The following is a 144,179-nucleotide window of genomic DNA, read 5'->3' as shown; positions in this document are numbered from 1 at the left end:
TTAAGCAAAATGGATTACCTGAAAAAAGAGAAGGAGAGGACATTCTCTTTTTTTAAATACTTGGATACCAGAACTTTTAAACTTACAGGAAGGCTTCTCATATGGAATTGAAAGAGTACATAGAGCAATAGGGAAGCCAATACCAACATCACCTTAATTACCTCCCAGATCAATTGTAATAAAATGCATGTCTTATTTAGATGAAGTAGTAGTAGTGCTCAGAGCTGCCTGGAGAAAATGTCACTCTGGCTAATGAAGTAAGAACTTTTAACAACATAGAAGAAGCTTCCCCTTTCATCCAAAAAAACAACTTAACTATACCAGAGGAAATGGATTGTTCTTGTTCTTCCTTAAAATGATCCCCAGAAAAGAATACTTGGTTGGATGTTAAAAAGAAGAAACAAAAGACAGCCACAGCAGCTAATAACATCAATTCTCTCAAAGCATCAACTTCTAAATGATTTATGTATTGATTATTATGCCATAATCTATTGTATTTAATTCTACTTGATCTAATCATCATTAACAAATATCAAGGTCAAATCATATTAGCAACATGATGGACAGATGCATTCATACTATTACTGGAAACCGGTATTTAACATTTAAATTTTCTAAATAACTTGTTTATATTTAGTATTAACCTTTAAATACTGAAACAAACATTCTCAATGTGTGTATCCATGCTATCTGACTTAATATCTCTGCAAGATTTATAATCAAAGTTTTATTTAAACAGTTTAAAATGAATGTGTGTGTGTGTATGTTTATGTTGGTAAAGGTTCCTTTATATTAAACAAAGTATTGCCATAAGAAGCAACATTGCTTGTTCTCATTTCCTTTAACTTGCCATGAAATATCTAGTGTATTGTTTGATCCCTATTAGAGAATTTAAAATATGTTAATAATACACATAGAAATTCATCTATTATATGTAATCAGAATGCTGGAAAGGAAATTATTCATACACACCAAACTACTTACCTGCAATTTAAACATTAATTTACTGTTCTGCTGCTTAAAATTGGTTTCTCAAGAAAATAGAAGGGACTATTATACTGTTTTCATGCCTTTAAGAACTGATCACTGTAAATAAAGGCAATTTTAAACTTTATTTAAGCTTTATTTACTTGATTCACATAATGCTCAACATTTTTCTTCTCTTTTCACTCAAAATCCAAAGATTCCATTTCTAGCAAAGAGATGAAGCTTTTTACATACCCACGAGCTCCTATGTGGTTCTTTTGCTTGCTCACTGCTTAGTGGCTCAGGCTGAAGCATCCTTCACTGTTTTGAAAGGAAGTAAGGTGAACTTTACATACTTCCCAAGCACACAGTGACTGTTTGGTCGGCATCTAGATGTAGGGGAAACACTAACAGAAGTAATTTTAATCACATTAAACATTTTATAGCTAGATTGGGTAAATGAAAACTAATTTAATACACTACAAGCAGCAGGGACTTGAGATTTAATTAAAATGTACAGAGAAACACAACATATGTCAGTGTTTCATTCAATTACACTATGATTATCTGCATTTAAAGAAGCAGTACATTAATAAATATGACTTTTTGATTTAATGGATTCAGTTATGCATTTTACTGAATTATAACAATTATATTATAGGATGTTCTCTGTTATAGTTTATAATGATGCACATAGGAATTCCTGTACTTAATTAAAATGAACAGTAATATGTACAGCATAGAAAATGTTTTGGAGAAACTAGGTGTATGTCATTGTAAGTTGTAGTAGTAGACTGGATTATTAAACAATCAGTCTGACACCTATTTCAGTATATCTGATGTGAAAGACAGGGGTAATCATTGTATTCTTAGGTCACAGCTTGTAAAATTAATGTTTCCAGAAGGTTGCACCTTGTCCTGATTTTATTTTAGTAACTGATTTTGTATTTTTTTTTTTTTGCAGTAAGTCCTACCATAGTCCACGTCAAGTTAATATAAGCAATGGGATATATATATATATATATATATATATATATATATATATATATATATATATATATATATATATATATATATATATATATATATATATATAAAATTAGATTTTTTTTTCCAATTTACCTGTTCTTCAACATTTAAGTGACTTATTTACAAGTGTTCGTAATAAGGAAAAGTAGTGGCTGCTTCTTGTTTATTTAGTTATGATTATACATACTTAAAACAACCAACAGGCTAGATGAGTAAAGCTGTCTGCTGATAACTTTATAGACTTCTTTAAGGGATTAGATATGTATTTTATGCATTCTTTGAACAATATATAGAAATCATTTAGTCATAACATGAGATGATAGCATATATTGTAACTAACCTTTGTTACTACCTTTCTCCTTTGAGTTTACTCAGGACAGTTGCCCTATGCTTCATAGCATTATTACAAAAAACATGTTCATACTATACCTAATTACTGAATTTCTAATTTGTCTTGCTCACCAAGGACACTTCACATGGATATATACAACAAAACTAAATTGTAGTATAGTGTTGTATTTTTTGCTTTGACTTGTGATAAAATTAATACCTAATTGTTTCAGCCTGTCAATAACACATTTAAATAAAACTGACAATGGAAACTGGCAATATAGTGACACTGTCCTTTGGGAATACAGGCTTTATGTATGTAGAAAAACTGACTAGAACTACTTATTGAATAAGAAAGATCAGGAAAGTTTTGATATTTAGAAACACATACTTATGAAAGGGCCAATGTCTAGGTTTTCTTGCTACATTAAAAAATAACAACTGTCAATAGTGTTAAGTAATAATCAAAAATGTGTAATATAAGTTTGCTAATGTTGAAAGATGAGTTTATGGGAATTATTAATTCTGTTGTACTCATGTTAGGAAATATTAAACCCAAGTTGTTTTATGGTAATATATGTTGATAACCAATGATGTTTATTATTATTTTCTTTATTCTTATTTATGTGTTCTCGTTCACTATTGAATACCTTAGGCAAAACAATAGGTCTGTAAGTTAGGTGTACATCTGTTCCTTCTAGAGTAACACATAAGAAGGAAATGCTTGCATCTTTCTCTTGTAATGATCTGGAAATACAAGTTATAATTTTGACAAAATACTAGTTATAAGATCGAACTAGTGACATATTCCAATGGTAAGCTATGGAAAGGCTCACTTTAAATATATATGTGGAAGAAATATCTGCCTAATAGAATAGCAATTTCTTATAAAGCATACATAAAGATGTCTAATGACATTCAGTTTGTTTTAATAACAAATTCACATTAAGTAGTGAACTTTGTAACAAGTATATTTAAAAATTGATTTTTGAAATTATATTTGTGCTATCTCCTCTTACAAGAAATTAAAAAGTCTCTGTTCTTATTTAGAGGTCAACAGGGAGCTTGTTTATTTTCTTTGAGTAAAGAAAGTTCAATAGATCAATTATCTATTGCACTAAAAATGTTATTCATTCCATGGTTGGAATGGAAATATATTATTCTTAGATTTAATATGCTTTGTTACATTTTACAAAATGTATTTTTTCTAGTCCTGTTTTAGCACTCACTAAGCATTTGAAAGTAAAGGAAACTGATTTGAAAATCACATTTGCAAATATTAATATCTGCCTCATATGATTTGAGAGAGAGAGAGAAATTGTGTGATGAGGAAAATATACTTATTCAATCTATAACTTCATCCAAAATCCCACATGGATTTATTACTTTTATCTTTAGATATTAATGGAGTGAACAACCCAAGATAGAGATCAAACTTAAGATATTTAAAATTGAATAAAACTCAAGTAGTCTTTCTCCAAGAGACATAGCAATATAGAGAACCCAAATTATTATTTAATTTTAGCCCATTCCTCTTTCAAATCTAAGACAAGAGAAGTTGAAAAAATATTGTTAACCCACACATCATTCATAAATATGAAGACAAAAAAGCCTTACATCCTTTGTTATATTAAAATTTAAAAATCAAATCTGGATCTTAGTAAATCTATATTGGTTTACAGGCCATGGGTATGAGACCTGCTAAAAATATTTGGATTTAATTTAAGGAAATTTGGTGTTGGGATCTAAATTGTATTTTGGACAGCTCAGAAACCACTAATAAAAGGCCTTTACATTGAACCTCTACTGCTAAGCACTTCAATAATTGGTCTGACTCACTTAATTTGACACCTTTAATATAAAACAAAACAATTCATTAACTTCTCATCAGAATTGTAGATTTGATACTCAGACTAGAATGGACAAGATGTTTATTTTACAAGATGTAAACACAAAACGCCCTTGCCCCATTTTAAATCCTAATTCACTTTTTTTGAAACTTTAAACTGACTATAAGATATTAATCATTTCTATAAGAATCCCGGCCTATATCACAAAACTTAAAGAATTTAAATCTTGGTTAGTTTCTGAACTCCTGTTTTTTGTTGAAACTAATTGTACACCAGGGATTAATACCACAATTATCTGGCACTCCTTAAAGTCTTCTGTATTTGGTCAAACTTTAACATGGTTTAAAAATAAGCTTAAAGAATGGGATTCAGAACTAAAAAACTTATAATCTCAACTTGTTATTAATCAACTCCAGCAGTATAGTAAACACCATCTATTGATAAAAGTAAAAAATAATTAAATAAAAAGTATACTGAAATATTAACACACAAAACTAACTTGGTATTAGAAAAAGTAAAACTCATCTCTTACACTACTTCACCTAAATATTTGCACAACTCACCAACAAGGGTTACATGCCAATCAAATACTAAAGATATTGTAAACATACTTCATGAAGGAGAAAAATGATAGTAACTGATATAGGAGACATTCTTGATGCCTTTAAACATTTCTCTGAGCATTATATATCAGACACTCAGTGGATAGCTTCTCATATTTGGATTCAGTTGCTTCTAATATTAAGAAAATTCCAGAAAAAATAAAATCATCCCTTAAAAATAAAATAGCAAGAAGTCATAGACACCATTAAAGAAAGTAAGTCTAATAAAGCACCAGGAATTGATGGTGGTATAGAAATGTATATGCTTTTTCTCCCTTTTACTACCACCTTTTTTCACAAAACACTAATTGAAGTCCAGACATATGGTATTATACCACCTTCCTGGAAATATTCTTAATTACTCCAATTATAAAAGAAAATAAAGATCTTAAGCATTGTAGCTCTTATAAACCAATATCCCTGTTAAATAACGAATATAAACTATTTATGTCCATACTAGTTAATAGAATAAAAATTCCACTGTCACAGATGATAGATAAATATAAAGCGAGCTTTGATCTCCATCTCTGAGGTCACCAGTAGACACACACACACATGATAATATTAAAAGAGTACTAACCCTCATTGAAATATTAAATAGAGAACATCAAGAAGCTAATAACTGGGTTAGATACAGAAAAAAACATTTGTCTCATTAAATTTGGAATTATTTATTTAAATAATTTACTTGTTTGATTCTCCTTCTTGCTTCATTTCACTTTTAAGGAATATGTATAAAAACAATCTAGCCTATTTCAAATCAGGCCCATTTAATTCTGGACCCATTGTTATAACAAAGGGCAACAAATAAAGGCTTTTCCATGTCCCCATTTATTTTTGCGATAGCTATTGAAATGATTGCCATGCTATTAAGGAATGATCCAAACATAAAAGGTGTAGAAATGTATTCTCATTATAACTCTTAAGATAATGTTGTTCACAGATGACATATTACTCACTTTAATTCTAAAACAACTCTAAATGACTTGCATCTATCAGTAACAAAGTTTCATTCAAACTATAGCTTACACTTGAATAAACAAAATTCAAAATTCTTGTTTTTGAATAAAAAAAATACAAGATGGCAAAAATAACGTTATTGGCAACTTAGTACCTAATTTTGATTATCCAGACATTATTTTATACACCACTATTGCAGAAACAATAAACATGAATTATAATATTATAAGAATATTTGAAATTCATATGGACATCATCATCTTCTTTCAGCTGTTCCTGTTTGGGGCCGCCACAGCGGATCATCGGTTTCCATTTCCTCCTGTCCTCTGCATCTTGCTCTGTCTCACCAGACACCTGCATGTCCTCTCTCACCACATCCATAAACCTCATCTTAGGCCTTCTTCTTTTCCTGTTACCTGGTAGAGTCATCCTTAGCATCTTTTTCTCAATATACTCAGCATCTCTCCTCAGCACATGTCCAAACCAATGTAATCTTGCCTCTCTGGCTTTCTCTCCAAACCTTCAAACCTGGGCTGACCTTCTAATATACTTATTCCTAATCCTGTCCACCCTCGTCACACCCAGTACAAATCTTAACATCTTTAACTCTGCCACATCAAGCTCTAACTCCTGCCTTTTTGTCAATGCCACTGTCACCAACCCATATAACGTAACTGGTCTCACTACCCTCTTATAGACCTTCCCTTTAACTCCTACTGGTACTTGTCTGTTGCAAATAACTCCTGACACTCTTCTCCACCCACTCCATCCTGCTGTACTCTCTTCTTCACCTCTCTTTCACACTCACCATTACTCTGAATTATTGATGCCAAGTATTAAAACTCATCCACCTTCATCACCTCTACTCCTTGCATCCTCACCATTCCTCAATCCTCCCTCTCATTCACACACATATATTCTGTCTTAGTCCTGCTGACCTTCATTCCTCTTCCCTCTAGAGCATATCTCCACCAATCCAGGGTATATTCCACCTGTTCCCTACTCTCACTACAGATCACAATGTCATCTGCAAACATCGTAATCCACGGGGACTCCTGTCTGATCTCGTCTGTCAACCTGTCCATCACCATTGCAAATAAAGGGCTCAGAGCTGATCCTTGATGTAATCCAACCACCACCTTAAACGCATCCGTCACTCCCACCGCAGACTTCACCGCTGTCACACTACCCTCGTACATATCCTGTACTACTCTTACATACTTCTCTGACACTCCCGACTTCCTCATACAGTACCACAACTCCTCTCTAGGCACCCTGTCATATGCTTTCTCCAAGTCTACAAAAACACAATGCAACTCCTTCTGACCTTCTCTGTACTTCTCCATCAACACTCTCAGAGAAAACATTGCATCTGTAGTGCTCTTTCCCAGCATGAAACCATACTCTGATTACTAATCAACAAGTCCCTTCTTAACCTAGCTTCCACTACTCTTTCCCTATAACTTCATGCTGTGACTGATCAATTTAATCCCTCTGTAGTTACTACAGCTCTGCACATCACCCTTATTCTTAAAAATTGTTACCAAAACACTTTTTCTCTATTCCTCAGGCACCCTCTCACTTTCCAAAATTTCATTAAACAATCTGGTTAAAAACTCCACTGCCATTTCATCTAAACATCTCCATGCTTCCACAGGTATGTCATCTTGACCAACAGCCTTTCCATTCTTCATCTTCTTCATAGCTTTCCTTACTTCCTCCTTGCTAATCCACTGCACTTCATGATTCACTATTAATACATCATCCAATCTTCTCTCCCTCTCATTCTCTTCATTCATCAACCCCTCAAAGTACTCTTTCCATCTGCTCAACACACATTTATAACAAAACATTATGTTACAAGGAGCTGTCAATATGATGTAAACTTCAGGTACAAATAGTGTGGCAATGCACACCATAATTTTTTTGTGCAGTGTACCTAATCACAGACACACGCACACATTATTTATATATATCTATATATATATATATATATATATATATATATATATATATATATATACGCACACACTGTGTGCATACACACACACACACACACACACACACACACACACACACACACACACACACGTGTGTATATCTGTAGGTACAAAGATATATATATATATATATATATATATATATATATATATATATATATATATATAGACACACACATACACACACGTGTCTACTTCACATAATTGACCACACTTCACTGAAACTCTTTTTTTACAGACAAAAAGAGAAAATGTTCAATAAAGCAAACCTTCACATCAGCAAAAAATCCCACAGGGAAAGGAAGCACTTGGCCAATGTTAGGAAGCTTGTGGTATTTTTGCTGATTTGAACATTCACTTTATTGAACATTTGCCTTTTTTGTCTCTGCGAAAAGGATTTTGGCAAAGTGTTGCTCGATTGTGTAACAATGACCCATATAATATTGAAGGGTCACAATGTATATTTTTGCAGCTTTTTCCTTGGATCATGATTTTTCTGTCTGTGCCACACCCACCCCTATTTAAATGTTGCATTTCATATTTACCAAGCTGTTATTAGTATAATTTGTTATGCTGCTGTTGGCATTGGTTTCTTTACACAAGCTGTGCTGTGTTGGGTTTGGTTATGTATCACATGACAGTTAAATGATTAACTGTGAAAATGTATTAATCTTTCAATAAAACTTCCTGTTCGGACATGCTTTTGAGCCTATAGATCTCTTTTTGTAGTTGTTGACTAGGCATTCGTTCAAAAAGGGGTGGGAAGCATTAAATGAGGATCTTGCCCTATGCTCCAAATGGCCTAGTTACTTCTGAGGGTACAGGTGGGTGAGTTAAGCGAGTAGCTATCTTATCTGCTACCTAATGTACTCTAAGATAAAATTGCACTAAGGTCAAGAGCTAGGAGTAAATGTAAGGTAGAATTACAGAAAGGAGCGTGACTATGTAATGAAAAAATGCCTTATCTGCAGTATAAGCCACTGACCTAAAGTTGGACTAGAGTGCAATGGTATGTTGACTGCCTTATCTGCCACTGGGAATGGTGCTGTAGAGTAAGGTCAGCAGACACAGGTGCAGGAAATGGGCAGTGAGGTGAGGCCTTCCCTTGTCTTATGAAGGTCTAGCCTAGGAACTAGACAGGGTATGTAATGAAAGTGAGAGGAGTTGAGGGGTAGAGGCTTGAGTTGAGGGGTAGAGGCTTGAAAAGGCTGAAAGAGGAAGGAGATAAGTACCGTATCTGTCATCCAAGATACTGCTCTAAAGTAGGAGTGGTGTGTCCTAAAGAGGAACGGGAAGGGCTGTTAGGCTGAAGAGAGCAACTGCCATACATATCCCCTACGTTGTTAAGAACAAGGGTGAGGAAAGTGATATCGTAGTTGCCTGTTGTCTCTTAGGGTTATGGGAAGCTGGTTTGATGTGGGTTTGAGAATGTATGGAGTAGAGTTGATGGATGTGGTTGATTTGTTTCCAGTGGACTCATAAGGGTGGGAAATATCTTTTTATATGATATAAAAGGAAACAAAAGGTGAATAGGCTGTAGGAATAGTTTCAGTGGAACAGTGGAGTATGACTGGTAGGTTTATGTTTGGATTTGTTGAGTGGCTAGAGATGTATAAATGTAACGATATCGGGGTAAAGGCATAGACAGAAGTGTCACTGTGCAAAGTGAGGCAGACTGAAGCAGGTCCAGACCCGATCTGTAAAAAAAAAAAAAATCAGTAAATCTAGATAGATCCACATCATGGTGGTAAGAGACTAAAGGCAGTATATGCTAGATTTTTAAATGGAATTAAGTCAACTTGCATGTAAATATACAAGAGTTCAAATTGTTGAAAACTGGGCCCTTTAGAGGGAAAGTACTAAGATGAGTGGAGCCTAGGTGAGCAAATCTTGAACATGAGTGCAAGGACTTCACCTCATTAGTCGTAATACAAAAGAAATGAATGAAGAGAGAGCAGACATGTATCACCAGTGTATTGCTTCTTTTTATAAATGGAACTTCACAAGTAAATGTAGTTGGATTTCCAGGGCATTTTAGGCAGTATGTGTCTGTTCTTCTCAAGCAAAGTAAGTAGGAGCTCCCATGACTTTATAAGCCAATCTCAAAAATTGTTTCCACTGTCGGGACACTGACCAGGATTGAGTCTAAAACCTAAAAAAATAATTCATTACATTCATCTTCAATATCATTTTATTTAAGTAGGCATTTTTTCCTCACAAAACATCATTTGTTATAAATGCAGTAAGTACAAACCATTAACAAATACACTCTGTAATTATCTATAATATTTATATGCAATACTGAAAAAGTATGTTTCAAGTGAGCTGTGTAATTATCTATAATATTTATATGCAATACTGAAAAAGTATGTTTCAAGTGAGCTGTGTAATTCTCTATAATATTTATATGCAATACTGAAAAAGTATGTTTCGAGTGAGCTGTGTAATTCTCTATAATATTTATATGCAATACTGAAAAAGTATGTTTCAAGTGAGCTGTGTAATTATCTATAATATTTATATGCAATACTGAAAAAGTAAGTTTCAAGTGAGCTGTGTAATTCCACCAACAGTGAGCACTCTGGGACACACTGAGTTGGTAAGTTCCACAGTTTCAGAGCTTGGTAAGCAAAAGATCATGCACCAGAACTCTCAGGATGTACAAATGGAGCCACCAGCAGCCCCTGAGTGGTGTAGCAATGGATCCTTGTTGGTGTATATGGCACCACTAGCTCATTCAGATGACAAGGACCCAGACCATGCAAAGGCAAATGCACAAATAGAACTTTACAGACAATCCAAAATCAGACAGCCAGTGCAGACTTTGCAGAACATGAGTAATGTGTTGGTAACATGAAGTATCAGTTAGTAACCTGGCAGCAGAGTTCTGCACGAATTGTAGGCAGTCTGCTTCAGTTTTGGGAAAACCTAGGAAAATGCCTTACAAAAATGTAGCCATGATGAATCAAATGCATGAAATACAACTTGAAGTTTGAGATGAAAGGTACTTTTATCCTGGATATGTTTCATAGATGGAAAAACAGAGTTAGCAGCTAACACCTGCTCCCAAAATGTCAGTCTGAAATCTGACAACACCAAGACTACTCACCTTTTTACAATTTCAAGCTTATCCCACTCGTAAAGAATAACGTTTGGAATCACAGGGGTAGAATAATCCTTAACAATATCATGAACTACCATGGCCTCACTTTTAGAAGTGTTAGATTTCAACGGGTTATGAGAAAGCCATAAATGTATTGCTTTAAGATAGTCCCTACGAATGCACACACACGCACATACACACACACACACACACACACACATACACACACACACACACACACACACACACACACACACACAAAATCTTATCCTAAGGGATAGAGAGGTAAATATTTGCACTGTTCATTTGTCTTCTATATCACTGTTGCAGTTTCTTACTACAAGGATCTCCCAACTAGGACAGCTCAATGTTCAGCCATTTGTGCTAAAGCCTTATGATCTTGTATGCTCTGTACGGTTATACATATGCTCCTCACACAGGATGTAGGGCATAAAAGTGGTGTATGGAAGCAGTTAGCCAGAACAACTTTGCCGCCAGTCCATTATCGCTTGTTGGTCTGAACACCTTGTTGCTGTGCTGAATACCTAGCTGTTACATAAGTGCCCCATTGTTTTGCCTTTTCTCTGGTCTTGTATTTTATTTTGCCTACCTAGCTTTCATTCCATCCAGTAAGGAAAAATGTCAGTGTGGGAGGCAGATTCCCCATAAGGATCATCATGAACTGTGTCGATTTTGTTTAAGTGCTTCTCAAGACTGCACCTCTTGTAGTATCTGCAAAGCGTTTGTGCCTAAGACACTCAGAAGCCTTTTGTCTTTCCTGGTCATTTATCTTGGAAAACCAGCAGCTTAAACAGTTAGTCCAGGGTAGCATGGTGGAATCCATTAACCCTGAGATACTCCTACTTGGTAAAAAGAAGGCCAAGAGGTCTAAGATGGATTATTTAGCTGTCCAGACTCCACTGGATATCCCTGTAGAAGTGGGTAATGGCTCTGTAGGTCATTCAGTGTCTACATCAGATTCTTCTGCCATGACCCTGTTGAAGGCTGGCATAGATCCATTTTTTCATGCACCCTCTGAGGCTTTGCAGGCATCTGCTCCGGACATCAAGGGGGAACTACGGTTGATTATCTTTGTGTATCCTACCGGGGTTCTGCAGATATTGGTCATGGAGGAGGTTGTGCATACTGTTATTGAATCTTGACAAGGGTTGGAACCTCCAGTGTTTCTTAGGGCTGATGCTTCATCTTTTGTCTTTTCTTGGAAGGTACATGTTTTTGACCATCCCAAGGATCCTCAAAGGGAATGGCAATAGTTTTACTTGGGGCCTGTTTTTTTTCCCCAATGGTCATGAAGCCTCCTGTGATGACCCTACTTAAACCCAGGGCAGTAACTTACAAGCTTCTATCCTCACCACTGTCTCCAGTAAGGGAGCGGCACTGAAAGCAAGGATAGAAATACACAGTTTCCCCTAAGAGTACACCAGGAACAGGCTCCAAACCTAGGACTGGACTATATACTTCACTCCAGGTCCCCACATGAGTCTTCACACTAACCACTGCAGAGCACTGTGTTCCACTTCTAGGTATTTGACACACTCACTCTTAAATATTTGATATTCACACGTACAAACACTCTTGGGAAAGACTGGCACAGATTTACCTACTATGTACTGTTTCCCAAATTACAAGGTAACAGCTGCCACCAGTCAAATACCATAATACCTTTCAAAAGGGGTGTTCAGTTATATTGGTTAAAATATTGATATAAAGGGTAGCATGTAATCCAAGTAGTAAGGCTTTTCGGAGTGGCGCTGGTGTTGCCACAATAAGCATAAACACTCTTCTAAATAACTAGTCAGAATAAAAGGTAGTAAAATATTTAATAACTAAAATGATTCAAAACATATATGCACTGAACAAGAATTATGAAAATAACACTGTAGGATATGTTTCACACTGATTGTAGAAAAACTCTAACTAAAACTGTAGTTCCCCGTCTAAAGATTAACCATCCCTGTCTAATTTAATTAACTCAGGAAGGCAAGATTATACTCTTACTTCTGCAAGGCAAGATAAGAATTTATGCCCACTCTTCAGGCTGTTGTATTGTCCTCAATGACTGGAATAACAGCTCTTACTGTTTGTTATTGCTGAACAGCTCTGAAAAACTCTGAGTGATAACTACTGATCTGGAAAACAACTGACCAAATACAGCAATGACTACTGAACTATAAAAGTGCCAGAAAGCTGTTATAAGAATTCTACTTTCTCATGTCATACTTTAAAAATAAACAAAACAGCTGCAGTGGGGATTCTATTTGTTTCCGCTCTGGCATACAGTGACATCACATCTAGGTCAGCTGACTGACATAACCTCATTCAGAATTCTTTTTAAAAAAACATGCATATTTGGTCAGCTAGAACAACATTGTTTGATTCAAACATCTTATATAAATCAAAGTAGTAATAAAAAATTATAAACGTATGTACAAAATTATAGCTAGGCATGCTGGCACAGGGTAATTTACATTTATTTACAAGTATTTACAAAACTTCAGCTAGTCACGCCAACAAAGAATAACATCTAATGTCCTCACACCTCCTCAAGGGGTTTTGGTGCCTGCTGTTCCTTGGACCTTCTCTTCTTCTAAATGGCCTAGGGAACTAGGTTTCTCGGATAAAGATTAAGAGCCTGAGGGATCCTTGTCCTATTCTTCACAGATGCCTTCACCTTTGGCTTATGGCCCTGATGAACAGGAGTCTATTAGCCCTAAGTGTCCTTTTGAGGACCCTTTGGGGACACAATTGCTAGGATGATGGAAAATTTAAGTGAGATTCTTCTCAAGTGTCTGATATTCAGAGAAGATATTATGAGTTGCTTCAGGTGGATACTCCTATGCCATCAGCAGTTCCTCCTGTGTTGGCTGCAGTGTTTGATACTTTCATTGCTGCTTCCAAGTCTCCTAATTTCTTAGTCTATTGCTCCTAAGAATCCTGATAGTTTGTATAAGGTCCCCTAGGATTGTTAATTTTTATTTGTGTTCTCCTGCTGATCCTGCTGTGGTGGCAGTTTCTTCTGATGAACCTTCCAAGCTCTTGCCCTCTTCCAAACTTTTGCTTTCTGATAAAGACAGTATGGAGTTGAATTGGTAAGGCTTACACTGCTGCTTCTTTGGCATTTAGGACTATTAATTACAAGACCCACATTACCAGCTATGCTCTGGCCTTAATTGTTCAGGCTTGTTGGGTTATTTCTTTTTTTTTTTAATATTTTATTAAGTTTTCCAAGAAAAGTAAAAGACAACAAATGACAAACAGTATTCTCATTCTAAGACAAATTAACAAACAAGGTAATAACTATTTATAATATACACATAGGCCTGAAGCAAAATTGCAGATCACAGTTAAAATACACAAGTTCTTTAGTAGAGTTGTGGTCCATTCGTAAAGTCTCTAAGTGCTAAAACATTTGTCCAATGTTGGGTTATTTCTGACCTCACTGATTCTGAAGGCAAATGTTCTGCCTTATCTCTTTTAGGTTCCACTTCTCAAGTGGCTCCCTACTCTGTCAAGTGTAGCTATGATACTGCCAATGCCTCTACCAGGGCAGCAATATTTGGGTCTGTCATTAGGGATTATCCTTGGCTTCATCTCTATTCTTTGCCTGAGAACATTAAGGCCAAGTTTTTGGATGCTCATTTGGATAATACTCATTTTAGGGGACTGCTGTTGATGATCTGTTAGAAAGGCAAAGCCTTGCAGGCCCTTAAACATATTTTTGTCTCTCCTATCCATAAGTACCAGAGGAATTATCCTTCTAGATCTGCTTTTGTCTGCAGGCAGCCCTGCCAGGCCTCCAAGGGCAGGAAGGGTGGTAGGTGAGCCTCCAATGCTGAAGCTTCTTAAACTACTGTGGCCCAGAAGTCTGTCTTTTTTGATGTCTGCTTCTCTTTGACAGCTTGCCCCCCCCCCCCCCACATACACACATACACAGACCAGATTCCTTTGTCCTATCAGCTTTATCTTTGTCTTCCAAACTGGCTTCTCATCCCTTCAGACTCTTGGGTTTGTTCTGTTATCCATCAGTTTAGGTCATGGTATACAAGTCTTTCCCTCTTTTTTCAGAGATCACTCAACCTCCTCTAGAGCACCTCCCTCATTTCTAAGAATCAAGGAGCCATTCAGCCTGTTCCCCCTTACCAAGTTGGAAAGGATTTTTATTCTAGGATGTTTCTGGTTTCTTAAAAGGATGGTACTTCGAAACCTATTCTGGATCTCTCCCTGCTCAACACCTTTCTCAATGTCACCTCTTTTCAGATGCTTACTCTATAAACCCTGTGTCCTCTTTTACTACCTCAGGCTTTTCTGATGTTTTTGGATCTGAAGGATGATCATATCCCTATTTACCCTCTTTTCGGGAAGTGTTTATGCTTCTCTGTTTCTTCCTCTTATTTTCAGTTCTCTGTTTGACATTTGGCTTCTCTACTGCCACAAATGTATTTACAAAATGCCTAGTTCCTGTGATTGCTTTCTACAGGCTCCAAATCATTCATAGTTTTTCTTATCTAGATGACATGTTGCTTCAGGTACCTTCTCAGAGTCTCCTGTTGCAGGATCTGGAGTTCACTCTCTCTCTTCTTCAAACTCTGGGGTTCACTATCAACTTCCAAAAGTCAGTCTTGACTCCCTCTCAGGATCAAGTGCCTCTGGGATGCAGGATTCAGACAATGCCAATGTTGGCCTCTCTTCCACCTCCAAAATAATGTCATTGACAGCCTTCTTTCAGTCTCTTCCTCTTAACTGCCATTCCGGCCAGAGAATTTTTTCAGACCCTGGGATTCATGTCCTCTTTTATTCCAGTGCACCCTCTTGTCAGACTCCATATGCAGAAGTTTCAGTGGTACGGCAAGTCAGTTTGGCTGCAGCTTTGCCACCCTCTGGATTTTAGAACATCTCTTCTTTGTCTAAAAAAAGAATTCAAGTGGTGGATTCAACAATTTGTTGTCAACCCAGGCCTCCCCTTTCAGCCTCCAGTCCCTTTTCAAGAATTGTTCACTGACGCCTAAAACATGGGGTGGAGTGCTTCATGCAGTCATCAGAAAGTTCAGGGTTTCTGGCCTCCCCATTAGAGGTCAGACCATATCAACATCAAAGAGATGAGAGAGAGCTCTAATTCTGGCCCTTCAAGCTTTTCACCTGATGTTGTCTCCAGGCCCCTTGAAGGGTGTACACATTACATTGATGTAGTATGTCAACAAGCAGGGGGAACAAAATATTGCCTTTTCTGTGGGTTGGCTCTTCAGGCTTGGGATGTGGCTCTCAGTTATCAGTTAACTCTTCATGAAGTATACATTCCTTCAGAGCACAATCTAGTTGCAGACTCTTTGAGCAATTCCGAAACACAGGCTCATAAACAGATGCTTCACAGAGACATGTTTCTGGACATTGTTAATCAGTGGTATATTCCTCAGGTAGATCTCTTTGCCTCCCCTTTGAACAGGCAGCGCTCTCTCTCCTATTCCAGAGTGCCACACCATTTACAGGGGAAGACGGATTCCCTTTCATTTCCTTGGAAAGGGATTTTTTTATGTCTTAAGTTACCTCATCAGTTGGACATCCTCACAAAGGACAAAGGGGTCTTTCATCTATTCTCACTTGTCCACTCTTCAACTGACACTGTGGGTGATATTTGATCCCTTTCAGACACCTCTTTTCTGAACACATGCTCAGGGTTTTACAGGATGCAAGGAAATCCTCAACCAGAAAATCTTGTGTCCAGATGGAAAAGATTTTCTGTCTTGTGCCACGCTTGTAATAAGGACCCTTTTTCAGTGGGGTTCCCTTTGGTTCTTTACTATTTGTGAGTTGCTCCAGTCTGGTTTGGCCTATTCTTCTGTGAAGGCCTATTTTTGCCAGCCATCTCTGCTTGTCTGCCCTTAAATCCTCCCTTGGCTTTTTGTTATGAGGTCAATACCTTAAAGGTGTCCTACATCTTAGACCACCAAGGAAATCTATTTTTCCTCTTTGGGGCCTTAATTTTGTTTTGGAAAAATTTACTCAGGCTCCTTTTGAGCCTGCAGATTCTGCTTCTTTGCAACATTGTACCTGGAAGACTGTCCTGTTGCTTGCTCTTACTTCTGCTTGGATAGTTTCTGACATATGGGCTCTTATGGCTATTCCTCCTTTTTCACAGGTGCAGGGTTGTACCTTCATACTAATCCTTCTCTGTTCCCAAGCTAGTAAATGAGTTGTCTTTGAATTAATCAGTAAAACTCCCTTCCCTTTTCCTTTCTGTTCAGTCTGCTAGTGAGGATACTTTAGGGTATGCACAGACAGCTTGGTACAATTTGGTTAAAACTAAGGCAATTCATAAGTTAACCAGCTTTTTGTTTCCTTTCATCACAGGACATTGGGTTTCACTGTTTCTAAGCAGATCCTCTCTTCCTGGATATCCATGCCCATTTCTTTTTGTTGTTCTTTTCATGGCAAGTCTTTGCCTACTGATGTTAGTACTCATTCCTCTAGGGCTGTTGCCTCTTCTGTTGATTTTTTTTTTCCAAGGGACTGGACACCAGTTCCATCCATGACGCTGCTACTTGGTCTTCAGTGCATACTTTTACTAAGCATTATGTGTTGGCTATGATTTTTTGTTCCAGAGCAGTTTTTGCTAGAGCCATTTTGTATGGCTTTGTTGAGGGCTCTTCTTAGCTGTCCACCTCCCATTCTGTTTCTTGAGCTTTTTTATTCTTCCTATAGTAAAGAATAGTGCAACAGTGATATAGAAGGACATAGTACAGTTGTGAAAAAAATTTACCATAACACTAGATGTCCTTCTCTTCACTGTTGTACTATTTGCTCCCTCCCTCCACCCCCCCCTCTTGTTTGTTCTTTTTTGATTCTCTACTGGCTGAGGGTTTTCCCTTTTTTGGGTCATTTTCTCCTTCTGGATATGCATGGACTCCTTTGTCCTATGGAAACTATTTTCTACTGGGGTAATTCAGTTCTAGGTACCTGTGTCCATATATCACTTTTATGCCCTACGTCCTGTGCGGGGAGCATATGTGTGATGTAAGGGGTGTATAAGGTCATAAGGCTTTGATATTTTGCCCTAGTCAAGAGATCTCTCTAATGAAGAATACTACAGCAATAAAGATAAGAACATCTACTGTTGTGGTAAAATTTTACACAACTGTACTGTTAACACTGGACTTTTAAATTCTTGCTCCTAATGTAAATATTTACACTGAGCAATAATAGCCTGAAGAATTATCTCTTGTGGTCTCCATAATCCAGAGAGTAGCGTGAGGATATGTTCAAACCTGAACAAACCTTTTGACATTGATCTGAGAGGTACGATGTAAACTGACCTAAGACCATGGAGGAAAGGCCACAGTGTGACATTAAATGAAATGTTCAGTCAAAATGCTATGATCAGCAGTGTCAAATACAGATGAGAGATCCAGAAAGACAGAGTGAAAAAGATACTAGTCTCTGGCCATCAGATCATTTGCCACACAAATGAGAGCAGTTTCTTTCAGTGTGAAATCCAGATTGAAATGGATCTATAAGTCCAGTATCTAAAAGATGGGACCAAAGCTAAAAAAAAAAAATGTATTTTTTCAATGACCTTACTAAGGAAGGGAAGGTTTGAGATGGTGGAAATTATCACATATATTGGGATTTAATGATTACGTGACTGTAGGGATAACAACAGCTTTTGTCAATTCTAATGGAAAATTCCCTGAAGTGGATGTTGGCCACTGTTTGACAGCACACCCATATTAAGGGTAGTTAACATATCAGTATAATCATCTAATATACATTTTAAGTGAAGTAAGAAGTAAACAATTTAAATTCCAAATTAAGGGCCAAAAAAACTAAGCTTTAGTCATAATCTGTGCCACAATTTTTTAAGTAATAACCAGTTAGTTCAAAGCTGAGTTGCATGAGGTAGCAGCTAAGCTTCATAAAGGGGTGCATGAAAACTGGATTCTTTAATGGAGCACTTTTGCTCACCATACTGACTTTTTCTACCTCATTTAAAAGTCTGTCCATCTGGGCTGTGAAAAGATAAGTGTACTCATTTAGTGTAATGTACATTTTCACTTAGTGTAATATTCATTTTCACCATGACAAGAATATATGAAAAATCATTCACTGCTACCACCCTTTTGAATTTTAGTTTCAAATGCAAACTTCCGTAACCTTTGAGGGACACCAGTATAACACTCGTGCTTGTATTTCTTTAATATTATGCCGCTCTTAGTGTCTGCGAACTCCAGAGCATGTTGTTTAAAAGCTGAAAAAAACAAGCAGGGCTCCAATGTACCAAGACAGTGTAAATGGTTGTACCAAGTGATAAAGGATCCAACTGCGTTTAGAATGGTTTCCAGTCATTTTTCTTTTAATCTGTTATTTAGCATAAGCATTACAAAAATACTCAAGGGAGTTCTAATGACCTATATGGGGTTCTTTATTTGCATGTGTCTCAACATTGGTCCAATAAATTAATAACATCTTGATGTTCAGGAGGTTAAAAGGTAAAAAAAAAAAAAAAAAAAAAAAGATTCCCCCTGGAGTTCTTGTGTGTCTTGATTATCCCCACTTAGAAATTTAAACTTCAGGAAATCATGAACAGAGCATGACAAACAGGTTGTTCACATCTAGTAAGCTTTCCTTAGCTGCAGTTTTACTGCATATCTTTGCAACTGTTTTTTAGTCTCCTTTTTGTTGTCTGTTAGAGCTCAATATCTGTTACTGTTTGTGACCTTTAGAGCTTGTAGTGAAATTATTTTGTCTAGAGAGGCCTAGCCATTTTCTTTGTGGCAGAAAGAATCCAGTCTGGTTTGATCTAGCTAGAAGCATTCCTGCAACACTATTACTTTGATCCGATAATTGAGCTGGTTTCTGTTTCTCTGCCTTTAATAGCCAGTGTTTTAAGCCAGTTGTACTTATTTGCTCAAGCTGTTCAAAGCTGCAGTGAGATAGGCCGTCTGCCATTTGCTTTGCTGTGATATTGGAAAAAGAGAAGTTTTCTGCACTTCTGTTTTGCTGTATATCTGCGTAATCTGTGCAACTGTTTTTTGTCCCACCCTCCCGGACAGCTCTTTGGTGGTCTTAAATCTCGGTGGCTTTGAGTTGCCCACCTCCAGTATAAAGTTGATACTGGACACTCTCCCCAGTCACATTACATCAGCTCATTCTACTGTTTGTAGTGAGAACTTAGTAAAGGCCCACCCCTTTAGCTTCTGAACCTTGAATTATCTCATTACCTTCTGTCTCTTCACTTTCTACTAAAAAAAAAAAAAAAAAAAAAAGAAAACTGTACCTCTTTCTACTTCAGTTATGTTTGCCATATTTATTATTGCTTGTTGGTAGCCTCACTAAATTGATGACAGTATTCTACTGAATCGCTGTTTTATTTATGCTGTCTGTTGCTGAGTTCTTAACCTTAAAATTGAGTAGCATAGTCTAGATACAGGTCTCCTGCATCCAGAGCTTCAGCTGCATGGTTTTTAACCAGCTACAAGTTTTCCCTTAGTAGCACTTGTGTTATCATCTACTAGTACTACTCTTGGACTTACCCTCTTAGATCTTCAGTTTCTGGCAAATATAGATGGACAATTTTCAACATTTTCACCTGACAGTCTGATTGATATGTTCATCCTGAGACTGTGTAGCAACTGCCTCATGTACATGGGCAACCCTCTACTACTACTACCACCTAGAAACACAATTTGTGAGAGATGCAATTACATCAAGCACCTAGTGTCATTGCTCTATCCCCCACAAACCAGTATATCTGGCACTGAGAAGGTTGGCAACATGAATACCACACCTCAAGCACTACCCACACCTACACAACACACCCCTATATATGCGGAGGTCCTCAACAAAAGCATACCCAAACAAAAGAGACCTCTGAGGCATAAACACATGCAAACTCCACTGCCCACCACACCACACACCACACATAGTCCACACACCTGTGTCTCACAGTCACTAAGGCCTAAACATAAACCCAACATATTAGTCATAGGAGACTCCATTGTGAGATGCACAGATGTGCCCCTCACCAGGCTGGATAAGGAGAAAGTCACAGTTAGTTGTTTGTTGGGTGCCAGAGTCCGCCATATCACCAATACACTCAAGTCTCTCAACAGGCACTATTATGACTCTGTCATAGTCCATGTTGGAGTGAATGACTTGAGACTTCCTTGGACTATATGAAGACAGACATGAATAGCTCCCTGAGTATGTGTCCCAGGCAGGTATGTTCCTAGCCTTGAGCAGAATTCTACCATCACCCAAAATGATGCCTCAATACAAACAGAAAATGATTGACTTTAACAAATTTGCTTAGTTTCTGATGTCATTCCAAGGGGATCCAGTACCTGACAGCCTGGGATGACATGATTGACAAGCCTCAGTGCTTTGCCAGAGATGGCCTGTATCTGTCTACCTTGGGCTTCAGGCTCGTATCTGTCCCCCTTGGGCTTCAGGCTCCTGGCAAAGGCACTTGCCTCCCTCATAGTGCCTTTTTTAGGCAATGCCATGAGGTCAAAACTACTAACATGAAAATTTCATCAAAACATAAATTAAAGGGCATGCTGCTAAATGATAGGAGTCTAAAAATGAAACTGCACTCATTGCGAGCATTCTTAACCTTGGAAGAAGCTGACATTTGTGCAGTCACAGAAACCTAGTTCAAAGCTGCAAAGAGCATGCCAGCCAAAGCAGGTTACTCATTCTGTCATTCATTCAGACCCCAAACAGTGGGCAGCAAAACAAAAGGGAGGTAGAGTTGCAATATATATAAAAGATATATACACACCTCTAGGCTAGTCAAACAGTATGATGAACAGGAAATACTCCAGGTGCAGTTAGCAATTGACAAGACCCCTATTCAAACCATAGCTAGCTACAGGCCTCCAACTCTGACTCAAGATGCCCACTCCACCTATCAGGACCTCTTCGAATTTATCAAGATTCAACCCTTTACCCTGATCCTGGGTGACTTTAACTATCCAACCATAGATTGGAAGAAATACTCGTGCCAAAACATAAATGCCCAGAGATTCCTTGATTTCATCAATGCAAATGCCTTGGACCTCACAAGAGGTGAAAATATCCTGGACTTTGTATTAACCAACATGAGTAACCATTGCAGCATCCCTACAGTGTCATCATCCCTGGTAAGATCTGACTACAATGCAGTCACTTTCGAAGTCACCATCTCCCCTGACGCACACACCCCCCTGCTAGGGTCAAACAAAAAAACTTCTTCAAAGCTGATTAACCTCCTGAGGAAAGGTATAAACAGCTTCACAGCCCCCTCCCCCTCCACAGGAACTGGCACATATGGTCAAACCTACACCAAAGTACTTTATGAGCATCTATATAGCTGCATCGAATCAGTAATACCAGACAGCGCAAAATCCTCCTCCTCAAGGAAGAGTAAACCTGTCTGGTGGACATCTACAATAAATAAACTCTATAATAAAAGGAAAAAAATGCTGTCCATAACCAAGAAGAAGCAGGTGTCTAATTGGAAGCAATCTCTTCTTAGCCTGAACAAGCAAATAAGAGCAGTAGTGAAATCATCCAAAGCAAACTTCGAGTCCAAACTGGCCACATCCACTAAAGAAAATTATAAGGCTTTCTTCTCTTATGCCCCAATCTCAAGGAAAGCACCCAGATCTGCTGGTCAAGGACACCACATACACAAACTCTGTAGATGTAGCCAAACTGCTGGCAGATGGGTTCAGTGAAAACTTCACTCCTCTGTCCCCCCATCAGTAAAACAGGACATCCACAGTGCCTGCCCCCTCCTCTCCTCCCCTTATCTCTAAGCAGTTAGTCATCACTGCCCTCTCAAAGGAAAAATATATAGCCCTCATGGGACCCAATAACATCCCAGGCTGCATTCTACATGAACTCAGGCATGAACTTGCAGCACCATTAGGCACTCTATTCAACCAAAGCCTGAATACCAGCTTCATCCCAGCCAAGTGGATGACAGCTGCTGTCATCCCTTTGCACAAAGATGGAGCATCCACCGATAAGGAAAGTATAGACCCATCAGCCTAACTAGCCTGATCTGCAAGGCCATGGAGCGGATTATCATGGACCTCATTAACAAGGATCTGGCAACCTGCAGACACTTGACATAACCAAACTGTGTGGGATCAAGGGGAGGTCAAACCATTAAATTTGGTTGACTTATCTGAGACAGTCACCAAGGCCATAGACGAGGGGAAGATGGTGCACACCACCTACCTTGACCTGGCTAAGGCCTTCAATACTGTTCCCCACTCAGGTATAACAGATACACTCTCTCAAACAGGCATCAATCCATATGTTACCAGATGGATAGCAAACTGGCTAACTGATAGATCCCACCTAGTCAAAATAGGGGAAGCCACCTCAAGTACCACCTCAAGTAGTAGACCCCTAACACGCAGTGTACCCCAGTGATCGGTCTTGGAGCCTCTGCTGTTTGGAATATACTTCTCAGAGGTGCAGGCCAAATCAAGTGGGCTATGGGTGACCAAGTTTGCAGATGTATGCAAGCTGGGTTCTGTCATCAATTCCTCTAGTGATGTGGACATCCTCCAAGAGGGTCTCACCCAAACAAATGACCGGTGCCAGAAACATGGCCTCAAACTGAATGCCAAAAAATCCATAATCATCCCTTTTGGGAAGAATGATGTCCCCCACAAATTATCACATTTATAATAAGGCACTAAGCATGCAATCAGTCATGAGGAACTTTGGCAGCCAGATTGATAGCAAACTGACTTTTGACCACCATATTGCCTCCTTTGTACGGAAAACTTACTACATGGCTCACCTCATTAGTAAGGGTATCTCATCCAGGGACAAGGTGGTCATGACATCCCTTATAAGACCCTTTATTGAGTACAATGCCCCTGTCGGCATATACCTCACAAAGCACATGCAACAGCTGGAGAAATGACAGAGGTTCCTCACCCATGGAATCCATGGCCTCGAACATCTACCCTACACAGATAGGCTAAAAGCCCAGTCCCTCTACTCAATCTCCTACAGACTTCTTAGACATGTACTCTGTCTGGCATACAAAGCAACCTCAGTCCCCACCCTGATGGGGACTGCTGCATATCTGCAAGTCAAGCTCCACTTGAGTTACCTGCACCCGTCACCTCTACCTAGTCTGTACATCAATAGGACTTGGTGGGATAGATTTGTGTCCCAGAGACTCCCCCTTTTGTGGAATAGATGCCTTCTCAGCATAAAGCAGAGTACCTCATTAAACCTTTTTGAGCACAACCTGGATAACTGAATGGGGAACAGAAAATACACCCCTGGTATTCCATCTGTGTCCCTGCTTGACAGCGGCATAGGGCGCTGACTTGTTGGAACATGGGCTAAATTCTTGGCTAGGCTTGTAAGGGCCTCAGGGCCAATAGCCTAGTAACTTCCAATGATCCTGTGAAGTCCATAGAAAGCTAATTTTTTATTTCATTTATTTTTTTGTTTGGCTAGGATGATAGACATGTCTAAAGATCTTTTTCAGCCACAACCCAGATGCAGTTGCACACTGTTTACTGTAAAGGTAAAATACACCAAACAGAAAATATACAGAGTAAATACATTTGTATCTTTTCAAGTGTATCATTGGGAACATACATTTTACACCGTGATTCTTTTGATAGTTTACACAATTAAGCAGATGAAATATAAATGCAAGAGTGCCAGACCAAGAAAATATCTTTTCCTGATATTGTACTGTTTAGCATGACTGATCTTGTGCTTTGAATAAAATTAGATTCTTCTTGGATCATATCGTGTATCCTTGTTGGGCATTATCCAATCAATAATCTGCTCTGTCTTGAGGTTCATGTGAGCTGTCAGCAGAAATGGTTGCATGATTACTGGCTCTGTTTGTCCACAAACAAAAAGGGGAAAACCAGTAGCTTTAAGCAGTATGATGAAAGTTCCAAGATGTTTTCTAGCAGTTGGAAGATCAATTAAATAAAAGTGTGGCTTGGAAGATATCCTCTGAAATTTGAAGCCATTATGTGAGGAATGGTGGAGAAACTCCACAAAATACAGGCCACGAAGAGAGCTCTTCAGATTGAAGTAAGTGGAAATGAGAGAAAATGTAATTAGAATGGGTAGAGAAGTACCTGATCTCTGTAAAATAGAGGGACTGGAAGGAGGTGTTAAACAGGAAATAAATAAAATAAATAGAAACAGTGTTGATGGACTGGTAGAAAAGCAAATGTATTTAAAATGTAGATGGAGAAACCATTGAAATTGTGGGCTGAAGGAAGGGGTTTGGAGGGTGGTGGTGTCATCTGTATGTGAAGTAATGGATATGCCAAGTAACTGAGAACAATGATTGGCTAAACAGATACTGCCTACGGGGTGAGCAGATGCCATTTAAGAACTGCAGTACTGTGAATAGTCTTCATATATGGGAGTTGGGTGGGTGTAAGGTTAAAATGTTGGATGACTTTTACACCTGTATGTAAGGAGGAAAGAGCGGTCAATTACAAGAAGGCACCTTAGGCAGATGGTGGTCGCAGGTCACATACTTTATTCTGTCAATTCTGTGGAAAGGTCAGATTTTGTGGGCAAAGACTGAAGAGAAAATGGTGCATATTTGTCTGTATGTACTGCATGATAGACCAATTAGTGGTTGGAGAGATGGATCAGTAAATGCAGGAGAAAGAGGAAGCCTGACACAATGGTCATGGAGACCAAGAATAGCAGTCAGAAGAGGAGAAATTGTTGAAAGGGTGTAGAAGAGAGGGCAACAGTCAGTTAAACTGGGCATACTGCTAAAGTACAAGGTGTGAGAAAACTGGCTGACCGAGTGGTAGAGGGTCTCATCAGTAGAAAAACTACAGATGTTATCAGTTGGTCAAAAATATGGGTCCCTGGACTGAAGCTGGTACAGAGGCTACAGGTGGGACATTTTAGAAGAAAGATCACCTTTGAAGGATTCATGCTTTTTCATGGGGACTGGGATGTGTAGTAGGTGGAAGAACAGGAAGAAGATGCAGAAATGTAGGAGAGGAGATAGGCTAATGAGAGAATTATGACATTTGGGCAGTTACTGTGACATGGTTAAAGCTGCAGAAGACAGTCCTGTAGTGCAAGGTTAATGCTTTCCTCATTTAGATTATCTACTGCACAAGATAAGACAAGAGGTCTATCAATCTACATAACACTGCAGCATCGGTCAAACAATATGACACACTTAAGCTACTCTTTGTCCAGCTAACTTTAGGTTATGTCCCATTCCATGTACTTTGTCAGCTCTATGTCCTCATCTATGACCCAGGATGGCCATACCATGTACTTGAATGTACTGGAGTCATTCACCCTTCGGCCAACACCATAGTCATGGGTGATTTCAATTATCTAGCCATAATTAAGATGTATACACAACCACTAACATACACCTTTAAAGATTCCTGGATTTTGTTACTGCAAACACCCTGGAACAGCTACTCTGTAGATCTCCAATGAATGCAATTATCCTGGATCTAGTACTCCAGAAATAAGTGGGAATGTTGCATACCCCCTACTGTAATGCATTCATTGGTCAAATGAGATCATAAAGCAGTCATCCTTGAAATAAATACAAATCCCAAACTCACAGCAAACCTCAGAACCTTTAAGAACTGCTCCAAGGCTAACAATCTGCTATAAAGCAATGACGTAGTTTAATTCCAAGTACCCCCAAAACTCAGAGAAAATAGTGGCCTATGTAGAAGTGTTTATGGAAACCCTGTACAAACATATAAATAACTGCACAGAAACAGCAGTAACCAACAGAAATAAACTTAGGAAAAACTAAATAAAAGCAAGTCCCCCAAGGTGGACTGTATAAATAGGTTGTACAATGAAAGAAAATCTTGTCCAAAAACAGGGCTACGCCCATCGGGCAAAAAATTTGCTTGGTAGTCTTGTGCAACTCGGGGCGACTAATCAGGTCCACCAAAGCCAACTTGGAGGCAAAAATATCCTCCCAGACTAAGGATAACCAGAAGAGGAGAACACCCAACAGTGTGCTGAACTTGATAGTAAATGGACTCCCTCTAGTGAACCAGAGGATATAACAACTTTCCCGCCAGATTTAGCTCCAGTTACCACCCCCGGGGAAAAAAACATCTACCATTTCTCCCTGGGCTATCACTAAAAAAACAAGTCCTCAATGAACACTCCAAAGCTAAAAAACACTCCAATGTGTCCTGATAACCCAGGATGCCTCCTAAATAGCTTAAAGCATGACCTTTCGGGTCCACTAGGATCTCTCTTCAACCACAGCTTCCAGACAGGCTTTGTCCCCACGGATTGGAGGACTGCTACAGTCATCCCTCTGCTCAAAGAGGGGGACCATCAACAGACCCAGGGAATGAGAGACCAATAAGTTTGACTAGTCCCATGTTTCACTAGTTTTTCTAATTTCACTAGTGTCATGGTAAAGACATTTGACCCAGTACCTCACTTTGGTATTATAGAAAAACTCTCAGATTTTAGGCATAAATCCTTGTGTCAAAAAATAACTGTAGTAAAATAAAATAAAAAACAAGCAGGAACCAACACAAGAAAGTTTAATCAGAATCTCACTCTCACTCGAGCACTTCGGCAAAGCCTTCAAGGAGTACCAATATATAAATCCTTGTGCCACCTGATACTTAGCCAAATGTCTCATGGATAGAACCCTTGAAGTTAGGGTAGGGGAAATCCACCTTCACTGAGAGACCTGTTACTGGTACTGTCCACAGGGTTTGATACTGGGACCTCTTCTGTTCAGAATATACTTTTCTAAAGTCAAGGCAAATGTAGAGGGCCTTTGGCTGAATAATTTTTCTGGCTGCAAGTGAGGTGCTATCATTTAATCCCCAAAAGATGTAGATATCCTGCAAGATGGTCTGAAACAGACAAATGACTGGTGCCACAGCCGTGGCCCAAAACTATGCAAACGAATGCATAATACCCCTTAGGAAGATGACCACCCCTGCAAATTGCAACATTGACAACACTACCCTAAGTGTAGACCCAACGGTAAGAAACTTGGAACTCAGGTTGACAGTTACCTGAACTTTGATCAGCATATGTCCACGGTGGTGAGAAAATCCTTCTGTATGGCACAACTTATAAGTAAGGGTATAGTATCCAGATCTAAGGAGATCACAGTCCAGCTATACTCAACCCTAATTAGATCAGTAATCAATTACGGTGCACCCTCCGGCAAGTACTTGACCAGGCAACTGCAACAGCTGGAGTGGCCACAGAGATTCCACACTAAAAGAATACAAGGTGCAGATAACATGTCCTATGCAGACTGCCTCAAAGCCCTGTACTGTATTCTAGAGATTAGTGAGGGGCAATCAATGCTTAACCTAAGAGGCATTCTCCAATACAGCCCTGATGGATCTAATACACATTCACAAAACAGATATCACTAGAATTACCCAGTGTAAGGATTTAAAGCTAGTCTGTGATGTAAACATGTTGGAGGGACAGGCATGTGTCTCAGAGATTATCCCTTCTTTGGAACAGACTCCCCATTCATGTGAAACAGTCTTCCCTAAACTTACTGAAATGAAATTTGTATCAATGAATAGGAAACCACAAATTCACAACTGGCTTGTCACATGTGTCCCTTATGGACAGATCAGCTTATAGATGCCCTACGGCACAGCATATTCTAAAGCAATTCTAGTTCATGGGTATTTAATTAATAGGGAAAACTGGGGTATGAATGGCTAGGCTTAAAAAGGCCATTAGCCTAGTAACCTGCTATGAAAGAGAAAAACAGTGGGCAGGAAGAGAGAGGAAGTAACATGAAGAAAGTAGGCAGTAAGACTGAAGACCATTAGACACTTTGGTCGCTTGATTCTTAAATCGGGTGGATGATTGAGAAGAATGATACTTGAGTGGCTAGAAATAGCACTCTTAAAGGGGCTGTCTTGTTAGTTTGTGTCTTGTTAGTTTATTTGTGAATTTCAGTGCAATTTACCACGGCTGCAAACCTCTTACTTGATAAATAACTATGTGAAGGCTAGGTGCATTAAGAAATGGCATTAATGGAAGCTGTAGAAGTCTGAAATGGATGAAGTTGTGTGAACTAAAACTTGTGGATTAGCAGGAAACCGATGAGGTTATGGAATGAGAACAAGAATGATGGAACAGGTGAAGAGAAAAAAATACACCTGAGGGGCAAGAATCTGAGGAGGAGTGCAAGGAACTCGTGATGAGAATATCCTTTCTTTTGTTTTTGATTGACAAATAAGTGAAACAGTAAAAATTATTGTCAGTTTGTTTTATGGTAATTTTTTGTCATGTAAGCAAATATGGAAAAGGTATTCAAGTCTCTGTTAATTGTGTTCCAGTATGAACACTTTAAAGTATTTGGGTAAGGAGAAAGATTGTATAACATGTCTATATGATTGTGAAATAGGTTTAATCTAATGAATTACTTTTATGAAATGCAAACTAAAAGTTTCCTACAAAGTGTATGCCTATTTTTGGAATTAGAGATAGAATGAAGTGTTGCATAAATGCGTATAAAGAATTCAGACAGGAATAGCAGAAATGAATGACTGCAACTTGCAATTATTACTAACTTTTGGATTGTTATACAAGCAAATTTAATGGGGAAACTTATGTGAGAGAGACATTTAAATTGTAGGAACTATCAAAGTGTGATGGACAGATGGCACATGGACTATACTGTGGGAATGAGAATGGGTATAGGTAACCTTTGGTAGAAGCAAACTTCATAGACAGGGAAGCATGTAGTTAAACATGAGGGGACTATATGATGATATAATTCAGAAAATAAGGAAGAGTAAGTTTGGAGAGGATTCTAGGGGTAAGAAGGGTGGCCAGAGGATTGTAGGGGTATGAATGATGGCCATAGGAGTGCTATGAAGGAAACTCTGCTGTTCTGATTATGATGGCTGAAGGTGATTGACCTCCCTGTCAGGGATAGTGTTGGGTGAGCTAAGGCATTGACTCCACAGCCTTTCAGGCTTAGCTTATTGAGGTCAGGATGGAGATGCACAAGGAAGAGAGTTGGAATGTGGAGTGTAGGATGGAATAATTACCTAATAAAATATTTTAGAGCATGCCATAGTTAAGTGATGTTGGAAGGGGTGAGGAGTGGAAGGGAAGAAGTTGGATGTGAAATTCAGGGCACTAGCAGACTGAAGACAATATATGATGGATGGATGGACGGACGGGTGCAAGTTATGATGATGTAGGTATTATGAGGTAATTATTGAGGAAAAGAACAGGTAAGATTCAGTGGGATAACTTTTTAAGGCAGCCTGGGGAGGGGAAGAGATCGAAGGGCAAGTTATATATTTGCAACATATTAACTGGTGCAAGCAGGAAAAGGGGATCAGGAGGACAAGATGGAAAATAGTATCAGACTAAAGCTAAAGGAAGTAGAAGAAATGAAAAGACAAACTGGGTTGAGACACTGGAAGCATATCAGTGGGTTAAATAAGAGCAAGATAGAAAGGTTTTAATATGGAAGATGAAGGCACAAAAGAAAAAAGTGGGGATGGATAATTAAGCATAACATGTGGACAGAGTATGGTATCCAACAAGGAGATTAGGGAGACCACTGAAATGTTCAATGGTATGCTTTATAGAAAGGGTTGGGAGTAGTAAAGGATTTTTTGGAGAATGAATGGGAAGCATTATAGATGACAGCGAGAGAAGGGAAGAATTGGGGGTGTGAGGTGCTGGATGGGCTACTCACTGATTTTTGTAATGCAGTGTGAGTACAACGTGGATAGGTTCTGTCAGGAGTAGTTAATCAAGTGTTGGAGAAACTTGCCATCTTCAATGGAGGAAGTTGCAGTTATGATCTTATACAAACAAAAAGAGGACACGTATGATGTTTGGTATTACTGACAAGTTTTGCTTTGTGGTACTGTTGTAAAACTTTTTTGCAAGGATGTTAACAGAAAAGTTAGAAAGAATGTTGCAAAATATACTTGGTAAGAAACAGACGATCTTCATTTCAAGATGTGGACCCTTAAAAGATTATCTGTTTAACCCAAATGTGAACCACAGATGTTATTTATTGCATTAAAATTTCCTGACTGCCTCTGTCCATCAGAGACATAAGGGCCAGACCAGGGGTGAAGATTTGATTGCTCATCAAAGTTGCTCTTAAATAGGGATAGGGAGGAATTCTGCTTCACATGGATGGGGAGCCTGTTCCAGAGAATAGGGATTCTCTGAGAAACAAATCTGTCTCTCCAACATGTCCTATTTACGTTGCAAGCAAATTTTATGTTTCTTATTCTAGGAGTTCTAATGCAGTTTGTTCTGTGGATGTGCAAAAGATTCATCAAAGCTGTGTCTAGGAATGCCTTGTTTGAAAGGTAAAGATCACTTCTCAGAAGTCTGTACAATACTGAAGGCTTTGAGGCAGTCAGTGTAGGACACTGTGTTTACTCCCTGTAGCCTTTTTGTAAGAAGCCTTTGTGGAATTTCCAGTTGCTGCTTGTGTCTCTTCAGGTACATACCAAAGGGGGAATTATACTCTGTGATGGGCTTGATGAAGGCTGAGCACAGTGGTGTGATAACCTGTATGGATGCCCTTGCTTACACGTTGAGCAATATAAAAGGATTTTCTTATTGCATTGGAAACATATTGGCCGAAGGCTAGATACTATCTACATGAGTTCACAGACCCCTGATAAGTGAATAAACTTTTAGGGGTGTTTTATTGATGACAGTTACCTGTGTGGCAGATTTTCCAAAAGGTACTAAAGTGCATTTTTTGTATTGAGTTTAAAACAATGGCTTTGGCACCAAGCATTTGTATTAGACCTTCCTGAATGGTGGTCTCATCTAGGAGGGATTCAGTGACTGCTTCCAGTTTGCAATCATCTATGAAGTTTGTCAGCCAAAGGCCTTTGACAATGGCTTTGAATCCAAGAAGTAGATGCCAAAGAATAGCCCTGGGGGGGGGGGATTCCAGTGGTGGCTGGCCTTTGTGTGGAGGTGGCCTCACTGATGCTAATCTCCTGGGTCCTATCAGTGAGTTAGTTAGTTATCCAAAGCTTTATAAAAGGGTGTAGACCTGGTTCTGTAAATTTGGTGACAATGCTCGAGTGAGGTATTGTATCAAATGCCTTAACTGATCTAGGTAGGCAATATACATAGTTTTACCCTCATTCATTGCCATAATGACCTTTTGAAAGAAGTCCCGTACATTCAGTAAGCAAGACCTTCCTTTGACAAAGACAAACTGGGATGAATCCAATGGCTGGAGATCACTTGCGTTATTCCATTCGGATAGCACAAAACCTGTTTTGAAACTGTAGTTAAAAAAAAAGATTTCAAGGATCTCAAGTCGTATTTTAGACAATTCCGGAGGCATCCTAGAATGTTATTGAGGCACACCGAGGCAGTGTTCTTGGCTTTAGTGAGTGTAGCCAGTGCATACTCTGTAGTTATAGTTGGAAGGATTATGATTGAGGGTATTATTGGAGGGAGGGGTTGGGGTGAGATGGGACAAAGTTGGAACTGAATTTGTCCATTAACAGATTTATCATCAGGCTCAGTGAATGTGGCACCATTAACGACCAGTTCAGCACATTGCTGTGTGTGCTGCCCTTGAAGGCTTTATGGTTATTTTTCACCTGGACCTCAGTTTTGCTTTGGTTGCCCTAATTAGCCCTCTTAGTTGCCTATTTACTTTGATGATAGAGGTTTTTATCTTTATGAGAATTATCCATCCTGATTTTTGCCATAATTTCTTTTCTTTTTGTTTGTTGTATATCCTGTTTAATTACAGATGCCACCAGGGTGGTTTGTTTTTGGGGCTAGATCTGGGCTTATTTCTGGTAGGTACAGCAGCCTCTGTGTAGTCACTGACATGGTTTTATGGAGTTTCTGAGAACAATTCAGTGTAGGCCAGTATGTTCGCTGGATTTGGAGAGGCAGTGAATTTTGATAGACCAATACTTAACAGGTCATTTGCATTGTAATATTTCCTAACTGTTACTGGTTTCCATAGGATTAGAGCTGATTTTGATTTTGCAGGAGACAGCTTTGAGGTTGGACCTTACCAGGGAAAGTGAGACACGGGGGTGCAGCATTCTCCCATACTTGTGAGCATGATGATCAATATGTTAGAGCTATCCACTATTTGGTTGAGGCTGTTTGTATTTTACAAAGACCAGGAATCTCTGTGCCTGTAGATTTGTGTGTGGCTGTGTAGGATTCCCAGTCTACAGAGAGGTAATTAAAGTCTCCCATTGAAGGGTGTTAAGTTAGATAGTAAGTGTCTCCAGGGGGTGCAGGTATGCATTGTGAGCTTCTTGGGACATGGAGGGTGACCTATAGCTGGCTAGGATATGTTATGGGATTTTGTCTATGGTGATCTGCCCATGGAGGAACTGCAGCACATCATCTTGTTTGACCACTGTAGAGGTATGCTTGTTGTTTATGTATATTGAGGCACTTTCACCTTTAGTCCTTGTATGTGCAGCTACTGGTCTAAAAGTGTGGAAGGCACTGAAATCTTGCACTTCTGGGGTAGTCTCTGACTCTTTAAGCCATGTCTCAGTAACTGCACAGATGTCTGTATTCTCAAGTGTGAGGAGGGTTGGAGGGAGTGTAGTTTATTTTGACCCCTGGCATAGAGCAGTAACACCTTGGGGTAATGTTGAGTTGTTTTTGCTATAGTAGTAGGTGTTTGGCATTGCCTAAAAAGGTACTATGGGAGGTTGGATAAAGTCTTAGTAAATATCCAAAAGCCTAGATGGGAAAAGTGCAGACTATCTTTGGTTCATAGGTTCATGGGTTCATAGGTGTTTACTAGGCTAATGACCACAAGGGCCTTTTTAAGCCTAGCCATGCTTCCCAAATCTCTGACGAGTTCTGATACCCTTCATAAGTGTAAGCATGGGCCTGTTCCAAAGACTTGGTAAATCTCTGGGAGACATACCTGTCTCTCCAGCAAGTCCTATTTATATCACAGGCAAGGTTCAAGTCTTTAGAATAGGTAATTCTGGTGCTGTTTCTTTTATGGATATGCAGGAGGTCCATCAGAGTGGCGTCTGACCATGCCTTGTATGTCAGGCATAGATTTCACTTCAAAAGCCTGTAGGAGACAAGATACAGGGATAGAGGCTTAAGACAGTCTCCATAGGACATTTTACTTAAGTCCTGTATTCTTGTAGTGAGGAACCTCTGTAGACATTACAATTGTTGGATATGCCTGGTTAGGTACATACCAAAGGAGGCATTGTACTAAATGACAAGTCTAATGAGTGCTGAATACAGTGGAACAATGACTTCCTTGGACTTGGGCACCATACCTTTGTTTATAAGTTGGCAAAACAACATCTTCTGTTGACCATGTTCTCCCAAGCTGTCAAATATTTGATCCCTACCAGAATAACAGACAGTTGTTGACATTAATAATTTTTTGCTCATATTGTAGCTTCATCCTCAGTGATAGCAATATGCTGCTCAGCACCAGCCTTATACCATCCTGAGATGCGCAGTTTGAAAGCTCCATAATATCTCTCTTCATATAGTCCAGGGAGGTACATCTCCGGTCATTTACACTTACATGGACTATGATGGAATCAGACTGGTACTTGCGGCATAATGACAGTGCATGGATTATTTGGTAGATTCTGGCTCCAGATAGACAGGTAACAGTTCTTTTCTTCTTGTTCAGCCTGGTTAGAGCAGCAGTATATCTTACAATGGAGTACCGTATGATGAAAGTCCTGAGAAGTATGTTTGTTTACCTTTGAGGCTTAGTGTTTGGTGCTCCACTGAGTGTGATAGTATGTGTGGTGTTATGTGTTGTTTTTTCCAAGTGCCCTTTGTACTTGTTGAGGCATAGCTTTGATACTGTGTGGCCTAAATGATCTTTGATGTTTAGAAAGATGGCTTTTAAGTGCATCATCATATGTTGGCACACAATGCTCACACACAAACTATTTGAGGTGAGTGTTGTATATCATCATTCTCTTTCGGCTTTTCCCGTTAGGGGTCGCCACAGCGGATCATCTCTTTCCATTTCTTCCTATCCTCTGCATCTTGCTCTGTCACACCAACCGCCTGCATGTCCTCTCTCACCACGTCCATAAACCTTATCTTAGGCCTTCCTCTATTCCTCTTACCTGGCAGCTCCATCCTTAGCATCTTTTTCCCAATATACCCATCATCCCTCCTCAGCACATGTCCAAACCAACGCAATCTCGTCTCTCTTGCTTTGTCTCCAAACTGTCCAACATGAGCTGACCCTCTAATATACCGATTCCTAATCCTATCCATCCTAGTCACACCGATTGCAAATCTTAACATCTTTAACTCTGCCACATCCAGCTCTGACTCCTGCCTTTTTGTCAATGCCACTGTCTCCAACCCATATAACATAGCTGGTCTCACTACACTCTTGTAGACCTTCCCTTTCACTCTTACGGATACCCGTTTGTCACAAATCACTCCTGACACTCTTCTCCACCCATTCCACCCTGCCTGTACTCTCTTCTTCACCTCTCTTCCACATTCACCATTACTCTGAACTGTTGATCCCATGTACTTAAACTCGTCCACCTTTACCAACTCTACTCCCTGCATCCTCACCATTCCTCTACCCTCCCTCTCATTTACACACATATATTCTGTCTTAGCCCTGCTGACCCTCATTCCTCTGCTCTCTAGAGCATATCTCCACCTCTCCAGAGTCTCCTCAACCTGATTCCTACTCTCACTACAGATCACAATGTCATCTGCAAACATCATAGTCCACGGGCCTCCTGTCTGATCTCATCTGTCAACCTGTCCATCACCACTGCAAATAAGAAAGGACTCAGAGCTGATCCTTGATGTAATCCCACCTCCACCTTAAACGGATCTGTCACTCCCACTGCAGTCCTCACCACTGTCACACTACCCTCGTACATATCCTGTACCACTCTTACGTACTTCTCTGCCACTCCCGACTTCCTCATACAATACCACAACTCTTCTCTAGGCACCCTGTCATATGCTTTCTCCAAGTCTACAAAGACACAATGCAACTCCTTCTGACCTTCTCTGTATTTCTCCATCAACACTCTCAGAGCAAACATTGCATCTGTAGTGCTCTTTCCTGGCATGAAACCATACTGCTGATCACTAATCATCACCTCCCTTCTTAACCTTGCTTCCACTACTCTTTCCCATAACTTCAAGCTGTGACTAATCAGTTTTATCCCTCTGTAGTTACTGCAGCTCTGCACATCACCCTTATTCTTAAAGATAGGTACCAAAACACTTTTTCTCCACTCCTCAGGCATCCTCTGACTTTCCAAAATTTCATTAAACATTCTAGTTAGAAATTCCACTGCCATAAATATATGGTTTCAAAAACCTGATGTGCACTGGTATGCAAGAGCTCAACCTCCAGTGTCATTGTGTAATGACACCTCTCTCATACCGTGTCTGCTTCTTTAAGGATTACATGGTTCTGATAAGCATAAGACAATTGCCACATTGTCTCATGATTCCCGTATCCACCAAGCAGGTTACAAAGAAGTTAGGAAATTGCATATCCATACTGTGCAGCCCTTTGATTTGTGAGTTGTAAGGGGTGGTGTATTGAAGTTAGAAGGTTAGTAAGGTGTGCCCAAAATTGATAGATATGGTTCCATGTGGTTTTGTGGAGGGGAGACAAACATTTGACAACATTAATAGAACAATGATGATCCAGAGGGAAGTGGAATGTAAGAAAATACCACTGCTGTTGGTGGGCCTTGATGCAGAAAAAGCATTCAACAGAGTAAGCTGAGATATTATAAGTAGGGTAATATAAACGTTTGCATTCCTAATACAAAAATAAGGTTACTTGGGGATGATATATGAGGGATCAGAGGTAAAAAGCAAACTAGGAAGGTGCCGCTCTGGTAAGTTGTCTGAACTGAGGAATCAGGCAGGGGTGTCCTCTTTCCCCTTTATTTTTGTTATATTTAGAACCATTGGTAAAGAAAACAAGGGACTCGAAATTCAAGGATATAATTGGCATAGTTAATCAGGAAAAGTTGGCTTTATTTGCAGATCACATTATTTGTATTTGTACCTGATAAAACCAGAAAAGGACCTTTCAGTGGTGTGGAACATTCTGAGACAGTTTCAAGTTTTTTTTTCTTTGATATAAAATTAATGAAGACAAAACAAAGGCAATAGCTGTAAACTATGTACCCACACATGAATTAGTTCAGCAATACTCATTTATGGGACATGGTAAAATTACATATTTAGCAGTACGGGTTAAAAAGAATTTTGTTACGGCAGCTAAGGATATGTGGGAAGAGACTAAAGATAATGCAAAACTGAGAAACTAGAAGCTCTTGTCTACGGATGTGGATAGCAAGATAAAAGCAGTAAAATGTTTTAAGTCCATTTAGTTTTATAAATAGGCATGTTTCTTATCAACCAGAGAAGAAGTTGTGGATAATAATTAATAAAGAGGTAAAGGCTTTTATCTAAGAGTGAAAGAGTTGTCGGGATAATTTGATCCTTCTAAGAAAACAAGGCAGTTTATGATTACATCATTTGAAGGGATATTTTAGAGGTACACAGTTAAGGCTCTTGTGCATAACAAAAGCAGAAAGCTACAATTCAAAGTGCAAAGAGATGATGATGAGGCAGGGAGGAAATTCAAGAAGTAAGGAGAGAATGGGACTTTGGATGCAGATCCTTAGAGAGAATAACAGTTGTACATAATAGTATAGTCCTGACGTAGCAGGAAGTATTTTAAGAACTAAGCCAACATGGGAAAGAAGATTCTGCCAGTAGCGATGACTGCAGTTAGGGGTACAGAGAATAGGCAAGAGGGGGGTTGGATTTTACTGGAGGAAACTGGCAAAGGAGCCAAAGTACTGGGAATAATTAATTAGAAAGATACAGGTAATAGAATGGGAAGAGACCAGGAAGACATTTGGGTTGCAGGCAAGAAACTGCATTCCATATCATGGATTGATATCAGAGTACAGGCAAAAGGAAAGGAATAGGGGGAATCCTAAGTGTAAGACCTGCATGGGTTAAGGTTTTAGGTAAATCAATTACAGAAGCTGATGTTATCAAATGGATAATTAGCAGGGCATATACAACATTGCACAATAACTATAGGAATCAATCAGAGGAGGTTAGAAAAGATTGGGAAGAGAGACTGGATAGGCATTTCACAAAGAAACAATTAGAGGACATATGTATGGCTCCCAAATATACATCAAAGTCTTGAAGATTAAGGGTTTTTGCTTAGAAATATTTGTATAGATATTTTTATACTGCAGACAGACTCCAAAGAATTTTTCCTCAGGTAGATAGCAAAATGTTGGAGGTGTAATAGGGAAGAAAGAGAGAAAGTAGGAACATATATTTTGGGAGTGTAATGAGTAGGCAGACTTTAAAAATCAAAAATCCTAGGTGAACAAACTGACGTAACTAAGGAAATTATTTTTTGAGCTGAGATGCAGGATCTGAATTAAGTTTAGTTGTAGTGGTTGCCAAAAAAAGCAATTACTAGAAAAAGGAAATCAAAGTCTAAACCAACCATACTTGGATTGAATATTGTAACACTGGCAAATGAACTGGAAATGGGATATCTAGAAAAGGGTAGGAGCAAATTGCATAGAAAAGTGGAAATTGTGGGAGCAATACATGCAGAAAAATGTTTTGGAGGAGGAATGAAGGCAAGAATGTTGGGTTGAATATATCTGATTTATAATATTTATAATTGTGAGCAAGCTAATATGTTTTGTTTTTACCTGAGGCAACTATTAATTTAAAAAAGGTGTTTTTAAAAAGACAGAGGTTAGCACATAGACTTGTAAAAAGCTTTAACAAGGAAACTGAGACAGACACAGAACAAGTAAAGCACTTTAGTGTAGACCTACAGGAGAAAACAGGTGCAGAAAGTGTGAGAAGTAAGAGAATGCAGAGTTCATGGCTTATTTATGCTTGTATAAAACAAAGCATGTAGATGAAGGTTGGCTATAACCACCACAAATCTGTGAACCAAGAAATGTATAAATATGACCACTTTTGTTCCGAAATACCTTTTGTAGTAAGTGGACAGCATAGGTTAGGAAAAGTTGGGGGTGTTATCTGTCTGCTAAGGGAGCGCAATTTGTAAGAAGAGTACTCTCAAGCGGTTTGTGGTGATCAAAGAAAAAATAAAATTAGCAAGTGATTTTATTTATGTAGAATTGCAGTTTGCATGGCAAGAAGCTGCTGCTGCAGTATCTGTATTTTTAGGGTGAACAAGCTACACCTTCCTTTTCAAGGCACATTTATTTATTTATTGGTGACTGGGAAAGTCCGACTGGGTCACAGACCCCTTTTCAGCGGAGACCAGGGGAGAAAAGCTCCACAATACAAACTTTGAGTCTGCTTAAACTTTGTATTACTTAATCAAAATTAGTGAACATTATACATGTGTCCCATCATCTGAGATATCATTTACAATACGATGTTATCCATTTACAGCAATTGAAACATAAATGACAATTAGAAGAGAGGGATAGATATAATTGTGTTGTGTTAGATCTTTCATTGCATGTAACACTTTAAGGTTAGTAGAAATGTAGATATGCGTTGGTATGGAGCGGATGTGGGATATAATGAAGTTTGTAGATCAAGGCAGAAGAAAGGTGAGATAATGGTGCCAGTGTATTAGTATGATTTATGCAGGTCAGTAGTGAGGTCAGAAGAAGGTTCAGGGAAGAATAGTTTGAGGTGGAATAGAGGCTGGAAGAGTAGCGCTTGTAAGCTTACAAGGTAATGGTTAAATAGAGAGCCAGTCAGAATATTTTGTTGACTGGAATAACAAGATGACTTCTGAGAAGGGCAAAAAAAGTTAAGCAGTATGAAAGGAGGATGGAGATAATTATGGAAATTATAGTACATGTGTTTGGGAGCAAGGACATATGTGACTTTTGAGGAAGTAGTTTTGGAGGGTGTTCTCTACCTGCTAAGGGCGGGCAATGTGTAAGAAGTGTACACTCAAGTGGTTTGTGATGATCAAAAAAATAAAGTAGCAGGTGATTTTATTTATTTTACTGGACAGGTATAGTGGGAGAGACTGAAAACCTTTGTGCTTCTTGCCCATAATATAAAAAGCTGTATTTCATTGTTGAGTTGAGAGATAATAAGTTAAATGACATCTAAGTAAGCCATATAAACTTTAAAAAGGCACAACTGGGAGATGATGCTGTAAGTAGAGCAAGAAAAAAATAGGTAAAGTTGTAGCTGAATAAATTCTGTATCAATTACCAGTGCCAACTCTTAAGGGCCACTATAAAGATAGCCCATAGTCTTGCATTACGATGTCACCTGGTTAATGGGCAAAACTAAGTCAAGAATATTAGACAGATTTTGCTGGACAGGTATAATGAGAGAGACCAAGAACTTTTGTGCTTCTTGCCCATAATATAAAAAGCTGTACTTCATGTTTTTTAAAAATGTTTCTAGATCCGAGTGTGCATCAGAAAAGTACCATTTGAATTGACACTGTGAAGCCATTAGCATAATCCAGCAATGGCTAACAGTACATACATGTCAAAATGCATGTGCCTTTTTACATGTGACTTCAGAAAATGTACTGCAATATGAAGTGAGGGAATATTCTTGCACCAATCAGCCAAAGCACAATGCCTAAAATTCCCAGTTACTGTTTTATAAAAGGAAATGACCTAGAGGTCTAAACCAAACAAGTTAGGCCCTCATACGGAGGTTAATTTGAATAAAGGCCTGAAAGCATGGGGTATAATCTGTGGAACACAGCCTGTACAAGCAATTGCTTTTAGACATGAAAGTTGGGCCTAGGAGAGACCTACAACCTTGGACTTTCCTATTGGTTAACAAGACATAGTGTAACCAGGAATAGCTGGGTGGACGGGGTGGTGCAGCGGTTAGCATTGCTGCCTCACAGCAAGAGGTTCTCTGGTTTGATCCTTGGCTGGGGTGCCTTCTGTGTGGAGTCTGCATGTCCTTCCTGTGGACATGTGGGTTTCCTCCCACATCCCAAAGACATGCTGTAGGTGGATTGGACACACTAAATTGGCCCTAGGCGTGAGTGCGTGTGCGTGTGCCTTCTCTGGAAGGTTGGGCGCCGGGCTGGCAACTCAACACCGTAAAACTCCACTGCCAATCATGAGCGGACAGGTGATCCACTGTGGTGACTCCTAACTGGGAAAAGCCGAAAGAAGAAGAAGAGTATAACCAGGAATAGCTGAGTGGACTTGGATGCCACTGCAAAGGTAGTGTTTGCTTTCTTTAAAAACTGCAACTGTGTGTGTGTGTGTGTGTGTGTGTGTGTGTGTGTGCGCGTGTGCGCATGCACGCACATGCATGCATGAACCATATAACCAACAAAAATTCAAAGAATACAGCACTTGTAACTGATTTAAATCAACATTTCAGCCTTTAATAGTGTACCTCTGTTTGCACCAAAAATTAACTAGTTTTATATTAGTGTCATCCGTGCAATATGAAAAACTACATGTACAGTTCATTTTTATGTGTGACTAGCACTATTACAGAAGTCCTATGACTAGTAAAAACAAGTCAAATACAGTTCTACATAATTAAACAACAAAATTCTCTGATTATTTTTAAAATCCATATTATAAGAGAGACCTATGAAGAAAGATGCCAAAAGAAAATATATACACAGTTTCATGACTACATATCACAGCAGGACTAGCCACCTGTTGGTGTTATCATTGGCTGTAGATGATGGTCACAGTTGATTTGACACCCCAAACCCATGTGCAGAAATTGGGAAAAGGGGGGGTTGTTATGGATGGATGGGTGGATAAATTCCTGAAGAGTCTGGTTACCAGCAGTGGATTAATTTCATCTTATTCCTTAGTAATTTTGTATAGTAAAATATTATATAATTTAATTACGGTTGGTTCTTCTTTCACTACCTTAGTCTTCTTTTTTTTTCAGGTTCTAATCAAGGTGTTATTCTTCTAATGGACCTTGCTAAGCTTTATTCAAATCATTTGAAGATCAGCCAAGAAGGGGGCCTCTTCGCTAATATTTTCTTGTGAGGTAACAGGTTCAAGTCCTTTTTTTGCTTTAATTACTTCAGTGGAGATATGACGTCTGCTATTTCACTGTATTTGGTTGCTGCTACCATGTCTTTGGCAGTGGCTAAGATTTACCTGTAGGAGTTTTTGCACAGTAGCCATATCTTCACCAATACAGGGCTAGGCGAATTTCTCATACACACCCTTGGGGAAGTAAAGTGAGTTAATCCAGGAAACTCAAGTCAAGTCTAGGTAAACCCACCTGTGCCCCAGACAATGACTGTACAAACAGGAAACAGAGTACAAAGGATTAGTCTAAATAAAATCACTTAACTAGCAGATCTAGGAGAATCTCTCTCTGATGCCGTCCCTGTGGGAGGAATGAAGAAGTTTTATTGATGTTTCAAGTAGTTTATTCAATTAAGCAGGTTGAAGGACAAATGTTCTTGTGCCAATTACATTCAGCAGGGCAGTTATTTGTAGATAATGGTGGGAGGTACCAGAGGGGCTGATTGGAGGAAAATTTGGAAGATGGAAAAGCAAAGAACTGATCGCAAAGCTTAGAGGTTATGCCCTTATTGCAATATTTGTGAGAGACCTGTGATTGTTTACCAGCTCAGCAACTGGTGAAATCTCATTCTTAATTAAAAAACTTTTACAAGCAAAAAATGACAACTCACCATGAGCTACCCCTGTAGATCTATAGTTTAGAAAGCACTTTGAACTGAGCTTCATCAGGTCCATCTAATTGAGTGGTTTACAGTTTGCAGTTTGATAATTGAAAATGTCTGATTTTATGAAGCTGTCACCAGAATGAAAAGCCCTGTTTGTTATCACTGGTATTATGGGAGACTGTGTCTGCCTTTGTAGGGCTCATATTCCTTGAAGCAAATTATGAAAGCAATTTTACAGAATTTTTTCCAGTCTGATTTTTCTTTATCAATGCTTGTATCACATGTAATACAAGAGGTTGTGCCCACTTTTACAGGGCTCATGTTTCCTGAAATACATTATGAAAGATTACTCTTCTCTTGTTTGGGAACATGATTACTGTACATTGCTGCTTTTAAGAGGCTCATACACATGATTAATGTGACCAGTCCCCATTTTTCTTCCTGATGAAGACAGACTTGTTTTGTATCCAGGGGAGATTGTCACTTAGAGCCATTCTAGATGACCCCTATTTTTTTGGGGAAAATGTATCAAGAGAAATAATATGCAGTACTCGTTTTTACAGAGTTCATGGATGTGTATAAGTAGCAGGAAAAGAATAAGTACAGTTTTTGAGATCTCAATACCTTTTGTATAGGCTTTTTGCGCCCATGAAATAGAAATCTACCAAGTGGTAAACTGAATAACTATACAAACATTTAATAAAAATAATTATCTCAGATAATCTTTGTGTGGGCAAACTTTGTCAGAATCCACCTCAATGGACCTCCTGCATATCCAGAAAACAAACCACCATAATTACCCATACTAAAGACATAAATCTTGCCTGTGATATAAATAGGATCTTTTGGAAAGACAGATATGTATCCCAGAGACTACACCTTCTCTGGAACAGGCTCACCATCCATTTGAAGCAGGGTTACTCCCTAAACCAATTCAAGCGTAGCTTGGGTAATAGGATGGGGAACAGGAAATTCATCCATGGTTTGGCACCAATGTCTCTAATGGACACAGCCTGTAAATGATTCATCTCCCAGGCCCCTGCATACACTTATTAAGGGTGCCAGAACTTGTCATATATTTGGGATGAATGACTATGCTTAAAAAGGAAGTGGTCATTATCCTAGTACACACCTTTGAACATATTTGTTAGCCAGCAGATTTACTGTATCACTCTGCTCATTGAAGGTGGTATCATTAACTACCAATTATACACACTGTTGCACATTACCTTGAGGTTTCAGATATAGCTGTAGAAGGCATTATAGTTGTCTTTAGCCTGACAATCTATCTTGATCTTATAACTGGCCTTGTGGATTTAATTAGTCCTCTTAGTTTGCTGTTTAGTTTTATTAGTGAGCTCTTGTCCTTTTGAGCGTTGCTCTTTCTGACTTTGACCATGACTTTTTTTCATTTTGTTATATACCCTGTTAACATTAGGACTCCACCAGCGTGGTTTAGTTTTTGGTGTTTGTTTTCACCTTATTTCTGCTAGATACAACAACCTCTATGCAGCCATTTGCATGTGTGTTCACTGTTTCTATGAATACTTCTGCATAAGCTGTTTTGAACTCTGGGTTAGGTGGGGCATTGAATTTTGATAAACTGACCTTAATAGGATATAGTTTGCTTTAGAATAGCTCATAATTTCTCGTATGTTTGGTTGGATGGGAGACTGTCCTCAGTAGATCTAGATAACAGTTGTGGGATTTTTGTGACATAGATGATGACCTATATCTTTTTCAGATATGGTAAGGGACTCTATCTAAGGTGATTTGCCTGTAAATTGACTCCTGGTTATCATCCTGTTTAACAAACCTTGAGGTATACTTGTTGCTAATGTAGATCAAGACACCTCCACCTTTAATCCCTGTCTGTGTGGCTGATGGTCTAAATGTGTGGAGGGCACTGAAGCCTTCCTCTGCTTGGAGTACTTTCTGTGGCTTAAAACACATCTCAGTAATGACACAGATGCCTGTATTCTCCACAGTAAAGATAACTTATAGGTTTGGAGTTTCATGTCTAGGTTCCTAGCACTGAACAGTAACACCTTTAGGTTTTATTTGCTAAGCCAGTAGGTTTGTCATGTTGACATTACCTAAAAAAGGTTCTAAGAGGGTGGATAAATTTTTTGCCAAGATCCAGAAGCGTGGAGGAGACCGGTGTAGGCCATCTTTGGCAAAGCAACATAGTCTGTTGACTATGTCTTCTTGGGCTGACAGATATTGAATCCCTTTGAAATGACAACAGAAACTAAGCTAATCATTAAAGTCAGACATATTTTTTCATACTGTGACATTATCCTTGGTGAAGGTAGAATGCTCCTCAATACAAGGTACATACTAGTGATTCTCTTCATATAATCTAGAGAGGTATGTATCAAGTCATTTGCATCCACATGGACTGTGATGGAATCATATGGGTCCCTGTGGTGCCATGACATGAGGGCATGTGTAACTTGGCAGATCCTGGCAACATATAAGCAACTGACCATAATCTTCTCCTCATCCAGTCTGGTGAGTGGACAATGAAGTCCCCTAGTACAAGACTCCTGGCTAAATTGCTTGCCTTATGGGCTTTATTTTTGGGGATCCATTGGGTGTAGGCTTATATGCGGTATTTGGTGATGCTTTTGGTATAAGCTTTAGAGATTACTGAGGATAGGCAATTATTTCTGTAGGCTTAGGAAGTCTTTCAGGTTTGGTGTGATTGCTTTTTAGTGCCTCAGCATAAGATGGTCTATGTGTGTACGGACACTATGTGGTGGATGCAGTGTGTGTGTGATCGCTTGACAGCCTTGTTTGTATTCGAGATTCTTTTGTCCAAGGAAATTTTGTGTGTACATCTCTTGCATGCTGTGTTGGTTTTCTTAATGATTTAAAGTTAGCCAGTGAATATCAGACAACTGCTACTTTTTCTCAGAATGCCAATATCTACCAAGCTGGGTATGGAGACATTCGGAAATTGTATTTCCATGTTGACTGGACTTAGTGTTTGCTGTTATGGGTTGACTACTGGGTTTTACAGAGGTCTTCTAGAGCGGTCCCTAGGATTATTGACTACAGTTGAATAGTCCTAGGATGTGGTATTAGATAGTGCTGGGATATGGTATTGGTGCTAAATGTGACATGCAAACTAGATGCTTTAATCTTAACTTTGTGCAATGCATCACTATGCTGCAGGTTACAGTTCCAGCACTAGTTTTATAGATAAACGTCTGTGTTTTCCAAATCAGCTAGACCAGGCCACCATCCCATGGCACTAGACTCTTTTGGGGCTTATCTCCCCGGGCATCTACTGAAAATGGACATGTAGCCAGTTGGACTAGCCCGGTCAACAAATGTAAAATAAAATAAATAGATGGAATATCTCAGTCCTCTGTAAAAGCATAAAAAATATTGCTTGAGAGTATATGCTGCCACAAAAAAATGTTAACATGCTAGCTAAACAAGGAGATTTTAAGTTGATCAGAACAATAGCAAGACAGTTTGAGCAGGTGTAACTTGGCAGCCTTAAACACAGATGAATGCACAAATAAAACAAGATGTCAGTAGTCTATCACTATCACAACTTCTGAAGGTGTGATTTTTAAATACAAGTACTAAACTTTTTTTCCTGGATAGCACATAATGCAAAGAATTCCCTTCGGAGGTACAGGTAGGGACACCAAGTATTGCTGAGCTCTGTTGGGAATCGGCCAAGTGCCTCGTAAACGTGCCAAATTTATACAGGCACGTAAAAAAAGGAAGTTATGTCGAATCCCATTACCAGGGCCAAAATTGCAGGAATACAATAATTAGGTACCAAGAAAAGCATATAGTAGCAAATTTATAAGGTAACACTGTCAGTAAAGCTTCTCGAAAATGCAGATCCCAGCAATCAGCAAAGAATACAATATCAGGGTACTTGATAATAGGCTTGTCTACACCCTGTCTCATATGCATCTTTAATGATATTTTATTAATTTTCAGGGGAATATAAGTAAACACCGGCAGAGTTATCTGTCCCTCTTGCACACAACATGTACAAAGACCAGTACCATAATGCATTAGAAAAATCCTATGTTCTCTTTTGGTGATAACCACTATGCTATATTAGTCTTAATGTATGCATAATATACATTATCAGAACTGAGTAAGTGTGTAAACATTTTTTTATGTTTGGAGCTGAAAATTAAAATATTTCCATCCAGTCTGAACAAAACTGAAGTTTTTCATAACTTGATTAACATTGTTTGGATAAGAAGACGAGATATGCAGCTTGATATAATATGATTGACAATACCATAAATCTCCCACTGTCTGCTCTTTTTGAAGTTGTAATATATCATCATAGTTTTTAGTCAAGTGCAATGAAATGTGAGGAGGATGAATGACTGATCCCTGTTACTAAGTGGTTCTAAAAATACTGCACTTTGATCTTTTATAAATGATAATAAAAGCAAACCTGTGACAGTACAATCACTTGTCTGAAAGCATTTACAACAGTTAACCACACATGGACTCTATAATTATTACTGAATACTTGTCAATCAGTGTTAGTGATATTATGCTCAATGACCATGAGGCCTTTTATTCTCTAAAGTACACATTTATTTATTTCCAATAACGTATGAAACAGAGTATATTAATTATGGCCTATAATGGACTGTAAGACAATAAAAACTGAAACAAAATGCTACTGTTATGACTGGATTGATGAAACATAATTTTAATACTGCAATTTATTGATAAATGTTCATCTAACTCAGCAATATCAATCGCATTGTTTGCATAGATCTCATTTTAAGATTGATGGAAAAACTTCCATTTGTCTTTGTAGAGTTCCTAATATTCTCTTATCTCACATATTTGACAGTACAAATATCAATATCTAATTTTTCAGCATTTTCCTTTCAAGAAATGTTAAATTACCATGATAAATTTAGCTGCTGTGTAATTATTTCAGGCTTAACGCCTATATATATTCCTTAACAGCATTACTGTTATTCAAACGTGCTTATCTGCTATACATATACATTAGATATGAAATTGTTTTAAGTAATCTGAAGAAGTCACTTTGCTGTTTTTAACTAAACTCTTATTTTATGCTACCTTTATTTCCTAACAAGTTTAAATGTTCTGCTTGAAGGACCATTTTAAGTCATAAACTGGTTAGTGATAGCAAAGAGCCAAATTTTCTGGTCATACTTCAGCTATAATGTACTCATAATGAAGTGAATTAGTCTGTATAAATGCTGGAATTTCAATAACTTGGTTCTCCAGTTGTTCTCTCAGCTACTATAGCCTTTGTGGCTCCAAATTCAAAATCACTCTTCTGCCCCATGACTAAAGTGAAATCAGCTGCTTCACTCTACAGTACGTGTATTGAGCACACAGTATTTCTGAAAATATCAGTTGTAAAAGTTAAAACAATCTTGCAGCCAAAGGAACTTCTACAGCTCAATTTCACTATAGTTGCAAAAGCACAAAAGAAGAAATGCATTCATTTAAAACATATGTAAGCCAGTTTCCGAGAATCAAATTAAACTTAAATATCGTTTTCTCTCACTTCTGCATCAGTGTGTTAGAGTTCAAACACCGTGTCTTTGTATCCATTTTTTCTTTTGTAGCTACCCAGGCTTAATCTATCATTTCAGTGTTATTCTCCACATCTCAGTCTATTGGGACATGTTTTTTACTGAGAAACGTCAAACTGTATATCCAGCTGGAAATTAAACTAAAGCCTCTCCAGAAGACCCAGAACTGTTAAAAGTATGAACTATGTCACTCAAAACTACTGTACAATAGCTTTTCAAGTATAACCACTTTCAAAACAGTGATATAACCTATAGTGCAAGTTTTAATCTACCCAGTGCACTTAAAGCTAACTAATTCAGAGGTCAGCATGCACATGCCCAGTGAACACCCCCCCCCCCAATATTGTTCTCTTACAGAAACGTGTCTTTTAATACCCATAGACCTGTAAATAAAAAACTGAAATTGGCTGAAAACAGAGTTAAAATACAAGATAATAAACAGGAAATAAGTGTCAACCCCTACCTTCTTTTCTTGTATTAATTTCATGCCAAACTCAATAGGCAGTATTGCATTAACTTGGGTGTATCTTAATGATTTAGCAACTTCTGTTAATTCCTTTAAAGTTATCAGAACCTATCTTGCTGCAGTTTTACAGATTTTGTTTTCCTGGTAATTACTTCACTGTGTGTCAACCTGCTCCATTCAGCCCTTGTTATACTCCTACTCTACTCCCAATTCCCACACACCCCACTACATCTAAACGTGTACTTCTGTTAACACAACTTCCTCTACCCATCCACCTATCCTGTACCAAACTCCACTATCCAGTGACAAACTGTTCTAATAACACCCCCATCCACTTCTGTTCTAAATTCCTTCTCAAATCTCACTGTGCTCCCTCCACATCAAAACCTACCTGCTCTCTCCACACTATGATTGCTACTCTTTAACTCACTTCAACGTACTACAAGACTTGTACACTAAAAATGCTCTTCCCCTCCTTATTACCTCATTCATCCTCCTCCTCTTTTTCCTAACATCCCCACCAGTAGTAATGATAAATAATCACATCTCAACCATTACTTCATCGTCACCTACAAACAGTCTTCCTACCAGCTACTCAAATATCTCTTAAAGTTTAACAAAACAAGTAACACTCGTGGAGGAAATATGGCTCTATAAAACTTACTCACCAACGTTTAATCCACAAAGTCTGATACAGAACAACACCAGGAACGAACCACAGAACAAAAGCACATTAACGCTGAATATCCACACTGCGTTTTCGTTTACTCAACTTCCTCAGATATGACTGAATAACATCAATGTGTTGCAATCACCTTTAAGTACACTTACTAATGACCATAATTAATTAATAAATTAAGAAATCATTTCATAATTAATTAATTGTGTACACTCCATCAGAAACCATATTGAAATCTGAGTCAGTTCATAACACACAGAATCTACATTAAAAGATGTTAAAAACATACATTAAATTACACTTTGCTTCTAATAAATACTTATAAATAATTCTTCTAAAAATCTTTATATAAAAATAACATATTTAATTCATTAATCTAGTATAAAACACACTTATATCCCATATTTATACATTACTTTAACAAAAAGCGCCATCTACTGATAAAAAAGGAGACAAACTTCATCTTTAACTATTCCTCATAGCTTAGACGCTCTCATTTTTAATACAGGGGCAATGGATATGGTATCATTCAACCCGGGTGGTTTATTGGCCTCTAAATACAATTGACATAAAAGTTCCTTATACTCAATGGAGGTTTCCCATGGTCCACCTCTTATATCTCTATTTACTACTTCCAGTACAAAAAAAGTGAAAGAGGCTTGCTCGCAGTTCACTTTATGTCTATATAGGGCATTATTAATGCACTTAATCTTAATGTCATAATAGTGCTCATATATTCTATTTCTTAGCTTTCTCTCTGATTTCCCTATATAGAATGCATCGCAAATTTTGCAGAAAGCTAAGTATATAATCCCACTTGTCTGGCAATTTGCATATTGTTTACTTTGAATCAATATATCCCTGCTCTAAATATATAAGGTATCTTTGGGAAATACAAAACCACATTGGTTACATCTTCCGCATTTGTATGTCCCTACTCTCCCCTCTTTAAGTTTGTTCTTCTGATATTTACTTTCAAAAAAGTTTTTAAGGCTTTTACCTTTTCTATAGGTGCACTTCAGGGGGGAAGAAAACGGGAACTCCAAGTCAGAAGTTTCCCCAAATTTAGTCCATTCGCTTTCTATCATTTTTCTGATTTTCAAGGCTTCGCCACTAAAATCCATTACAAAATTATTCTTACCCTCATATTTCTCATTTTTCACAGCTTGCTCTTGCCAATTCATTACACCTAGAATGGGCTTAAATTTACTGTTTCTTCCCATTCTTACCTCCTCTTCTACTTCTTCAATTAATTTCTGGGGGTAACCTCTTGGCCAAGAACATTCCCCTTAATTTCTCACATTCATCCCAAAAATCAATGTCCCTTGACGTCATTCGGCTACCCCTTACAAATTGTCCTTTAATAATACCCTTCTTTTGGTGATGAGGGTGTGCACTATTGTAGGCAAGATATGAATTCGAGTAACTCCCTTTTCTATACACTTTAGAGGAAAAAATATCATCTCCTTTACCTATAAAAATATCCAAATATTTTAAGTTATCTTTATCCTTCACATAAGTAAATTTCAAAAAGTTAATTGAATGAGTTATATACTCAAGGAAAGCAGCAAAGTCATCATCTGTCCCTACCCATAGGAAACACATATCATCCAGGATGCGTTTATATAGCTTCCAACACTTTTTAAAAGGGGAATTTAGAATATATTTATTTTCCCAAGCTGAAAGGATAATATTAGTGTAAATAGGGGCACATCTTGCCCCCATTGCTACTCCCTTTGTTTGTTTGAAAAATTCCCCTTCATAGTGCAAATAATTGTTACTTAAAACTAACTCCATGAAGGTCAAAATCAGGCAAAAATCATTATTACTAAATTTCCCATAACTAATCAGAGCTTCCTCAAACCACTGCAATCCTTCCTCATGTGGGATAGAGGAAAAGAGGTCCACAATGTCTATGGTTATAAAAGTGGTATTTCTATCAAAAACTTCTTTCTTAAGGTTTTGCAATAAGTCCCAAGAATCTTTAACAATACCTGGCCCTTCCTTTAATACATCTTTAAGTTTTTCATCAAGCCATTTTGCTAACGGTGCAGTGACCGAGCCTTCAGATGCCACTATTGGTCTCATTGGGGGGTTATCAATATTTTTATGAACCTTCGGCACCCCAAAGATTGTAGGCACTCTGGGCTTATCAACCTTTAAAAATTTGAAAGCATTTAAATCAATTGACCCCTCCAATACTAAATCATTCAAGGCCAACCAAATATTTTTATTTCCTATATTAATTTCATTTAATGACACTCTTTCATATCTTTCATCATTTTCCAAGACCTCCAACATTTTGGATTCATAAAACACCTGATCCGTTAAGACCGTCCCTCTACCTTTATCTGGTTTTATAACCCTAATATCTAAATCATTTGTTAGGGTATATAATAAATCAGTTTCATCCTTGGATAGGTTAGGGACTGTCCAATTCTTAGAAAGTTCCTTCCTAATTTTCTTTTCCATCATTACCTCAAAATTTTTCAATTGCGGGTTCAAAGGGGGGTTAAATGTACTTTTTCTTTTAAGGGCATCGTTATAATCCCATCAGTTTTTTGTCCTTGGAAAATAAGATCTAAATTTTTCTTCCTTAAGAACAATTTCAGGTCTATAATGACCTTCCTTATGTCTGCTTTTCTGTTTGGAACAAATTTCAACCCTTTAGTAAACAAACTAAAAAAAGTTTCTGTAATATCTAGACCACTATAGTTATAAATACTGTAGCCATTGTATTTCCACACATACCCTTCTTTACTGATAGTGTCAGAATCACAAGGAATTACCACTCTTGTTGATTCCTGTTCCTGTAGTATGACGCCCCCCCCCCCATACTGGTAGTTTTTTTGAGAATTCTTTTGAAAATTTTTTTGGTAATTGTTCCTAATCCTTTCTGACCTTCTTAAAGGAGGATCTTCCATATAATAATCCCCATTCCTTCCCTTCTCAGGGGTTCTCATACCGAGATGTCTAGCATCCTCATCCTGGGGGCTTCTTTCATAGCTCTGAAAATTAGTACTTCTCGGGTTTGGATAATGGGACTTATCCTTATACTCCTTAACATCCCTTTCCAGTTTCCTACATTTCCTTTCAAAAATATTACGAATACTATTCTCAGTATTTTGCAAGGTATCATAATATTTCCTTTTGTTTTCTTCAAAAGGAAAAAGCAAGTCATTTGTAATTGAAATATTTATTTCATCAATCTTCCTGTTTAGGCCTTCCATTTCTGTATCATTTTCTTTAATAATGGCTTTTAGGATATTAAATCCACAATTATCAAAAATATCCAACAATTCAAAATGAAACTCGCTTCCAATTTTAACCTTATTCGGGTATTTGCACACCCTTAGCCCCTTTGGGACTATTTTCAAATTCAAACATTCATTTAAATAAACATTCTCTAACTCCAAATTCTTAAGCTTAAATAATAACTCATCAAGTACTTTAATATTATGTTCATACGTTAAATTCACATCATTTGAATTCAGTTTTGGCGCTTTACTACCTTTAAAACAATACTTATAATTTAATACTGTCAAAAAGTCAGTTTGTTGTTTTTTACTATTAGAAAGTCTTTCATTGGTAAAATTACCTGCAGTACGATCACAATGCACTGCTTCCTTATAACTTTTTGGAGCAGTCTTTGTATTCCTTGTTCTCACACTCTGGCATTCTTCATCCCTTCCGCTCGACTGTGGAATCTGCTCATAAACATTGTCAGAGCGAAAAATAGAGGGTAAGTCCAACTCACTATTATTTTGACCACCATCTCTTAAAGTTTATTTCCTGTAACTCCATTCCACTGTTGTAACCCCAAAATACTAAAACATGCCAATCCCAATGTCAGGTAATACTTCTACCCATCACTACTAAAAATGCCGTAATAAACAAACCATCTTTCCCGACCATCCTTCAGTGTGCTGACTTCCACCAAACCCAGGTCCACAATTACTACTTTGGAGATTAGTGTATCAGGTCATTTAGTGTCAGAGTGGGTTAACTGAAGTAGAGATTTTACTCTGCATACAGGAGAGTATCCAGTCTGTGGTGGTTCCTCTGTTTTTATTATTATAGTGAGTGGAAGAGATCATCAGTTGAGCAAGTCTGTACAGATTTATGTTTTGAGGTGCGTTGCTAGAAGACATTGAGATCCAGTCCATATTTTACGACGCCTTGTATTTTTTTGTTGAGGAATGTTAGAGGTGAGTCTGCAGACAATATCATCTGTAGTGCTATGATTGTTACCAGGAGGAATGTAGACTCCTATAGTGTACATCGATCTGTGTTGGTTTAGTTTGAGTGATGACTAGGATTTCTGCTTTGTTGACGAGTTAGAGGTGGTAGAGACAGAGGAAGGGTACTTTTATAGAGTATTGCAACTCATCCAGCTCTCATATGTTTTCTTTCAGCTCTGCGGATGTTGTGGTCTGGAGGGAGTATCTCATTATCATTCGTTTCCTTTTTCAGCCAGGTCTCGGTTAGTACCTCAATGTCAGGTGAGTGTTGGACAAGCCATGCATGAAATTCAGGTATCTTGTTATAGATATTTATGTTAATGCTGACAGCAAAGAGGAGGAATTTGAGGAGTGTTGTGTACCAGACGTGGGGTTTGCAGAGGTGGTGGGGTGAATATATGGTGGAAGCTGGGCCTGAGTTGGGTTGAATATTCCCACTAAGCTTTAAGGTCAACCATATGAATTTAGATTTGGGTTTTGCACAAAAGTTTTAGAGATTAGTCTGTGGTGGTAAGATTTGTATTTATGTAGATTTGAGAGGGGATAGAGTTGAAGTTAAGTCAACAAATTTCTGGTGTGAGTCAGTAAATACATTTTTGAGGTGGAAAATGAGAGGACTGAAAGTTGATGTAAGGTGTGAGTAATAGGATATTAGTCTTCCTCTCCTACTGCTTTCCCATCTAAGTGCGAATGAGTGGAGCATGTTAGGAGAACGAGGAGGTTGGTTGGGAATGTTGCTTTATGAGAGTGAAACCTTAGGAGCTGATATTTGTAATTTGGGAGACTTTTAGGGTGGAGATTGTAGTCTATTCAGCTGCATGCAGGTGCATCTGGTGTATTTGTATGTGAGTTTATGCTTATGACTGAAATTAGAGTTGTGGAGAGTGTTTAGCTGTATGAATGATTGTGGATTTTGGTATGTGTAGGAAGGTGTGTTGGATTGGTTAGTATGCAAATGCCAGCTATTACAAAATCATCAGCTTTACATTCATCTTTTTTGACATTATGGACTTGCCAGCTTTAGTCGCTTCCACATCAGAATAAAACTATGACTGCACCATATGTTAACATACCAGTGGTGGCCGGGGGACTCAAGATGTTTATTTTTCTAAATATCTGCTATTGATGTATGGTATTGTGTTGTATCAAACAAATTTAAACATATTTTGCAACACCAAGGCTTTATGACTGAATCAAAGTGTATGACAACACTGTTTATCGTTCCTCGATATATACCATCATCATGATATTGGAAACTGTTTGCCTAGAAAATATAGCCTTTGGCTTTTGGGTATGAAAAGCCTTTCCAAGGTGTATGATAGGACACCATCTCAGTGTAGAGGTACATAATATAATTTAAAGGTACATGGGAACACACCTATGTGATAGCCTAGGAACAATTCAGCTCATTCTAAACCTATCTCCTTGATGATTAGCTCAACAGGACTATGTTGCTTTCCACAAAGCAAGTGCAGCTTTGCGATGGTTTATATTGATGTAGAGGTCGACAGCAAAGCACCGGCCACCAAGGATTTAATGTTACAGGGTTTTCCAAGCTTAATCTGGACACGTTCAGTCTTCGTGAGACAAATGTGTATTGAGCCATGATGGCCATCAGTAATCGGACGCTAATCTAATACTGGACAGATATGATTTTGGTACTTGGTATCTTGTCTGATAATACTTATTACAGAGTCACTTATTTAATTTCATACTTTCATGAGATATTCCTCAGGCTCAGCATGAAGTATGATTATAACAATAACTTTGGGCTAGAAAGCTATAACAAGACACTCTGATGCTGTCAATCTCCACGGGGTCGAGAACCTGTTCTTTTGTTACATGAAATTTCTGCAAGACCAGTTTCATTGTGTTGTACTAAACAGGAATTTTACTAAAATCAGGTGAATAATAAAGGAGCATGTTTGCACAGCGTGTTAAGTTTGTGAATGCCCTTTTGGTGCTGTGTGTATATTTATGCCTTTCACTATTATTTAGATTAATTTATTGTTTTTGTTAACGGGGGAAGTCCAGCTGGGTTTGATATCCATTTTGAACAGAAGCCCAGGGAGAAGAGCTCCACAGTTGCTAGATGCAGTGGTAATGACGTGGCAGTAAAATTAGTAGAGATCGTATATCTCTTAAAATAAAATAGAAAAACTTAACAAATTTACATTTTACAGTTAGGAGCTGCACATATCACAGTTAATAAATAGAAATATTTCACAGAAGGAGGCTATTTCAGGACATTTGGATCAAGAGCAGTTTGGCCAAGGCTTTTGGGATGAGTTTGTGTGGAGCAGATATTAGACTGAAAGACCTTCAATGTAGCCACCTACCCTTGTATAACTAGCAAAAATCATTGGTATTTTCAACTCAATGAATTAGCTACAAAACTTGCAGACTATATAGGCCATTCAAGAGCCTGCTTAATCACCACTTAAATATTTTCCCAATACCGTACCTTTAAGTTTCTGTTAGACTCCTGCTTTACAGTTAACTTCATCAGTTCTGTGACTCTCGACTCCCATATTTCCATTAACATTTGTAAACCAAAAAGCTAACAGTGATTTAAAGGTCCAATATTGGGAACTGATGGAGGACAGGGATAGGTTTAAAGTTTTGTTTATGACTAGATTAAGAGTATTTGTTTTATTGTTAGATTAAAGTCTACGGTTTGAGGTATAAACAAATCCTGAGACTGAGACAGGTAATCTTTTAAGGTCTTTTGTGCCTTCTGACTATGTTATAATCCCCATGTAATTATCTTCTTTGATCTGCAGAAACAGTTTATACTATGTATTCACAACACTTCTACTTAGCTAGCTTTTTTTTTCTTTTCTATTACACTTGGATCTATGTAATATAATTATACCATCATATAGGATAAGACTGGTCATTCACCATCTCCTATGTGAGAAATGATCCTAAGCTTATGTAAAAGGCTCCATTTTTTTCTGAACACCGGCAATATATGTTCCAAGGATTTTATGCATTTTGTATTAAAGGGAGGTAGAATCTGGTACCCTACAATTCCATTCCTGTTAGCACTATGTTGGAGAAAATTGTTAGCAAGGCTTTAACCTTTGTTAGTAGTTTATATCATGCTATATAATGAGTGAGTTTGGAAGCTGTCTTATTTATCCTGCCAGATATGTTCTAAAACTGTCCACCTACAGCAATGTCTAATCATTTTGTCATATGTATGACATAATCTCCTGTATTGTATTGCAGACTAAATGTTTCCATATCAGACTATCCCAACCCTGTCCATGTTAAATGATGGCCTATTTTTAAGGTAGCTTTTAAAACAGAAAAAAAAATCTTGTTATTCAGTTACTGGGTTAGCATTTTCTGTTGTGTTTTAACTAATCTGAAATTGCTAGCTGTTTGTATACTCCCATTGCCTACTGTTACAGAATCTAAGGAATAAAGGTAATCTTTCTCCCATCGGCTATCCAAGATGGTTATTTATTTTTAATTTTCCTGATTCTTCAATGTACCCATTTTACTATCCATACTGTTATGAATTTAAATTCACTTGGACATTAATACAGAATAATTTTGCCAACATATTTCAGAATCGTGAGAGGAAAAAAGATACGTTGCACATTATCATTAAGGAAGTTTTAAAAATTTGTTTTTCTATGTACTGTATGCCAAACAGCTATCCAATTGCTTCCTGATTCTGTATCATCTGGTGGCAGTTTTTGATTATGTCCTGTCAATCTACTTACTTAACTGAATAAACAGCTTGAAACTTCAACAAGCTATCTTCATCCTTCCCACAAGGAGGGCATCAGAAAGAGAGTCTTCTAGATCTTCTAGCTTGAGTTCTTTCATCTGGACTAATTCTTTGTATGCTGTTTCATGTCATGTGAGGGGAAACCATGGAGTTAATTTCCTTGAGGTATTGAATTTCCACTGAGTGACCTCCCAAACCTCTTGTATCAGAGGCAAATGGGAAATATGCAAATGACCCTTATGGACATCAGGTGTTTCAGCTAATTGGTGATTCTGAATGCCCATGACTTGTTTTGTCGTTTTAATGGACAATTTCAGGCCAATAAAGCTGAACCCCACTAGCTCCGGATATGCATATTTTGTCCTTGTTATGACCTCGTCAGCACAGCACAAGCAGAGTGTTTGACTAAGCATTTGTCCATTATCATTAGGGTCACTGCATATATCCCATGTGCCTCTGATACAAGAGGTTTGGGAGGTCACTCAGTGGAAGTTCTAGCTTTGCTGGAATTTTCATTTTGTTTTTACTAATTGGTTTTTCAGTGACCTTCTCACTCATTGTTTTAGTTTGTTGTTTGGGATATTTTTGTAGTGACCTAATGATAAACGACATCAATCAGCTGGGTGTAACAGCCCTGTGTTTCTAATGCTTAGTCAAACACTCTGCTTGTGCTGTCCTGCCGAGGTCATAACAAGGCCGAAATATACATATCCACAGCTAGTGAGGTTTGGCTTTATTGGCTTGAAATTGTCCATTAAAATGACAAAACAAGTCATGGGCATTCAGAATCGCCAATTAGCTGAAACACGTGATGTTCACAAGGGTCATTTGCATATATCCCATGTGGCTCTGATACAAGAGGTTTGGGAGGTCACTCAGTGGAAAATCAATACCTCAAGGACATTAACTCCATGGTTTCCCCTTACATGACATGAAACAGTGTACAAAGGAGTGACCTTCTCACTCATTGTTTTAGGTTGAGGTATTGATTTGGAGAATCTCCTCATGCCAAGAAAAAGGTATTGGGATTCAAATATATTTTGTTGTTAAATCTCTTTGCCTATTCTGAGCACAGCCCCAAGCCTCTTTTAGGACTCTGCAGGGCAGCTGTTACCAGTAAATGTTCTCTGGAGTAGTAGCTCCACCAATATGTCAGACCTTGTATTGTTCACAAGGAGTCAGGAGTGACATACAGGTGGAGCTGCATGACCATGAGGTTGTCCTGTGCAGAATCCCCATATGTGGGTAGCATGGCCATCATACCTGCATTCTCACAATCCAAGCAGAGGTATGTGCTTGCAGGGCTTCTAGTCCATCAGATTATTAGCTTGCAGCGTTCTGTTTTTCAAAACTAGATTTATCTCCATAGGAGTTCTGGGGATGGCTCACTCTATACAGAACCATGCATATTCATGGTCCCAGGCTCTGTCCTCACTGACTCCGAAAGCCTGCACTACAGCTCCCACCTGTATATGGAAGATGGTTCTGCAGGCAGTCTGGATTCCCATCAGATACTGCATTCAGTACGCATTTGTGCATACAGGTGGATCTTCCAGCTGGCTGAGAAGCCCATTCAGTTCAGTGGGCATTTTTCATTCCAGTGCTAGTCTAGTCATGCTTTGCTGTAGGCTGACATTACAATGATTTACATACCTCTAGTTTTGTACTTGTGATCATTTCAAGTAGAGAAGTATCTGTTGCAGTTGTTCTATTACCTTGTATGCTAAGCAGTATACACTTTCCTAGGAATTTCATGTTCTAGTTCTTTTTATTTCTTTGAATATAAATGCATATAGTGAAATTTATTGTGGGATTGTTGGACCGTGTGACTGACAGTCTGTGCCACTTTGTGTTGAAATCTACAGCAGACAGCAGAAAACTATCGTCTACTACAAGCTGCTCATCTTCCTTATTGTATCATTAAAATGCAGCACCACATGACTCGGAATCATTAAATACCTGGCAGATGTTCATTATACCAGAAATACAAACGCAACTTTATTAATTGCGATAACTATACTTCAGTGAAAACGTACATAAAACTACATATTATAGAATCAAAAGAGTTCGCATGACTAAGAGTTTTTGGAAATTCAAAATTCATATGGTTGATACCATATGATTGAATTTTCAGCAACCCAAAATAAAAAAAAAAATCTACATTTTGCAGGGTGACAACTTCCCCTGCACCCCCCAATCCCTTGAAAATTGTATATACCAACTCTGAGAATGCACTACAGTGGGGAAAAGGGTAAGTACCCTGATCCCCATCATACTCAGATCTACATAGAACTGTATCAAAGGGGAATTTACCCTTTCCCCACTGTAGTTTGAACTTGGAGTTGGTATATATAATTTACAGGAGCTGGTATATATAATTTGCAGGCAGCGTGTGTGTGTGTGTGTGTGTGTGTGGGGGGGGGGTTGCCACCTTGCAAAAATGTAGATTTTTTAATATAGAATTTAAATTTTTAGAAACTTGATGAAATGGTCTTGGTCATATGAATTTTGAGTCTTCCAAAAACTCAGTCATATAAACCTGAATCATAAAGCCCACTTATGATTGCAAACAAAAATGTTAAGAAAAAAAACCTTTACACATGATGTTTAAAGGAAAGCTCTGACAGATCAACAGTTTTGAGATGTTTTCTATATGGAGAATGAAGGGGTATTTGTCTTGCATGCAATATATAAACATAAAATTTATGTTGTGAATGTCATGAAAATAAATGTAAGTAAAAATGTTGACTGGATACTTTTGTTTCAGGGGATGGGTAAAGAAAGCACCCATCACTGAAAAACAGGGCAATGGCTGGAAATATTTACTTTACAAAATACTCAATGGAAGATGAAAATCTTGTCATTAAGGCCTGCTCTCACTGTTGTCCACAATGGTAAAACAAGAGGCTTAGTAACAGTTACATATGCAACTGTGGACAAAAAAAGACACTCCAAAGGCAGTTTTATACAAGATTATGAAATAAAATTAAAGGATATGAAACAATTATATGCAAAAAAAAAAGTAAAGATCTCTCATTTGTCCATTCAAAACAGAAGATAATGTACAGCTACACCCCCAGCTCTATAGTTTAGGGGGATAGAGCCCTGGTAATGATTTAGGTGACTGATATTCAATAAGTGGCTTGGTCACTGTAGGACCTGTGAAAGGGAAGCTGGGAATGAAGTGCGTGTGACTTTTCCATGGATAATGGTTAGGGTGATGCTCCTTCCTGCTGCATTGCCATTTCCTGCTGAGGATGGGAATAAGGCATGGAACAGATGAGGGACTTTGGTCAACCTGCTTCACCAGTACTTCACTGTGGAGGTATGGTATGGGGTGGGGGGCATAAGTGGCAGCAAAAGCACCCACCAACTGGAGGGAGGGAATTACAGGGCCTGTGTGTCCAACTTCAGCCACTAATACATGAGAAGTTGCGTCTTACAAACAAAACACCTGCTGCTTGCTTGCACCCCTGGTGAAAGGAGGGACAATAAGCCTATTGTCTTTGTGTGAACGGTTGGTGTGTGGCAGGCAGACAGCAGGAGATACATTAATGATAAGAACAAAAATATTGGCACTGCTATAGAAACCTGCAATGTGTAATATATTGCAATACATGGTAATAAAATTAGAATTAATTAAAATTCAAAAGGAAAAATTGTGTGACTATGAAAAGTGATTTCATATCAGGTGTTCATGCACCAAAGAAACCAAGAGTATCTGATGTAAATACAGCAACTTCAAATCTTTGTGAAGATTGATACAAGAGGAAACCTTAAGGTATGGCATCTATAATTAAGAAGTTAATGTAAAAAAAAAAAAAAAAAAGTTTAGTTGCAGTTGTTGGGAAAGTAAGCAAACCAAATCACTAATACTCTGAGTCGGAAGCCAGGATACAAGCATCGTTATGCTAAAAGATTAATTTTTCAAGTGAATGAATCTATAATGATCAAAAAAAATTCCACCGGGATTTTGAGACTGACAAATATTGCTTAAAATATAATTTCTTTACAGAAGTTCACTACTGCTGTACTTATAGACTGCAGGAATTGTAATACTAATACATCTTGACACCATATGCTATACCCTCCCTCATGATGTACACCCCCCCCCCCCAAAGGGAAAAGCAGGACAGGCTTGGAATTAATTTGTAGACTGTCATCCAATCATCAAGCTTCATCTTGAAGGATGGAGGGGTGTCACTATATTTTACATACAAGGGAAGTCTAATTTAGAAATCTGATAAATGTTTGGTAATATACTTGTCCATCCAGTATGTTTGTTTAAATGTTGGTTTTTGATTAAAAAATGTACTTCCAGTATAATTGATATCTTACATCTGTAAAAGACAAATAGCTCCAGAAACACTGTATCTCTTATACCTCAACAAGTTTAATGGTTCAAAAATACTGGCACCAGGGACCTAAATCTGCACCAGCAGATTAATAAGACATGACAGACATATACTGTACTTACAGATTAATCAGTGTGTGATACCCCACCATCCTTCACTGGGGACCTAGATGATTGGATGGGGTCCCCCAAATTCACGCTGGGTTTCATATACATGTTATGGCATGTTTAGATAAAAAATATATTTTAAGGAACCTTCTTGAGTGAAGCCTATAACATAAAGTCTAGTTATGGTTTTGACTTACAGAGCTGAATTGCCATTTCAAATGTACAAATAAACCTCTAAATCAACTAGTTAGTTGTTATAGGAGAGAATACATTTAGAAATAAAGCAAAGAGCTATGAATATCATGGTCTGTCTAAACCCAGTTCATTGACTGGCTAAGAACAAATGCTTGTTAGCAAAGTCCAAGGTTTTAGATTGTGCAATCAGGTCAGGCCTTTCAACTAATACAAAAAAGTCAAGATGGGTCAGGCCTTTATTTATTTATTTATGTATTCCAGTTTGGGGACCGGGGAGGTCCACTGGGCTCAAGAGCCCGTTTTCAGTGGAACCCCGGGGAGAAAAGCTCCACAAAACAAAGTTACATCACATAATGAATTGCAGAGAAAAATATTTGCATTACAATTGATAGGTAGTATTACAACAACAGGTAGTATTGCAGTCAAACAGGTATCATTCCCTAAAACAACAAAGATATGCATGAATTGTCCAGGAGGATGGGAGGCATAGAGCATAATGGCTGGATGTTAATATTAGTTACATTTATAACCTAGGTCTATGAGAGAAGTTAGAAAGGTATGAAGGATAGCCAGGAGAGGAGGAGAAGGAGAGCTTGGGAGTTATGGGATGAAGAGTGCAGTTACATTTTCTGTGAAGAAACAGGTAAGAATGAAGTTGTGTTTTGAAGGTGTTTAGGTTGTCACAGGTCCTCAGTGTAGAGGACAGGGCATTCCATTTTTTAGCTAGGGAAAAGGAGAGTAGAAGCTGACCAGATGGGCGCTTGGGTTTGTGGATGGTTATAAGGTTTTGATGAGTAGATCTAAGGGGTCTGAGGGTGGGGTATATGGTTGTAGAATATTAGATAGTGTGGGGCAGCTAGTAGGTTGAAATAATAATTTGTGGGCTGTGACAATTTGGAGGAAGTCAAGTTGATTGGGGAGTTCAAGCCAATTTAAAGATTGAAGGGAGGTGCGGTGATGAGAGAAGGATTTTGCCTTGGTAGCGAATCTGGAGATTTTATTATAGCATACTTCCAGTTTGGAGGTGAGGGTGGAAGATAAATTAGTAAGCAGAGGAGCTCCATACAAAAGAGAGGGGGGGAGATAGGTAGTGGCCAAAGTATGTCTAGTAGAGGAAGAGAGGAAGTAGTTGTTTCTTACAGTCAAATGCAAAAGACAAGAACAACTGGAATCCAAAAACGTACCACGGAGCCCTTGTACCAGCAACAACAAGTAGGTAATCTTAACGAATTTATTTATCCCACCAGGAACATCCTAACCCTGCACCTCACCCTGTCTCGGCCAGCCCTCACTTTCACGAAGATGAGGTAGGAGTGGACGAGGTAGGCCCTAGACGCAGTGACAGGATTAAAGGGTTTAAGAAGGGTAATCAAGGCAATAATAACACCAACACAAATAGGACCAATACTAACAAAAACAACAACAGTTTTTTAGGCAACCGCAACCACCGACAGTTTCACAACAAGAGATAGAAGCGGAAGAAGCTTCCCCTGGTCTCTCAGTTCTTGACTGTTCGGACTCTCATTTCTCTTACACAGCAGGTGTCTCTTCCTCCTTCACCACGACTGCTGACCTTAACCCTTGTTTCCTACATCAAGGTCCAAGAATTACACTTAACCGTAAAGAGGACTTCACTATTTACAATTTCACAGACTTGGAACTAAGGGAGGAATTAGTTGAGTTACTTTCCCTTGGTTACACATTTGTCCCTAGTAAAATGGGTAACATATCCAAGGAACTTATTGAACTAAAATGCTTTGTCCGAAAGTTAAATTTCAAGTTACTGTTTAGCAATGAAGTTGCCTTGCCACATGATTCTCTCAAACTACCGAGTGTGTATAACCCCCCCATCCACCCTTCTCTCCAGCTTTTTGAAAGGATCTGTGAAGCAGACATCAGACATTCCTTTAAGGCATGTAATAGTTATACCGAAACTCCTCGGTATAACATTACTAAAGAACAAGTCTCGCTCTTAGATGAATTATGCCATTACCCAGTTCGAGTAGTCAAACCTGATAAAGGGGGTGGACTTGTAATTATGGACAATTCACTGTATAACGAAAAAATGCTCGATGTCCTTAACACACCTGCCTATTCCCCTGCTTCTCTCAATGAAATACACCGTACCCATAGTATGATGAGGCGTCTTCCGTGACTTGTTCTTGCAGGGTAAGATTGACATAGAAACTTACAATTACATCGACATCTCTATGCCAAAAATTCCAGTCATGTTTGGCATCCCCAAGGTCCATAAGGATGTCAATAATCCCCCCATGCGTGCGCTGGTTGATGGTAGATCATCTATGACATATCCCAGCGCCAGATTGGTAGACACTATCCTGTCTAAATACCTGAAGGACCTTCAGGGTGTATGTAAAGACTCCTGGTCTTTTTTAGACAACTTCAACAACATTCCGTTCGATGATGGGAATAATTTTCTCACCATCGACGTTGTTGACTTATACACCTCCATTCCACACCAAGAAGCTGTGGAATGGATTTCCCTCCTGCTTTTAGACTGTGGAGCACCACAGACTGAAATTGACTTGGTTACAGAAGTCTTGGACATAGTCCTTTCATGTAATTACTTCCTTTTTGATAAGGATTACTTTTTACAGAAAAAAGGCGTGGTGATGGGCTCACCTTGTGGGGCCTCAGTCGCCAACTTCTTTATGGGTTTTTGGGAAAAGAACTTCCTTTTTTCCAGTGAAAGGATGCAGACAGTGAAATTTTACACACGTTACCTGGATGATATTTTCATCCTCTTCCATGGTAATGACACAGAAGCCGTAGACTTCTTACAGTTTCTAAATGGTACTACTGACTTCTTGAAATTCACTTCTAACGTTTCACCTGTAGAAATCGATTACCTCGATGTAAAGTTGAGAAAGGAAGGGAACACCTACACATCTTGTGTTTACAGAAAGCCAACTTACTGTAATTCGTTCCTGCACTTCACAAGCCACCATCCCTTCAAACAAAAGAAATCTATTGTGAAGGGCCAAATGGTTAGGGCTGTTAGAATGTGTAGTGATTTTGACACCTTTCAGAACGAATGCACACTTTTGTGTAACATGTTCCTTAATAGGGGTTACCCGAGGAATCTCATTGATGAAATTAGGCTTGAAGTTACAGCCAAAAGGATAAACGGGGTTTATAAACCTATCTTGCAAAGCCATGTACTACTTGACCTTAGTTCTAACAACACACTACTGTCACCCATTGAGTGTTCCCCCTCTCCTAATGACATCTCTCTGACCAACCATGTACGCGATTTTGCCATTAGTTACGTCTACACATTTAGTCTTAACACTCAGACTACCACTGCATTGATTAAGAAAAACTGGCAATTTATCTTGGGGAGTCCTGGCCTCTCTGAGAAATTAGGCCCCTGTCCTAATTTTGTCTTCAAGAGGAACAACAATCTTAAGGAACTTCTACAGAGGGACCTAACTAAAAAAACCTTTAACAGGCGCACAGGGATGTACCCATGTGGTTTTGCAACTGGTGTTACAAAATGAAGGTAGGGCAGACCTACACTATAAGGGACAGGAAGTTTTTAATCCAAGCTCCACTCAACTGTGAAAGTAGATCAGTTGTATACCTGGCTCTTTGTGATTGCTGTCCCTCATTTTATCTGGGAAAGACTGATCGCAGACTTAGGGACCGTGTCTATGAGCATATGTATGCAATTAAGAAAAACTCTGACGTTAACGCTTTGGCTAAACACATTGCCAACCACCCTGGGCACTCTTTCTCGTTTATGGCCATAGATCAAGTGACCAATAACATCCGGGGAGGCCCAATAACTCTACTCTTAGAAGTACGTGAACTGGAGTGGCAACTGCGTTTAGACGCATTTTGCTACCCGGGTTTAAACGAAAACTGTAACATCTCAGCAGTACTCAAATTGAGGAGCTATTTAAGGTAGTACCCCCCTTTGTAGATATTCCTTACTTTCTTATGCATACATAAAGACTTTTTTTAAAACATACAAAATTTTTTGTTTCTGACTTCATGTGACGTGCCTTTGTTGTAGCACCTCTCATGTTAAATATTGCCTAGATTTTAGTTATTATTGTTGTTTATACAATAATATCTTTAAGGTACACAGTTGCTAATTATGGTTCATACTTATAATGGATTACCATTACTTTTTTACTAAGATTTAATCCATTACTGCATATTATACTTACTTTTTATGAGTTGTTATTTGAATGACCTTTTATGTTGAATTTTTACTTTAACGTTATGATTTCTTTCACATATTTTAAGAATTTTAAATATGTCATTTTAAATTTTATGTTTATTTCTTTGGTAACATTCCACACTTTGAAATGCTTATTACTAACATGAATTAATGTTTGCATTTTCTCTTTGAGGAACAAGTTGTTCTTGTGAAGGCTTCTACTTGTTTACCAATTACTACAATGAGTTTCACGTTACCATGTTGTCATTTCCCTTTTGCTTTGTATAAAAGGGGCGTGCACTTTTACCTCATTGTTAATTTGTTTTCTCTGAGGAAGCTGCACCTTTGTGCAGCGAAAACGTTTGTGATAAATAAATTTGTTAAGATTACCTACTTGTTGTTGCTGGTACAAGGGCTCCGTGGTACGTTTCTTACAGTCAGCCAAGTTTTATGTGGGTTTTTTTGATGTTAAGTTGGATGTGGGTATTGAATTTTAAGTGTTCATCGATGGTGACCACCAGGAGTTTGGCGGAGGGAACGATGTTGATAATGGAGTTGTTAAGTCTGGTGATTTGAAATGAGTTTTTATCAGTGGGAGTGGATTTTGAGGGAGTGAGTAGAAGAATCTTAGTTTTGTTAGCGTTAAGTGAGAGGTGGTTTTGGTGCATCCAGTTTTCAGTGGTTGAGAAGGCAGTTTGAGTCAAAGACTGGAGATCTGTTAGGTTGTAGGCGCAGCAGATCAAAGTAGAATCATCTGCGTATTGGACAATTTTGGTATTAGGAATGGCTTTGTGGAAATCATTAATGAAGATGTTAAATAGCAAGTCCAAAGGTAATTTGGGAGAAGTAGTTTCAAGAAATGGAAGTATGATTGCATGTGTTCACTCCAAGGGACAAGCTCCATAAATGAGCTGTAAGCTAGGTATATCTGTTAGTGGTTTCCAATGGTTTAATTTATCCAAGTCTTTTTGGTTTCTAATACCATGGCAGGAATGGACCCCATTCCTAAGTCAAAGTATGATTAACATTTATGAAATTAGTATTGTTTTAATCTTTGATGTTAGCCAAAAGTACTCTTTGCAGCACCCATTAATGTGCCTGGAACTGACTCCTCTTGCAATTCACACAAAGTTGCATGTATCAGTTACATATCTAAATAAGACTGTAAATTATTTTTTATGAGACCCATTATTCTTACTACTGTTAGAACTGTCTGGGTATCCTCCTTCCACATTACCATCATTTCAGCCTGCAAATCCGGGTATTTTATGATTTTGTCTCTCTTTTTACATAAGACGCAATCACTGAGTGTAACAATTTCAATTATCAATGCTACTTTTCTTTTCATGGACTGCTATACATGGTTTTCTCATATCTATTTTTTGAACTATTGGTAATGTGTAAACTCATGACACAAATTTCAAGTTTCCAATGCTTTGAGGCTACTTCAATATTATAATGTAATCCCCAATGCAACAGTCTTGCCACATTATTATGCCTTTCAGTGTACAGGCCCTCTGCCATTAGTGTATCATACCCAGCAACAGGATGTGCAACTGTTTCCAGTTCTGATTTACAGAACATGCATTTGTTTGTTTCTCCCAAATTGTCAATGTTTGTTTTTAAATACTGTGTATAGTTCACTATCTTGAGTCATCAATATTAACCTTTCATCTTTTGTTTTAAATTCACCTCCTCTTCCTGCATCAGATCCTAATCAACATGAGGTTATTCTTGGAGATGTCTATATTTGCAGCTATATTTATACCTTTCCACATTTCTTGCCTTCATGTCTGATCCTTCCCCTTGCATTCTTTCTTTTGTATTTTTTTTTTTTGGCACATTCAGTTGCTGCCTAATTTTTTCTACTTCTGGTTTGGTTTCCATTCCTGTTTGACACTGATATGCTTCTGCTAAACTAAGCAGGACATCTTAGATTTGTTCCCATGTTTCAAATTTTTCACTGTGTTTAGCTCTGATGATTTCAGGATATGCGTGTGCAGTCCCATGATTGCAGATCTATGCATGTAGTCTGTTTCAAAGAGGCCCATACCTCCTTCAATAAAGGGAATACATAATCTTGGTATGCACTGATTTTTATTTGATAAAACATGAAGCATTTTTCCTTGTTTTCCTGTCCAACTGATCCAATAACTTTTGGGGTAAGTCATTCACCCCAAAACTGTAAGTTAGAACAGGAAGAGCAAATTGGTTTATAGGTTGGACTTTGCTGCTAGTTGTCAGTGATGTTTTCAGTATTAATTTTAGTTTTCTAAAATATTCCTTACTTAGTTTTGTTTGCATTTGTTCATGCTTTATTGCTGATCCTTCATAAATTCCCAAATATTTATAAACTCCCTCCTACTCAAACTCCTTTATATCACATTCCTGTCCCAGGCTAATATTTTCTTTGTGTTGCATCTTTCATGCTTTAAATGTTACATTTGCACATTTATCAAGACTAAATGACATTCTTGTATTGTCTGAGAAAGCATTGACCACTTCCAGTTGTGCTTTCAGCTCCTCATCTGATTAACTATACAGTTTTAAATCAAACACAAACAAGAAGACGAGAAAACTCCAAAACCACACGAAGCAAGTAAGATTCAAAGAAATAAAGAAATAAAAATAGCACCAGCATCTTACTTTAATCAACAATGATGATCTGGTACCTCAGCAGTTCGCCTTCACAGATCAAAGTGAAAACAGTTACAACTGATATTTATATCAAAGCAAACAGCCATTCACAAGATCCAATAATTCAATCAATCAGTTAGAACATCAATTATACAAAATAAATGAATATATAAAACATATAAATATATTTTAACATTTTATAAAACATATTACAACTTAATCTTTCTGACCAGACTATCCAAATATCATTACTGAGAGCTTTGTTAATCACCTTCAAACAAGAACTTAGTCATTTCTTATTTTTAATTACCAAGTTCCTGAGTTAAACCTAAAGGCAGCAAAGTCTGAAATTATATCATCATCCTAATTTCTGTTTACTGATATAGTCGCCCCTCTAGATAGAAAGGGTTTAGCAAGTACACAGAAAAATCACAATCAGAACCACCATGTGTTTCATAGAAGTATTTGGCTATAGGACTTAGATTATTTTGATTTCTCACATCCCTAAGATGTTCAAGAATCTGAATTTAACCATGCCTTTAGTTTGCCCTATATACCATTTGATATTGGGACAACTATATCCTAAAATAGTTACAACTCCTGTTGATCTACAATTAAGAAGATGAGAAGCCTTTGTACTTCTTTTTTGGAAACCAAATTGTCACCATAACCTAATCTGTTAAGTAGACAGCTTAATGGGTTAAGGGCAAGACAAAAGAGCAAAGGTGATAGACTCACCATGGAATATCCCCCTTTAAATTTTATCCCTGGGATAATAATTTGGCCTCTGTCATGGCTTAGCTGCAAAGTGGTTTGTCTTTGTAATGTAATCAAACAATGTAGAGTGTATTTTATACATTTGTAAGCACTCTTTTATCCATGAATGTAGGATGCTGCTAAATGCTTTTTTTTGTAATCTATCCATGCCGTACTAAGATTCTTCCCCTTTTTACAATTCTCCATTCTGACTTTAACAACAAATGATCCTTTGTTCCATATTACTTTCTTTTGTTATCCTTTTGGTTCAATTGCGATGACTGAGTTTTTTCTGAATGACTATAAACTCTGCCGGCAGCTTGTTGGAAGGCAAGTTATTGTCCTGTAGTTTTTAGGAAAACTTGCAGGTTCACTCTTAAGGAGGAGTATCATTCTTCTGTTAACCAGGTTGATGTTTGTTCAGGGTACGGGTATAAATAGTTTTTACTCAGGGCTAAATCATCACGTAAAGATGTTAATACTTTTAGCCAAAAGTTATGTACTGCATCTGGGACTGGGATTTTCCAGTTAGGAACTTTTCTTAATTTTGTTTCAATTTCTCTGACCATTAGTACGTCCCATTTCAGATCCTGTACATTTGAACTTTTTACTGTTTCTTTTACTACTAGTATCCATTCAGCATCTTTGTTGTGTTCCATAGGGTCTTCATAGATATTTCTCCAAAATGTCTCTATTTCTTCTTTTTTATGATGGTGTTTCTATTCCTTTTGCTTTGTTTCCCAAGTCTCTATAAAACCTTTTGGGGTCATCAATGAATTGCTCATTTTGCACCTTTCCTTTATAATTATCTACATATCTTTTACATTTTTCTGATGTGCTGATATCTTCAGTTTATTATTTGTGGTAGTGTGTGATAGGTCCTGGTCTGTTCTAGAACTGCTTGTTGCTTTTATCATGTCCATCTTTCTTAGTATATCTGATTATCTGTTTCCTCTTCTATACACTTAATAGTGACACTTTATTTGTTCGTTTGATACTTCATGATGGCATTTCATTTCTTCACTTCCTTTCCATTATTGCCCTGTTTTTTTCTGGTAATACTTTTGTTATTAATTTAGCTGCATGGTAATATATATTATTTACTTCAAAGTCACATGAATTTCTGTTAATAGTCTTGATTATTATGTTCATTTGTTTTATCAGACTTCTAACTTTTTGGGTCTTACTTATTTTTTCTAATCTATTTTTTAATTGATCTTACTATGTCTATTTATCTCCATTAAATCAAACAACTCTTCCCTTACACTATTTTCTTTTAAACCGAGGGCACATTTTTGTTCTACATTTTCTGCAGGCATTCCACAGAAAGTGTCAGAATATCTTCCTGTGACATATTCTCTTCAGCTCCATCCTATGTCATCCATTGTTTTTCACATGGGAATTCAATATACCAACTTCAGATCACTGACTGATGCAGAGTTGCCACAGTTACCTGTTCCTTCCCGTTCATAGGTGTGTACTAGGCTAATGGCTCTGGAGCCTTTACAAGCCTAACCCAAAGGATTACCCTGACATCGTGCCACCAGACCTTAGTTCCCAGTACCTTTGTCGAGTGAAGCCACTGGAGTGATCCTTGGGGTGAATTTTATATTTCCCATCCACTCATCAAGATTTCTCTTGAAGAGAGCCAGTGAGGAGCTCTGTTTGACATGTATGGGAAGTCTTTTCCATTTGGCAACTCCAAATGAAGTTTTGTACTAGTTTCCCACTGAAGTCTCCAGAGAGTCTGTGGCAACTAATCATATGCTTCCTGTTTCACCAGTTTCTCCTTAATTTGGGGATTCACTGTTCCATCATGCTGCGACATTACCAGAGTTTAAATTTCTACACTAAATCATTCACTTTCCAGGTAACCCATAACTGCAGTTTCTATTTCCTTAACTTCTCCATTACTGATTATTTTTTCTACTTTCCCTCTTTGTTTTTTTATTTTTTGTATTGTAAAATTTTCCATATCCAGATATCTTTGCCTGTATGTGCTGCTTTCTCCTTTGCATAAAGATATGACTATCCTGGTCAACAAATGTAAAATAAAAAAATAAAAAAAATAAATTACATCACATTAAATCTGTAAATACTGCACCATATTAAATCTGTTTTTAATTTCCCATATCCATGTTTCTTCTACATATGTCTCCTAGTCTACCTGTTTCTCCTTACTTTGCAGATTCATTGTTCTATCATGCTGTGACGCAACCTGTGTTAGAGTTTCCACACTCAATCTTTCACTTCAGGTATTACATAACTTCACCTTCTGTTTTTTTATCTTCTGTTTTGTTAATGTTTTGTTCTAAGTTCCCCCGAAGTGGTCTTATTTTTTGTATTGTGAAATTTTCCATATCTGGGTACCTTTCCCTGTAGTTCTCTTCAAATATTTATTATTTTTTTAACCTACTTCTGTCCGTGATATATGCTACATAAAATATATGGGTCCACTTCACATCACCTAAAAGCCATTTGACTGACTTTCATTTCAATGAGACCAAATCATCTAATTTCAAAATACTGAAAACTTATTTCACTGAATCTCATTTCACTAACAGCTTACAATGCTAAATTTCAAAAGACTAAACATTAAACCGCAGACAAACACACTCACAATACTAATAACTACCTCTTTCCAAAACTTAAAACTACTTATTTACTCTCTTAACAGAAAATCGACAATATAAAACCAAAATAAGTGGGGGGTGTATATACTAATTCCAGGATCACACTAAAGTGGGGAAAAAGGCATATATCTTTTACTTGCCTTACCGTACTGTACACACTGCCACTACTGAGAACGCACAAAACATCCGCCATATTTCTTTAGATACTTCCTATTAAAATGTAAAGAGACACACCCACATTTAAAAACACTACTTTCTATATGACTATTGGCATTCTGACAGTCAGCACTGTAAGTTATAGAAATTCTTTTGATCACAAACAAGTCACAGGTGAATGGAAACCCAAATCATGTCTATAGCTTAAGATTCCGTCAAATGAGTTTTCAGTATTTTGAAAATTAGGTGAGTTTGGTCTCACTGAAAAAATACACACACATATATATATATATATATATATATATATATATATATATATACATATATATATACATATATATACACGCACACACACTATAAATATATATATATATATATATATATGTATATATAATGTATATAGAGGTGTGTGTGTGTGTATGTATATATATATATATATGTATGTATATATATATGTATATATATATATATATATATATATATATATATATATATATATATATATGTATATATATATATATGTATATATATATATATATATATATATATATATATATATATATATATATATATATATATATATGGGTCTACTTCATTTGCCCTAACTCCCATTTGCCTGACCCCATTTGACTGAAATTTAATTTGACTGACCAATATTATTGGCAAGTAAATGGAATATGTCCCCTTCTCCACTGTAGTGTGACCCTGGAGTTAGAATATATAGTTAGGGGGTGTGGGGGACACAGCCTCCCACAATGGGAAGTGTGGGGGGGGTGAAGCCCCCCACTTAATTTCATATTATATTGTTTGGTTTTGCTTTCGTATTGCTTAGTAAAATAAAAGTAAGTGGGGGCTTTGCCCCCCACAGCCCCCTAACTATATATTCTAACTCCAGGGTCGCACTACAGTGGGGAAGGGGACATATTCCATTTACTTGCCAATAATACTTGTCAGTCAAATGAAGTGTCAGTCAAATGAAGTGTTGGTCATTTGGTCTCGGGCAAATGGGTGTCAGTCAATTGGAAGTTAGGGCAAATGAAGTAGACCCATATATATATATATATATATATATATATATATATATATATATATATATATATATATATATATATATATATATATATATTTGTGTAAAAAGAGTGTCCACCTCATAAAGATGCTTGCCAAGACCCAAGGACAAATTCAGTTCCAGCAATACTACTCTCCATTGCTTGATGATTTTATGAGTGTGTGTGTGTGTGTGTGTGTGTGTGTGTGTGTGTGTGTGTGTCTTCCGTGGAAGGTTGGGCGCTGGGCTGGCAACTCAACACTGTAAAGCTCCACTGCCAATCATGAGTGGACAGGTGATCCGCTGAAGCAACCCCTAACTGGGAAAAGCCGAAAGAAGAAGAAGATTGCTTGATGATTTTATCTTCTCTCCATCTGTACCCCTACTGTATGAGACAGCCATTTTGGGAGAAGTGAGATTTAACTCATTGACACCTGTGTGACATGAGACGTCACATCTCTAGCAGCCAATACACACCTTGAATGCCAGAGTTTTTTTCTGAGAAGTAAACTTAAGTATGAGATTAACAAATGTAAATATGTTGTGAACAATAATAGGTATTAAAACTGGACAAATAAGTGTTATCAGTAAGAAGATTACTTTACAGTGATGATAGTCAGTACGCATTAGTAATATTTCCATAAATGCTGTATTATAATTCACATAAACCCAGAATTATATTTTTTGCTATACTTTCACAAATGCATACTACGGAAGCTGTACAACCTAGACATATACTGTCAGAATATTTTGTTAACTAGACTTAAGTTTTAATATGACAACAAGAAATTTCTGAGTACATGTTTATTGAAATATATATATATATATATATATATATATATATATATATACACACACATACACCCAAAACATATGGAACATAATCTTATAATTATCGGTATAAACACTGGATATCACTCAAGATGTACAACTTTACATTCCAAATATCAAAGATCATTTTCTTCAACCTCTAAGGTTTCACTTGATGCCATGTGACAGTTTGTAAGTCACTTGTTTTTTGAAGTTTTAAGTACATATGGAAATATTTATTTTTATCACTACTAACAAACAACTAGCAATATCTCAGTTACAGTATGAGATAAAGGACACCGACGAATTTTCCTGTCTCCCACCAGGACAGATCGCACCATACATCTCAGTATCATGTAGGGTCTCAAGTATGAAAATATAAATAAGTGAGAAACAGCAATTAATTTCTTTTCTGTAGGACTTTCTTGATTAACAGTCTTGGTATCATTTTGTTAACATCTGCTGATACTTTCTAATACTGCTTATTATCAGCTGATACATCCGTTATAGAAGCCAGACTTAAAAAAAGGTCCGGACACCATGTGGAGCTATGGGTGCGAACAGGAGGTATATAAAAAAGGTGCCATACACTTGAATGGATTATGATAGTGTAAAAGGGTGAAGAGCTATGCATGTTAATTACAAGATTATAGCCATTTTGTAATTAAAATGAAATCCAGGTGCTATTGCATCATCCATTTAAGAGCAAAGCCTGTAGAGAGAGAAAATGAGACGTGGGTAGGAGATTTAGAGATCAATAAGAGGTGGTAGAATAAAATAATACAGAAAAGCAGCAGCTATCTGAGGTTTACTGTTTAGCATATCTACTGTATCAAGACAAAGGAACAACATATCATTGTTAGAACTACTAAGGCACTTAAATTTATGAAATATCTTCCTGAGCAGGATAAAAATAATTTTGTATCTGCATCTTAAGTAGTCAGCATAGACTACTTTATCTCTCATTTATTAATTAAGCAGCCTGGCCTGAGACCCCTTTACATGTATGACCTGTGCCAAAGGCAGAGGATATCATTAGCATAATTCAGATATTCTCCTCTGTCATCCCGCCCAGTCCTGCTTAGCCCTCCAGCTGTTTTGTTTTCTGCCTTGTACACACAATCCCTGGGTTCTCCAGTTGCTCCTTGTAGGCTGACTTTGATATTCTAGTGCCACATGAGCCTCATGACTTCTAAGGGTGGTGAAGTTATGGTGTTCATTAGCAGTGCATGAGTATGAAGGGATCTTATAGTGGGCAATGCATCACGGTAATGTTGGCCATCATTTATGTGGCAGCAAGTTAACAGTCCCTGGACCTAGTGTGTCCCACTGTTGTGATATGGAATGGTTAGGCAATTAGAAGTGATTTAAAGATGTGCCCATCCTGAGCCCTTGGAGTGGTCACCTTTTAGCCTTCCTACATATGCCCACCTGGTAATCTGTCACACTGTGAGTTCTAGCCACTACCAGAGCTCAGTGAGATCTCCACTCAGCATGCTCCACCCCCATCAAAGGTTAGGCATAGTAATACTCCCTTCCTAGGCAGTCTAGTACTTAAACCACTAATTGAATTTGGGTCAGCTGAGCCATAGTCATGGTTTTATCCCTGTATAACATTGGTGTAAATTCCAAGTAATGGCAGCAAGGCAGGAAGAAAAGAAACTGCATATCTATTTGGAAAAGTAATTAATACTATATAAAATGAAATAATTAAAATATTATTAATTACTATATTATTAATTACTATATTAAATGAAATAATTTTATATTATTTTAAAGTGGAGGCTTTCAATAATCTGTTTACGCAACAGAGACCTCCAAAGCAGAAATGCAAGCAACTTCCGTCCCCCAACACAACCCAAATGAGAGACAGCCCACAGACTCAGTGTGCCACTCAATCACAGCCAATAAGGCAAAACAACGTACCCAACACACTAGTCATAGGTGACTCTATAGTCAGGCACACTGATGTCCCACTCACCAGGCTAAACAAGGAGAACATTACTGTCAGCTGCCTGTCGGGTGCCAGGATCTGCCACATAACCCATGCACTCAGGTCACTCCACAACAAGTACAAATATGACTCTGTCATTGTTCATGTTGGTGCAAATGACCTGACACATACCTCCCTGGGCTACATGAAAAGAGACATGGAAGAGCTCTCTGATCTTGTAGCCCAGGCAGGTATGACCCTAGCCCTGAGTAGCATTCTGCCATTGCCCAGAATGATACCGCAGTACAAGGACAAAATGATTGACTTCAACATTTGGCTAAGCTTTTGGTGTCATTCTGAGGGGATGCAGTATCTGTCTGCTTGGGATAACATGGTCGACAGACCACAATGCTTTGCCACAGATGGCCTACACCTGTCACCCCTGGGATTCCAGATACTGGCTAAGGCTCTTGCTGCCCCTATAGTGCCTCTTTTAGGCAAGGTTCAAATAACAAATTCACCACCATTACAGGAACCCGCAAGCAAAAACTGAGGGTAATGCTACTCAATGCAAGAAGTCTAAATCTCAAAATGCACTCACTCGAGGAACTCCTTAAAATGGAGAACATCGATATATGTGCAGTGACTGAGACCTGGTTCAAGGCTCTAGAGAGCACCTCTGCACTACCTGGCTATAACTCAAACCACGCTTTTCGGCCATGTAACCTGGACTGAAACACCACAGGCGGAGGTGTGTCCATATTCATTAAGGATATCCACACCTCCAGGCTAGTTGCTCAGCATAATGCATCCGAGGTTATCCAAGTGCAACTAACTCTGGGCAAAACTGCAATCCAAATTGTAGCTTGCTACAGATCCCCCACCATGCCCCAGGATTCTTACTCCTCTTTTCTTGATGTACTGGAAAATATTAGGGTTCAACCAAACATCCTAATAATGGGCGACTTCAACTACCCCACCATTAACTTGGAAAACTACTTGTGTATCAACTCCTTAGCTCAACACTTTCTGGAATTCATAAACTCCAATGTCCTGGATCAACTTATCCATACCCCCACCAGGGGGCAGCAATATCCTAGACCTAGTCATTACCAACATGAGTGACCGGTGTTCCACACTTGAAGTCAACTCCTTGTTGGTCCGATACGACCATAAGCTAATCACCCTTGATATCCACATCCTGCCCCCACCTCCCCCCCATTAAGGAAACCATTGTAAAATATTTCTCCAAAGCCAACTTCATGCTTCTTAAGACAGAAGTGGTGAACTTTATGACACCCATGCAGATGGACAATACACTTACAACTGCTGAATCCTACACAAATGCACTCTATAAGCACTTACGAGTGCATGGATCGTGCTATCCCAAACAGAACCAAGACGCTATCCTCCAAAAAAAGGAAGCCAATCTGGTGGTCCCCTGCCATAAACAAACTGTACAACAGAAGGAAGAAACTGTTGCAAAAGAGAGTAAACTCCCATGAGTGGAGGAGCTCCCTGGTCAGCCTCAGTAAGAAGCTGACATCCCTTATAAGATCCTCCAAAGCTAGCTATGAAAGCAAAATTGCCACTAATTCTAAGGACAACCACAAAGCATTCTATAGCTATGTCAAAACTCTCGATGGCAACACCCAGATCTGCTCTGAGTTACAGCACAACGGCACGAAAATTACAGAACCGACTGATATTGCCAACATCTTGGCAGATAGGTTCACTGCTAACTTTACCCCCCACCCCACCCACCCCCTAAAGGGCCCATATCTATACAGGAAGAATGCAGAGTCCCTTGTAATCACAACTACACAGGTAAAAGCTGCACTCTCTAAAGCCAAAAACACAGCATCTATGGGACCGGACAACATCCCAGGCTGCATTTTACACGAACTTTAGAACGAACTGGCTACCCACTTAAGCATCAAGTTCAATAATAGCCTCGCATCAGGCTTTGTGCCCTCTGAATGGTGCACAGCAACAGTTATCCCACTCCACAAAGGGGGATCCACCACTGATCCTGGGAACTATCGACCTATTAGCATGACGAGCCTGGTCTGCAAGGCCATGGAACATATCATCATGGAACTCATAAACAAAGACATTGGTAACCTCCAAACTCTGGATCCCACCCAGTTTGGGTTTGTGAAAGGCAGACCATGCCTCCTGAACCTGATAGACTTCTTTGAGGCAGTCACCAAAGCTGTAGATGAGGGTAAGGTGGTTCACACAGCCTATCCTGACCTCACCAAGGCTTTCGACACTGTCCCCCATTCTGGAATTATAACTAAATTCACTAAACTAGGTAAAAATCCCTACATCACAAGATGGGTTGCCAACTGGCTCACTGACAGAACCCACACTGTAAAAGTTGCAGACTACAAATCTGACCTCAAAGCAGTGACAAGTGGAGTACCACAGGGTTCCATCCTGGGACCTCTCCTGTTAGCCTGTACTTCAGAGAAATAGAAACCAAACATAGAAGGCCATTGGCTAATGAAGTTCGCAGATGACTGCAAACTAGGAGCCATAGTCAAGTCTCCAAATGATGTGGACATCCTACAGAAGGGCCTCTCTGAGACAGATGCCTGTTGTCAGAGCCATGCACTCAACCTCAATGCCAAAAAGTGCAGTGTCATCCCCTTTGGTAAAAACTCTGTACCCATGAACTACCACATAGGCAGCAATCTACTTAACACCGAATGTGTGATAAGAGATCTTGGGATCCAGGTGGACAGTAGTCTCTCCTTTGATAGTTACATCATCACAGTAGTCAGGAAGTCCTTCTGTGTGGCACATCTCATCATACAAGGGTTCTCATCCAGGAAAAAAAGAGGTCATTGTTCCCCTCTACTCATCACGCATTAGACCCATTATAGAGTACAACGCCCCTTTTGGAATGTACCTCACAAGACATCTGCAGCAGCTGGAAAGAACACAGAAGTACCTCACAAAGAGGATTACTGGCCTCAAACAAATGCCCTACACTGACTGCCTCAAAAAACTCCAGCTTTACTCCATAGCATATCTCCTACTCCGAGGTGATCTCTGCCTAACATATAAAGCTATGTCAAACCCAGAGCTGTTGGACATGCTACACCTAAAGAAATCCCAATCCCTCCAAGCTACACACTCTTGGGACCTAAACCTTGTCACCACAATAAACAGGACATGCTGGAGGGATAGATTCCTGTCCCAGAGACTTCCCATACTCTGGAACAGGCTACCCATCTATATCAAGCAAAGTTCTTTATTAGCACTCTTCAAGAAAAATCTTGATGAGTGGATGGGAAATAGGAAATACACTCCGTGGATCACTTCTGTGTCTCTGCTCGACAGTGGCACAGGAAAATAACTTTCTGGGGTGGCTTAAGCCAGGAAACCTTGTTGGCTAGGCTTACGTAGGCCCCTGGGCTGATAGCCTAGTACCAACCTATGAACCTATTAATATAAAAATTTATATTTTTATTTATTTATTTAACATTTGTTAATCGGGAAAGTTTGACTTGGAACAAAGCAAATTTTCAGCGGCGGCCCAGGGAGAAACCCTCCAAATGCATGCCTTTCTCTCTAATACTGTAGTTTATTGTAATTAAATGCCAAAATAAGTAATGCAGCTATAGGAAATAATTATATGATTCTTGTAATCCTGAGAGAAGAGTATTATGTGAAGGGACTATTATATTTACATCTTGGAAATGAGTGCAGAATTTGCTAGGTATTGAAAATTGGGAGCCCATCAACAACACATGCAGGTGAGAGACATGATGAGTAAACAGGTAATGCAGCATGACTCATAACTGGTATCAGGCTTGTAGTGGTAGTAGTACCCCCCCACACACACAGATCATGACTCATAACTGGTATCAGGCTTGTAGTGGTAGTAGTACTCCCACACACACAGATCATGATTCATTATTGGTATCCGACTTGTTGCAGTAGCAGATTTGTAGTGCTATTCATAATACCGATGGAAATTACTTCAGCACTGTTCAGCACCAGCACTTTGAATAGTTTAGCCACAAGGAGTTATTGGTACACAATCTCCTTATATCCCAAGGCATTGCCTTTCATAGAGTTCTAGTAAATGAAACATATTTGAGGGCTGTTTAATTGTGCTTATTACCTTTGAACTGGGTAAAATGTTGAAATTGACAGGGACAATCTTGGTCATCTTCTATCTATTTTTAAATCAGATGCAGGCTTTCAGGAGGTGGTGTACCTTTGTGTACATAGTGGGTACCATGTGTTAACCATACACTGCCTAGTAGAAAGAGAATGCATCATACAATAGTTTTAAATGTATGTGAGGTTAGCAGATAACACACAAGGTGTACCTAATGGTGAGAAGGAATAAACTGTACTTCTGGACTCTGTGTCCTGCCACTTCATATCTCTGAACTGCCATTGTAATTCATATCTCTTTGCTATCACTGCTTTGAATTTATTGTTAATTATGCTTGTTTTACCTTTGTGCTGGAGTTGGGAAAAGACCCTATTCTTTATAAAAGTTTTCATTAAGCTTCTAAACTTTACTAAACAGGAAACTAAAAAGGCTAATGAAGTTTGATAAGGCTAATTACAAAGTCAATATAGCCTCAAGGATAAAGACAATCACAAAGCATTCTACAGTTATGTCCAAAACCTCACAGGTAACACATCTTTGTGCTGAACTGGTGGTCACTGGTGCCACCTTCACTAAGTAGACTGACATAGCGAATTTGCTGGCTATCAAATTCAGCTCAGAGTTCACCTCCCACTGCTCCCTGCCCCCCTCCATAAAATACCTAGTAGCATACCCCCCCAAACTTTTAACAGGGAGTGTGTCCTGGTGGTGCTCACTAAAGCCATGAGCATAGCCTTAATGGTCCACAACAACCTCTCAGGATTCCTTGTAAATAGACTGAGACATGACTTGTCAGGACCACTTGAGTCACTTTTCCACTATAGTCTTAAAACAGACTTTGAACCATGAGAATGGAGGACTGCAATAGTTATCCTGCTTTACAAGGGTGGACCATAAACCAATCATGGAAACTACAGACCTGTTAGTCTGATTAGCCTAATATGCAAAGCCATGGAACAAATTATCATGGACATGATCAACAAAGTCAACCTTCATAGAATGGACCCAGCCCAGTCTGTCTTTGTCAAGGGAAGACCATTCCTAGTAAATCTGGTGGAGTTCTTTAGGAAGCTCACAGAGGCAATGTATGAGGAAAGATGGCACATACTACCTACCTGGATCTGGCTGAGGTGTTTGATTACAATACCCTACTCTGGTATAGTTGACAAACTCACCAAACTGGGTATAAACCCCCTATATAACTCACTGAATTGCCAGCTGGCTCACAGACAGGACCTGGAAGACAGGATGGGTGATATCACCTTCTGTAATAGACCAGTCACCAGCGAGGTTCCTCAGAGCTCCATGCTGTTACTGCTCCTATTTTATCTACTTGTTGGAGGTAAAGGCTAATGTCAATAGCCTTTGACTGACCAAGTTCACAGCTGACTGCATATTGGGAGCTATCGTATATTCCTCCTATGATGTAAACACCTTACAAGAGGGTCTAACACAGACAAATGATTGGTGCCAAAGTTACAGACTAAAATTCAATGCCAAGAAGTGAGTTATAATACCTTTTGTGAAAACTGTCACCCAGGGTAATTATTCCATCCATAAGACACCCCTAAGAGTTGACCTAGTTGTCAGGGATCTGGGAGCATACATAGACAATAATCTGGTCTTTGACCAACATTTGATCAGAGCAGTGAGAAAATCATTCTGTATGACCCAACTTGTAAGTAAGGGTATGACATCCAGGTCTAAGGTAGCCATAGTGCCACTTTAGTTGACCCATCATTGAGTATAATGTCCCCTTCAGTATGTACCTGATGAACCATGTGTAACAGTTGGAATGCCCATAAAGGTTCCTTACCAGGAGAAAAAATACATTGTCCTATACAGATGGCCTTAAAGCCTCATCTCTCTAGTGTGTCTCTTACAGGATACTGAGAGGAGATCTATGCCTGGCATACAAGGTATCCTGTGATCCAGTTCTGATGGACCTTTTGCACATCCTTAAAAAAAACTGCATCAGAACCACTAGATCCAAGGATTTACATTTTGCTTGAAACCTAAATGAGACATGTTGGTGAGACAGATATGCATCTCAGAGGCTGCCCATGCTCTGGAACAGGCTACAAAAACAAACTAAACTTCTTGAAAATAAACGGGCTGCCCACCCATGCGAAGCAGACTATATCCCTAACCCTTTAAGTGCAACTCTGACCAATGGATGTGAAACCAGAAATTCACCCTTGATCTGGCCACCGTGTGTCTGATAATTTGGGTACAGTTACTGTCTGCCTGTTTCTGACATATCACCCCAGAAAACATCTAGAAATGTCAACTAATATACCCCCTCCTAATAAATGCCCATGATACATCGGGATACAATTGGGTTAGATTGCTTGGTTAGGCTTATAAAGGCACTGGTGGTCATTAGCCTAGTATAAAACTATGAACATTTGTGCAACCTGGCATTGGAGACCACCAAATTTAGAATAAAAATCAGGACTATTTGTTTTCCTTTTTTTGGCTAAAAGAATGAAATTGATAGAGATGCAGAATGTTCCAAAAGGAGTGAAAAGATGCAGAGTAGAACACATTACAGTCTGTGCAAGTATGGCAAGCTTGAAAGGTTGTGAATCTAAAAGGAATATTTTTGACAGTTCACACTAAGATAATTTGAGTCCAAGAAATATGACTACGGTGACTATGGTTAAAAAAAAAAAAAGTGAAGGCTGTATCCTAGTAATTAGCTGGAAAACATCTTAGAGCAGCTCAACTTTTCATCTAAAACCAAGTCGCGTTTTTATTTCTTCTGTGGAATCTCAAGTAAGATGTTGGAAATAAGGAGTTGTGGGTGTGGGGTTAAGAGTTTAGCATGTTCACCCTTTTGTTGGTAACAGACTATTCAAGTCCATGATGATTGCGTCCAATGTAAGCAGAATGGCATATCTATGGTAAGCAGAAATATCAGTTTCCAGAAACTGAAGTTCCTTTTCTGACCATGTGCACACAAATGCACACTTTATAAAGGAATACAAATAGCCATATGCACCAAATTCTCTGAGTAAGCATTTAAGACACAAATATATAAAAACATAATCATAAGAGTTTCTGAAGGAGTCCGTTATCCTGCACCCGGCATGGTGGTGGGCGGTACACCTCACAATATCTGCTATATCAGCACTTAAGATCATAAAAAATACAGAAAAGAAAACTCCTTCATATTATATAATACCATCTCTTGTTCTGTATACTTTGAGTTTATCTGATATCATAAAAACAATGCACTTGACACATATAAAGAATTACTGTGCAATGATTCACACCTTCAAGCAGTGGGACTTGACCACTGAAGAGTTACTGGTCAGTCGCATGATAGTGTCTTGTTCCAGCATGTTTATTGTTCTCCTTAAATATAATTCTTAGAATATCAACTTTCTCTGACAAAGTGGAGTGACTGACTTGTTGTCAAGAAGGAAATGTCAGAAATAAAGAACCTAACTTGGATTCTGTTCTGGAAAGCAGATTGTAGCTATTGTGACAGTCACTTACAAGGATAAAGGAATGCAAAGGGTACATCACAGGAAATTATTGTGCTCACCTGAATTAAGTGCTATACCTGCAGCAATGGCAGATGTAGCCCAGCCAGTACTAGATGAACAAAGAAAACTGGTGGTGATGATGACAGAGCATATATTTTGTGTGTGTTTATTTTTCTTATGACTATATATTGACTGTTCAGTAACTTGGTCTCCACACATACAAAATGATCACCAACATGCTGAACATTCATTTCACCAGCAAAATAAATACCCCAAAAAACAATATATTGACTAGGTAAGACTGCAATCCAAACTGTAGCTTGCTACAGATCCCCCGACATGCCCCAAGATTCTCACTACACCTTTCTAAACATTCTGGAAAATATTAAGATACAGCCAAACACCCTAATACTCGGTGATTTCAACTACCCTGCCATTAACTGGGAAAACTACTCAGGTACCTACATCATTTCCGAACAGTTCTTGGAATTCATAAATTCCAATGCCATGGATCAACTAATCCATAGTCCCACCAGGGGCTCAAATATCCTAGACCTGGTCATTACCAACATGGGAAATTGATGCTCCACACCAGTGGTCACCCCCTCATTGGTCAGGTCTGACCATAAGTAAATCAGCCTTGACATCCACATCCCAGCCCCACCCCCCAGTAAGGAAACCTCCGTAAAAACTTCTCCAAAGCCAACTTCATGCTACTCAAGTCAGAAGTGACCAACTTCATGACACCCATGCAGATGAAATCTGAAAGTTCAACTATTGAATCCTACACTAAGGCACTGTACGAGCACATCCCAAATAGAACCAAGATGCTCTCCTCCAAAAAAAAAAAAAAAGCCAATCTAGTGGTCCCCTGCCATAAACAAACTATACTACAGAAGGAAGGAACTGTTGCAGAAAAAAGGAAAATCCCTGGATGCAAAAAACTCCCTTATCAGCCTCAGTAAGAATCAGAGATCCCTCATAAAATCCTCAAAAGCTTGTTACGAAAATAAAATTGCCAAAGATTCCAAAGACAGCCACAAGGCATTCTACAGTTATGTCAAGAATCTAAATGGCAATGCTCAGATCTGCTCTGAGCTACAACAGAATGGCATTAAATGTAGTGATCCCAAGGATATTGCCAATATCCTGGCAGATCGATTTAGTGCCAACTTCACCCCCCCTCACCCCCTAAAGGGCCCATCTTAATACCAAAAGATTGCCAAATTCTGGTAATCACAGCCACACAGGTAGAAACTGCACTCTCCAAAGCTAAGAATACAGCATCCATGGGACCAGATGATATCCCGGGCTGTGTACTACATGAACTACAAAATGAACTGGCACCTCACCTAAGTGTCATGTTTAATCATAGCCTCACCTCAGGCTTTGTGCCCACTGAGGGGTGCACAGCTACAGTTATCCCACTCCACAAGGGGGGATCCACCTTGGACCCGGGAACTACTGTCCCATCAGTCTGACGAGCCTGATCTGCAAGGGCACGGAACGCATTATCATGGAACTTATAGACAAAGACATTGCCAACCTTCAAACACTGGATCCCACCCAGTTTGGGTTCGTGAAGGGCCGATCTTGCCTCCTGAACCTGATTGGCTTCTTCAAATCCATCTCCAGAGCTGTGGATGAGGGTAAGGCAGTCCACACAGCCTATCTGGACCTCACCAAGGCCTTCGACACCATCTCCCACTCTGGAATCATAGATAAACTTACTAAGCTGGGCATAAATCCCTACGTCACTCGATGGGTTTCCAACTGGCTTACTGATAGAACTCAGACTGTAAAGCCGACTCCAAATCCAGCTCCAGACAAGTGGAGTACCTCAGGGTTCAGTCCTGGAACTGCTCTTGTTTGGCATCTACTTCTCTGAAGTACAGGCCAACATAAAGGGACTCTGGCTAACAAAGTTTGCAGATGACTGCAAACAGGGAGCCATTATTGAATCCCCAAATGATGTGGATATTCTACAAAAGGGCCTTAGAAACAGATGCTTGGTGCCAGAGCCATGGGCTCAAGCTTAATGCCAAGAAATGTATAGTTATCCCAGGAATTACCACATAGGTGGCAGTACACTAAACACCAAAAGTGTGATGAGAGACTTAGGGACACAGGTGGACAGTGGTCTCACCTTCGACAGCCACATCACCACAACAGTCAGGAAATCCTTCTATGTGGCAGACCTCATCACTAAGGGCTTTCCATCCAGGAAAAAGAAGGTCATTGTCCCACTGTGCTCATCCCTCATTAGACCCAATATAGAGTATAATGCCCCATTTGGTATGTACCTCACAAGACATCTGCTCCAGCTGGAAAGGCCGCAGAAATACCTCACTAAAAGAATCACAGGCCTAAAGCATATGCCATATGCTGACCATCTAAAAAATACTCCAGCTATATTCTGTGGCATATCTTCTACTCAGAGGCAATCTCTGCTTAACATACAAGGCCATGTCAAACCCTGAGTTGTTGGACATACTCCACTTAAAAAAATCCCAATCCCTCATAGCCACACACTCCAGGGATCTAAACCTTGTCATCACAATGAACAAAACATGCTGGAGGGATAGGCTCCTGACCCAGAGACTCCCCGTACTCTGGAATAGACTACCCATACATGTCAAGCAGAGTGCCTCCTTGGCCCTCTTCTAAAGGAACCTTGATGATTGGATGGGAGATAGGAACCACCTCTCTGGGATCATATCAGCCACCCTGCTTGATAGGGATCCAGGGAAGTAAATATTGTGGGAAGAAATATCCAGGAAATTGTTATGGCTAGGCTTGTATATGCCCTAGGGCCGATAGCCTAGTACCAACCTATGAATCTATAGAAAAGGAAAGCAAATTCCTTTTTTATCTACAAACCATAAATGCACCAAATCATTCAGACCAAATTTGTCTAAATAGTACTGATGTTATGGAAAGGGTTTTTCCAAGGTAGGGTATAACACCCAGAGGAAACCCATGCAAACACAGGGAGGACATGCAGACTCTGCACAAAAGGCACTCCAGCTGAGAATCAAACCAGGGAACTTCTTGCTGTGAGGTGACAACACTATATGCTGTACCACTGTGCTGCCCAGTCTAGCTCTCAGTCCGGTCAATATTCTTCTTTAAACTAAACTTATCATACATGTACAATATGCAAAATGTGAACTCTCAAATGCAAACCACTTTTGTTTTTACAATGCAGTCAGTGCACATCTCAAAATATATAAAACACTAAATACCAAAAGTGTGATGAGAGACTCCTCTTCTCATTAAGAAGGCAAGTTACTAAGATATTTGACTGCAACATGAGAACAATATGGACACATTATACTCTCGGTGAGATTCTTAAAGTATGGAGCATTTCACCAAACATAACTACCTATAAAGTTTACTCATTAAATAGTGCTTTATAATATAACCAAATGTTTGACTGCAGCTTTATAAAGCTGAATATAAATTCTGCTAGAGCCAACTCTAGGAGAGTAATTTATTCAGAACATAGTAATTAAAATACAGCATTTAAACAATAAGAACAATATACAGGATGCTTTTATGTAGGAATTTATAATATAGGTTCATAGGAGGGTACTAGGCTATTGGCCCTAGGGCCTATATAAACCTAGCCAAAAATGTACCCTGGCTTTCACCACCCAAGAAAATTATTTTCCTGTGCCCCTGTAGAGCAGAGCCACAGAAGTGATCCCCAGGGTGAATTTCCTATCTCCCATCCAGTTATCAAGATTTTTCTTGAAGAGTGCTAATGAGGAGCTCTGTTTGACATATATAGGTAGTCTGTTCCAGAGTATGGGAAGTCTCTGTGACAGGAATCTATCCCTCTGGCATGTTCTGTTTATTGTGGTGACAAGGTTTAGGTCCCTAGAGCGTGTAGCTTGGAGGGATTGGGATTTCTTTAAGTGGAGCATGACCAACAGCTCTGGGTTTGACATAGCTTTGTATGTTAGGCAGACCAAGTGGTTATACAGGATGCAAGATATAACTGAGCATATTAGCATTTCAGTTGTATGAAGCTCCATCTGTTTATAGTATCAAATTGAATTCTTAAAAATAATATTTCTAAAGTATGACAACTGTAGTAGAAGTGTTATTTTAACAACATTAGAGGTGTACAATGCTGTTGGCAGGTGCTGTCCCTCAATTTTAAACTATGGCAAACTCCTTTCCCACATGTGGTGCACTAAACACTTCTCTATAAATTCAGAACCAGAATGAAAATGCTTGTAATATATTGCAATGAAGACAGATTGTCATCTGCAGATTGCACCCCTAGTAATTTGCACGTAGACTAGATGCCCTATGAAACATATTTGTTGTTGTTGTTGTGTCTTTCGGCTTTTCCCGGTTAGGGGTCGCCACAGTGGAACTCTGATTTGCTAATGATTGCAGTAGCTTTTTACGTGCCGAGTTGCCGGCCCTGACGCACAACCTTCAACAAGGTACGCCCATTCATGCATGTCTCCACACAGAAGATGCTCTGAGAATTGAACAGGACGTCTTACAAACTGAAATATCTCCACTGAACTCCAGTATCATAGCACAGTGCTTCTCTTCACTCTCTCAGGATCCAGTATTGTAGTGCAGTGCTTGTCTGCACTCTTAGAATCCAGTATCATAGAACAGTACTTGTCTGCACACTCTCGGGATCCAGTATCATAGTGTAGTGCTTCCTTCTACTCTCTCTGAATCCAGTACCATAGTGCAGTCCTTGTCTGCACACACACAGGATCCAGTATCATAGTGCAATGCTACTTTCCACTCTCTCTGGATCCAGTACCATAGCGCAGTCCTTGTCTGCACACGCACAGGATCCAGTATCATAGCGCAGTCCTTGTCTGCACACACACAGGATCCAGTATCATAGTGCAATGCTACTTTCCACTCTCTCTGGATCCAGTACCATAGCACAGTCCTTGTCTGCACACACACAGGATCACAGGATCCAGTACCATAGCGCAGTCCTTGTCTGCACACACACAGGATCCAGTATCTTGGTGCAGTGCTTGTCTGCACACTCTCAGGATCCAGTATCTTGGTGCAGTGCTTGTCTGCACTCACTTAGGATCCAGTATCGTAGCGCAGTGCTTGTCTGCACTCTCTCGGGATCCAGTATCATAGTGCAGTACTTCTTTGCACTCTCTCGGGATCCAGTAGCATAGTGCAGTGCTTCTTTGCACTCTCTCAGGATCCAGTATCATAGTGCAGAGCTTCTTTGCACTCTCTCAGGATCCAGTATCATTGTGCAGAGCTTCTTTGCAGTCACTCAGGATCCAGTATCCTAACGCAGGGATCTTCTGCATTTTCTCAAGGTCCAGTGTCCTAGCGTAGTGCTTGTCAAGCAATTAAGACAGTTATCATCTGTCTGTTGCTTCCCCCTGCATTAGTGTGGTGTAGTTTGGACTTTCTAGACAAGTAGGATTCATTCTTTACAATTTGGTGCTGCATTACTTGAAATCTCCATATGTGTATGTATTGTTTTCTAATAAAGCTTTATTGTAGTTGCTTTTATAATGGTCTTACTATTTATAATATTATACTTTTATTAATTATGTATATTTTTGGTTCAGGCCTTGGGCGAGGTAGTTAGAGTACAGATAAAATATTGACAAGCTGTTGAAGATGTAGGTAGTGTGGTAATAAGTGCTTACATACATACATACATATAAATATTTCAAGCACTGGCATTAATACCCTTCTAGCTTGCCAATATACCAAAACACTTGTGCCAATAATAAGTATCCAGGCTGTTCTTAAAAATATCTAAACTAGTACTTTCTTTAATGTAATTTGGTAGTCTGTTCCATGCATTGGGTACTCTGTCAGAGAACCAATTAGTACACTTCTCATTCCTATAGAATCTTCTACATAGGATGTCTGATGATTCTCTAGTACTTTTTGATAACCTCAAACATTTTCAGAGGTAGTTGTCACTAAATACCCTATATACCTGAATAAGATCTCCTCTTGGATATCTATTAAGTGACACTGTACAAGTTCAGATATTTTAGTCTTTCATAATAACTAAAATTTTCACATGCTTGGATGCCCCTGGTATATTTCCATTGTACTCTTTCCAGTTTACTCATGCATGTTTTCTTGTAGGGTTTCCATGTTGTTATTCCATACTCATGTTTGGGTCTAATGTAACTAACACACAATGATTTCATTATTTTTGATTTCCTAGACTTTATAAATCTTTTTATACAACCTATAGCTCTATAACTATCATTAACCAACTGGTTGATATGATTAGAAAAATTCATAGCTGAATCTACCCATATAGCAAGGCCATTAAGTGAGTGTACAGTTTCAATCACTGTGTGCTGTATTAAATATTCACCTTGCACTTTATGCCTATCAAATCTCATATGCTTAGTTTTTGAAGTATTTATCAGCATATTATTCTCCTGTGCCCAAATGGTCAATTTAGTAAAGTTATTTTGCAGACATGCCTTATCTGTAACACACACAATCAATTTACCCAATTTCAGGTAATCTGTATATAGACTGTAGAACACCTCATATGAAAAAAGTTAGGTCTGAAAGATGCAGTCTAAACAAGTAAGGCCCAAGGACAGAGCCCTCTGGGACACCCTGACTGTAACCAATGATTTTACCTGTTCAGTTGCTGCATGATACTTGCCATGTCCTATTTCTAAGACATACAGCTATCCATCTTATCAAGAGTACATCGATACCTAGTTGTACTAAGTTATTGGGCAGTATTATGTGTATGACCCTGTCAAATGCTCAAGTTAAATCTGTATAAATTACAATACAGCATAATTTTTCATTCATAGCTGCTGTTATATTGTTATAGAACAGCCTGTTACAGGTGGTAATAGATATGTTTTCAACATATGCATGCAGATATATAATTCCAAGTCCCATCCTATCCAGTTCTGACAATAACTTATCCAATATTACCTTCTCTGTTATTCTTCCACAACATGAAAGAAGACTTAAGGGTTTATATGACTCTGCTTGGTGGTGCATACACACCACTGATAAATTAAACAGTATAAAGCTGTTTAAATGTGAAAAAGTGCATACTGATTAGAGAAAGTAATCAGCATGTCCATTATAATTCAAGCATTACTCACAGAAATAAATCCAGGTAGCTGATATTATTAAAAGGAAAACCTACAGCTGCCATGTTTCCATTTTGGTAAGGGGAGAAAACAAATGGAACTATTAGTGTGGAAGATGAAGTTCCATCCTCTCAAAAGAAGTCAATAAAATAGGATAATTCATAGACTATCAATATATATGTGTGCCCATTCTTAACTCAGCAACAGGACACGAGGAGTTCATAAGCATCATTGCATAAACAATAAGATGCACGCTTACTCGAGTCCTGAAGTAGAGGCACAAACTGGAGTCCACCTAATCACTGTACAGACAAGAAGTTTGGACATGCAGTGGTATTATTTAAAAGGTAAGCATTATTCTTTTTTTATTAATGGCATTGTTATAAGTGCTTAATTACTTAGAAGTCTCCTTCCCTATCAGGGATGATGGCATACTATGGACAGAGATAAAGGGGAATCCTACATAAAAAGACTTGCATTGGCTGAGTTTCTATATCAATCTAGAACAGAAACCTTTGTTAAAAAAGGGATAGTTAGTAGGGCATATAAAATGTTGCAAAATAACTATAGGAATTGATCAGAAGAGGTTGGAAATGATTGGAAAGAGAGATTAGATATGCAATTTACAAAGAAATAATGGGAGAATGTATGTATGGTACCCAAATATGCAACACAATCTAGAAGATTTAAGATCTTTGCTTAGAAGTGCTTGTAAAGATACTGTTATACCCCAAGCAAACTCCAAAGAATTTTTCCTCCGGTAGATGGCAAGTGTTGGAGGTGTGATGGGCAAGAAAGAGGGTAACTAGGGACATTTGTTCTGGGGGTGTAATGAGTTGACAGACTTTAAAAATTCCCTACAGAGTAATCTGCCAGTAATACTGGGTGAGCAAATGAGTGGGACTAATGCTTTTTTTGAGCTGGGATACAGGATCTGGATTGCCTAAATATAGTAAGGCCTTGCCAAGTTTAATTCAGGTGGCTACAAAAAAAAAAACAATTAGTAAACAATGGAAATTAAAACCTAAACCAACTATACCTGAAGTGAATATTATAACTGAGAAAGAACTGGAAGTAGGATCTTTAGAAAAGGGAAAGAGCAAATTATATAGAAAAAAATGAAAATTGTGGGAACAGTACAAACACAATAATACTTTGAAGGAGGAGTAAGATTTAAGGGAACACAGGAACTGAATTTATGTAATATTCCTTAGATTATTCGTTATGTAACAATATTAGTGATGTATTATGTTTGTAAATGTGAACTGGTTAATATGGTCTGATTACTTTTATACAAATGCAAGTTTAGCTATGTTACAAGTGATAACTCAATAAAGACATTTAAAAAACAAAAACAAATTGTTTCTTTTCTGATTTTAAGAAGTCTCAGCAACTTCATTGCTCAAGAGGTACCAGTTTTTCCTGTGTTTTATATATTTACACACACACATATATAATATATATATATATATATGTGTGTGTGTGTATACATATATATGCACGCAAACACACATATATATTATGTGTGTGTGTATACATATATATGTGCGCACACACACACACACACACATCGATATATAAATGTGTGTGTATATATATATATATATATATATATATATATATATATATATATAAATATATAAATATACATACACACAAACACACACACACAAACACACACACACACACACACACACACACACACACATACACATATATATATATATATGTCAGTCATACAGTTCTAATCAAAATGATTGTGTTGGGGGGGTTGACATACTGCTTAAGGTGTTTACCTTACAAATACACAGGGGCGGCTCGTGACATCGGACTGCAGCCCCCTCAGCTAAAAAAAAAGAAAAAGTACCTTTTTGTGTGACAGAATACAGTAGCACAGTATTATTTTAAAATTACTTTGTTTTTCTCTCCGAGTCCACGACTCGGCAAGTATGCGCATGCGCACTTTAACCGCTTTGGGTTGTGGCGGTTTTAAATAAAGATTTTTTTGTTTGTTTTTATTGCAGCCCAGTGGGCTAATTAAGGCATCATTGTGAATGCCCAGCAGTCTATGCGGTTCCAAACTGCATAGAATTGGACGGGGCTTGGATTGCGACGTCCGCAGGCACGTACATGACATGCTTGCTGGGCTAAATGCTGCTGATTGGTTGTCGCTCTCTTCCCGGGCTTTATGTGCTGGGAAAAGAGCGAGAATCAAACACTAAGTCAGTTGTGGATTCATGACTGAGTCAGTCACACGGGAAGGACCGATACTTATTTATTAATAAATTTGCCATTGGATTTTGATTTTTTTTTTTTTTTTGGGTGGCCTAAATATTTTGTCAGCTGTGCAGCCTGTGCTGAAGAACAGAAGAAGAAAGAAGTTAGAAGAAGAACAGAGTGAAGGTGCAGAAGTAATTGTTTGCATGCTGATGTTTGCATTTATCTGTAACCTTGAGACCATGCTTCCTATAACAGAAGGTAGGAATGCCTAGAGTTGTTTAGACTGGAATGGGGTGTACTAAATCTTAGTATAAAGGTCATTAATTTTGTTATGAAATGGAAACTCGGGCTTTATCTAATGGCAGCATTGTTATAATCAGTTGGCAGCTGTAGAACTAATTTTATTTACGTGTCCATAAACCTTTTCTGGTTGATGGGGAGAGTCCATGCTTAAACTTGTCCTGGTTGAAGAAAGTCCAACCTTAGTTGCAGTTTAAATCAAGCTGTGTATTTCTCTACAGTGCAGCTTTCAGTAGAGTTGCTAGTGCAACATGGTCATCAGGTGTTACCCTGTGTGCATTGTAATTCTTATTTTCTTGATTTGTATTTAAAGGAGAGGGAAGCTTGCATATCTTTTCTAAACCTAATCTCTTGCATGCATCGGTAGAGAAATTTGTCTCCACCTGCATGAAATGAAGACTTAGTGTCTTGTGCTTATTTTTGGTATAGGGATTAATGTTACGATTAGGGGTTATAGTTTAGTGTTTTACATAATCCCAAATTAAGAGGATGGCAGCACAAATGATGTAATCCTTAGTGTATGTAGTACATCTAAGTGGCCTTTTTGCAGATTTTTTTAGCCTTGCAGTATAGAGAATTAGTGATTTGTTGTGCTTGGGGGATTGTGCTTTAGATGTAATACATCAAAGGGCAGAATGTAACTTCAGAAGTGGGGAATGTGGTAAATGAAGACCTTTTCTGTAGAAAAAGCAAACAGAGAGAAGAGTCAGTCAGACAGAGAAAAGAAAGTGCTCCAATCCTTCCTAACTTCAGTTCATGACGGAAACGGACACAGTCACTCTTTTTTTTAACACTTCTTAAACTGAGGTAGGTGTCTGACTCCTAATACCTGTGCAGTAATCTTTTAAGCAATTTACCTTGAGCTTGTTTCTTGCAGCAGGTCTTTTTTGGATAAAAAACGTAGTGGTATGTTGCTCTGACTGTTTTGCACAGGGACCTTGGCAGTAAAATGTATGGTGGTAACACAGCATTTTATTCTAGCAATTTTACAAGATTATACAAGCAATGTTTAATGTGTCCCTGTTTTTTGGCCTTTTGACCCCCTCAATAAATTTGGCTTTTTCCAGATTTCTTGTGATGCAAAAGTTGTGATGCAGTTGAGTATTGGGTAGATTTTACAAGGAGCTGAGAGCTGCAGGGGAAGAGAAGTTTAGTGCTGCTTATGCTAAGTCAACTTATATTGTTAATAGCACAACAGGTTGTGTACTTGCTTTTGATGCAGAAGGTTGTTGGTTCTACTCCCACATGGGGTGAATGCTGCTGTACTGAAAGTTAAGATACTAACTATGAGCCTGTTATCAGTTTGCCATCCATTTCCTATTGCAATATTACTAGCTTATCATTTTTAATGTAATATAGGCAATTTATTCCTCAGGGGCATCAGACGCTTTATTTTTCGATGAAACCATGAAATATAAAGGTGTTTGCTAACAGCAACCTCTTCATTAGTTACAGATTTTTTTAATGTGGAATTATTTAATGACTTTTTACTTCAGAGATTGTGCATATTTACTGATAATGTTGGACTGCAGAATTGTGCATATTTACTGATAATGGTGGACTGTATAAGTTTGAGTAGACTTTTATGATGGAAATGTTCTGAATTGGGAAGTTTTGTCATTGGTGCATGCATTTTGTTTCATTGTTTACTGGAAAATGTTCAAGGCAGTAGGAAGGTGTATCAAAGAGCACATGTATGTTTCATATGCAAGGGGCCTATGATTTGAAAACAGCCCAGAATTAATCTTTATCTGCCACTGGAAAAATGTATTTTCTCTGAATGTGGGTTTCAATGCTGTTTCAATGAATGTGAGTTTCAAGGGTAGAGAAGTTTAAAAAATTGTCCTTATTTTTGGGCCTTTGTCCCACTTCTATGTATGGCTTTGTCCAGATTTCTTGCTCTGAGATTGAGAGGTATGACAAATGTGTCAGGGCCATCACAGTCAGCCAGAGACATTTCAAATTGTGACATATTTGTTGCACCCCACTCCCCCATGTAGTGACTCTGGATGTGTCAAAGCAAGGCAAGGAGTAGTTATGCAGTGTAAATGTGCAGAGTATCCCAGCATCCAAGGTAGACACAAGTACTAGAGTGGCTTTTCATCTGTCCTTGATTTTTGCAGAATGGTCTGGTTTCTGTCATATTTTATGTACTGTTGATTTATGTTTATTACTCAAAGTGCCTGTTGCTCTGTGTTTAAGTAGCAATACTTTAATGACCATCAGGTAAGCTTGGCTGAGATCGTAAGATGCAAGTAAGCTTTAATAAGCATACTGTTAAAGAATTGCCAACACTGAAAGCCTTTCTGTTGTTGCCATGTAGAGAATACATAACTAGATAATGTATAAGCCTTGGGTATTGAAATACATATGACAGTGTTTGTAATAAATGACAGGATTACATTATTTTAAGAAGCTCATTACACTTGGAGACTTCAGTCATCTCTGCAGGCTTTACCCGTAAACTAAACAGAATGCCAATCGTGTGGTTTATAACCTGTACAGTAATCCTTTTAAGCAATGTATCTTAAGCTTATTTCTTGTTTGTTTTTCATTTTTTACTTTGAGCATGTTTTCCCCATGAAACAAGTAGATGTCAGGCAGCAGGTCTTTTTTTGGGTAAGAAACATTGTTAAAAGTAGGGGCATCAGAGATTTCTACTTTCAGCATGTTACTTGGTACTTTAATAAAGCTGAATATAAATTATAATTAGAACTGCAGTGCAAGAAGTGGTTTGAGTTGAGTGCTGCTTGTTTTTCTTACACTTGATTTTGACTGGCATTCCATTAATGTATTTAAAAAGTAATTTATTTTTTCATGCCTCACAACCTTTTTGTTACCATCTAGATATTATGTAAGCTGTCATGCAGCCAATGCATTGAAATATTTTTATTCTTCTACATTTCCTTTTGTCTTGATTGGACTCTCATAATGACGGTTTGGCACCCAGGGCAGTGTATTTGGTTAGTTTTTGTGGTTTTGAGCATAGCCCCTCCCCTTTCTAGTTGGCCACACCCCTTCCCATTGACCCCACCCATTCAGCTGTCTCCTGCAGCCCCCCCCCTTTGATTTGAAGTCACCAGCTGCCACTGCAAATACAAGATGGTAGGATTGAATCTCAAAATGGGTAACTGTCTAGGCTCAAAAATGGCAAAATGGGCAGTTAGCTATTATACAAAATATCTCAAATCATAAAAATTTAACTAAAAACATTTTTTTCAGGGGCAAGCCCCCTTGGCCTCATACACACTACTACTTAAAATACAAACTCCAAGATTACACTACAGTGAAGAAAGGGCAAATTCCCCATTCATCATTCTCCAGTGCATCACAATCTTGCATGTTAAAACACCGACAATATTAAAAAAGTTTCCTCAGGAGATATTTCAAGTGCTCGAACTCTTGAGCTCATTTTAGTTTTTGAATCGCTTCACTTAGTGTGGATAATATAATGCATTCTCTCCTCATATCCTCTAATTTAAAGATACTAACAGTAAGTTATGTTAAGTAATGTGGATCATTATATTCAGTATGCCTGAGCAGAGGAAAACAGAAAACCATATCCCATGTGTTTTATATTTGTTTACCTTGTACATACTTGATTGACTGTGCAAATGGTTATTGGCTCTGATGGGTAAGTCAGTGAGAACTATATGATGAAATATGTAATAGCTACATTAAATCACCACCTCAGCTCTCCAGTGGAACTTGCACATTATACTGAAAACAACTTTTAAACAAGGCTGAAACAGTTATCTATTGAAGGAGATGAATGACCCATCCTTTATAGTTGCAAAATTTGTTGTGTCTAAAGTCACTGGGAAAGTATTAGGCCAACCGACAATTCTGCAGTGAGGAAGTTGAAAATACCCTTTGCAAAGAACAGCACAAGTTCACATCTGAGAACTGTAGTTTTCTTTGTGCATGATTAAGTCTGAACAAAACTGTAGTTTGTTTTAAAAGCATCATTAATCAGGGCTAATTATAAATGGAGTTAGAAGCAAAAATAAAGGCAGAACATAGAGTTAAAGCAAATGGTATATGCATTGAAGTATGATAGTGCTAATTCAAAAAGTAATCTGAGGGGAATAATTCATGGAACCCAGAGTCACTTTCTATGTAATAGATCAGTGTGCTTGTCCTCGGATAATTTTCAGCAGTGACCCCAGTCAAAAGTCAAAGACATTTAACATTCAACTCCTTAAATAAGTACTAGGCTAGCTAGCCTTGTGGACCAATTTAAGCCTAGCAAATTTTCCTTTTTGTGCTCGAAATAACCAGTCACATTTGATTATAGATTGGCTTACCCAAACCATGGTCAGTAATTATATATTATTCTTAATGAGTAACTGGGATTATACCATAGATAATTTGAGGGGGACCCATGCATGGTATAAAGCATTTAGTATCTGCATTTATCCAGTAGTAGTACAGGCGATAGTCCTGAGACAGATATTCCATTTCTAAACCATATATCTAAGTTGTGATTGAAAAGTGAGAGGGATGAACTTTGTTTTATGTGGATGGAAAGTCTGTTTTGCATCCTCTGAGAAAAATATACCTGTCCCTTCAAACCATTCTGTTGATGTTACAGCACAGGTTTAGATTACTAGACTGAGTATTTCTGATTTTATTTGATTTCCTTATGTGCAGTAAATCCATCAGTAATGAATCAGAGGTTGTCTTTTATACAAGACACAGATCACCTCTTAGCAGTATGTAGGATACCGAATATAGTGACAGGGCTTGGAGCTGGTTTGTGGATGGCATGTTGTTTGGGCATTGCATCCTTATAATAAGGTATATCAGTGCATGTTGCATGTGTCTACATAGATGCATGCTAAAGGGGCATTATGTTCAATGACTGGCCTATTGAGTCCTGATGAAGCTGCAGTAAGTATAGACATAAAAACACCATAAGGTACAATTAGAAAAAAATATATACATTTTACAACATCAGTGAGTACTAGTTATGTACAGTACATGTATAACATATTTTGGACTTTATACACTGGTGATGCAGAAATTAATAGCGTTAAATACATTTAAATACAGTATGTTGCATGCTGCAGACAGCTATAATATTAAAGATAAAAGGTGAGGACAGTTAATTCTGGATCTTTCTAACATTTACATCAATACTCATCCACAAATTAAGTTTTTAACTGAGTAGAATGTCTTTTGCATTTTGGACATTGTTAGTGGAAATGCCAAGTATCTGGTCTTATTTTATAAAACTGTTTTTGATATTGGCCAGAGTGTAAGAAGGTTTGTCCATTTTCATGTAGTACATTACACAAACTCTGTACAGTCCACAATTTATTCTTTATTGATGCACAGTAGCTTCCATTCATTAGTTTGTAATTAAGTGAATTTAGTAGAACCTTAGCTGTGGCTTCTGCTGAAAGTCTTTTGGCTTTGAGGATGGTATTGCCATGATTTTGAAAATAGTATAGTGATGGCCTGTGTCTGTAGTGAATAAATCACAAAATCTTGCTTTGTACTGTGTGCACAGTGGCAGAATTTTGTGGCAAGTGTAACTCTATTAGACATAGTGCATACTGGGAAATAGTACATTTTGACAATGTCTGAATGTGCATCAGTAGTTAGATGGGAAAGTTTTTAAGTAATCTTTAGCTGTACAGCTATATTCTCAAATGTTTGTTCAAAATGATTTGTAAGCAGAGTTTTTGGCTTGTATAATGCCACACTACCTTTCCTGAGTGGTGTATGGAGTTTTGACTAGAGTTAGAGGCTAGATCTTAATAAAAAAAGACAAATCAAAAGCTACTATAACATCCATAACTGATTTTATTTATGAAAAACAAAATAATGAGTAAAAAATATGAGGAAAAACAAAGTGGTGTGAAAAGGACTCCATAAGCCAGTGGTATGAAAACCATTCTGAGATGACTTTAAATAAATTTGTTTTGTAACTGCTTGGGTATTGTATGTTGAATGAAAGGTGAGGCATCATTTTTGAGCAGTTTGTCCATAAATCATACAAGAAAATATTCAAGTCCCCTATGCCACATTGCTGCATGTTGTAATGATAATGGAGAGCCAGTAAGGCATTTTTACTATGTTCTGCAAATCAGTGTAAAGATTATTGCTGAAACATGCAATGACTTTATAGTAGTGTAGACTGGAAAGGTAATTAGCCTTATTGTAAGTTACATATGTTCAATTTCTTGATTCTTATATACATGGAACCCAATAGCATTGTGGGTGTCTTCATGGAATAAGTGATGTACAGTCATGAGGCCATTGTGTATCAGGGGCTGCTCACCAACATACTAAGTTTTACTTTCATTGGTGTGTGCTGATAGATGGAAAAGGGTCCTACACCTCTAGGTGATTCATGAGAGTTTTGCACCTGTCTACCTATTATAAGCCATCTGAGTGTGGTTTGCATGCCACTGGCTTACACAGACTTTAAGTAACATGCCAACCTGGTGACATGTAAAGTGTCTGCTGATAAGTGACATAAGTAACATATTGAATAAAGACGTGATGGGATATAAACGAAGCAAGAATTGACATAAATTCCCAATATACTCCAAATCAATTCAAACGAATTTATTCAAAGGCAGATATCCACAGATAAGCACTTTCACTATATAAGCTTCATCAGATCTAATACAAATTGGATAGGCATAGACTGAAGTATATATACACATAGTTAAATCAATTAAATCAATTAATCAAGTCTTAAAGAGAAATATAGCAAATATAATAAAAACTTAAAACGTATAGAAAATATGTATATATATATATATATATATTAAAAAGCTAAAGAACATGAAAATGCATGAGAATCTGTGTGAAAACATATAAAATCATAAATATATACATATATATAAATTATCTAACATTCCTATACTGTCTCAGTTTCGGTTTAATAGAAGCTCTTTCATTAAGCCCTGATCCCTTATCAGCTTTTAAGAGAATAATCCATTCACTTTCTTTACTCTCAGTATATGTTCTAATGTCACCACCTCTCCTATTCGGAGTAATGATCTCCAAAACCTTAAATAAAAACTTATGGGTATTTCCACATAGAGTTGTATGTTTAGCTAATGCATTATGGGTTGAGCCTTTCCTAATATGGTATACATGTTCTCTAACCCTGTCTCTAAGTGGGCGATTTATCTTGCCCACATAAAACGATGAACAAGACTGGCACACCGCTAGATATACAACATTGGTGGTCTTACAATCAGAATCAACATTGGTGTTAAAGGCAGTCTCTAAATCTGGATGAAAGAAACTAGTACTAGTATACATATAGGAGCAAAAGTTACAGTGACCACATGGTTTAGTATGGCCATGAGTCATAGGATTCTTCTCAAATTTATGATGGCAAAGTATCCTTTTTAGATTGCTCTTATTCCTGTATAGAAAATGTGGTGTATCTCCAACTATCTCCCTTATATCTTCGTCTACCTGTAAAATATTCCAATGTTTAGCAATAATTTCCTTAATTTCAGAATTGTCAGAGACAAACAGGGTTGAGAACTTTACATAGCTTTCAACCCTTTTTTCGTTTTTAATTTCAATGGGACCAACAGGTCCAAAATATGGTGTAGCCACAGTGGGACGCAGTTGATAAACTTCCTCTATATATGAATTAACTTCATCGATATTATACCCTCTTTGTGTTAACCTTTCTCTCAGTTCATCTAATTCTGCAACAAAGCCACTATCCATAGGATTTAACCTAGAGGCTCTAATGGCTTGGCCCTTTATGATGTTCCTGAAGACAAATGGTGGATGCATACTCGACCTCATAAGTAATGAATCAGTATGCCAAGAACATATTGGCGTAGCTGTTGGCACATGGCATGCCCATTGCTACGCCATCTATTTGCCATGGGCACGCCATGTGCTAACAGCTACGCCAATATGTTCTTGGCATACTGGGAAGAACATGTTTTATTTCGTGAAACTCTATTCATAGAACATGTTATTTTTTATCGACGTTTTGTCGATGATCTTTTCATTCTCTGGAAGGGAACAGAAGTAGAACTTCAATCCATGTTATTAATTATGAATAATTTGACAGATTGCCTACGGTTTACTATGCATTTTTCATCATGTAGGATTGAATTCCTAGACTTGCTTATTGAAAAGTTACCTAATGGTTTGATAAATATGGGTGTTTACCGAAAGACTTGTTATTGTAATTCATTACTTATGAGGTCGAGTATGCATCCACCATTTGTCTTCAGGAACATCATAAAGGGCCAAGCCATTAGAGCCTCTAGGTTAAATCCTATGGATAGTCGCTTTGTTGCAGAATTAGATGATCTGAGAGAAAGGTTAACACACAGAGGGTATAATCTCGATGAAGTTAATTCATATATAGAGGAAGTTTATCAACTGCGTCCCACTGTGGCTACACCATATTTTGGACCTGTTGGTCCCATTGAAATTAAAAAAGAAAAAAGGGTTGAAAGCTATGTAAAGTTCTCAACCCTGTTTGTCTCTGACAATTCTGAAATTAAGGAAATTATTGCTAAACATTGGAATATTTTACAGGTAGACGAAGATATAAGGGAAATAGTTGGAGATACACCACATTTTCTATACAGGAATAAGAGCAATCTAAAAAGGATACTTTGCCATCATAAATTTGAGAAGAATCCTATGACTCATGGCCATACTAAACCATGTGGTCACTGTAACTTTTGCTCCTATATGGATACTAGTACTAGTTTCTTTCATCCAGATTTAGAGACTGCCTTTAACACCAATGTTGATTCTGATTGTAAGACCACCAATGTTGTATATCTAGCGGTGTGCCAGTCTTGTTCATCATTTTATGTGGGCAAGACAAATTGCCCACTTAGAGACAGGGTTAGAGAACATGTATACCATATTAGGAAAGGCTCAACCCATAATGCATTAGCTAAACATACAACTCTATGTGGAAATACCCATAAGTTTTTATTTAAGGTTTTGGAGATCATTACTCCGAATAGGAGAGGTGGTGACATTAGAACATATACTGAGAGTAAAGAAAGTGAATGGATTATTCTCTTAAAAGCTGATAGGGGATCAGGGCTTAATGAAAGAGCTTCTATTAAACCGAAACTGAGACAGCGTAGGAATCTTAAATAATTTATATATATGTATATATTTATGATTTTATATGTTTTCACACAGATTCTCATGCATTTTCATGTTCTTTAGCTTTTTAATATATATATATATATATATATATATATATATATATATATATATACATATTTTCTATATGTTTTAAGTTTTTATTATATTTGTTATATTTCTCTTTAAGACTTGATTAATTGATTTAACTATGTGTATATATACTTCAGTCTATGCCTATCCGATTTGTATTAGATCTGATGAAGCTTATATAGTGAAAGCGCTTATCTGTGGATATCTGCCTTTGAATAAATTTGTTTGAATTGATTTGGAGTATATTGGGAATTTATGTCAATTCTTGCTTCGTTTATATCCCATCATATCTTTATTCATTATTCTTTTGTTTCTCTGGGATAAAAAGCGTTTACTTGATTCAGCAGCGGTTGTGGTATCTTTTATAAGTAACATATTAATGAACTGTTGTAGCATGCACTGCATAATTGAGTTGTATCAGACTGATATGTTATAGTAGCTGTGGCACTAAGCAAAAGGAGGGAAGGAGGGAGTTCCCATCTCAATGAGCATATGTTAAGTTAATGAGATGTTGATGCAGGCTTCTAAGTAATGAGAATTTAAAAAAGCAATGGGTAAGTGGGGGCCACTTGATAAGTGGATTAACTAAGAGCTGGATAAGTGGGGGTCACTTGTTAAGTATATTATGAGAGGATAATCATATGAGCAATGAGCAGGTTGTCTGTGAATATTGGGGTGTGAAGACAGGGTACAAACCTTTAGAATGGCAAGTAATGTATTTTACATGAGGGGATGCATGGCTTATGTGACACATTTGGACATCTTGTTGCATGTTCCAGATACAGGGTATATTTGTAAAATACTGCTTAGGTTGCCTCCTGTGCCTCCATTGTTTAATGGGAGTTTAAGTAATGGGTAATGTTTGAAGTATTTAGCTAGGGAATGGTGTTTTAAATCCCACATTCACTATTTTAAATATTTTAGACTTTTTAGAGTTAATTGGTAGTTAATTGACATCATCATGTGACTGCCAGGTGTTATTTAAGGTATGGAACCTCTGCATTTTGTTCTGAAGAAGTCAGTACAGCACTGACAAAATTGCTTAACTAATAAAAGTGGCTACTAGTGTGTTTACCGTTTGTTTTTATTTTTATAAGTGTTCATTATTTGTTGTTTGCTTTCATTTGTGGAGTCCATATAGAGGTAGTGTTTTCACTGCAAAGGTCCCCAACACTGTGCAGCAAGATCCACGGTAGATGAGGACTGTATTGTCCAGGTATACTATGAGATGAGTTTTGTCCATGAAGCCAACAAATAACTAAATGACTAATATTCCTTTTACAAACAACAGTGTTATGCATTCAAAAACACCCACTGCATGTATAACAAAAAATAAATAAATGTTTGTTCATGCTTCAAGCAATTGCAGTAACAATGTGATGCCACAGATGTTGTGTATAATCTCTGTAATGCAATCGACTTGATTCCCCCAGAGCAGCACAACAGTAGTTTAATGATACTGCAGGACTTAATGAAATGCTTGCTCAATAGTCTAATGTAGCTGTGCTTTCTCAGAATGTCTTCACATACTGTTAATAATGAGGCAGTAGTAGTCTGCATTAAGCAAGATTCTTCATGTATAAGAAGCTTATACTTTGCATCCGGATGCATCTCGCCACTAAATGTATCAAATAACCTTAATTTTAAACACAATCACTCAAATGCAGCAAAATAAAACTGTCTCCATCATCATGAATAATACATATGCACTCTGTTAATATTAACTACAGTTTGTTTTCTGCAATTAAGAAAAAAATAATGCTAATGATAATTAGAGAAAGTCCAGAATTACTTATTCCTTACAAAGATGTAAATGTATTTAGCACATAGCAAGGTAATGCATATATTCATGTACATTCCTTAATTGGACAATGCCTAAAATCATTGTATGTATCTGCATTATCATTACTTAATCTTGATAGCCATTATATCAAAATACATTCCGTCTGACAGGTTTTTATGGTGTTCCTTCTGAGTATAAAATGCCTTCACCTTTTTCAACTTTAGTACTGCTAGCATAATAGCAATTTAGTAGATAAGGTACAACATGAAACTAAGCTTTTTCAGAAGGTGCACACTGATGGTCCATTCAAGATACCTAATGCTATATTTTAAAGAAGGCTGCAAAAGTTGAGTTCCTACAGCTTTTAGAAGAAAGATGTTATCTGAGAGTGTTTTATATTTTGTCAAACTGTGTACCATATCATAGATCAAATGTTTGTAATGTGACTTGTTTTAAAATGTGGGTGAGTTTGAGTTATGTGTTTCAGAGGTGATATGCCTTATATGCCTTATCTTCCTGAAATGTTGAACAGTGACCTGGTGTCTTGGTCTATTAGCCTTTGTTAAACTGTTTAATGCTTGTGGTGACACCTATGGTTATTATAAAACAGCCACCAAGGACTTTAATAAACGTAGGTCTTCACTGTTTTAATAAAGCACAAAAGCACAGAACCAAATAACTAAGCACTTTCACCAGGCATTAACAGCTGGCTTCCTCAGAGTCATTTGTTATTGCAAAGAGAACATTTAAATATGTAGACAATCAATTAGTTAATTGATTAATGAATAAACTAACCAACCAAAAAATATATATCAAAATTAATTGATTAAAATGTTCCTCATAAATACCCACACATTCAATCAACCACGTTACCATAATAACTTTACAATAGACATTAAATAAAAACAAAAAATTCTTTACAATCTCTTGTTAAAAGGCAGAATAACTAGTATTGTAAGACATATATATTTTATATCATGTGACAATAAGTAGCCAAACTAATATATTGTTTAATACATAGTAATGACATATTAACATATTACAATTGTCAACACTATATATATTTTTTTTATTTCCCCAAATTAAATCTGATTTGCCTTTAAATTTAAAATAGGCATCAGGGAGACACCATCATTCAAACCAGGTGGCTTCAAGGCATTAAGCCTAAGTTTCCAAGTTGTTTCTAAGGCTCCAGTTTTATTATTGGTGTCACACCACCTTTCACTAGTGACAACTCGATCTATAACAAAAATACAAACTTTTTAAAATTCTTACATTTTTTCGTATGTAAAAGTGCATTGTGCTCATCATTTCTATTGATGCACCTTAAATGTTCTGAAATCCTGTCACATAATCTATGGATGGTCTTATCCACATAAAACCCTTCACATGAAATGCAGGAGGCAACATATACAATACACTTGGTGTTACAATTACATATCCCTGGACATGAAATAGTGTAGTTATAATAATTTACACATAAATATGCACCATCACTGATGTATCTACACCATCTACACATGCCACATTTTTTCATAAATGACTTTCTTCGAACATTGACTTCTCTTTCAAGAATACCTTTTAAGTTATTCCCTCTTCTGTAAACTATCAATGGTTCTTGACCTAGAGTTTCTTTGATATTATCACTTAAACAGAATTTCCAAGCATTCCTCAAGCATGTCACCAAATCATGAGCTCTGTCATTGTATTTTAATACAAACATGGCACCTGGTTTCTCTTGGTTGACTTCATTCATGTCTACCTATATGTTGGACTTGTAATTTTTAAACAATTTAATCCCTGCTAAGCTATTTGTTAGCTCCAAGTCAAGCTTGCCAGCAGCAACCCCCCCTACTCTATTATTTCCGTTCCCTCCCTTACCCTACTTTTAATTAGCCTGTGTTTGCTCTCTTATTAGGCTATTTTTACTTCCAAAGTGCCCCAGTACATTTTACTTTAACTCTGCTTCTGTCCACTAGATGTCACTGTTTCTCCATCATTATCTATTGTACTTGTTTTTTATTTCTACCTAAGTCTTCCTATTTCACCCCTCCTATTCCTATCCCTTTCTATCTTAAGTCCTCTCTTACTCTCTCCTCCTTAAGCTACCTTACTTACCTGGACTCAGCTAGCTTTCTCTGATAATTTTTCCTTCTTCTTTGGTTTACTTTGTGTTCTGTCTCTCCCTCCTCCTTGGGTCTCATAGCTCTCTCGCCCTTTCTCTCGATTAACTAGGTTCACTTAATTGTCATCCTTCCCTTCTTCATACTTTTTCTTTCACCTGGCACTACCTATTTTTATTCTCTGTTAGTTCCTCTATTCATCCTCTCCATCCCCCTATCTCTTTATCTTCCTAAATTCCCCCCTTCCTTACTACTGTATCTCTCTTTCTGGCCACCCCCCTATATTATGTTAGGATTTAGTATTTCCCACTTCTTTTTAACTGGAAACACCGCTCTCGGGCTTATCCTGCCTTTTCCCTTCCCTACTCCTCCCCTCCCAGGAACTTCCTCTCCAAGTTTTTAAAGCCCCTCCTAATTCCCAGGGCGCCATTTTTAAACCAGCCCATCTCTCTGCTGCTGCGCGTCCTTGACTGTGCGCTCTTTCTGCAGTAAGTATTTGTTTATTGCTTTGCTAAATTTCTAGCGATGGTTTCTCAGTAGTTGTAAAGGGCCTATGCTTGTAATTGTGCTTTGTTAAATGTTCATGTATATATGAAAGCAGTCATTTTGTTTCTGACTAATACTACCATAACGCTAGTCCCTATTTGTTGTCTGTGGGTTCAGAGTGTTCTTTCTTGTACGTTGAATCACAATGATTGATCTGAATTGATATTTTTGAATGTACATAACATCCGTGCATATTGAATTTATTAACCAGTATATGCCTAGTCTAATGCTACTCGCTATATCACCTTTTGCTTTCACTTTGTTAATACTTGCATAATTTAATTACCTTTACAGTTGCGTAGTTGTTTTTTGTTCGCTGACTGTATACCAGCTGCAGCGACAGCATGGTAGCTTAGTTCAATATTTTCATATCAGCTAAATGCAGCTAAACTAAGAACTAATGCAGCTAGCTAAGAGCGCACTTTGAAGAGAACTGCTTTTGGTGTCTGTCTTGAGCTAACCCTGCTGTTGACCTAAAAAGTTCTGATTAACGACATATGTAAAGACTACTTTAATTCTCTTTGGTCTTTGCACTGATAGTATCTTACAAGTTTAGTTGCGTGATTTCTAGTCTACAGAAGCTATTCCTGTTAGAGGTGGTAACCTCTTACCCTACCTTACCATTGTTAAAACCCATTCTTTTTACCCACCATCTACCTGAACTGCGTGTACTTGGAGTAGCTATACACGTGTAGATTAAGCTGGGGTTTCATTCCATAAGGGCTACCTTCCCTCGACAGTTACCCTCGACAGTTACTGAAGGCATGACTGTTATGGAACAACACGCTAACCTATGTGTTTCCCTCAGCTTTTAACTGAAAACCTCCTATTTAGCTTACTTGTATTATCTTTTATGGAGGTTTGCATTTTATAGCTGGCAGTAGCCATTTAATGCTGTGTAGTCTGTACTATGTGCTGTGCCTAAACATATAGTGTTCTTAAGGAAACTGCTCGACCTAGCCTGATTGTTACTGCTATTTTTTATGTGTTATAGATTTCAGTATTTTACTAGAATATCCAGTTATTTCTGCACTGTCTTAAAACATTGTGTTCTTATTATTATTTCCTAACATTTATTTTATTTCTCCACTCCTTTCCTCCTGTATTAGCTACCTCCTGGATATACCCTGTGTTTTTGCCTGGGTGGAATCCCTCTACTAACTCTGCTAGTCTACTTTCTGCCAACTACCATTGGAAAATTATAACTCCTTGCCTTCTTCTGCAACCCTCTACCTCAAGATTCAAGAAAGTATGTCTACCTATATGTTGGACTTGTAATTTTTAAACAATTTAATCCCTGCTAAGCTATTTGTTAGCTCCCAGTCAAGCTTGCCAGCAGCAAACCCCCCTACTCTATTATTTCCATTCCCTCCCTTACCCTACTTTTAATTAGCCTGTGTTTGCTCTCTTATTAGGTTATTTTTACTTCCAAAGTGCCCCAGCACATTTTACTTTAACTCTGCTTCTGTCCACTAGATGTCACTGTTTCTCCATCATTATCTATTGTACTTGTTTTTTTATTTCTACCTAACTCTTCCTATTTCACCCCTCCTATTCCTATCCCTTTCTTCTATCTTAAGTCCTCTCTTACTCTCTCCTCCTTAAGCTACCTTACTTACCTGGACTCAGCTAGCTTTCTCTGATAATTTTTCCTTCTTCTTTGGTTTACTTTGTGGATCCCGCTCCGTTCGCCCTGCAGGCTCACTCTGCTCCCCTCCCTACCCCCAATTCCCACCCACCCCCAGGGGTCCTAACCATATAGCTCTCTAGACACACCCCTATTCTCTCCTTCCTATCCTTTCCCTTCCCGCTAAACTTATATCTCCTCCCCTCTATACACCCCCTTTCCTCCCCCACCTCCCTTTTCTTTACTTGCCCACACATCCTGTGACTTACTTCTATCCTTTCCTCTATTATTATTCTTCCTATATTCTCTCCACTCACTTTACCTGTCTCTCCCCTTTCTATACCCTTAGGTCTCCTCTTCTATCCTGCAGTCACATATATATTACCACCTCTAAAACCCATTTCTTGTACCTTTACCCTTTTATCTAGTTTCACTTTTAATAATGGCTCCCCACTCACCTACCATCCTTATACTCTCAGTCTTACTCCTAACCACCCTATTTTCAGCTTACCTTCTTACCTTCTTTGAAAACCCACTTAATATACAGCCAAACTATACAAAGAAACACACATCTTCTCTCCACACTTCTCTCACTTCATTCTTAAATGTTAATTCCACGCCAAGCTACCTCCTACCTAAATTTCATAGGTACTCCCACCTCAACTATGACATACACTCAGATAAAAAATGAAACTGCATATTCTTCTTAAGAGCAACATCACATACAAACCAGATAATCCCAACTTACAAGATGGTGACATTCACCCCAACCCTGGCCCCTTACATCCCTCCCCTCATGTATCTAGACCCAACTTCAATAATACCTTCCTTATAGGACATCTTAACATACGTAGTGTAAATAACAAAGCACCCTACCTACATGCCCTCCTTGACACACACTGTTTTGATATTCTCTGCCTTACAGAGACATGGCTAAAGCCAGTCACTAAAGATACTGAAATTATACCACAAGGCTATAATATACTTAGACTTGACCGTTCAAAATGAAAAGGTGATGGAGTAGCAATGCTATTTAAGAATAACCTCAATATCTCTACCCTTCCTACCTGCCCAACCCAGGATAGTAAAGTAGAAGCCATTATCACTAAACTCCAATTAAATGCTAAAAAATCCCTCTATATCATCTGCATGTACATACCTCCAGGTAACAACATACCCATCTTAGAAGACTTTCTCAGTTGGGTTTCTACCAACTACCCCCAAGAAACTATAATTCTTGGTGACTTTAATATAGATTGGAATACTATTAACACTCAAAATCCCTCCTCTCACATAAACCTAAATGGTTTTACCCAAGCCATCACCTGTACTACAAGACTTAATAAGTCCAGTAAGAAAGAGAGTATCCTTGACTGGATACTTACAAACAAAGTTAACATTACTTATAAAGTAGGAACTATGCCAGATGACCTCAGTGACCACTGCTTAACTTACATTATTAGAGAAAAGACAGATTGTCTAAACCCCCCTAATATAAGAAAAATACGCTCTACCAAACACTTTAAAATTGACCAATTTCAAAATGAACTCAAATCTTGTAACTGGAACCCCTTAAAATCACTTCCACTTAAAGATGCAGTATTATTCTTTAACTCAACTTTCCTTGCCATTCTTGACAGACATGCTCCAGAATGTACCATTAGAATGAAGGCTAATACAGCCCCATGGCTCTCTACTGAAACTAAAAAACTAATACTCTCTAGAAATAAGGTCTGGGCCAAATGGAGAAGCCATAGAAAATAGCTCTGACTTTCTTTACTTCAGCCAGCTTAGGAATCTTACCAAAAAAGCTATAATCTCTGACAAAAGAAAATACTACTGCAGGCTTCAAGAAACCCATCTCAATAAACCTAAACAATTCTGGTCATCAGTCAATAGACTCCTCTCACCAGGAACAACCAAAACTCCCTCCCCCCTTAATGCTGACCCAAACACCCCTCACCTAACCGCAAATGCTTTTAACTCTTTTTTTTCCGAAACTATTCAATCTCTTGCTAGACAACTGAACACCAACAACTTCTATCCCCCAAATAATCTAATAGACTCTTCTCACAACTTCACTCTACAACCTATCCCTACCTCTTTCATCTATAAACTTATTTACAAACTGAAACCTTGTACCCCCTCTGCTGACAAACTCCCTCCCCTTTATCTTCAAAAGGCAGCCAAAGAAATTGCAGTCCCAATATCCATACTCATCAATAGGACAATCCAAGAGGGAACTATCCCTGATATCTGGAAAGTCTCTCATATTATCCCTCTACACAAAGGTGGTAACTCTATTGACTACTCCAACTTTAGACCAATTGCTCTTCTCTCACCCTTAGCAAAAATTATGGAGAAATGTATTCATCAGCAACTTGTTCAGTATCTCTCATTACACAACATTATAGCTAATTGTCAACATGGCTTTAGACCCCATCATAGCACAACCACTGCTCTCCTTTCCTTTGTAGATACTATCAATAGTAACCGCAATAATAACCTTCTCTCTTCTGCTCTACTCATTGACCTCTCCAAAGCCTTTGACATGGTCAACCACTCTTCTTTAATTCACATCCTTGAATCCCTCTCATTTGATAACCTTGCCATTAAATGGTTTAGTTCTTATCTGAATAACAGACAGCAAGCTGTTCTTTGGGATAACCACATCTCATCGTTATTGCCCATTTCCATCGGAGTCCCTCAGGGCTCTATTCTTGGTCCTCTTCTTTTCTCCCTCTATATAAATGATCTTCGCACAGTAATCCCTCAAGCTACCTGTATCCAATACACTGATGACTCTACCATTATTTGCTCAGCATCTTCCTCCTCAGATCTAATCTCACTAACTCAAAATACTTTCACCACAGTTGAAACATGGTTTACTAGATGGCATCTCCTTCTTAATGCTAAAAAAACCAAACTTCTTCTCTTCTCCCCAACCTCTCGGACCTCCATTAAACTTCACCATCTTGTCAAACAACGCCACTGTCATCTCCCCTGACTCTACAACTAAACTGCTAGGAATAACCATCGATAATAATCTCACTTTTGATCAACACATCAATAACACCATCAAATCAGTTAACAGAAAAATAGGATCCTTATACCGTATTAAAACTTTTCTAAGCCCAACTACTAGAGCTACTATCGCCCACTCCAATCTCTTATCCACTTTATTTTATGCATCTCCGATCTTTACCAACCTTAAGAAAGCTAACCTAAACAAACTAGCTATTTGCTATAATAACATTGCCCGCTTCGCCACAGGCAACCCCTTCAGAACCCATCACTGTCATAATTTGAAACCTTTAGGCTGGCTAGAACTACAAAACTACCTTGTAATCTCACAACTCACTACTGCCCACAAAATACTGCACCAACCTGAAAACAACCCTATACTCTCTCAACCTTTAATCCCTTACAGCAATCTTACCTCCCTTCGATCCTCTTGTAAACTCTTGGCCAGATCTATAAAATCCAACAACTCAGCTGGCGACTCTCTTTTCACTAATTCTGTAGGTAGAATATGGAATCTGTTACCTAAGGATATAACACTAATTACTTCTTTACCTCTCTTCAAACATAAAATTAAACTGTACTTCCAAGATCACTGGCTTTGTTCTTGTAGAACACCAGACTAACTTTCTTCACTCTACCCTATCATCTCATCTACTCTGATCTTTAACCTATCTCTTAAGCTACTACCAAGACTATCCTCTGCCCTTGGACTCCTTCTATGCTCAGATCTACTACTCTTTCTTTTCCCTCTCCTCTCTCAGTCCTCTCTGTTGTCTCTCACTTGTCGACTATTCTACCACCTCTCCTCTCTTCTAACTCTTGTGTTACTCCCTCTTTTCTTCTTGTCCCCTGTACTCTAAATTTCTTATTTACTTTCCTTGCTACTTTATTGTTACACCCTTTATCTATTAATTAATATGCTCTGTAACTGACTTTGTATTTTTTGTTTATAATAGTTTAGTGTGGCTTGTCTGTTTTTTAGTTTTTGTTAACAATTAGCTTTTTATTAACATGTCATATTGTTATTTTGTTGTATTTTGTGTGGAGCTTTTCTCCCCGGGCCTCTACTGAAAATGGAAATATATCCAGTTAGACTAGCCCGGTCAACAAATGTAAAATAAATAAAATAATAAAATAAAAAAATAAATAAATTGGGAGTACCAGGTGTTACGTTCCGCAAAATAGGAATGTAACATGTTTCTCTTTTTCTCATAATCTATCTTTTGATGTTTTGATGGTGTCTCCCTGATGCCTATTTTAAAGTTAAAGGTAAATCAGATTTCATTTGGGGAAATAAAAGATATATACATAGTGTTGACAATTGTTGTAATATGTTAATATGTCATTACTATGTATTAAACAATATATTAGTTTGGCTACTTATTGTCACATGATATAAAATATATATGTGTTACAATACGGGTTATTCTGCCTTTTAACACAAGAGATTGTAAAGAATTTTTTGTTTTTATTTAATGTCTATTGTAAAGTTATTATGGTAACATGAGGCTGATTGAATGTGTGGGTATTTATGAAGTACTTTTTAATCAATTAATTTTGATATATATTTTTTGGTTGTTTAGTTTATTAATTAATCAATTAAGTAATTGATTGTCTCCATATTTAAATGTTCTCTTTGCAATACCAAATGACTCTGTGGAAGCCAGCGGTTTATGCCTGGTGAAAGCGCTTAGTTATTTGGTTCTGTGCTTTTGTGCTTTATTAAACCAGTGAAGACCTACGTTTAGTCCTTGGTGACTGTTTTATTATTTTTATTTTTAGATTAAAGTGTTTTACTTTATCCGTTTGGATTTTGTTTGTTATACATCTATGGTTATGTCTTTGTGTTGCAGGTATTATGATATGTCTAGATCCAATGACAGAGAAGGAAGAGGTCCTGACTTGTGACTAAAGTGATCAGGTTCGCTTACTAACCCAGTGCTGGAGGAGTCTGGCAGGGAGGGAAAGGTTTGAAGTTGTGGTGTGCTTACTCCTCTCTGAGGAACTGAGGTCTGGAAGCACATCGGATGGTCAAATATCTATGGTGGAGACCTGGGAATTATTGCCAATGCTCAGTGTTGAAAGGTGGGGTTACTTGCTGGTGTGTCCCTTGCAAAACCGAAGGACTGCATAGCACCATCAACCCATTGCATGTGGGGCAAAGTGTGAAAAATGGAGTTCTGATGCTTTGTGGCAGGAATTCACATACTGAAGTATCATGGTACCTTGAGATGCCCATGAAACTGCTGCCAGTCTTCTGCACCAGACACTGGATGCTGTCCTCAGCTGCACTTTGCTACATAAAGTACAAAATGTTACTTATTATCCTTTCATTCCAACATGACTTTAAAACTTTTCCCAAAGGCTGATAACTCAAAAATCTCTCATTTGTTATAATGAATATAAGTTGTTAAAGGGGAAGAACACCCAGTTTGTATATCGGCCAGATGTTTAACACTGAGAAGAGAAAATCTTCAGTTGAGGAAGTCTCTTTGGCTAATAAACTGTTGCAATTTACCCTTGAGTATTATTTGTTTGACAGAGATTTCTTATTAACAATGGACTGTGTGCCACTTCAGTGTTTCTACAGACAAGCAGAGAAGAAACTCCTTGATTGTTTTTTTCCATCTGGTAATCTTAATATCTATAACAGGTGTGAAACATTTGTTATGGGAGTCTTGAATTATTGTTCATTTGTTCTTTGTTATAATTTTCAGTGTAAAAAGTGCCCACAAGACACCGTGGATATGACGCAAAGGATGTATATTTTGGGATGGAGAGTTGCATCTATTGCTCTGTGATATGATAGCATGGTTGGAGATGTACATTATGCATGTATAATGTGCAACTCTGACTTCCATTGATAGGTCTTACTACTTCAGTCATAGAGCATGACTCTAATTCTCCATTCCCAAACCTGTACAGAAAAAAGATACAACAATTTCACTGGCACAACAGGTAGCACATTTATCTTTTGTGCTGGAAGACCAGAATGTAGTGGTTTTTATTCCCCATCCAGGTGATTGGATTGCTGACACTGCAGTGTAGCATTAGTAGGGTGATGCACTCCTGAGTGTCATCCTTCAGATTAAATGTTAAACCAAGGTTCCAGCTGCTTGAGTCGGTATTAACTCATGTGGATATAAGTGACCCCACAGTGTCTATCAAAAAGAGTAAAGTATGTTCCCTGATGCCCCAATTCCCTGTCCACATTTGCCCTAGTAACTGTGGGTCTCACCTTAAAAGAGGCCATTAGCCTAATGGAGCTAACCCAGTCAACAAAGGATAAATAAATAAATAGCCAGGTGCCAGTCAATCAAAGGTTGATGGAGTGTTTTTCTGAATGGGTAGTTCACATACCTTATAAACTTGTAGGGCACATCTTGTGCATCCCAGAGTGATAGAGTGAGTGTCCCTCATTTATGCTCTGCTGAATAACATGGTGATGTGAAGAGAAGGGATAGCAGGAAATGAATTATATGTCACATCAGCTCCTCTCCCTGAGGCTGACAGTACAAGTGAATATGATGGAGATTATGCAGATTAGAATACAACATGTACAGCATATATTGGTCAGCAGGCATAATATGCCCAGTCTGGGGTATAGCAACAATATCTAGTGAACTTGCAGTTAGGACAGTATGTCTACTACCAGCACCACTTTAGCAGCTCTACAGACAGGCAGACAGGTAGGCAGGCAGTAAGCCAAGTGAGCTTTGACACTACATCCATTACACATTTAAAACAGTCAACTGCCCCTACATTATCTGAATGCAGATGGGCTGGCACAAGCCTGTACCCCATCTGCAGATACAAACTAGTGGTTCTTTGCTGGGGCGAGTTCTATAACACATTGGCTGCTTTGCTAGTTGTTAACACTAGATATAACTGTGAGAAACATAAGAAAGCCCTAATCAAATATTGGTTGTACACCAGAGAGAGTGTTGTTGACAGCAGACATCAGCTTTATAAGCAGGAAACAAGAAAGTCACATGAGGGTTAAAACAGCTGCATTTTAGGCCTGAGGTGAGTAGAACTGGGATGTGTGTGTGCATGTGTGCTTACCCCTAACCATAGACTGATTTTTGGGGAGGAGTCCTTAGTATCTTTGAGAAGAAGACCTCTTTAGCAGTGTATCCAGCAAAGGAAAGTCTATTTATGACTGTTTTACCCGTGAAGTTTACCTTGCTAAGTAGGAAGCTGGTGAAAGTTTTTCCCTACCTATAGAGCTAATGTCACTTATGCCATGAAGGAGCTATAGGGATATACTTGAGAGTCCTGAACATTTTTAGGCAACTTTGAGAAATTCTTTGCATGAACTGTGTACACCATAAGAATGAAAACATCCTAAAATCTAACTTCTGCTAATTTCCCTTTTAAATAAACCTAGTTGTGACTATTACGTTTAAATATACTCATATATACCTATGTGTGTGTGTTTGTGTATGTATATACCTATGTATGTGTGTTTGTGTATATATATATATCATGTATATACCTATGTGTGTGTTTGTCTATGTATATATGTATATATCTATGTGTGTGTGTCTATGTATATATGTATATACCTATGTGTGTGTGTTTGTGTATGTATATATGCATATACCTATGTGTGTGTGTTTGTGTATGTATATATGTATATACCTATGTGTGTGTGTGTTTGTGTATGTATATACCTATGTGTGTGTGTTTGTGTATGTATATACCTATGTGTGTGTGTTTGTGTATGTATATATGTATATACACACACACGTCATCATCAACCCCCTTTTTCCCATTTTCTACATGTGGTCAGGGTTGTCACATCAACTTTCACTATCTGTCTTGATTCAATGCCACTTTTCTACCTTCTTTGACCATCATACCTGACTGTCACAGGTGTTCTCCAACACAGTCCATCTCTTTGCCGGACAGCCTTGTTTCATCCTGCTTCCTGTCTATCCCAAATCATTCTCACCAGATTGTTTTCTTCTTTCCTGCATGTATCAAAACACTGTAATCTGCTTGTCCTTCTGCACTTATGCCGTCATTTCTTCTTCTGTCACACTATATGCATTACCCACCTCTGGCATCCTCAACTGCTTTACCTTTACTGTCCAGATTTCTGTACCATACACCAGTAGTGGTCTTACCACTGCTTTATGAAAATATATATGTGTGTATGTTCCAAAAATGTTTGAAAGAATGCAACATCAACTGCAAATATATTCACCACATAAGGTCTAAATCACCAGCAATGGCATGCCATATGCATGTGTCAAGAAACAGCTTTGGATCATGCAAATTCTACAAAAAATGGCAAGTCCCATCTGCTAAGAGTTGTTACCAATAAATATGTTGGTACTTTGCTTTGGATGCAGGTAGTGTAGATTCATTTCCAGCAGTTCCTCCATTCAAAATTTGTACATGGGTAGAACTGACGGACTGAGTGAAAGTTATAATTGTGAAACTAATAATATTGTATACCATGCACTGTGCCAATCCTGTGATGCCTTTTATATTAGCAGAGCCATCTGGAGGTTGAAAGACAGAATAGATGAACATATGTGGGCTTTGGCGTAGTGGTGCAGCAGTTAACGTTGTCGCCTCACAGCAAGAGGTTTCTCTGGTTTGATTCTTGGCTGGGGTGCCTTCTGTGTGGAGTTTGCATTTTCTCCCTGCATTCACGTGGGATTTCTCCGGGTGCTCCAGTTTCCTCCCACAATCCAAAGACATGCATCTGGAGCATTTCTCCCCAGGCCTCTACTGAAAATAGGTTCTGTCCTAGTAGGACTTTCCCGGTCAACAAATGATAAATAAAAATAAATAAATAAATAACAAATAATGGCAAACAGTGTAAAAGTCTTAACATAAGTAGGTATCTGGAAACAGTGCTAAATGGATATGGGCTGGTATGGCAGTTCTGACTTAATTCCTTCAGTTCACCAGGGACTGTATAGCAGGATTCATTTAGCATGATTTTTAAAGTTAAACCCTCTGCAAGATTACTAATATTTTATGAATGATATACGGTTAGAGTTCTGTCGGATGAACTTTCCTGCATTATTAATGTCTCTGTATCAAAGTGATTACTGCTGTTTTCTAATTTGTTATACACCAAAATGCGCTGAAAGAGTGTTGCCATGCAGTCAGTGCCTTCATCTTCCTGATGATGTTTTAGAGGGACAGACAGAAATCCCTATGATGAGAAGATCATTTACTGTGTATTTCTTTCTCATCAGCTTACAACAGTACTGTGACTGCCAGCATCAATCTGTATTTTAATTACTTTGCTTCCTTTGATTTTCATTGGTTGCCATGCCTTTTCTGATACAGCAGTTTTAGGACTGTTTGAATGACAGGCTTGAAAATGCAGCTGAGTTAATTATTATTTTCAAAGTAGCAACAGTAGTTCAGTGTTGAAATGTGAGAAATCCGAACCATTTGATTAATAGGTGTTACTTGGGCTGAGATGATTTGTGTTGAATTCACAGTTTTTAATATTCAGAGGAAGTTACTAGGCTATTACCTCTGAGGCCCTTACAAACCTAGTAAATAATTTAGCCCATGATCCGGCATGTCAGCACCCGATGCCCTGTCCAGCAGGGACAAAGGTATAATCCCAGGGGCGTATTTTCTGTTTCCCATCCAGTTATCCAGGTTGCGCTTTAAAAGGGTTAATGAGGTTCTCTGCTTGATGTGGAGAGGGAGTCTATTCCACAGATGGGGGGAGAGTCTCTGGGACACAAATCTGTCACACCGATAAGTCCTATTAATGTTACAGACCGGGTTGAGGTTGCAAGTGCAGGTTACTCAAGTAGAGGTTGACTTGCTGCTATGAAGCAGTCCCATCAAGGTGGGGTCTGAGATTGCTTTGTATGCCATACAGAGCTCACCTCTCAGGAGTCTTTATGAGACTGAGAAGAGGGACAGGGCGTTTAGCCTATCTGTGTGGGGTAGATGTTTGAGGCCCTTGATTCTCCTGGTGAGGAACCTCTGTGGTCTCTCCAGCTGCTGTACGTACTTTGTGAGGTACATGCTGAAAATGTCATTGTACTCCATAATGGGTCTTATTAGGGAAGAGTACAGGTATGTTATTACCTCCTTGTCCCTGGATGAGATACCCTTACTAATGAGGTGAGCCATGTAGAAAGCCTTCCATACAATGGAGGCAATATGGTTATCAAAATTCAGTTTGCTATCAACCTGGGTGTCCAAGTCCCTCACAACAGATTGCATGCTTAAGTCCTTGTTATTAATGTGATAACTTCTGAGGATGTCACTCTCCCCAAATGAAATGATGATGCATTTTTTGGATTTCAGCTTGAGGCTATGTTTCTGGCACTAGTCATTTGTTTGGATGAGACCCTCTTGGAGGATGTCCACATCACCAGGGGAATTGATAACAGCACCCAGCTTGCAGTCATCTGCAAATTGGGCAGCCATAGCCCACTGGTTTTGGCCTGCACCTCAGAAAAGTATATCCCAAACAGAGGACCCAAGACCAATCCCTGGGGTACATCACTCATTATAGGTCTACTGCTTGAGGTGGCTTCCCCTATTCTGACTAGGTGGGTTCTATCAGAGAGCCAGTGCTACCCATCTGGTAACATATGGATTGATGCCTAGTTGAGAGAGTTTATCTATTATATCCAAGTGGTGAATTGTATCAAAGGGCACTGTCTTCCCCTCGTCCATGGCTTTGGTGAACTGTTTCAAAGCAGTTGACCGAATTTAAGAGGGATGACTTCCCCTTGATGAAACCAAGCTGTGTGGAATTGATTGTTTGGAGGTTGCCAATGTCCTTGTTAATGAGGTCCATGATAATCCATTCCATGGCCTTGCAGATCAGGCTAGTTAGGCTGATGGCTCTATAATTTCCTGGATCAGTGGACAAAGGGATTGTGCAAAGGGATGACAGTGGCTGTCCTCCACTAGGCTGGGGTGAAGCCGGTACTCAGGCTTTGGTTGTATAGGATGCTAATGGTACTGCAAGTTTCTGTCGGAGTTCATGTAGGATGCAGCCTGGGATGTTATTGGGTCCCATGGAGGCTGTATTTTTGCCTTTGAGAGGGCAGTGATGACTTGCTCCCTAGAGATAAGGGAATGATGGGCAGGTGCTGGGGATGTCCTGATTTATTGATGGGGGGACAGAGGGGTGTGGTTTTAATGAACCTGTCTGCCAGCAGGTTGGCTATATCTACAGCATTTGTATAATGTGATATCCTTGACCACTAGTTCTGAGCAGGTCTGAGTGCTTCATTTGAGATTGCGGACATATTTAAGAAGGCTTTATTGTTACTTTTAGTAGATGTGGCCAGTTTGGACAAGAAGTTTGCTTTGGAGGATTTCACTAGTGCTCTTAGTTGCTTGTTCAGGCTAAGGAGAGATTGCTTCCAATTAGGCACCTGCTCCTTCTTGGTCCTAGACAGCAATTGTTTCCTTTTATTATAGAGTTTATTTATTGCAGATATCCACCAGACAGGTTTACTCTTCCTTGAGGAGGAGGATTTTGTCCTGTTGGGTATTCCTGATTCCATGCAGCTATATAAATGCTCATATAGAAATTTGGTGTAGGTTTGGACATATGTGCCAGTTGCTATGGAGGGGGAGGGAGCTGTGAAAATGTTTATACCTTCCTTCAGGAGATTGTAATCAGCTTTGGAGAAGTTTTTTTTGTTTGACCCTAGCTGGGTGGGGGGGTTGGGGGACATGGTGACTTCGAAAGTGACCGCATTGTAGTCAGATCTTACCAGGGAGGATGATACTGTAGGGATGCTGCAGTGGTTACTCATGTTGGTTAATACCAAGTCCAAGATATTACCACCTCTTGTGGGGGTGTCGACCAGCTGATTTAAGGCATTTGCACTGATGAAATCAAGGAATCTTTGGGCATTTCTGTTTTGGCAATAATAATTCTTCCAGTCTATGGTTGGATAGTTAGTCACCCAGGATCAGGGTAAAGGGTTGCATCTTGATAGACTTGAAGAGGTCTAGATAGACAGGATGGGCATATTGAGTCAAAGCTGAGGACCTGTAGCTAGCTATGATTTAAATAGGGGTCTTGTCAATGGTTAACTGTACCTGGAGTGTCTCCTGTGTGCCATACTGTTTGACCAGTCTGGAGGTGTGTACGTCTTTAATATATATATTCCAACTCCACCTCCTTTTGCTTGGCTGCCCCCAGTTTAGGGTCTGAATGTATGATAGGATGAGTAACCTGTTAAAGCTGGGGTGCTCTCTGCAGCTTTGAACCAGGTTTCTGTGACTGCACGGATGTCAGCATCTTCCAGGGTTAAGAGTGCTTGCAAATAAGTGCAGTTTCATGTTTAGACTCCTAGCAGTTTCATGTTTAGACTCCTAGCGTTTAGCAGCATGACCTTTAATTTGCATTTTGATAACATTTTCAGGTTGGTAGATTCGACCTCATGGCATTGCATAAAAAAGACGCTATGGGGAGGCAAGAGTATTTGCCAGAAGCCTGAAGCCAAAGGGAGACAGGTGTAGGCCATCTCTGGCAAAGCATCTTGGTCTGTCGATATCTTCCCAGGCTGTCAAGTACTGGATCACCTTGGAATGACACCAGAAACTAAGCCAATTGTTAAAGTCAATCATTTTCTGTTTGTTTTGAGGCATCATTCTGGGTGACTGTAGAATGCTGCTTAAGGCTAGGGACATACCTGCCTGGGACACATATTTAGTGAGCTAGATCATGTCTCTGTTCATATAGTCCAGGGAGGTATGTCTCAAGCCATTCACGCCAACATGGACTTTGACAGAGTCACAGCAGTACCTGTTGTTGACAGACCTGAGTGCATGTGTGATAAGGTGAATTCTGGCACCTGACAAACAACTAACTGTGACATTCTCCTTATCCAGCCTGGTGAGGGACACATCTGTGTGTTTCACAATGGAGTCTCCTATGAATAATATATTGGGTTTATGTTTAGGCCTTGGTGACTTTGAGACACAGGTGTGCGGACTATGTGTGGTGTGGTGGGCTTTGGAGTTTTGCATCTGAGGTCCCTTTTCTTTGGGTATGTTTTTGTTGAGGACCTCTGAATATGTGGGTGTGTGTTGCATAGTTGTGGGTGGTGTTTGAGGTGTGGTGTTTTTGTTGACAACCTTCTCAGTGCCAGATATACTGGCTTAAGAGAAAGAGAGCATAGACTCTAGGTTCGTAATGTAATTGCATCTCTCAGAAATTGTTTCTAGGTGGTAGTAGTAGACAGTTTCCATGTACATGTGGCAGTTGCTACACTGTCCTAGGATGCCCATATTAACCAGAATGGCAGAAGAAACTTTTGAAAATTGTCCATCTGTATTTGTTAGAATCTGAGGGAGAGAGGCCAGAGAGAACTAAGGGAATAATGAGTGGAAGGTCTAAGAGGAGTACTACTAGGTGATCACGCAAGTGCTACTAAGGGAAATTTGTAGCTGGAATACCTTGCGATTGGTTAAAAACAGTGCAGGTGCATGACGTGCAAACAACCCCAAACCAACTCAATAGTAGAACTCACAGTATGAAAAACTACAGTTAAACAGTAATGAAATGCAGTACGATGCAGTTAAACAGCAATGAATTGCAGTAAATATTAATGAAAAGTAGCTAATCAGTAAATTGCTTTAAAACAGTGCAAATGTGATAAATTAACTAGTCTTTTTAAATCTTCCCTCCCCAACTCTGTGACTTGTCTCAACAAAACAATGTATACAATGCAAAAATGCTATAACAAAACACAGGAAAAACACACACTTTTACAGAAAATACAGTGTAGAAAAAAATCAAAAAGAAATACTGTTAGAAAATAAGGGTGTGGGGGGGGGGTGTGGCCAAGGATGAACACAGGATAGCAGCAGATTTCTTCAGCTCCACCAATTTCATTACATTGACAGGAATTAATTACTTAAAAAATTAATTTTTGAAGTAATTTTCTTTCTAAATATGTTTGTTTTATATAGTTCTTGAACTATATCTAAAAAAGAAAGGAAATCTTAATAATATTCCTGTCAGAAATTACTTTGGAAATTTTCCTGTCAGTTTATCAGTCTGAAATGAGTTCCAGTAAGACAAATTCTCAAGACTCCAGCATCAAGAAAGAACTTCAGTCTCTGATAATTATAGTCCAGCAACTTACTGCTAAGATGGATAAAATGGATACTAAAATAGACACTTTCATAGAAAAAACTACAAAACAAATAGACTTGTTACATATGGACCTGCAACAACAGAAGATCCAGATGACAGGCATAAAAGAAGCTGTGAATGACATGGAAAATAGAATACAAGAAGAGGAAATCAACATTGAGTTTCTGCTGAAACAAAATACACATTTACAAACAAAACTGGATGACCTGGAAAATAGATCTAGGCGCAATAACATTAGGATTTTTGGACTGCCAGAAAATATTGAAGGTAACAATATTACTTCTTTTTTAACAACATGGCTCCCTAAAACTTTAGATTTACCAGAAGCACTCTCTTTTGGTATCGAAAGAGCACATAGATCTATAGCTAATACTAACTCTAACAAAAACTATCCTAGATCAGTTATAGTTAGATTTCTATCATCTTTTGATAAAGAGATGGTTCTTAAATCTGCTTGGGCTAAAGCTCCTGTTAAGATTAATGAAACAACTGTGCGTTTTGACAATGACTATTCTTCCATGGTATTAGCTAAAACAAAAGTTTTTCTGTCACTAATAAGGGAGCTTAAAAAACCACAGTTTAAAACATACCTTCTGTTTCCTGCCAAGCTTAAAATCTTCCTTCCTGATGGTCCTAAAATTTTCGATGACTTAGACTCTGCTTTACTGTTTATCAAAAAAAATAAGATTTTGGAAAAAATAGAAGAAATGGAATGGGCTACTCCTTCGTTAAAGAGACTGGCAACTGAAACTTTGTGGAAGACTTCAGAGAAGAAGAAGAGACTAAAAAACAAATGATTTGTACTATGTTTTTTTTTCTCTCCCATCATTTTATTTTATTATTAATCTTTTTAAATATAGTTCCTGCATTTCCAAGAAGCAACAAATATTTTGAAAAAGATTTAATCAAAGTTATTCTCTGTGTGCAAAGAAATGTTTTGTTTCATAACTAGTCAAAATATCTGGAGATTTAATGGAAAGCTGTGATTTAACTTGTTTCTCTTTCTGAAGAGGAAAAATAAGGTCAGTAATTTGATACATTTTTTTTCCTTTAAAAGTTTATATGTTCTTCAACTGCTATTCCTAATTATACTTTCTTGATTACACTGCTTATGCTTGTTTGTAAATAATCTGTCATGCTTTAACTAATAATAATTAGAACTAAATAATAGTAAATAATATGTTTTATTTTTAACTCTATTAATATAAACAGTAAGTAACATTCTATTGTATATACTTCTGATAGCTTTCTCTTACATTTTTTTTTTATTTCTGCCTTACACCCTTTTACTTTCTACTCCCTTTTCTTTTCTTTATTAATATATAGAAATGCTTTTGATCATATAGACACAGTAAATAATAAGATTTGCATAGGAGTTGAGTTGGGACAAAAATGTTGAGTTTTGTTACTTATTAATAATTTTGGGCTTGATTTCACTTACATAGAGTCTGTAATAACCTGTAGAATGCATTGTGAAGGTTTTGTCATGTTTAGATGCATTTACACTGCTAAATGAATATTTGTCACTAGTTTTTAATAAGTTTCCCACCAAAATGAGACAATCTGGGATATGGGCTGTCTCATGCACAGTGTCCATGAGCTACTTCAAAAGCTTCAACTCTCAGAATTCTCACAGAGCAGCTGAAAGCAGCTAGTCTCACCTTTGACCTAGATATCACACTGACACATCACAGATACAGGAATGACACTACCTAATTATACTTTCTTGATTACACTGCTTATGCTTGTTTGTAAATAATCTGTCATGCTTTAACTAATAATAATTAGAACTAAATAATAGTAAATAATATGTTTTATTTTTAACTCTATTAATATAAACAGTAAGTAATATTCTATTGTATATACTTATAGTTTTCTCTTACATTTTTTTTATTTCTGCCTTACACCCTTTTACTTTCTACTCTCTTTTTCTTTTCTTTATTAATATATAGAAATACTTTTGATCATATAGACACAGTAAATAAGATTCGCATAGGAGTTGAGTTGGGACAAAAATGTTGAGTTTTGTTACTTATTAATAATTTTGGGCTTGATTTCACTTACATATAGTCTGTAATAACCTGTAGAATGCATTGTGAAGGTTTTGTCATGTTTAGATGCATTTACACTGCTAAATGAATGTTTGTCACTAGTTTTTAATAAGTTTCCCGCCAAAATGTTAAGAGAGACAATCTGGGATGTGGGCTGTCTCATGCACAGTGTCCATGAGCTACTTCAAAAGCTTCAACTCTCAGAATTCTCACAGAGAAGCTGAAAGCAGCTGGTCTCACCTTTGACCTAGATATCACACTGACACATCACAGATACAGGAATAGCAGATTAATAATATGTGTTAAAACCTATGTCCCAAACATATACATTACTATAACTCATTTAATTCATCTGATTGACAAGCATAAATAATTTTATAACTCTATACTGGAAGAAATTGTCATGTGATATATTTTAAAGCAGTAGTATAGCATGTTTGTAAAATCTGGTTACTAAAATGTGTTTGCTGTGCATTATTTTGTATAAAGCAGACAGATTTATTGAAGGGACAGCAATGTAAGATGGTGCTCAGTAAAGATACAACTCAGTGAGATCAGATATATATATATATATATATATATATATATATATATATATATATGTGTGTGTGTGTGTGTGTGTGTGTATGTGTGTGTGTTTGTGTGTGTATGTGTGTATGTGTGTGTGTGTGTATGTGTGTGTGTGTATGGATGTGTATATATATATATATATATGTATATATATATATATATATATATGTATATGTGTATATGTGTGTGTATGTATGTATGTATATATATATATATATGTGTGTGTGTGTGTATGTAGATATGTATATAAATGTTTCTGAGAATCTGCTTAACTATGAAGTATGGTTTATAACAATTTCTATGAATACAATATTTTATTCTATTGGCAATAATGAGTTTGAGTAAATGCTCATATACAAGCAATTCAAGGTTTTTTTTGGAAGCTGTTAACTGTATTTACATGACAGAAAATAGATGCATCCTAATATATGTAATGTCTGAATCATATTAGCCAAAGTTTTTGATTTAAATGAATGTTAGAACTTATTTTCTCTCCTCTTGATTTCTAACATCAAGATTATTTGAATGCTATTTGAATACAAGTGTTTTATATTACATGAATGTATATAGTAGTATGAACAGTTTTTTTAAAAAAAAAAAGGTTTATTTTAGTTTATATGATGCTGTTTTACCAAATGTGTAGTCTTGTCTTGCTAGATAATTGAATTGAAAACTGTTAACTTCAGTTAAATATAACTAGTATTAAATTGATAAGGTGGTAGCTGACATACTGCTGCTTAGGGTAGGGGTTAACTTGAGTGGTAAATACTACTCTAAGTTGGAGTTTATAACTCCAGGCTGGATGCAAGGTTTAATCCTTACATTATTTTCACTTATTCATTGTTATTTGTATATAGTTTTGACATCCACAATATATTTTGTACATTCATTGTCACTACAAACAAAATTGAATCCTATACGAAATCCCATAAGAGATTCAATAAATACAGCTATATTTAAAGGTACACCTAAAGGAGGAGATGTAACATTACTTATCTTGTTATTTGTTATTTTGATCATAAGATTCTTAAGTTTTAAAAATGCCAAATGACATCTTTAAAAGGAATTTCTTTAAACATTAATGGATTGAATAATCCATGTAAAAGGGCAAGCCTAATAAGATACATTAATTTACATAAGGCCAACTTAGTCTTCCTACAAGAAACCCATCTCTTGAAAAAAGATATTGATAAACTAGCCACAAACAAATATACCGTATTGGTTAGTTCAGAGCACACTCAGAAAAAGAGGAGTGGCTATTTTATGGAATAAAAGTATGCCCATTCCTAAAACCATTAAGTCTTATCAGGATGACAAAGGAATGTTTTGTATGGTTACAATACAAATTAATGGGAAGACTTACACTTTAATGTATATTGGATACCTGGAATTGGTATTAATACAGTGAAACATCATCTTGATAAGATCATATCATTCTCTATAGGAGATATTATTTTAGCTGGTGACTTTAATTGTATACTACATGAAAGTGATACTACCACTATAGGAAAGAGAAGAATTACATCTAATGCAAAACATTTAAAGGATTTTGCTAATTCTTATCATTTGAATGATATTAATAATCAGATAGATTCAAAATCATTACCATACACCTTTTTTTCTAACAGATACAAAACTTATTCAAAAATAGATAGGGTCTTTATTTCTAACCAGATGGTAACAGATTTAATTAATTCCAAAATCATTTCATGTCCTATATCTGATCATAATTCAATTGTTTTGAATTCATGATAAAAAATACTCATAATGTTCAGATCAAAAGGATACCAGCATACTTAACTCAACTAAAAGACTATAAAGAATATATACTTTCAGAAGTAAAACATTTTTTACACATAAATAACACTCCTGAAGTCTCCATTGTTTATGTTTGGGATGCCTTAAAATCATATCTATATGGACAAAGTATCAGATGGTATAATAATAAAAGGAAATCTTGGGATAAGGAATTGTTAGATATTCAAAGTAAATTAGACTTTTATAAACATAATAATAAAGAAAATATTATGGACAAGAAAGTTATTGAAGAAATAAACTAAATGAGAAATACAAAGAAATTTTAACTCATAAAGTTAAAATAACTTTAGAGAATACAAGTTTTGTCTTATTCAATAAGCCCCAAATACTTACATAGACTTAAAAATAAAACAAAAAGGTTGAATAAACAAAACCATATCAAAGAAATCTTTTCTCTAAGGAAAAGAAGAATGTTTCTAGTATACCAGAAATACTAGATGAATTTAGAAATCGCTTTCACAAAATTAACCATAATAATATTAACATGGAACCTAAAGATAAAATAAAGGAGTTTATAACCACAAATATGAATAAAAGCTTAATAAACAACAGATTAAACTATTGGACAAGAATATTTCATATACAGAAGTTATTACACAAATAAATAAGCTTAAATCAAACAAAGCACCGGGTAATGATGGTATTATACCAGAGATATATAAAATCCTTTCTAAAAATACATATTCATTAATACATAAGGTTTTTATTTTGGCCCAAACTGAGTTAATAACCCCCCCATCTTGGCAATATACATTTATTTCGCCAATTTTAAAACCTAATAAAGATCCAACTAGATGTTCTTCATATCGGCCCATCTCATTACTTAATGTTGATTATAAAATGTTTATGAATATCTTTGCTGATAGATTGAAGACAATCATTCCCGGCATTATTTATTTTATTTATTTATTTATTTTATTTTACATTTGTTGACCGGGCTAGTCTAACTGGAATAAAATCCATTTTCAGTAGAGGCCCGGGGAGAAAAGCTCCAGCACAGCAAACTTTATACAGTAAAAAATAATAAGTTCAAAGCAAAATAACAGTAGTAAAATAGCTTTAAACAGTTACAGCCATTCACATACACAACATATGACTGTAATAAATTGTTTCAAATTAAAAGAATTATAATAATAATTAAAAAGGGTCAAGCAGAATACAGACATACCGATTAGGTTCAGTTGACATTACAAGGATACCTAGGTTGTGCTGAGGTGATATGCAATGCAATAGAAATAGAAACAAATTAGTAGTTTTCAATTGGAAGCAGGATAACAGAAAGTATATACTGTTAATAAATTATAGAAATGTATTATATGATATAGTGAGATAAAGGTATCTAAGAGGCAGCAAGAGAGTATGTAAAGTGGTGGAATATATTCTTGCTAGGAGCAGAGAAGATATTTAGTCAGGGTTAGTACAAGGACAAAGCCAGTGAGAACTGAGAAATTGTTTTATTCTTAGTTTATTATAGATATAGATCAGACAGGCTTCATTGTAAATAGAAATACTTTTGATAATATAAGAAGAACTTTAACATTAATAGATTTTGCAAATAGGAAAAAGAAAGATTTAACACATATTAGTCTTGATATAAGTTCAGCATTTGATTCAGTAAGTTGGGACTATCTGTTTACCTTAATGAAGTGCACAAACTTCTCAGATGCATTTGTAAATCTAATTGAGCATTTATACAAAGGAACGTTGGCTTATATTAAGGTAGGAACATATGTTTCACAAAAAATACCCTTTCTTAAAGGTACAAAACAAGGATGTCCACTTTCTCCACTATTATTCACTTTAGTAATGGAGCCTTGGGCTAATTTGATCAGAAACAGTACTGACATAGAGGGGTTTGAAATAGATGAAAATACAACATCCAAAATTCAACTTTTTGCAGATGTTCTAATTACATCAGCAGGATCTAATTCTGCTATGCAGTCTCTATTTGATAAAATTATGAATTTTTAATGTATTTCTGGTTTAATATTCAATGAAGAAAAAACTAAAATACTACCTATATATACACGAAAAAATATTCTTATTAGTGAGTTTGCTAAATATGTACCCAATTCAGGTCAGATAACTTATTTAGGTATAATACTATCTAAAGATATTAAATCTATTATATATAATAATTATAATACCTGTTTTCTTAATATACAAAATCTTTTTAATACCTGGAATAATATGTTTTTTACTATGGAGGAGAGACTTACAATTATTAAAATGATAATATTCCCCAAGATTTTATACTTAATACAATCAATAATACTTCCACCTACAAAAATAATTATCAAGAAACTGAATACACTTACGTTAAATTTCCTATGGGCACCTAATAGACCTAGGATTGCATTAAAGAAACATACTAATAGCTGGTCTCAAGGGGGTATTTCTTTTCCAGACTTTAATTTATATACTATCTCTTCTATTGTAAAAGTTATTACTTTATTAATAGATCAGTCATATGTCACAAAATGGAAAGATTATTGGGAGCTAATTAGTATGCACTTCATGAAAATCTCCTTAACACATAAAAATATGATTGTAAATAACTCCATGTTATGGTTACTAAAGGAATTTTGTACTTCACCTATTACACCTAAACATATGGTTTGTTACCCATTAAATATTATTATTAGTTATCGTAACTTTATATTCATGCACCCTAAGTATAGGGAATGGAATTTTATTGTATTCCCTATAATGTATACTCAGGGTATGCTTTTGTCTTCTACTTCTGAAGGAACTCATTTAGCTATAGATAATGATCTAAAGTACTGGTATCAGTTGATATCTGATAATAAAGTTAAAAATCTAGATTTCTTAAAACAAGAATTTGATCTAAGAGAAACTTGCTGGTTAGAGGTTCAGACCTTTAGACAACATCTCGTTAATAAAATAGATTTAATGTCTATAACTGTTAAAGAATCTATTCCAACACTGATTGATTACTTGATATTAAATTTACAACATAAAGTTTCTGATAAAGGTAAACTTTCATACATACATAAAGTTATCAGACAAGAAACTTTTACAGTGTAGATTCATACTGGAATTATTTCACTTCTATTAATGGAGACCCACCAAATCAACAAGATAAACAATATATATTGGAATCTGCTTATAGAACTACGTCTTCCATTGTCTGGAGACTTTATACATGGAAATTTTACATAGATCTTTTTATACACCTTTGATGATGAATAAAATAAATAATAAAGATAATCTATGTAAGAGATGTAATGTAGAAATTAATGCTGACTGGGCTCATATGTTTTATGACTGTATAAAATTGAAAGAATACTGGAAGTCAATTAATGAATTTTTGCAGGCTCTTTTTACAGATAATTTCATTATTTCTAAATCTCTTATATTATTCAACACACCTGTACCTCAAAGTGTTAAAAAGGTTAAGCTTCCCTTGTTATGGTCTATTCTAGCAGTGGCTAGGAAAATAATAACTAGAAATTGGATTTCAGATACACCTCCTTCGTTCAATGAATTTAAAAATGTTATGAATATAGTGTGCCATATGGAAATAAACACAATTAGGACTAGAACAAATAGAAAAACATTTTATTTTATTGTATGGGATAATTTACAAAATTTGTTAAAAATTTTTAATTTCAATAGCATGGTATTTTAGTTTAATTAGTTGATCTGATTGTAGTGGATGTCTTTGTAAATACTTTAGTTGTTTTGTTGAATATTATAATAATACCTATTTTTAATTACTTGTATAAAATTGTTATGATATTTCTCTTATATGTTAAAACAATAAACCTGTTTTGAAAAAAAAAAAGAAAATAAGGGTGTAGCGTACTCAAATGAGTACATTTTTTTTTATTAGCATCTCTTTGGAACTTCAGTGCTCAAAAAGCACAGAATGTTTACAACTATGTAAATGAATATTTACAGCAGAGAGCTTCACAAACAATGCTTGTGTGAAAGGAATGTCCCTTTTAAAAATAGCTTATTTTATGGTTATAAATGGAAATAGTTGAAAATAATGTGCCTCCTTCTTCCATGTCTGCGGGTAGAGTTTTGAGGGTTGAGTGCATTTTTAAAATTATAGCTGGGTGGTGGGGGGCAACAGCATTAGGCCTCTGTACAAAATGTAATTTCCTTGCTATACCCAAGAAAAATAAAATGAAAATATTTTCTTTTTGTACCAGTCAGAGTTTGATTAAAGGGAAAGACAACTAATTAGTTTATTTTTATTGCAATGTGTGTGTATTTTCTTCCATCTGAAAACAAAGCATGAAAGCTTTTGTTTTGTTCAGACTCCAGGCTACACTATTGACCTGAGGTGTGATGTTGGCAAATATGTGAATGATGAGGCACATTTAAATGCCATTGTTTTCTTAATGGCTCTGCATTTGGAATAAATGACCTAATTACTCTGCCACTCTTGCTAACCTTTGCGATGTAACAGATAAACAAGTTCAGACATGAAATAAATGGATTAATTACTAAATGAAGCTTTTCTCTATATGTGACATTGTATAGTGCTGGAATACAGGGAAGGGAAATCACTATTTGGAAAGAAAAACTTATCTGGGTGTAGTTCTCCTTTAAGTATTGTTGTCTGAAGAAATGTTTGTGTTGCATTGAAAATCAGGAGTGCTTAGCTGAAAGTCCAACCCCCCCCCCCCCACCGGTTAGATGTGTTTTGCTTTTTTTTTCTTTGTGCTAGATACAATAAACCCTACACAGTGTACACAATATGTATTCAAGAACATTCTTATCACATTTTTTTGTGCTTTCTACTCACTCAGAAAGATTACACTGTGTACATGTAGCCTACTGTTTGAAGTAACCTTTGTGAATCCCTGTCACTATTTAAAACTGAAAGATATAGATTGCCAGGCACCCAGTATTACTGCTGCACAGGTTAAAACAGCACTGTCCATGGCCAAGAATACAGCTTCTATGGGACCTGACTGGCTGTGTTCTACATGAACTACAGACTGAGCTGGCACCTCACCTGTGTGCCCTGTTCAGTCACAGCCTCACCTCAGGCTTTGTCCCTATCAAATGGTGCACTGCTACAGTCATCCCTCTCCACAAAGGAGGAGTGACTACAGACCCTGGGAACTATCGCCCCATTAGCCTGACAAGTCTGATATACAAAGCTATGGAATGCATCATCATGGACCTAATAAACAAAGATATAGGGAATCTCCAAACTTTGGATCGCACACAATTTGGTTTTGTGAAGGGTAGATCATGCCTGCTCAACTTTGTCAACTTCTTTGAGTCAGTCACCAGAGCTGTGGATGAAGGCAAGGTAGTTCATACAGCTTACCTTGATCTGACCAAGGCCTTTGATACCATTCCCCTCTCCGGAATCATAGAAAAACTCACTAAGCTAGGCATCAACCCCTATATCACTAGGTGGGTTGCAAACTGGCTCACAGATGGAATCCACAGTGTGAAAGTAGCTGACTCCAAGTCAGACTGCTGACCAGTCACTAGTGGAGTCCCACAGGGTTCGGTCCTGGGTCCTCTCCTGTTTGGTATCTACTTTTCTGAAGTCCAGATCAACACGAATGGACTCTGGCTGACCATGTTCGCAGACTATTGCAAGTTGGGAGCCATAATTAACTCAAGTGATGTTGACATCCTACAGAAAGGCCTCACTGAGACCAAAGACTGGTTGTCAGAACCATGGCCTTAAGCTCAATGCCAAAAAAATGTGCCATCATCCCCTTTGGGAAAAAACCTGGTTCCCATGACTTACCACATCAATGGTAGTCCACCGAACACAGAAGGCATCATGAGAGATCTGGGCACACAGGCTGACAGCAATCTCTATATTGACCACCACATTATCACTGTGGTCAGAATGTCCTACTATGTGGCACATCTCATTACTAAAGGTTTTGCATCCAGAAAAAATGAAGTCATTGACTCCCTCTACTCTTCCCTCATTAGGCCAATTATCGAGTACAATTACCTCACTAGACACTTGCAACAACTGGAGAGGCCGCAAAAGAACCTCCCAAAGATGATTTTAGGGCTTAAACACTTGTCCTATATGGACAGACTCAAAAAACTCCAACTATTTTCTGTCTCATATCGCCTACTTAGAGGTGATCTCTGCATGACTTACAAAGCCATGTCTGCCCAGCTCTGTTAGCAATGGTACATCTAAAAAAATCGAGGTTGGTGTAATGGTTAAGGTGCTTACCTTAGAAACACAAGGTGCAGGGTTTGATTCTGACATGGGGTAGTTAGCTAGGCTTAAAATGGCCCATAAAGGCAGTTAGCCTAGTGCTAACCTATGAACCCTCATTACCACAATCAACAGAACAAGCTGGAGGGACAGGTTCATAACCCAGAGACTACCCATGCAGTGGAATAGGCTTCCCATACATGTCAAGCGGAGTGCCTCACTGGCCGTCTTCAATTGAAATCTTGATGAGTGGATGGGAAACAGAAAATTCACCCCAGGGATCACTCCAGTGGCTCTACTCAACAGAAGCTCTGGGAACTAAAGTCGGGTGGCACGATGCCAGGGTAATCCTATGGGGCTAGGCTTGTAAAAGGCTCCAGGGCCATTAGCCTAGTACACACCTATGAACCTATTGGAGGGGGGGGGGAGGTGAGTTATGAAAGTGTCATCTGTTCACTCAGTAATGTAGGCATTATTGAATTCTGGGGTTTGTTTTATATAACATGCTTGGCACAATTATGTTTGTGGTTTTAAAAATGCTAATTTGTTGACCATATGGAGAGTTTACTGGTTAGAAAAAGAAAATATTCTATAAATACTCCTCTATCTTGCTCTTCATCTTCTATATACCGATCACATTCCTTTCACTTCATGCCAACCCTTAACTTCTTATCTTCCTCCAAAAACCCACTTCCTGCCTTTTAATCTCATGTTATCTTTCTCTTACCTACCTGCTCCTGAGAAGCAGATTAACTCCTGACTCTTCAGCCTACTTCACGTATTATCTTTGACTTCTGCTGCACTTTCCATTAATCTAACATCACTTATTAATTCTTGACCTCCTGCAGTGCAGACTTAAACCTCCTCTGCCTCCTGTTCACCACCTTTCTTTCTGGCTGATCAGTACACTGTATGCTATCCCTCAACCGTGTTCCTCTCATAGAATTATTGACTATCCCTCTAGTATATGGCACTTATATTACTATCTGCATCAGACACTAACTGTGATTAAGTCTGTCCTGCCTTCATCGTTGTAAATGCTTCTGCTGACCATTGTGTGTCATTGTGTTACACACTTAACTGTATCCCTGATCTGATATAATAGTACAGTTCTTGCTTTGGAGCCTTGTATTTCCCTTTGTATTGCACACGTACTGTATCCCTGATCTGATATAATAGCACAGTTCTTGCTTTGGAGCCTTGTATTTCCCTTTGTATTGCACACGTACTGTACCCCTGATCTGATATAATAGTACAGTTCTTGCTTTGGAGCCTTGTATTTCCCTTTGTATTGCACACGTACTGTATCCCTGATCTGATATAATAGTACAGTTCTTGCTTTGGAGCCTTGTATTTCCCTTTGTATTGCACACGTACTGTATCCCTGATCTGATATAATAGCACAGTTCTTGCTTTGGAGCCTTGTATTTCCCTTTGTATTGCACACGTACTGTACCCCTGATCTGATATAATAGTACAGTTCTTGCTTTGGAGCCTTGTATTTCCCTTTGTATTGCACACGTACTGTACCCCTGATCTGATATAATAGTACAGTTCTTGCTTTGGAGCCTTGTATTTCCCTTTGTATTGCACACGTACTGTATCCCTGATCTGATATAATAGTACAGTTCTTGCTTTGGAGCCTTGTATTTCCCTTTGTATTGCACACGTACTGTATCCCTGATCTGATATAATAGTACAGTTCTTGCTTTGGAGCCTTGTATTTCCCTTTGTATTGCACATGTACTGTAATGTTGATTTTTGTTATCTGTACGTTGGAGCTTTTCTCCCCGGCTTCTGCTGAAAAAGGGCTTTGACACAGTCGGACTATCCCGGTCAACAAAGATCAAATAAATAAATTAACAATCTGCAGAATTGATAGGCTAGTAGCAGGTCACATATGTATTGGTTTGAAGTTATCTGGCCTTGAAAAGAACAGAGCAGTGATGTTCACTTTTGTGTTCCAAAGTCAGAAAATGACAGAATTAGCAGTGGTTTGTAGGATGTGAGATTTTTTTCTTATTTTTCAGAGGTTATGATATAAAGCCAATATTGAAGCTTCTGGGAGTAGCATTCATATTCCAATTGCATTACTGCTTATGGGGTCAAGAGGTGAAATAATAAGGATGTATTAATATACATTTTAATTTGCTGAATGTGAAAACTGAATGCAAGGTCTTGTTTGAACCAAATGTGTAAAGAAATTGGTAGATAGCTTCTAGTTGTTCATTAACTTTGATAATTTGGTGGTACAGATTTATGTTTGTAATATTTGCCACAGATCTCGGCTTTAGTTTTGATAATGTTTAGTTTTAAGTGGTTCAATTTTGAAACTATAATAATGTGCATGTGTGTGTATTTGTATATAATAATTTTATATATAATTATATATCATTAAAGGGACTTCTGAATTATCTGGATTTAACTTAGACCTGGCTTTGAGTTGTAAAGAGCTATACCTTCTAAACTAGTAGAGTATTAGGTGCGAGTTAGGTATGAAGTTAATTCACAAGTAGTGGGAATAGAAGTGGGATGAAAATAGATAATTGTTGCATTTCCTGCTTAAGTTGTTTGAATCCAACTAATTGAGTTTTACTCCGTAGTTTCTATCAGTAATGTAGTTTTTAAAACAGTCCTGTTGCATTATGACTAAGACCTGCACTGAGGGTTCCAATTAGAAGACTGTCATCTACCAAGTCAAATGCTTTAGTTAAATCAATTAATACAGCTCATCCATATTTAGAAATATGTGGTCAGTAAGGATTCAGATCTTCGTTATTATTCCCTACCATTCTAGAATGCTTGTTAGTAGGTGTGATGTATTTTCATGGTGTAGGTATACCATTTTTTTCAAATACTTTACCTATTACGGGAAGAACTGAAATAATAAAAAAAGATATTGGATAAATGTTTTAGTTACCTAACCATATTCTAGTTGTCCAGCCATAAACAGTAACAAGGAGAGAACAGGTAGATTATCTGTTGGCGACAGTAGCACATGAGGTGAAGAGAGCAAACATTACTACACATTACTCCATGAACAGTAATAGTGGAAATGGGGGAAAACTTTATAGCCCTATTCTTTTGGTCCTGATATTGTGAAAACAATCTGAGTGTTAATACAATGGTTCTTTATTGTCTGAGCTGGAGTCCCGTATAGGGCAGCAGTAGCATGCATCATTGCTGATGCACAGAACAGAGAAACAGCACAAATAAGAAAAGTAAACATTATTAGTTTTCATTATTTTTTCCAAATAAGTATGTGCTAATTAAGAAGAAAATACAGCATTTTATTAGAAAATCAGTAATGCACAAACATAACAACTTACATTAAGATATCATTCAGATGCTGGGAAAGAGAACATACATATATTTGTCCTGGTCCCCTTCAATAAACACATCACACCGAATGACGTTTGTCAACCTTAACATAACTTTGTTGGCCAGTATTAATTACATCTGAAACATAGTACAGCTGATTTGAATCTCAGCATAAACACCCATGTAATGTTAATCAGGACAGTGTGACCTCACTAATTCTGACCCAGTAAGCAGCGTCCATACCTCCACTCACTCACTTCACTTATGAAGCAGCATCCCACCACTCACTTCATTTACCATTTATTGAATTACACCTTCAACCAAATAAGCAGCGTCCTTACCTCTGCTCACTTATTTTCTTATGAAGCAGCATCCCACCTCTCACTTCATTTACCACTTATTGAATTTAATTCCAGCCAATAATTGGCACCCTTACCTCAGCTCTCTTATTTTATTAATCAAGAAGCCTCCAACTACTCCCTTTCAAATCATTGAAATGAACATCCAACACCAGAGAGAGAACTGAAGAGGGCAAGCCTGTCCCTCTTCTCTGCCCACCAGCCTGACCAGACTGTCCCCCCTCCTTCCTACCAAAATTTTCAACAACCCAACCTCCCATAAAAAAAGGTGGGGGGGGGTTAAGCCCAAACATCATTCGGTGTACCCATCCTCTCTAAGGCCAACTGGATCCCTATAATCAACACCAAAAACCCTGTCATGTAAGTACCAAAAGCTGCCAATTGACTTAATAGTTAAAGTAATGCAATGATCTCTTTCCAATAGTGACATAATAACCAAAACATTGTATAACTTCTGCATATTAACTAAATTCTCAATTGTTCTAACTACCAATATTAACATCATAATGAGTGCCAACATTACCATGCCTAACTGCAGCCCATTTCCCCACACAATGTATATAATAATGACCAAAATGAGCTCTACTTTCCAAACTCGATTTGAGTAATCCTACCATCACAGCATCTAGTCAATATATAAGCAGAAAACATAACCATCCTAGCATTTGCTAACCAACAAATCAACTTCTGAATGACTTAAAATACACCATAACATAAATGCCATATGAACTGTAACCTCAGAACCTCCATTTCCGACACCAACCCCAGCTACAAAACTTATCTTGACAATACCCAAAGTCTGTCAGTCTTCATACTGTCAACCTATCCAAGATCCTTCAAAACAATGAACCACTGATGAAAATTTAGTAAATTCATTAAGCTTTGTCATATGTATCACTACATTACTCACAATTAAATACTCCCGGACCAAATGAACTACCAAACCTTACTCCCATGCCTGACAACCACCTAAATCATTCCCACCAAACGCCATCCCCCAAACAGCTGTAACCCCCATTTTACCAATGGTTTACTCTAAAAGATGCCCAAAACTCTTGAAACAAACCTTTTTCCTTAATATACCTGACTCACCTTGTCAAACAAACAGCACAGCGCATACCCCTGTCATACTGAACAAATTAAAGTGAACCCCAATTCCCCATCAACTCCTGCTAAACCTACTACAGATTAAATTAAAACACAAAATATTCAACATCCCCAATTGTCTCTCCATCCTCCAGGCTGCAAAGAACCCCCCACAAAAGTACACCACCCAACCCAAAACCTCCAAAACAGTTGTAACAAATACAAATCCCCATGACCAACCCTTTCTGGCCCAAGGGTCATCCCACTGAATTTCTCCGAAGGCAACACAATGGTAAAATGCATAAATTTATTAAAACCCCCTACTCCAACAACCTAATTAAACTGGCAGACTTGCAACTTCAGTGACGCAAGAAGCTGAAGAACATCCTTAATTCATTGCATGGGTCCGACTTCCCCTAGAAACTTTCCTTCCCATTTGTTATCCTTGTATCTTTCAAGGAAGTCAGCATGTCCTACATCTGCAAGGATCATAGGAGGTTACTAGGCTATTTGCCCTGAGGCCCTTATAAGCCTAGCCAAGAGTTTAACCCATGTTTAGACAGGACAGCACCCAAGCCCCTATCCAGCAGGGACCAGGTGAAATCCCAGGGGGTGTATTTCTGTTTACCAACCATTTATCCAGGTTGTGCTTAATGGGGGATAATAAGGTACTCTGCTTGATGTGGAGTGGGATTCTGTTCCACAGATGAGGAGGGAGTCTATTCCACAGATAGGGGAGTCTTTGGGACACAAATCTGTCTTGCCAACAAGTCCTATTGATATCATGGACCAGGTTGCAATCTTGCATATGGGAATCCCAAACTATGCCTTCCATTAGCCTTCTAACTTTTGTCTAACCAAGAAATATTCAGTTCCACACGTCCTAATTTAATGAAAAGTCCCTCATAAAAAACATCCAGTAGTTCAAATTGCAATTGCTGAATAGAAAAATGCATGACCAGCTGACAAAATAGCTGTATTTACCTTGAAATCTAGAAAACGATAAAGGTAACCTACTCGAATTAGGCTGTTATAAACCAATGAGTTTCCCATCTGCCACCTGCCTAGATGAATTCATAGCCACACACTTCGAGCAGGTGACACACCACCCAAGAGCACTGTCCCACATTAAAAGCCCAACATATCTCCCACATTGAACCTGCCTCCCCTCCCTAATCCTCTATAGATCTTCCATGGAGCCAGCAGTTCTGCCAGACTCCTACCATAATTTGTCCCCACCTATACCTGAGCTATTTCCAAAACACCAAGCCTGACACACATACAGAAACTTCAAGCAGCATGTCCTTACCTACAGCTGCATCCCCATTGCTCCAATGGCAGCAACATCCACCATAACCACATCCCTAGATTGCCACATCTGTTTCCCTTGGGCTACCAACCTGCTCTTAACTGCTTGCCTTCTTTCCTGACTGGAGTCACCTGGTTCCTCATCCCCTCTGACCCACTGGTAGGCAATTAAACTTTTGAGGGACAAGCACTTGCTTAAGCCATAAGCCAGCAGAAGCACGTTCCCTGAATTTTTTTTTTTTTTTTTTTTTTTTTTTAAGTACAATACTTACTCCAGTACAAATATCAGATATTAAGAAACCAGCATCTATTGATGTCTAATTAACAGAACTTTGAGCATTGAGAGTAGATAATCGCTGTGTAACATCACATAAAAAAACAGACATAAAACATTACTAATAATTACTTGTTCTAGCAGTAGAGTTAGTTGTGCTTTATCATTCTGCATAAATCAGGAGTTTTCTTCTTGATGAAAGATCCTTTAACTCTTCACCCAATGACCATACAGCTTGATCAGTATGAAAGCATGACAACTCTGAGACTGCAAAATAAAACATCAGATATCAGCAACCCATCAGAAAAGTAATGCAAAACTTTTTTATTCTATCAACCTTCCCCATTTGGAAGAGCAGTAGTGTAAACAAAAAAAAAAGTCCCTATTTTAGGCCTCTGTTCCCCCAGTTTTATGACTTTGTCCAGATGTCCTGCACCAAGAGGTATGATCAACATTCCAACATCACCTTAATTCACCAAACCAGAGGTGTGCTTGCTCTTACAGTGAAAACACCCAACCATGTCTCTCAGCTGCACAGATCCTCACCGAATGTCCAGAATCCCACCCCATATACACTTCCATAACTGTGGTTTTCTGGAAAAATAGTGGCAAATCATTAAGGAATGAAGGTAAAACAATGACCAACATTCAAGCTGCAGACCTCCTTCTCATCAAAGGTAATGCAAAACCTATTATTCTATCAACTTTCTAAGTTTGTAAGCACTGTACTTAAAGCCTTCCACATTCTTAGCCTTTGTCCTCTTATTTATAGCTCTGTCCAAATTTATTGTTGTAAAATGTTGAAAGAAAAGATCCATACCCAAACACGGAAGGATGGCCATTCTACCCCCACCCCCCCAAATCATTAAGGATAAACCACCACAAATGCCACTACTATAGAAACATCCAACCTAAGGCAGTCATCAAAGTTAACATAAGCAAAGACATTATTCCTTTACTGTTCAAGCACTCCACCTTTTGCAAACAGTAACGCCAGACAAACAATTTAAATGCAAAGTTTAGTCCCCCCATAGTTAATGACTGCATGGCACAAAAGCATGAGAAAAAAACTCAAAAGGTTAGAACCGTCTAATGCGGCATACTAAAGGGTATTGTCACTAAATAACTGTGTTGGCTTGTGCACTCCAAAGTACTTAGTTAAGGTTCTTTTTACTTCTGGCTCCTTCAGAAACTCATTTAATATCCCTTAACCTGGCCATATAAACAGGACCTTAGTGTACAAATTTCAGCTGTTCAAAACATATATTCTACATGGCCATGAACAAAAAAAAAAACTTTGCATTAGTTTTAAAAGTAAATGCATTGCTTCATTTTCAGTGATAGCTATTATACAGTTCCATAAACTAGTAAACATTGCAAGTTTCCAATAAATAATCAAGTTAATCTACTACTGTCTTGTAGTTTTCAACTTAGACCCAACATGTGGGATACCAGAGCAGAGATTCCATGTGTGTATCTATGGTACTCACCCAGAAAATAATTAGTGGATCCACCTTGTAAGCATTACCCCAACACCGTCTGTGAACATCCGAACCATTGAAGAGCATGCTACCCAATAGGCAGCATGCATCAGTTAACAGAAAAACTCTGGGGCCACGAGGAGGCCTTTGCAGTTAACAGAACCACCCTAACACCATGGAATCCTACCACCACTGAACAGTCAACCTCGTCCAGCTCGATAAGTTCACGTATAACCACTTAAGCTACACAACGCACTCCTTAAAAAAAACAACAAAAAAAAAACAGGTTGCATTAAGTATCTCCCGGCTATGAAACTCAAATTTTGCTATCGCCCTTCTGCACCAATGGACTTGCCCAAAGAAGCAGTAGTAGGAGATATATTTGCCAGAATTTGAAACCTGACATAAGCTGTATATCTCAACCCGTGAAAAGGACCGTGAACCTGCACATCAATTGAAAATAACAACCCACAGCCTGCACTACCCTCACTACTCTACCACCAGTACAGTTTGCTACTGAGGGAAAACCTAAACCCACTACTGCTTGAAAGAGAAGAGGGGGGAAAACATTTTTGAAGTTAACTGACTAACATCTGAACCTTGACATCAGGAAAAAACTCTCAACTTCAACCTCTGGTACATCCAGCTCACAGTAACACCACAAGCCTAACATGAAGCATAACACTGTGCCACAAAACCAGCACTTAACCTTAATCCCCCCATACCAATGATTGTTAACCCAAGGCCTACCTGCACCAACAATACCTACAGGTTGTCTTGGACGTAAGCTTGCACAAGCAAATTCACACCAAAATGTGATTCCCTACCCAGTTACACTTGCCTAAACCTCTTAAGGCCCTCCCAAGTGCATTGTCATCCCCTTTGGTAAAAATTCTGTACCCATGAACTACCACATAGGCGGTAGTCTATTTAACACCGAAAGTGTGATAAGAGACCTTGGGACACAGGTGGACAGTAGTGTCTCCTTTGATAATCACATCGCCAAAGTGGTCAGGAAATCCTTCTACGTGGCACACCTCATCACAAAAGGTTTCTCATCCAGAAAAAAAGAGGTCATTGTTCCCCTCTCCTCATCACTCATTAGACCTATTATAGAGTACAACACCCCTTTTGGTATGTACCTCACAAGACATCTATAACAACTGGAAAGGCAGCAAAAATACCTCACAAAGAGGATTACTGGCCTCAAACAGATGCCTTCATGAGACCGTCTCAAAAAACTCCAGCTTTACTCCGTCACATATCGCCTACTCAGAGGCGATCTCTGCCTAACATACAAAGCTATGTCAAACCCAGAGCGGTTGGACATGCTCCACTTAAAGAAATCCCAATCCCTCCGAGCTACACGCTCTAGGGACCTAAACCTTGTCACCACAATAAACTGAACATGCTGTAGGGATAGATTCCTGTCCCAGGGACTTCCCATACTCTGGAACAGACTACCTATCTATGTCAAACAGAGCTCCTCATTAGCACTCTTCAAGAAAAATCTTGATGATTGGATGGGTAATAGGAAATTCACCCCGGGGATCACTCCTGTGGTTCTGCTTGACAGGGGCACAGAAAAATAATTTTCATGGGTGGCGAAAGCCAGGGTACATTTTTGGCTAGGCTTGTATAAGCCCTAGGGCCAATAGCCTTGTACCTACCTATGAACCTACCTTTACCTCATTTCTTCAGAATCATCCCTGATTCCCATTTAACCCCCCCCCCTCCTAACTCCAACTAATGCAATTATCTAACCCCCTTCTGAAGATGTCCCTGGACAAATTGGTTTGTTCCAAAACCTCATTTAATGACATGCGAGTGAGATAATCTTCATAAAACATTAAATATTAGTTGATGCTTTCCTACCTGCCCAAAATACTGATGTTATCTATATTATTTCTGCTAATGTCCACTGTAATCTGACAGTTTTACTGGCAAGGAAACAAATCTTTCCTTTCCTATCCTCACATATTTCCTTTCCTATCTGCACTGACTGTAATTTGCCATGCATTATTGCCTTCTTCTGTTTTGTATATTGTGGTGTATTTTCATTACACTGCATTTTTATTGTGTTCTGCTTTCAACTGCATATTTAAACTGGGAAAGAGACCAGAGCTATGTGTCTTGTGAGTCACACACAAGTTAAATTTCCTCCCATTCTCTCCCATGTTGCTGTTGTGATTTTAAACTCAACGGTCTCTCTTGTTGTCTGCCCCTCATGTTTATTTGACCGTATATATTTCATTTACTCTTCTCTTTCATTGACTATTGTCAGTAAGCGCAAAATTATCATTTTGTGAAATCACTCTCCTTTAGCTATTTAAATTTATTGTCCATCCCACTGTATTCAATAGACCCAGAATACTAAGTGCCCTCCCCCATCCAATCTATCTTTCTGTTTTAAACTAGTGCTTCTCCCCTTAGATTGTTAAAGCTTGAGTAATCCCCTCTTTTATATCTAGTTGCCAGCAATTTATTATTCTTTACAAAGCCACTTCTTTCTTTTCGGTAAGTAGTACTTGACTAGTTGCTGTCTAACCTAACTTCAGAATATCTCTGTAAATACTTCATCCATAAATCATCAGGGTCTACTTTAGTATTTTCCCCTCAAGTGCTTGGCGATGCCTTGTATAGACACACACACCATGAGATTAAGAATGTTAGCAGCAATATGCTATGTAAACTATAACGTGCACTTGCCTATCCAGGCAGGGAGCAAAACTCTCATGGAATAAAAAAAAATAATCTCAGAATCCCTTCCCTGTCTCCTCACCACCAGAAAAACTTAGCTTGGCTGACTTGCAAGCATGGAGGAAGAGGGAGTAGAGGGGTTGTGAACTGACTGAACTTCCTTATTATTGGCTGCTTAATTCCCAATAAATACACCTGCAGTCAGTTGATTTTCCTATTCTTACTTACCTTGTTGCTGGCTGCTGTATACCTGC

General features: G+C 37.9%; 1 long non-coding RNA gene across 1 annotated transcript; it reads left to right on the top strand.

Annotated features, from left to right (window-relative positions):
- Positions 1 to 41,797: 41,797 nt before the first annotated feature.
- Positions 41,798 to 114,106, top strand: LOC122805836. Its single transcript, XR_006365466.1, has 3 exons — positions 41,798 to 41,896; positions 53,685 to 53,771; positions 113,499 to 114,106. It is a non-coding gene; the product is annotated as an uncharacterized LOC122805836 (long non-coding RNA).
- The last annotated feature ends 30,073 nt before the right edge of the window (positions 114,107 to 144,179 follow it).

The sequence above is a fragment of the Protopterus annectens genome, chromosome 7.part0 (assembly GCF_019279795.1).
Source record: "Protopterus annectens isolate FY-2018-M chromosome 7.part0, PAN1.0, whole genome shotgun sequence".
NCBI lineage: Eukaryota > Metazoa > Chordata > Ceratodontiformes > Protopteridae > Protopterus > Protopterus annectens.
This window is presented reverse-complemented; position numbering and strand designations above follow the sequence as displayed.